We start from the raw sequence: 134,056 nt of genomic DNA, 5'->3' as shown, positions 1-134,056 counted from the left end.
CAGAATGACACTGATTGCGTCAACGATCATCGCTGCAATATCACCGTGCGCGTAGCAGTCAACCGCAAGCACAATAGTGGTGGCTATATAACGGCACGTTCGCCGAGCAGAGTATGCAAGTTTCCCATAGCAAAATGTTCGACTGCATTTCACTGATGTACGTGTTCAATGTAATAAGTTCGTCTGGAATATGCACGGTGGAGGTGGATTCGCGAAAGGTAGAGTTGGCAGGTATTGGAGTGGAGGCCAACTTTCACTATCAGATGCCACGCGGCTTGGTTTACTTAATTCGTAGAGAGTGTGTAGATTGTATAACGCACTCCCAGTGCAAGGTACACGAGCGTGTACGTCCATCCTCCATCCTCCCTCCTCCCTCCGTATCGTAATGCAGCATTCGTGGCTATAGGGATTTAGCCCTTGATTTCATGGTCACTATGCATGGTCAGTCATCTGTGATTCCAAGGCAGTCCTACAGAGGGTACTCTCAGCACTGCGCCATGGTTCACATGAACAGCTCGTCGGAGAGATCAGAGAAGTACGCCATCGCACAGTTGACGAAGGACACGTTATCATATATCAGTGGTTGCCTAGTCCCTGTGGCATACATAGAAATGATCGAGCAGGCGCAGCTGCCCGATCTGCCCATGACGGCGTCAACTGTATTGCCATTCCCCTTTCGAGAGCCGACGCAGCGAAAAAACTTGCCGTACTTGCAAATGACCTGACATTACCTCAGTGGAATTAATCCGATTTGACAAGTGCACACCTTCATACCCTGGACCCTAATTTACATCTCCCTATTCCGCCCAAGCTTCACCGAGGCGACTGCACCCTTATAGTTCGTCTATGGCTTGGAGTAGCCTTTTCAAATGCGTACTCCTTTCTTATCGGAATGACCAACAGCCTACTTTGTGACTTCTAGGGGTGCAATGAAACAATCGCGCACCTTCTTTGTCAGTGCTCTCGTTTCAACCCGCAAATAGCAGTCCTCTCAGCCACCCTAGACAAACTGGACAAGCGCCCAATGACAGAAAACAAGATCCTTGGAAACTGGCCTACGCGAACATCAGCGCGATCGGCTATGAAGGCGCTGCTGCGGTATTTAAAAGACACTGGACATTCTGACAGATTGTGACTTCACTGTGCGATGCAGGATTGTACTGTGACACTGCAAAACACTAGGAACGCCTTTGCGGGCTGCGTGACAGTGCCCACAGAAACAGTTTGTGTGTACGTGCATGTGTGTTTAGTTTTTTATTTCGTTTTTTCCTACTTTTTAAATCCTTCCATCTCTCACCTATCGCATCCCCTTGTCCCTTCCCCCGTACAGGGTAGCCAACCGGAGATAATCTCTGGTTAACCTCGTTGTCTTTCCCTTGCCTTTCTCTCTCTCTTCATGGTCACCCTTAACTCAAAACTTGGGCGAAATTTTGTTTGGTCAAGTAACCTAATACACACGTTGGGGCCATTGACCAAATCAAATAGTTATAAATATGATATGATATGAGGAACTTTATTTGGTCCTGAAGGTCAACCATAGGCTGACGCGGGCCGCTCCCACGTTGGGACTGTCAGGCCGAGCCCTTCAGCCACATCGCGGGCCTTCTGGACTGCCTTTAATTGGTCAGACAGTGATTCGCTATGTAGCATTTGCCGCCACCATTCTTCTTCCTTGTCGCAGTCTGTGAAGACCGCGGGGCACTGCCAAAGCATGTGGTCAAGAGTAATGATGCCATTGCACTTATTACAGTTGATTTGAGTTTCCCTCTCAGGATAGATCCTGTTAATAAAATATGGACTTGGGTATGTTCTAGTCTGTAGCAAACGTAATGTGACCGCTTGGGCTCTGCAAAGCTTACCGTGTGGCAATGGGTACTCCCTTCTGCTTAAATAATAATGCTTCGTGATTTCGTTATATGTTAATAATCGATCCCTGTGTTCCCCGGGTGAAGCGTAAGTTGCTCGGTCTTGAAGAGCACGGCTAGAAAGTCCTCGTGCTGCTTCATTTGCCACCTCATTGAGGTTTCTCCGAGCTCCGTCCACTACCCCCAGATGTGCAGGAAACCAGCGGATTTCAATCCTCTCACTGTTGACCTTCTCTAGTAATTTTGTTGCTGTCCGTGTCACATATCCGTTGGTAAAGTTGCGTATGGCTGTTCTAGAGTCGCTGTAAATATGTGTCCACCGATTAGCCCGAATGGCTAAGGCGATTGCTACTTGTTCTGCTACTGTTGGGTCCTTGGTATAGACGGTGATGGCATCCCGTATGTTACCTTGAGTGTCTACAACAACAGAAGTATACGCATCCTTATTTTTAACCCAGGCAGCGTCAACAAACACCGCCTGCTGCTTATGTTGATCTATGTCTTGAAGGAGTGCCTTCGCCCTTGCCTTTCGTCTCTCGAGGTTATGTGTCGGGTGCATGTTCCTAGGGAACGGGGTCGTCTTTATTGTTTCTCGTAGTCCCGCTTGCAATTGTGTTAGTAATTCTCCTTCGTTGGTGTGGTTGTTAATTTCTACGCCAATTTCTTCAAGTAGCGCCCTCCCAGGTCGTGTCCCCATTAGTCTCTCCTGGTGGGCCACCTGCTGAGCCTCAGCTATCTCTTCTAGTGTGTTATGCAGCCCTAGGCGCAATAAGCTATCGTTAGCCGTGCTGATGGGAAGTCCTAGTGCACTCTTTATAAGTCGTCTGATTAAAGCGTTTAGCTTGTTCTTGTCAGCCTGTGTCCACTGTAGCATGCCAGCCACGTACGAGAAGTGGCAAAAGGCGAATGCATGTACCAATCTTATGGCACTGTGTTCTCCTAGCCCCTTATGCCTGTTGGTAACTCTACGCAGAAGCCTAATGACTTCTTCTGACTTGTTAGAGATGTGTTGTATCATCCTGCAATTAGATCCATTCGCTTGCAGGAGAAGTCCTAGCACTCTGATAGTCTCCACCTGCCTGATTGGTTCTCCATTCTTCGCGTATATGTCAATGCGGGGTTCTTCCACTGGGATATATCCATTCGGTTTGCGCCCACGCTTACTGCTCCGTAGCACCAATAGTTCAGATTTCTTAGCAGAGCAGTTCAGTCCCATACCCTCAAGTGTTGTTTCCACGACATAAATGCTTTCCTGTAGTTTGGTCTCTGTTTGTCCCATATTACCTTCGGCACTCCAGATTGTTACATCATCTGCATATATAGCAAAATGGATACCCTCAATCTGCGCGAGACCTCGAGCCACTTTTGACATTGCCAAATTAAATAACATGGGAGATAGGACGGACCCTTGTGGTGTCCCACGATTCCCAAGTTCCAGAGTTGTCGATTGGAGTTCGCCAGCCTGAGACAAGCAGAACGGCCACCGAGGAAGGCTTTAACTATATTGTGCAATCGTTTACCTAATCCCATCTCCGAGAGGATATTCAATATGGCCCTGTGCTTGATGCGATCAAAGGCCTTTTCTACATCTAGGCCTAGAAGAGCTCTCGTATGCAGCGGGCTAGCAAGAATAAGGTGATGTTTGATTAAAAGCATTGCATCTTGAGTCGAAAGTCCAGGACGGAAACCGATCAGGTTATGCGGAAGAAGATTTCTGTTTTCTACATAGTTAGTTATAAATGGTTGTTTCCAATTTCTTGAGTATTCCTGTCATTACCTACTGACACGAACGCAATCAAGGACTGCAGCAGAGAGCTGGTACGTACATGTTCCAGGCGTGTCGCACTGCCAGCTTCCTCCTTGAGGAACATAGCTGCACGTTTCGATACGTTCCAGGGGACCTAGAGACGTTCCACTGCTCGTGCGGAGTTCAAAGGCCACGTCTCCACCGGCCGTCTGGAAGCGCCAAGTGAGCCGGCCGCCCACCTTGGACACGCTGATCGGCAACTCCCACCTGTCGCGGCGTCCGATGATTCGCTGCTGGACGCCGCTCTCGGTGAAAAGAGAATTCGCCTGGTGGTCGAAGCCTTCTGCGAACCGTCCGCCATAGTTAGCCTAAACGAAAACGAAAGCAAGGCAAGTTGTTGCCGCTACTCGCGCTGGTCTCGACGTGAATCGTTCAGTTGCTCGCCAAAAGTGTGCCAGGTACATCTCTTGGAAGCGAAACAGGGCTCTTAATATTGCAGCAGTCAGCTTATGCCATAAATTTCGGCAGTCTGTACACTGCCTTCACCTCAAGTTCCAGTTTCGTGCAACCATCGGGTTGATTTGCACTGCCACATTTGGGGCCCTGTCGCATTAATGTCATGTTGACTATAGGGAACATTTTGCCACCTCTAAGCACGACGTATGCGCCACCCTCTCCTGTCGGCTTTTCGGCTTGCAACGGAGCCAGAATACACGAACCTTGTCCTTGATTTTTCTTTCTTGAGGCTTCACCTCCTTGTCCCTTTCTGCCGGACTATCTGCGACCTGCAGAGTTCTCTTTAGTCCGGGACTAGCAACCCGAAGCTCGATGTCCCGCTTTATCCCGAAGGAAACACCGATTAGTTGCGTGCGGCATTGCCGTTGGAGGTTCAGTCTTGCGAGCAGAGTCTAACATGACCTCCTTGGCGATCTTTTCTCTACCTAGATTGGTCAGGTTTTGTGCCTCTATAAAACAATCGGCATTCTTTGACAACGTGGCGAGGGTCTTACAATCCCTTTCTTTCAGGAACATTCGCAGCGACGCAGAACATCTTCTCAAAAACTGTTCAGCAGTCATAGTGTCCCTGAGGGAGTCGAAGGTCCTCTCAAACGGGACATTTCAAGCCAGTGGTCAAAGTAGCCCGATATTCTACCTGCATATTGCAGGCCAGTCTCATTGTCTACGGGCCTTGCGTTTCGAAACTTCTTGGTAACCCTCAACGGTGCAGCGCTGAAGGAGAGTAGCCTTCATTTGGTCGCAGTCGAGGGCTGCATTCGAATCAAGCCGTCCTATGACCGTCAACGCTTCTCCTGTCAGCCAGAGGCTGAGGGAGATACACCATTTTGCGCGGGGCAATTAGTGACTTGTTGCCACTCACTCAAAACGTTGCAAGTAGGCGTCTAAATCATTTAGGGCTTCGTTAAACGTCGAGATCAACTTATGGGGACTGAATAGCTCGGGAGCTGTACTGGTAACCGACTGTTCCGCAGTTCTGTCACTATGTGCGCTTTGTGCGCCAGCACTCTTTTCCTGGAGCTCGATCTTTAGCTCTAGCTCTAGTTCTTCCACTTCTAATCGCAGCCGCTCTTGTTCTGCCTGCGCTTTCGCGTCTTCCCAGTGTTGGGTGCGCAGGTCGCGTTCCCTAACTATTTCTGTATCAACCGAACACGTTAACTCCGCTCCTGTCATTCCTGGCTCTTTCCCTATGACGTAAAACCTCTCAATCTCCATCGTCCCACCTGTGCGCTGGAAAGTCCTGGCAGGCTCGCCAAAATTGTGATAGGAAGATGTGGGCCCAGGCCTCAAACACGCAGGGATAACACAATGAACACAGCGAGGCTTTAATGACACGGGGTCGGGACTCGGGTAGCGTACACGATAATACACACGGTTCCCTTCATGAGTGTCTGTCGCTTAGGTATAGTCAAGCGCAACGTCAATGTAGGAAGGCGTCCGATAGCACGTCGGTATGACACACTGACGGCACGGAGCAATCTGGAGCAGCGGGTGGCGCAGGGGCTGGAGGCCGGGGCGGATGCCCGGCACACGACGAGCCACTCGCGTGACAGCTGGGTCGGGACGTCTGCCTGCCGCAGGGTAGACCGTTTGGAAGGCTTAGCTGCACCGGAACATGTCGGCGTCGGATGCTCGCCCAGCAGTGGAGCAGGCCGGTTGAAGCCCAAGGACAGCCCGGCCAGTTCTGCCAGCACACCCAGGAACACCAGCCTTGGGCAGACGAACTGCTCGGCTCGTTCGGAAGGCCATCCCAGACAGCTCAGGCAGTTCGCATGGCTGTTGTTGTTGTTGTCCTGAGTGGCCGTGGCACATACCCACAGTGGGGGATTGGCCAAGAATGGCTGCCGCCTCAGCCCAGACACCAGCCCTCTTCTTCCTCTTCGTCCATCGCCGCCCCACAGCGGTCACACGCATTCGGCCGCGCCATTCAAATACACCGGGAAACATCATCGCAAGCTTCATATGAATACGGTGACATGGTAGCGATGAAGCCTATACATCAGGATAGAAGTACGTGTCGTACTCTTTCTGCCCGATAACACGCGAACTTTCAGCTAACAAGGAGAACTAGTCAGATTGAGCGTTTTCTGGTCGTGAACTCAAGAAACTGACAGTTAAAGAAAAAGTCTTATTTCCGGCATCTGTGCCCCTACCAACTTTATTTGCTGATCGTACGGTGCTATCTAGCTCAGCATTTGTTTCACCTTCGTCATTGATGTGACATTCGGGAAACCGGAGAGGTCCCAATGCGCTGCGTATTTTCGTCTGTTTGTTTATTGGTTCATTCAGGGCTTGTTTCGCAATCTGCCATCAATTATTTATTTCCCAAAGGTCGTGCGCCATCTCGATCTAGAAGATTCACAAAGTTGTACTTTAATTCCTCTCAACCACGTCTGTGGATAGTGCACAACTGTTTGCATGACATGACGTGTTGTGACGTGCCTTCCTCTTCCCCTCCCTTTCTTTTTTTCTTTCCTTTTGAAGCAGGCGGGTGTGGTGTTCTGATCCTTTCAGGAGACAATTCCTAGCCCCTTCTCTTTCTCTCTGTGTGATTGATTATGTATGAGTTTAAATAATAACGATAACTCATTCAGTGGCAGTGAAGTAGAAATTTCACAGTCGCGCAGATGTTGGAGAGATACAGCACTTCATTGTTAATCCCAGCATGTGGGTTAGACGCTCGGCCATGGAAACGACGCTTGCGTGGTGCCGCGGTTCAATACCGTCATTGCATGTTAATCCAACAAGTTAAAATATAGCTCGCTTGAGACCGAGCACTTTTGAGACGTAAAACCCAGTGAATGAGTGAGTGAATTAATTAATATTTAGTCCTATTTTTACGAAGCTAAAGGGAAGCCGCAAACAAAAATTACGATATCGTAGGTTAAGGTTTCTTGCTTGTTGGTATTCGGGCAGTTTTAGCGCAAGAAAAAAGCGGACTCTTGGGTTAGTTTAAAACACAATGTAAGGAGTTTTTATTGATTAACAATTAACTGGGCCCGAGCAGGCTCTGTAATAATGACGTCATAGGGAGCTGGCTGGTGCGACAACATCGAGGTGGCGTTGCCGCTTGTCCTGGTTTAGTGTATTTCCTGGTGTTCTGAGCTTTCTCTCCGGATATGCCAGCGAGTTTTCGGGGGTTTTTTTTTTGCTATTTCAAAGCATAATTGTCCAGTACAGCCTTACTTTTCTCCTTAGAGCCCCGTTAACCAGCGCACAAAATAAATGTATGTATTTGGTACATCCTAGGGCACATGGCTCTCATCCGAGGTCTGCACTTCGACGACGTAGGCCAGCTTCTTGTCCGTCATCCAGCTGTAGGAGTTGTCGAATTGGAGCACGTCTGCAGGAGACATAGAAAAGACGAACCATATTCGCAATATGTCGATACTGCAACACAACTACCCGCTACAGCGGCACGACCTATGAACATACGCGGAGAGAAAAGGTGACAAAATACGGCTCTTGAACTGTTGCGCCGAGATTTGTTACTTAGCTACGTGATGTGTTCGGTCCGTCAGCAATACGCCGTTGCTGCTTTGCAAGGCTTAAAGCCGCAGTATGACACAGTAGACCGTCGTTGTGGTTAAGCCGTCAGGACAGGCATTATACTTCGTTATAAGCGGTATTTCGTTAGAAACTGAGGAACTCTAACGGAGTCACGGTATGGAGGGGCGGAGGGTGCACTCCATGCGGTGGGGGAGTTCGTAAATATCCTTCTGAAGCGCACTTGATAGTGAGGACACGACATACGTTAAAGTGGGGCAATGATAGTGCGTGGGGCAATGATCTCTGCGGTGCTGGCTTGTTTAGCTAGTAGATTGTCTTGTTAGAGCTCATTGTCCCGAGGTTAACTCCGAAAGCTTAACGCGGACTTCCTCGTAGATGCTTTGAAGGTGCACAATGTGCTTGCGAAGCCATTACAACAGCGCATGGAGGCGCGGCGTGGGAACCTAGCGCTGGCATCCGTAGAATGCTATCGTTGCGAACATATTGCGAATGACAATCACGTAACGTAAACTCGTCGGTGGCGTTAGAATCATTGTTGTCACTCTTGTTAGAAGTCACTGCGACAAAGAAAAAGAAACTGTTTTACTTTTTTAGATCGCAAATTGGTGTCATAAGTCGCCTTTCTTCCTTTTATACAAAGACACAAATACGGATGGAATTTCACATAAATAAAACGTAGCATAGTAAATAAATATTCAGTCATCAGTTTACTGACCTATACGCGACTGAATCTCTGTTACGGCGCATCCGAAATGCTACTTTTCCGCTCTTACGTCATCATTTGGTGGCATCAAACTCAGCGTATGAAAAACTAAATGTCGGGCATTGGGATTTTAACATTCTCATATCCATTTGTACGACATGCGTAAATGTAACGTCACTACGCAATACTGGCATCTATTCATTTTCGTACTACATTTTCACCACGCCCTGTTACACACATTGTCGACGGTATATCCATGGTCGAGAGAAAAAAAAAGAAACAGATGCACGCATATTTTAAAGAAGGGAACTAGAACATCAGAAATATATTTCAATAGATCTATATATTATAATGCACCGCTATAAAGATATATATATATTTTGCACTGTGTATACATCTGATGATTTTAAAAAAATTTTCTTGTTCCTTTTTAATCTTTTATTACAGTAATATAAAGGAGCTTGGCTTCCTACGCATACGGCTACAGGCCGACATTTACAGCAGTGAGTAAAGCTTTTCTTTTTTTTTTTCTCGCTTTTCCTGTGCTGTGTCTCACGTGGGTTCCAGGAAAGGCTGCCACTACTTCACTTGCCAGGGTTTCTTTACCGAGACGTGCCCTGGCACTTCGAGCATTCCGGTATTTTTTAAGCTAAGCCATTTCACACCGCTCACGTTGGGTACCTACCGCCAGGCATAATGATACTGGATTTCAACGTGCTGCGGCGCGTAAAGGCAAACTAAACGGAATGGCTTGCGCTTTTAGTGCAGTCAGTTCTGGACATGTGGCATGGATGGCAATAACAGAGGTGCCGGTCAGCTAGCCTTGAACTAGGTGCCAACGATGAACGCAAACTAACCGCGATTCTGGGTGCTTGAATTTAGCCATCATCAACCCAGAAAGCTACGTGCGTTCTTAAGATTTTCCTCAAGCGAAATGACCTTCGATCGCGCTTACAAACCCCTTGTATCGACTACTACGCGCGTAAACTCTCTCGTCTTTTCGCTTTACCTCCCACTTCTTTCAGTCCCTCATTCTTTTCCCGTCGTTCGAGGCTATGGTGTTGGGCTGCTGAGCACGAAGTCGCGGGATCGAATCCCGGCCACGGCGGCCGCATTTCTATGGGAGTGAAAACACCCGTGTACTTAGATTTAGGTGCACGTTAAAGAACCCCAGGTAGTCAAAATTTCCGGAGTCCCCCACTACGGCGTGCCTCATAATCAGAAAGTGGTTTTGGCACGTAAAACCCCCCAATTTAATTTTTTTCTTTCCGCCGTTCAGCGTGGCAAACCGGACGTCCGTCTAGTTAACCTCCCAGCCTTTTCTTGCTTTTTCTTTCTCCGTTGGAAGCGCGGTTTGCGATCGGCCAACACCTCGTGATTCCTGTAGTTGCCATTCCAATACGCCTCACGAACAATAAGCGCCCGAACATCAGATAAAACGCCAGATAAAGAGTAAACGAACGACGTAAGAGACGTTTTGCGACCACGCGCCCCGGTCCTCAGAAACGGAACAACTTTTCAGCAGACTTAGAAGCTCTTACATGTTCCGGCCCGTGCGCAGTTCCAGCTGCCTTCCTGTGGAATCTGACGGCTTGCGTCGATGCGCTGGAGAGGCAGCAGAGTTTCTCCATCCCACATGCGCAGTCCGAAGGCCACGTCTCCCGCTGCCGTCTGGAAACGCCAGCTGAGCTGCACTCCCGCGCACGACACGTTCACCTGCAGCTCCCAGCGGTCCCGCCGACCTATGGTCTGCTTCTTGGCGTCCGGCTCGTCGAACAGGGACCATGTCGGCCGATCTGGGCGTTCTTGGAAGCGGCCGCCGTAGTTGACCTGCAAACGGGAACCATTAACATGAAATGAGTGAGCATAAGGTTTACGCACACGTACTACTAGAGAGTTACAGTCTAGCGTCTGCGTGTCAACGACTCCGTAGGCTTAGAATAAGACGCGACTGCCGCATCACGTAAGTGGCCCCGGCGATCTGCAGCTTTAAGTACGAACTCATGGGGATTCGTTGCTTGGCTGAGGTGATCGCATTCTGGTGCGTGAGGAATGCAGAAACGCTCGAGCACCGAGCAGTGCTCTCAAGTAAAAGACCTGTATAGGAGGTGGAAATGAATCCGCATGCCTCCACTGCGGCGTCTCTCATCGTTTCCGCTATTGCTTTATGGCTTTAAAACCAGTCATGCAAGGCAATAACAGCAGTGTACGTGGCGACAAGATATGAATCCACATTCAACCAAAGCGCGCAGAACCTGCTTATATGTTGGCGCAAAGGTCTATGCCCTGACAATTCATGAACATTCATCGCTTATTATTATTACGTTCGTTCTTGTCTTAGCAACACGACGCAATACTTAAAGCGCCTACTTTCTATAACATACGCCTAAAATAACCTAAGAAACTTTCACATATAGCAGTACGGTATTTTTGTCAAAGCACTGCTCCAGTATACATTTGCACGAAAAGGTAAAATTATCAACCACCTGAGGGTAGCCCGAAGCTGCGAACCTTAGGTTCTTTTGGTGGAGCTTGTAGTGTGCATCTACGATTATGATTATTCATTCATATGATTTGCGCTGGGATGGAGCCTTCGAGCCGGCTGTCATTCAGCTTCCTTTGCTTTGGATTATTCAGGTGTATTCAGGTGTATTATTCAGATGTTACCATTGTTGTCGAATGTGCATGTTTAGATATTAAGGTTATTTGATTTAAGAAGTCACAGCCCGCTGGACGCAGTTGGTTCTTATTCTGTGAGAGTTTAAGTAGGCCCTACGATCTCTTTCCACTTGACTGCCATTAAGGTGCTAAAATTCGTCAGGTGTTCAGTTGATAGTGCGCGAACCGTGTAATAAAAAAAGAAATTAAAAACAGCTTCTTGTGCTTGAGGGTAAAGCTATATAAAAAACAGCAACAAAGACGCCGATAGCGCTTTTTCTGAAACATGGAGATGTCGATCACAAGTCTTCTTGGCGCGTATAGCTGCTCCTGACATTGCGTGGGAGGCGCGAATTCATACTTAGACGTGGAGTCTCAAAAACGCGTTTGTTCACAAATTCGTGATTGGGTTCCCTTCATTTTCGTTAATGACTCAGACGTGAGTAACAGTAGTTGGTTAACGTTAGCCTTCAGCGCAAAAAAAAATATGAAGACAAGAACGACGACGACTCAGTTCGCAATTGTATTCATTGCAAAAATCTAACATGCGCAACTCGCGCCAGCTCGTCTTGCAACGTGTGTCGACTATTACTTGTTAATGACACAGCATGTTAGTTCCGGCATGCACGTGAATCTCACTGGCCTGTGCAAAGAGTAGTCAGGAGCACTGACCACGTGCCTGCAGCGTGGGTCTCCGTCAGGGCCGACCATGTCCCCTCCCCAGTGGGCGGGAAGGGAGGCTGCGCCAACGATGTCCACCAGCCGCTCCTTCCAGGCGTCAGCTGCGATGCAATCCACGAAGCATTATCCACTTTTAAGAGGACTCATTAGTTCGGGAGCTCTTATTAAAATACACGAAACGAAGAAATCATTCTTTCTCGACCTCTACTCAAAAATATTGGTGACCCTCTGCATTTAAAAGCAAAAGTTGAAATATACTGACTGTGGAAAGCGGATTTCTTATTTATGCCGTAAATATTTTTTTATACAAAGTGCTGAGAAATACAAAATTTCAAAAATGAAAGGTATTAGGTTCACAACCTTATGACTCAGCAATAAGGAAGTTATGACAACTCTGTAAACTACCCTTATAATACGTATAGCGGAAAAATTGATTTAGTGCACGGTGCTCTGAAATACACCACTAATTTGTGAGTAGGAGTTATGCAAAACTTTTGTAAACGTTGCAAAAATTTCCCGTAAAATGTTAATTCATTTATCAGATTTGTCCACTTTAGATGCTCTAACAAATGCAGTTTACAGAACTGCCATATTTGTTTTTTGGTGCATAGTTACCGATTTGTAAACTACGTGTTCCAACCTTTCTTGAAAGTTAGCAATATTGGGGAACTTAAAAAAAAATTCCAAGCATTGATCGAAAATTTAACATGTTTTCTTTTTTCTTGTGCAACAAGGTTTACTCATATAGGTCCAGTGGTTGTCCTTTGTGTCTATTGTGTCCATGTATTGCGGTTGTCCTTTGTGTCATCTTTTGTGTCTCTAAGGAATATTTAGGTATAAAATTTTTTAAACAGGGATGAAGTACCTCAGACAGGCTGGCCAACGTTTCGATAGGTGGACCTATCTTCGTCCGCCTTTGACGAAGATAGGTCCACCTATCGAAACGTTGGCCAGCCTGTCTGAGGTACTTCATCCCTGTTTAAAAAATTTTATACCACAGTGTGCTATTCCATCTGTCAGCCCCTTTCTTGTTTTTGGACTTCTAAGGAATATTTAGTATGAAGCTCCCAGAAGCGCATACGAAGATCGACATTTCCACTCCCACTCACGTCCCTATAGTAAATGACTAACGTTAGCATGAAAGTGGCTGATGAGGCTCGTTAGGCAGACATCTGTATGTGAATTTCCGCAGGCCTCCACGATAGACGGTGGCAGTAATCGATGACGGTATGAAAACAAACTCGTCAAAAGTTATCACGAATAATGGCTCTAACCTGCTGCGCAGGTATTGCCATTACTGTAGCACCCTGATACCGCTGACCTAGGCGGAAACCAGCGTGGATATCGTTATACTCACCTTTTGCGAAGATTTCCACTTTGTCGGTCGTCCTCTCCGTCAAGAAGGGCCGCATCAGCTTCCACATGGTGGGGAAAAAGGGGGGCACTGCGCGAGGCAGTCCATCAGCTTGTCGCATGCAATGTCGATATCACTAAAACGTTTTTCTCGTAAGGACTCGGTTCCTTGCACGGTTTATAAGCTTTGTGGTTGCTGACAAGGTCTATGCTGTTAAACGACTGAGAGTGGCACAATTTCAATTGAAAAACAAGGGTTTATTCAATGAGCAGATTGTAGTTCATAAATAAGTTGATTGCAGCTCAAGAACTGCGGTCCTGCCAGCTGCCCTAAAACCATTGCAGCCTGTTCGTGGATGATCAGACTCAAACACAATGACAGTACAATATGTAAGAACTCCTCAAACCATACTTGTACGAACTTACAGGCCTGCTATTAAATATGTCAAGAACTGAGTCAGAAGATCACTGAAGGCACACAGCTGCGACACGTTATTTTATTCCAACATGTTTCCTAGCACAATGAAATCTCTGGTAACAAGTGAAATCTTTAATAAAGGCATGGTGCGTGTATGCGAAAGGAGCCACGAAAACACCAAAAATCCTCAGGCAATAAATACTGAAAGCGACAGCCAGCGATTAGACCTCTTGCTTGTGTCTCCTCCTATAGGCTTTCCACTGCGCAATGTCCACGCACCAGGTAGCTAAGAAGAGACGTGTCTACCGCTACCTGCTGTTTGTACTTAATCAAACCGCTAGCCCTTGTTTGGGAATCGGTTAGTTGCTGGGTATCTTGTCACGCAATAAGTTACGTTCATATAGCGGTAGCTCCTAAATCACGATATTTGGTATCAAGTTGGTCTATAGGTAGCAGAGAAAGAGAGCAGAGCAAAAGCCAACGTGAAAAGGAAAGCCACGTTTCGGCATACTTGTGGGCGTACTCACCGTTTATCATAATACACTTCTCTAGACACTCGGGGAAGTGGCCCTCCATCGTTTGCAGAATGTCCGTGATGATCTTTACGGCTGCACTGCCAAGGAGCAAATTAGCAACAAGGGATACAGTGTCCCGACAGCCGCAAAAATTGCAACGTAAGATATGTTCCGTGTCTGCTTTCTTTTTAAGTAATATGATATAAGGAGGTGTTGACGCACATTATAAGGCACCGGCTAGTCCTTAGCTCTTGAATGAATCTAGCCTACAATATTTGATATCGATACGTATGGACAAAGAGAGCGCTGGGAACTGATTCTGCGAAGTTGCTAGTTTGCTCTTATGCAGCTCAAAGTAGGGAAGTTCTCGTGGATTCATTAATCCGATACGAAGAGTACAATAATCATCTACTCAGGACGCAATGAGAGTGAACTTATTGGAACTCTTGGAGCCGGGGTGTACGTCAGTCATTGAAGATAGTCTAGTATGAGACAATCCGGTATTCTAGCACACGGGGCTGCAGCCATCTCTTAGATTGTGCGTGAAATCTCTGGGGTGCCATCCTACCCCTCCCTCCCCCCCCCCCCCCCCCCACACGCACAAACTCGCGTGCGTGCGCGTACAGTCAACCGAATGTTCACGGTCAACTGAACCTGAGAAAACGAATTTGTGAGTAATTTGCGACCGTAGCCCGTAAAACGGTGCCCTATGTTGTTTGCACATATTTACAAGGTTGGAAGTCAGGATACCGGGCACCAATGCGAGATTGCGAACACATTCGGCTTTTTGTCGCATTCCATGGTTCGTACTGTATTGCAGTCGCGTATACGTAATGCGTATACACATGCACGCAAAAGCAAAGAAAGAAACGCTGGACTTGGAGCGAAGATTTTACTGGCATCTGTCGAGCTCCGCTGCTGCTTACTCTGCCAGCTGTAGACCTGACGAATGGCGAAATTTTCATCGTCAATAACCAGGTAGTGGGTCTCCATTTCAGCTGCTGCCTTAAAAAAAGAAAACAAAAAATGAGAGGAAGCAAATTGACCTATGGAGACAACGCTATGCACTTTAGCTTTCAAGTAATGTCACGCAGCGATATTCATTTTCAATAATAGGGCGAGAGAGCGAGAGAGACAGAATAGTTAAGTAAATGCAAAAAGCTGCATTATGACTCATATATTGCAACGATTATTTTCCTTAAACTAATTGAAGAGTTCTGCCGTTGAACAGCTACACCACACACAATAATTGCAGAAAGTTCGGTTATTAGTCTTGGCTCACCCCTTTTGATTCGGATCGTTTCAGTGATTCCGTATATTCCAGCATGTAGATGCAGTGTCGCAGCACAACGGCTGGAGTTAGGGCCGCCACAAGTGCTGCACGATGCACAAAATGACGTCATAAGGCGAACAGTATCGTAATTTAGGATTAGAGTAAGCTAAACGAACGCACAGAAGTTCAGCGCCGTCTTGGACTTTGTTGTAGCGTGGGCAGAACGTGAAGAAAACGGACAGGCAGATTATACAAACACGCGTCGCTGCGCGTTTCTCTTGTGTGCCTTTCTGTGTCCCTGTCGTTCTTCCCGCGCTACAACAAAGTAGAAGATGCCATACAAATAAGGACCACATAGCTACCCTCAACGTCGTCTCTCATTGATACCAATAGGGCAATGCAGCCAAACTAATGACGATACGGGCAAATCACGCGCCCGCCGCGATTCTTCTTGCGTTATCGTTTTGTTATCCTATGCAGGTCATCTTGTCTATGCATGAGCCAACCCACTCTTCAATGCCAGTATTGTTGTTAACACCGAGGTTTCAGTTTACGGTACATCAGCGCCAATAGATTGTAAGCTTGCTTGTCCTGTGTTGCAAGCAAACCAGTCGCCGTTTTTGGAGCACATAAATTCTTTCTGTGGAGTTAAGTTTTTGTTGTGTGACGGCACAAGATATGACAGAAGATACACGCAGGCTCTGTTTGTGCAGTACTGTACTGACACAAAATGCTTACAACTTACAACAACAGAGGGGAAGACATGTGTAGTAGCGTAGAAATACAGTAAAGATAAAGGTAAACCAACGATAATCAAGAGGGCACTCGAACAACTGTAAGAAGGAAATATGAGTTGAAAGTGTAAGTCATATTTTTGTTAAATTGTAACTTACACGTCTATTATATTTTATCATATTTGTATTACCCGTTAGGTAGAGGCTGCTTTTAATTTCGCTGCGGGCGTGAAAGTAGAAAAATTGTTATAGTTGGTATAATTAATTACTTCGTTTAGTCGGTAGGTTTATTCACCCGCGTCGCTCCACGAGCTTAGAATCGTAGGGTTACATTGACCAAGGTCAAAGTAGAGAGTCACCTTTCAAGTCGATTCCTGCTGGAATAAGCCATATCGGTCGTCCATCCTTGCACGGGTGAAGTATTACCCCTGGGAAATTCTCCTTCACCAGCTGCGGTAACGTAATCACGTTGACTAGCCGCACGTTAGCTAACAAAACTATATAGCTCAGGAAGCATCCAGCGGCTAGATCTATATTTCTACACCTAATTTTTTATGCATGCAATTTAACTTCCTCTACGTCCAGTTTACGGATAGCAACAATCTCTCATCGGCAGAGAAATGAGTATACTGTACATTTTTCGGAGGCTGATTGAAAATTGTATCGTTACAAAAGTAATGAAACTGTGGCTGATAAGTAAGAGGCAGGGTCTCAATTTAACCACAGTTAGTAAAAGCGTCGTCGCTGAATACGTGCCAATATCTAACAAACAATCCGTAAATCGAAAGAATGCGTGTACAGCCACAAATATAAATTTTGTAGTTTTATCAAAGAAATATTGTCGCTTGTAACAGCTCCATAAGTTGCGGATGTCTCGGTACAAGCAGATCCTGTTGATGGGCGCCAAAAATTTTAAACTATGGGGTTTGACGTGCCAAGACATACTTCCTGATTAGGAGGCACGCCGTAGTGGAGGACTCCGGAAATTTTGACCACCTGGGGTTCTTTAACGTGCACGTAAATCTAAGTACACGGGTGTTTTGGCATTTCGCCTCCTTCGAAATGCGGCCGCCGTGGCCGTTATTCGATCCCGCGACCTCGTACTCAGCAGCCCAACACCGTAGTCACTGAGCAACCACGGCGGGTTGAGAGGCGCCAAATGATATCTTGATCACGGCGACAAGCGTAGGCTGAACGGTCCCGTTTAAGATCAAAAAGTGAATATCATGAGCGACTAATTACAGCTAGCATTACTGACTGCATGTCGTATAAGCACAAATCACACAATGAAAACATGGAGAGCATGGATGCAATACGTCTACAGAAAGGCACTAGCTGGCTCACCAAGATATCGCACAGTAAATTTAGGTACATCGGCCACTACATGCATGGCAACTATTTATCATAGCAGAAAACGTACCTCCGGTATCTTGTAGCTGCTTAATATGTCGTCGACGCCATTTTCCTTACGCCATTTGAGGTCCTGTGGGCGAAGAATAACGGGGTAAGGAAACAACAGAAAAAGAAACAGCAATGAAGAGCACGTGTACTTTAACAGATTCGACGTGTTTCCAGAACCATATATATATATATATATATATATATATATATATATATATATATATATATATATATATATATATATACTAAGGAAGATAACGAACGTGAGCGCAGAGTCAGCAGCCCCAAGGGCGCAGCAGAAGCTCGAGCTAGGGGACTGTGCTCGGTGTATCCTAGAAGCGGTGGTCGCTACGAACCTCGATAAATCTCCTTTACAAGTGGTAGAGCCGTACGGGGTAACGTTCCACTCTACCATCCTGGAATTCCGTTCTCGGACGGTACCCTCCGCCATGCCGGACGCCGACCAGCAGACTCTTCCATCGCCACCCGTTTCTTGCGCTGGCACCGTTCGCCAGCGGGAGCCTCCCATCTTCAGCGGAACCGCCAACAACGACGTTGAAGAATGGCTGTCATCCTACGAATGGGTGAGCGTTCACAACAAATGGAATGACTAGGACAAGCGGGCTTACGCATTATACTACCTCGCTGGCGTGGCTAGTCTCTGGTTTAGAAATCATGAGAGGGATATCCGAACGTGATCGGTGTTCAAGACGTCGATTACAGAAGTATTTGACCGATCCGCCGTCAGGAAACTCCGAGGCGGATCGGAACTCACTCACTCACTTGAGGAGTGAGTGAGTTAGAACTTTATTTAGGTCCTGAGGGGAAATCAATCCGGCGGCTCCACCCAGGTCGGGGCCGGTAGACAGAGTCCTTCGGCGACGGCCCGGGCCCTCTGGACAGCCTTGAGCTGAGCGATGAGCTCTGTGCTTCTGAGCGCTGAGTCCCAGGAAGACTGGTCGGGAAAGTTCGTGCTCGCGTTGGCAGGGCACAGCCAGAACATGTGTTCGAACTTGTATTCGTGGCCGCAGTGTGGGCATTCAGTAAGAAGGTCAGGATTGATCCTGCTTAGTGTTGTTGGAGTGATGTATGTCCTAGTCTGCAACTGTCTGTAAGTGACGGCCTGTGCTTTTTTGAGCTTTGGGTGAGGAGGAGGAAAAATTCTTCGTGATAACCTATGATTTGAAGTGATTTAGTGGTATGATACGAGTGGGTCTTTGTTGTCTGGGTCTCCAGGCTGGGTTGAAGCGAGAGGGCGGACCGCAGACGCGGAATGTGAGCTCTCGCGCCAGTTGGTGTGCCCGCTCGTTCGGATTACAGTCAGGAGGTCCGGAAATGTTGCCCATGTGGGCCGAGAACCATGTGATGTGAGGGGACGTGAGGTTGTCTCCTCCCGTTTCTTGGAAGAAGATAACTGTAGCTGCTTTCCTAGAGACGAGGGCCGACGAGATGATTCTAATAGCTGTTCTTGAGTCCGAGTAAATGACTGACACTCCTTTGCAGCTTCGAAGGGCCACCGCGATGGCCATTTCTTCTGCTTCGTGGGTGAAGTTGGTAACTACCATGGCTGCGTTGACGAGTGAGCCACGGACGCCCACCACAGAGACCGCGTAGGCCCTGGCGCTTCGATTCCAATATCTGGCCGCGTCAACGAAGAGGACTTGCGTTTCGTTACATTTGATGTTGTCAAGGAGTGCTTTCGCTCTCGCTTTTTTCCGCCCTTCGTTGTGGGTGGGGTGTATGTTTCGTGGGATGGGATCAACGGTTATTGATCTCTTGGCGTTTGTGCATAGTTGCGACTTCTCTGGTGGCATGAAGAGGGGCATAAGTGCACCTGAAGAGAGGAGACAGTGTTATATATATGTTGCGGACGATCGAAAAAGACCTGGTCGAACTGAAGTAAAGAGAGAAGAAATTGGTTTAAGTGAATCCAAGCTATCTGTGTGGCAGTGGGTGCCTCTAGGATTGCGCATTCTGACATTTGATGAAAGATTGGTACTCACGTTACGGTACATACGCTCCGCCTTGGACACATCAAACTCTCGGGCTAGTTGGGCCATGCCATATGCGATGAAAATACACAGGAAAAAGAAAACAGTTCGCATGCATGTACGGTTTTGGAATTCAAAGATAATGTATTATACAATTGCATTATAGTAGCTAACAATACTTGTTAGATGCAATAGTATGGAGTACAACCTATTAATGATCACACATCATGTTTGCAATAATTATTGTACTATACAAATGTAGCAATAATATGACATCGTTTCATTGTCTTCTATCATCTAATGTTCTGTATATGTTAATCTTATGAGAGGTTAGATGTGCTCAAAGTAAACTACTTCTAGATAAACCATCTTAATTGTACACAGGCGCAGAAATGAGACACGTAATTGGGTTGCAGCGCAATTGAACGCAACACAGCAGAAAAATGTGAAATTTTGATACTTTCTTGCTGTGACTGTTAAAATTGCATTGTCGGGTAAAATATAACGCGCGCTATTGACTCAAAGTCTGTTATTTTGCATACCAAAACTGACGCCCAACCAACGTGTTTGCTATGATTAGAGAGAGGAATTGTGTACTGCGAATGATTCGCTTTGGGCACAGGTATAATGAAGGACGGAATTTTGTGCCAAAGTATCATTGACACAATTATTCAAACCACGCGCACAACAAGTAAATTTGAACCAGTTAAAAGGAAGCAAAATTCCAGTAAGACACTTTGCGCAAGAGCGCGCGCATAGGCGCCTCCCACCTGACAAAAGAGGAGCAAGAACAGGAACAACTGTGCAGTCATCGCTATGGCGGCCTTACGAGGCTTACCGAATGCATGACCCCGAGAGTTAATTCAAATGGGGCGATGGAGCTCATGCGTCTGCCCGGACCAGAACATGTCGTAAGGTTCTTTGTTTTTTTCTTTCTGTTGACTGGCTCATTCTTTCCGGCGAAACCAATTTTGTTCATGGTAACCTCAATTCTGTTACTGTGTCACCGGGTGCATCTAAACTCTCTCTCTCTCTCTCTCTCACACACACACACACACACACACACACACACACACACACACACACACACACACACACACACACACACACACACACACACACACACACACACGCACGCACGCACGCACGCACGCACGCACGCACGCACGCACGCACGCACGCACGCACGCACGCACGCACGCACGCACGCACGCACGCACGCACGCACGCACGCACGCACGCACGCACGCACGCACGCACGCACGCACGCACGCACGCACGCACGCACGCACACACACACACACACACACACACACACACACACACACACACACACACACACACACACACACACACACACACACACACACACACACACACACACACACACACACACACACACACACACACACACACACACACACACACACACACACACACACACACACACACACACACACACACACACACACACACACACACACACACACACACACACACACACACACACACACACACACACACACACACACACACACACACACACACACACACACACACACACACACACACACACACACACACACACACACACACACACACACACACACACACACACACACACACACACACACACACACACACACACACACACACACACACACACACACACACACACACACACACACACACACACACACACACACACACACACACACACACACACACACACACACACACACACACACACACACACACACACACACACACACACACACACACACACACACACACACACACACACACACACACACACACACACACACACACACACACACACACACACACACACACACACACACACACACACACACACACACACACACACACACACACACACACACACACACACACACACACACACACACACACACACACACACACACACACACACACACACACACACACACACACACACACACACACACACACACACACACACACACACACACACACACACACACACACACACACACACACACACACACACACACACACACACACACACACACACACACACACACACACACACACACACACACACACACACACACACACACACACACACACACACACACACACACACACACACACACACACACACACACACACACACACACACACACACACACACACACACACACACACACACACACACACACACACACACACACACACACACACACACACACACACACACACACACACACACACACACACACACACACACACACACACACACACACACACACACACACACACACACACACACACACACACACAGGAGGTGTACCAGCTAACTTGGACCAAGATTTTACGAATACCGAAGAGCTCTAGGGAAGTCGTGCTGACTGCATACAAGCCGTAGTCGCATTTACTTACGGCAAGCATTGTTTTTTTCATCACGAAGTATTCCTTAATTATTTGCTTTTATTTAATGAATTATTTAATTAGTGCTTGAATCGCAAACATACCAAACACCAAGTTGTAGGGAACTTTCAATAACCTCCGAATGAAGCATTTATTTCGTGCTGAAGTGGTCCTGGTTGTTTTTTCCCAGAAAAAAAAATGAAATTCCGCGATATACGAAATAGATGCGCACTCGCACGCCGCTACTCAAGCGCCTACAAGCAACCATTGAAAGATATACGGCTGCATTCTCTTACCGCCGCATCGTGCAAGGCTCCGCAACGCTTATCAATTTGTCAGCGGCGTGTTCTCTTGATGCCGCGACCCATCACATAGCGTGAAGCCCTGTATCGAGCTGCCGCCGCTAGTAAAGCCGTGTGTCCGTGTCTATTCGTTTGGGATCGCTTGAGTAGCGGCGTGCGAGCGCCTATATATTTCGTATTTTGGACGTTTCGCGCGCCTTCGGTTTTTCTCGGAAAAACCAACGAGGCAAAGCGGAGCACTAAACAACTGCGTGATTCGGAAGTTATTTGAGGTGCCCAACAACCTTGTAGTCGATATGTTTGCGATTCACGCAATATTTAAAGACTTCACTAATGAAAAGTAATTGACTATTACTTCGTGATGAAAAAAATACTGGCCGTAAGTACATACGACTACGGCTACTATGCAGTCGGTACGATTTCTCTAGAGCTCTTGGGCAATTTAATGTATATATATATATATATATATATATATATATATATATATATATATATATATATATATATATATATATACACAGAGGGGGCCCGACTTTTATTAGTCATATCGTAAGTAGCCAACAATGACACCAATATACAGGGTGTCCCAGGTAAATTTAGCCAGAGTTTAAACATATGCAAATGCCACGTATCTGAATAGAACAAAGGTCATATTGTGTGCCGTCGCTTTTAGATATTCAAACAATTTTTTTCATTCCTCCTGATTAGATGATTAGGCTTAATTAATGAATGACTTTCTCAAATCTTCTAACTAGTCGAAAATTGTAAATGAGAAAACTGTATGGCTACATGAAAAACTATTTCTATTGCTCAATACGTGCTACATAACGTGTTTTTCATATAAGCACATAAAAGGGTTTTTCGTAGAAGCACGTCCTGTCGTCTTTCTTGTCCGTTTCATTCCAGCGCCTTGACTTCAATTGATGCAACGAACCAACTAGCTCACAAATCTGCACTCCTGTTTTTCCGAGCGTGAAAGAAGTCCGCAAATTCAGACAAAATTGCCGCGCGACTGGCCGCTCGATGCACTTTTCGTGTGTTCGCGGGCTTCTTTCACTCGGAAAAATTTTAATGTAGTACGTATTGAGACACAGGAAGCTGTATCGGGATTTTTTCATGTCGCTCTACAATTTTCTCATTGACACTTCTCAGTCATATTTGAGAAATTCATTAATTGTTTTGGACTAATTATGTAAATAGCTAGGATGAAGAAAGTATCTGAGTATCTCTAAGCGACGGTAAACAACATTACCGTTGTTCTGTCGAGATACGTAGCATTTCCATGTTCTTAAGCTCTAGCTAAAGTTAGCTGGGACACCTTGTATATCCACTTTCATTTTCATTCAATTATCTTTTCATTAATTCAATTAAAAAGTACAAGTCATTTTTGTCTTTGCTGTCCCTGGTGTCATAGTCTGTTGGCTATATTATGTAAAGGAAAGAAGGGGCAATGAGGGGCTGACCACATCATGACCACAGAAAGCAAACAAAGCATCAAGCCAAGGAAAGCATCGGGGAAATTAACTGTAGTTTTAGATTGGAATGCAGAAAATCATGAAGAAATGGAAATGAAAGCGGACGAAAAATAAGTTGTCGCCGGTGGAGGCCAAACCCACTACCTCCACATTACGCGTGCGTTGCTCTACCGTGACGTAGCTACTAGCGCTAACAAGACTAACGTAAAAAGAAAGGTTGGACAGGACAGAGTGCTACGGCGACGGCTATCAATTCTTCCACTAACTTGGGTATCTATTTTTACTACATCTAGTCAGTGAGCTGGTCTGCTCAGAGCGAAGGGTATTACTGCACAAGAAAACTGACATGCATAATCGACTGATTACCAAAAATCGCTAATTAAGATTTTAATAATTACCCTGTAGCACATATTGCAATTTACAAATTCTAACAGGGGAGTTCGCAAGACGGATCCAATTAGAACGAATTTTCAAGATGACACCAGTTTTGAGATACTAATTCTTGAACTTTGCGGACTAATGCACTGGCGTTCCAGTTACTTGGATGCTTCAGTGCATAAATTGCCCTTTTCTTAAGAAATTCGGTGGAACAAACAGTGCATTTTTGTCACAAGCTTGACGGCTCATGTCTCAGAAATGTGATCCACAAAATTGTTGTCAAGTGGATTTGCCTTGCAGTATTACCCGTTAGAATTTGTAAATTGCAATATACGAGAAGAAAGAGGGTTAACCGAGGGTCCCGATTGTTATTAGTCATGTCATAAGAAGCCGACCGACGCTGACACCAAAGGAAACATAAGGGAAATTACTTGTGCTTAACAAATAAAATAAAGAAACGATAAATTATTGGAAACGAAATTGGAGGAAGAAACTTGCCGCAGGTGGGGAACGATCCCACAACCTTCGCATTTCGCGTGCAATGCTCTACCAATTGAGTTACCGCGGCGGCATTTCCCTATCCACTTTCTTGGCTATTTATGTTTCCTAGCCTAACCATGAGAGTGTTAACCAGCGCCACCACTCACAGACCTTGGCGGCGGGCCCCTCGGTTAACCCGATTTCTTCTCCTTCTCCTAACCTATGCAATATGTGTTTGCAGCTGGCCAGTGTTATTAGACATTCAGAGCACGAAGAGAAATGCAGGAAGGTTAACGTGGTTTCTCCATGCTATAGGTAAGGTTAACGTGGGAACAGGGGTAGAGGTAATGAAAGAAGTGAAAATTGTCCACTGAGATTTCAAAGACCCATATCAATGCACCATTCTTAATACTGTACGACATATAGTTGCATCGCTAACGTGGCATACTCAGGGACATTGACACGAAGACACAAAACAAACACGAACCTTGAGCAAAGCCCATGCCATATCCACACGCCATACAGTGATGGCATAGAAACTAGCCCCAGTGGAAGCACTTCTGAACATTCTGCAAAGGCTTGATACCAGCAAGAAGTTCGCGGCTTTTATGAGTACGCATTGATATGACTGCATTGGGCAGAGGCATGGGGCCACATCCTTATCACAGCACAAACCGCCTTTCGTAGGTGTTGGCGTGATGAAACTCGTGGTGAGAATATCTGTTGCGACGATTCACCCGCTCACCTCGTAGCCAGCGCAGCAGGAATGCATCCGTGTGCCAAGGCTTTTTCACATCTGCCACGGCTTCGCGGAACTGCACAGAAGATAGGACCCGGATTGAACAGCTCGCTGATAGCCCTAATAAATAACAGCTTGAACAGCATGAATCTTAATATAACGAGAAAGGTTTACACAATCCTAGCCAGTATTTTAACATCATTTTACAAGAATCATATAACAGAATTCTGGGGTTTTACGTGCCAAAATCATAATTTCATTACTAAGCACGCCGTAGTGGGGTGATTCTGGATTAAGTTTGACCACCAGGGGACCTTTAACGTACCCGCAATACACGGTAATTTTTTGCTTTTCGCCCCCATCGAAATGCGGACGCCGTGGCCGGGATTTGACACCGCGACCTCGTGCTTAGCAGTGCAACGCCATAGCTGGTTAGCCACCGCGGCGGGTAAAAATGTTATGAAATGAAACAACGACAGCGGCAAAAGTGCCTTCGTTGTTGATACAGCTGCTTGCTTTTAAACAGAGATCTTCTAGCGTCTAAACTTTACTGTGTCATTCAAGGCTCCAGTGAGGCACTCTTTGGCCACTTCTGGCCCTTGCACCAATAAACTGCAATCATCATCATCAAGGCTTCAGTGAGCGAATAAATATCAATACTGAGTTCTGCACAAAATAATGAAGCAGACGCTCTTGAAGCTAAGAAGAGGGAGAGAGCGCTAGTGGAAACATACGTAAAGACACGGGCATCCCTGTAGCATAAATAACAAAAGATAATATGCTTCTTTTGCCCCTGTTAGGTTCGTATGGCAATCAGTATGTGTAACATTACTAAACATTTCAATTAACTTCAGTTCAGGTCGATGCAGGATGATGCATGTCAGGTTGTTCGACAAACATATCTGACGGCCATCTTATATAGTAAGACAATTTGCCATTTAAGGGGCTACTTCTCGAGAGGTCAACTAAATGAAAGAACGAAAGCGAGGAAAAAAATACCACGGGCGAGAAGGAGCACATAAGAGAAAGAAAGGGCGAGAAGCTTGTGTCAACACGTTTGTACTAAGTTCACATAGCCGTTAGTGCTAAGCTCAAGAATGGAAGCAGTTTGGCTTGCTTCAATAAAAATGGTTGGCTGACAACTTCACCATTGATGTAAAGTTTAATTTATTGTAATTTTCATGTTTAACACAAGTTTGAAATAATTGCGGTTAAGTTTATGTTGAGAACTCCATGTTATTTTATCTCTGCAACGAGTAGGAAGCAGTCGAGCTTGTTCAGAACTATAAGCCTCCTTCTGCATTCGGTCCCTAAAACCTAAGTAGCGTTGATAGCCGATAAGATCCCAGGATGACGCAGTGGTGCTAGTTATTCTGTACTCTGGGCATTAACAACATCATTGAAATTGGCTAAAATGATAACTACTTAACAACTTCTCAAACTCCTTTTTCTTCGCTTCTTGGTAATCTCGAAGCTTTATACGACCAGTCGTACTAGAATCAGGGTCATTTTATTCGTTTCAGTAGTGAAGTAGGACTCACAAGATATGTTTATGCAGAAGTAGGTACCATAGTTTTAAACTGAATTGGGATTTCTTAAGGATGATGGCAAATGTGATTTAAACCCAACTGTTGTTGCAGTACACGAAGCTTGTAATTATGAAGCCCTCTTAAATGTTATAACATACAAATGATCGAAATACAACATGTGGCTTTGAATAAATTGCTAGGTACGAAAGCTTCGATGGTACAATTTTAAATAAGAGAAAAAACGCCAGTGTAACTTTGCAGGAAAAGGGAAGAATAAAATAAAAACGCACTGAATTAGGTGCATTACACAACTACAGAAAATACCAGCATAAGGAAAGTTACAAGGTGTTCTAAGAAATTAAAAGAAAACTAAATGATATTTGAAATCGGTTAGTTTTCTGCAATATGGGGGAATGGTACTGTGTTTCAGAGTGATCAGGCTGAAACATGTACTGACTGCTGTGGTTTGTGTGAAGCTGCGGCAAAATAAACTTCATATTCGCTGCAAATATTGCATAGTTAATATCAAAAAGAGGTGTTCTTGATATGATGGCTACTAGACATTATTGTTTGATACACCGAAAATAAAAGGCCACGGCAAGTAAGAAGATTAGTTGCACTCAGCGTTTTATCTGCCCGTAATAGTTGGGAACTAGACAGACAACAGAGTATATCTGAATATTCCGCTAGACTTAGATGAAAAAAAAAAGGCATCGATGGCTCTGAAACGTTACTTTCGAGCGGGTGATAAAAAGGCGTTTGCTGGATTACTTCTGCACTAATCCAATTGGCGAACGTTTCAGCTTAGCTCGATGTAAGAAGTGTGTGTGCCGCTGCCAGAGCTTGCGCCACTATCACATAGCCGCAAATCCAAAGCACCAAATCACGTGGTAGCTTTGCCTGAAGACCCAAGAAAATTTCCTCGTGTCGCCTGACGACAGTGCCATGCGCAGCTGTCCTGCAAAGCTTCCTTAGAAAGCGACTTTGAACAGCAGAACAGTCCATGTTCCAGTAGATACATTCACCGAGTTCCGAAACTCATTAGCAGCGGCTGGCCATGGCAGTCAGATTGAGATCTTTCGAAAGGCAAGAAGTAATTTCGCCTTCAAAAACGACCCCATGTAAGAGTAAGTGCGTCCGGAACAACCTGGAAAGTATATTTTTTTGCGATACGAGGAAGTTATGTGCGTTATGGTTGTAGGAATAGGGCAGACTTGTATGTATCCTATGAATATTCTACTCAAAGTGCGGTATTTTAAATAATTTTGAGACCATTTTGCTATTTCATCATTACTTTTTCAAAAGCGTACTTAATACGATGCATTAACGTAGGTAGCTATCGGTGGTATTTTGGCCCCTTAAGAATATTTTGCAAAATTGTAAGACCTAGGTTAACGGGTTGTCAGTGCAAAGGTGCACTTCAATCTTATGTGCTTGATTCATAACGGGCACTTCATGGACCATCGTCGTGACGGCTGTCAACACGACTCAATCTAAATCACTGGTTCCAGATCAATGTGTCATACCATCTGTCATACCATTTGTCATACCAAAAGTGAGCGCGCACAGCTTTTAGATGACGATGAAGGAAGAAGTTGGGGGACGCGTTGTTTCTAGAAATTACGCTCTGATATGGTAAGTTTTTCTCGGTGCGAAAGCGTCAAATTAGCCATTGAGCGAAAAGTCGGCGTCTGTCGTCCGCAGCAGCGAAACGGCAGCTGAATTCCCAGTGGCTGCAACCCCACGTCATGAGCGAGCCTGGATGGAGCAGAGAGAGAAAGAGAGAGAGAGAGAGACAGAAGAAAGGGGAAAGCCAGGGAGGTTAACCAGACGGGAAGATCTGTTTTGCTACCCTACAGTGAGGAGAGAGGTTGGGGGACCTGAGCGGGCGAAAGTGTGCACCTGCTACCACGCTAGCGCGCCACGTATTGGGAGAGGAGAGAGGGCGTCGCCGCGACGCCACGTCACCCTCGCTCTCGCTCTCGGAGGCCCGTGCTATCCGCGCGCTCCTTGTGCACGGAAGCCTGCATTCTAACGGCGCCTCGGTAAGGCGAAATCGAAACGTGTCAAGCGCCTCAGCGTGCTCGATTGCCCGCGAGGAGTTCGTACGCTCTTAAAAATGCTATGTCCTTTTATGCTTATCTTGTCCCACAACGATAATCGCCATCAGCCTTGCCCGCATTTTTTTAACGCTGCGAGTCCGGTACTTCCAGGAGAAAGGAAATTCGGACAAGACAAAAGACATTTATTGTGCTATGGCAAGATACGACTCGATGGGCGTAAACTTAGAGTGTGGTAATTAGTGCTTCCGCATCCGCAACTCACAAGAAGTGCTGAGGTGTCCTCGGGTTTCCTTTTTTTCGGTTACAGTCTTAATAAGGACACTTGCAAAACCACCTGCATCTTTTCCAATCTCCACTAGTGGCCATGAGCCATTCTTTGGCACCAAATAGAAATTCACTGCACGTCTCTCATCGTGTTGTTGGGCTGTGACGCATTTCTACAAGGTCAACCATGTCGCATGCAGGGATTTACCACGTTTTATTAGCAAAAAAAAATGCGCTTGCTCTAGAATGTCCACCACAGTGCTCAAGGAGCACGATCATCGCTGAAATATGCAGAACACGCGTTGCAGGGTGAAAGATTTAGCAACCGTCAGCACATCCTTCTCACGAGGCAAGCTGCTTCTTTCATACCGGAACGTGGCTATGCCACATCGACGCGTTTTCTTTCTGCCTCCTTCGAGTGGGGCAGATATCTATCAAATTTTATTTATTGCTCTAACGGGAAAATGTTTCTATAACTTCATTCCCCGCTTTCATTTATATTAGCATTGCGCGCGCAGATGTCCTCTACTCCACGGGTCGCGGAAAACAGACACACACAAACGGGAGGAGCAACTTACCACTCGCAGCGAAGGCTGCACGTACATGCCTAATATATGCAGTGCTAGAGGAAAAAGTATGACATGTATACGTAAGTATTCATTTGCACTAATTCTTCCAGCTGTTGCCACTGAAGAAAAAGTTACAGACTGGTGCGAATGCTGTCGTATACGGTGAAAAAAAATCACCTAAAAAAACCCTAAGGGCTTAAGGGTTGAAGCAAAGGCTAGCGGCTAGCACATACGAACCATGAGTGTGAACCGTGGATGCTGCAACAGTTTGTTGTTTTGCGATGGTTTGTTCAAGCGATGTTAGATCCAGTGACCAGTGCACTTTTTATCGACGTCAGAAATAAAGTGGAGTTGTAACCAATAGATCGGGCCGGCTACTCATTTTCACATAGAAATTCATGACAAGTCGCGTATGATAGCAAAAATAAAGCAAAGATGTAAAATGACATTAATATAAATCCCCAAAGCATGAAATATTGCTGCACAGAAATACAATTAAAACGCCAAAGACGCTATAAAATTTAGACGCACTACAAATGCTCAGTACGCCCCAGGAGAGACAAAATTGGCAAAAATCAGTTTCCGACCAAAACTGCATAAAACGTCGTACATGCATACAATGCCATTTTAACCTGGAGAAACGTCAATGCATTTCTTATCCTAATATCTAACCGCCCGTCAACATGATTTGCTTCCAAAAATTCTTCAAGAGCAGCAAGTGTTCGTTTCTGAAGAGTAGCTGTTCCCAATGTCCTCTCGCGAGAAGTGCATTATTATGGTGTGACCGCCATTAGGGGTTCTATTGTTAGTCTACAAAAAAAGAATAGTTGACCGTGTTAATAAAAACGAGTGTAAGGGTTTATTATTCCAAAAGCAAAAGTTAGGCCTGCAATGCCGAAACGTACAATTTCGACCTCGTGGCGTTCTTTAATGTCCACTTTAATTTCGTAACAAGGGTGTGCTTGCATTTCGCACCTATACATAGACGGCAACTGTGGTCGCAAATTGAACACGCGGCTTTTACGAGCTCCGGAAGGCCATAGTCATAGACGCGGGGGCCAAGTGGCCACGAGTTTCCTGGCTAGCTATTAAACTGTTCTTCGCGATCGTGGACCCTAAACACAAACAAGAATATTTAAAAAATAAAATAGAAAAGTGCACGTGCGCGTTTACACGCACTCGCGCTAACGAGCGAGCAATGCGGCTTACCGAACACCTGATCGGAATACAAAAAAAATGCCCGTTTAGGAAAAGTTTCAAGCTCATTAAAAATACTGCTTTGGAGTCAGGAGCCTGGACAGCTCTGCAGAAAGCAAACTGTGCCTCCAATTTCGCAATCACGCAAGCTTTACGTGTGGAGAACAACAAACAACAAATTGTCATAAATCCACACGTTGTGACGTTCGCTCGCAAACGCCCACAAAAAAAATATTTCCGAACACCTGCTTGCGCTCTGAGACTCGCAAAGGCCCGGCTCCAAATCGGCCAGTATAGTTAAAGCTGGGACGAAAAATGACGAGACTTGTACAATTTTCTTATCGGCGTGTATTCCTCAAAATAGTTGTCCAACTGAAGGATGTACACGACGCAATTGAATATAGCACGAAGAGTTAGTCTGTATTCTTAACGTGTTTATTCTTACCATCAGTTCAATGTTTCAAAGAATATTTGTCTCTTGGTCATTCTGCTAACTTCTACTTTCTACTTCTACTCTTCCTACTTTTCCCTTCCCTATGTAGGGTATCAAACCGAATTTCTGTGGTCTGGTTAACCTGTCTGCCTTTCTGTTCACTATCTTTTGTATATATATATATATATATATATATATATATATATATATATATATATATATATATATATATATAAGCTTGACCTATTGCTGTTCAGTAGTCCTACCTTGTCGAGAGCAGCCTGCTGACATGCGCTCAAGTCGCCCAGGTATCCGCTCATCGCTCTAGCTGCTCCGAGTCGGCGCTCCTCCGCGGCTGTTGATCGACTGACTGCGAGTGCGCGTTGGCTTCTACGCTAAACCGTTGTCAAGGTTGCGGTGAGCCCTTTCCGCGTGCGCTGCTGACAGAACAGCTGAGCTTAGATCCTGCTTTGCCGATTGGCTTTCCAATTGTCCACTCCCTGCGGACCCATAACCCACACGAAGCTGATAAGTTCATCTCACCTCCTCCGCCTCCGTCTCCGGCTTCGAGCTTTTGAGACAGAGAAAACTCTCTGGGGGAAGATTGAGGCCCCTGCCTGTCGGTGCGCTCAAGGTCAAACGTTCTTTACCGACCAGAGGATCCGAGAAGATGATGAATACTTCTGCATCCGGGCACGTCCAGCCTGGATATCAGAGGCCGAATTCACAAAGGCTTTCATTCGGAAGTGCTCTTTTCCATTGGCTGGTCGTCTTGGCTAATGTTACTTCCAGCATTAGGACTGACATGGTATGTTTTTTTTTTCTTTGGGGGAATTCTAATGTAAGAGTTTTTGTGCGAATATGGGCTCAGATTTCGGGCCTGTCCAGGATATGCGATAACTATAGTGTTGCAAACTGTGAAATTCGGCGAGTTGTTTAGTAGGCTTCCAAAAAAAAAAACATCGCAAAAGGTACAATAAACAGTGGTAAGAAACAACAACGGAAAAGCGCCCGCACTGTGTGCTACTTCCCATGTGCACTCTATTTCGTCCCTTTACTGGTTTTACTTGTTAAAGTCACTAAGTGCTGGGCAATGCAGCGTTTTCTCGTAGCCTGTGATCTGTAAGCTTTTGACGCCGACTGTGCGAAGAAGCTTGCAACCGTGACAACCGGCTAATGCTCAATACATTCAAAACAGGGCGTTGTAAAGTGAGTAGGCACGTGATGTGTATGGGTGGACGTCGACGCGGCGTGCTTTTGAAGTGAAAGCACTGGTTCAGATCCATGACGTCGAGTCTGTGATAACCCTGTTTTTTTTTCTTACCTAGAAATCGATAGAAACACTCATGGTTGTGTTTCTATGGTTGTGTCTATAAAGGTGTGACGCACACTTTGGAACGGTTGGTTCTTGAACACCATCTGCTGAGCAGGAGTGTAAAGAAGGTGTCACGTGTGAAGGGGGCGTAAACAGCCTTTCTGAACGACGTTCAAATAGATTCCTGTCTTTCCCTTAGGCCTCAGCGTTTCAAAAGCCTCTTCAGTTTCATCGTTGCGTTCGCAAGATGCCCGAGTATGTAACTGGAACTGAGTTTTGTGTCGCCTAGACCTGGCGATGCTGCAGTAAAGTGGCATTTTGCCCAACTTCCTCTGGCGTAGTCCGCGCCGTGTTAAGAAACACGTAGGCTTCGTAAGCATTTCTGACTTGAGCATAAGTATTGAAGAGGAAGAACACGAGTTGGTGCATAAAACAAGGACTTTCGAAACGTTTTTCGCAATTCGGTTTCTATGAAAATAAAAAATAAATTACGGGGTTTTACGTGCCAAAACCACTTTCTGATTATGAGGCACGCCGTAGTGGGGGGACTCCGGAAATTTCGACCACCTGGGGTTCTTTAACGTGCACCTAAATCTAAGTACACGGGTGTTTTTCGCATTTCGCCCCCATCGAAATGCGGCCGCCGTGGCCGGGATTCGATACCGCGACCTCGTGCTCCACTGAAAGCTGTAATATGCGTGAACGGAAACGTTTCATGAAGATTTTACTTTAAGAACGCGTTATTTGTGTAGCCATATCCACGTTTTAGACGAAGCCTCTTGCAACACCAGCCAACACAAGCCTCTTCGACACATATACCGTCATTCTCATGACGGCACAGCGCCCCTTAGGAAACTCCCATAGGCGGTGGCGCCAGATGTCCGTCTAGGTGTTATAGTGAGGATCTGTATGGGTGCGCATGACACCAGTTTCTCGCACGCACGTCAGTGAAGGGCCCGCTCTCATTGGTCTCTTCCGTTCGCGGCACGCAGCTTTCATATCCCGCTCCGCGTTCGCTCTTTCAACTTTCGCTGTTCTCGTTCGCTCGGTTACACCGCCGCCAACGACGACGCTCGTCGCAGGAACGTGCGACAAAGAGCTGCGCTCTAAAAGCAATTGCAATGTTGTGATGACCCATTGCTTCTTTTTGCCGACTTTTCTGAGCACGAGGAAAGCGGATAAGGAAAGACAAATAAAAGAACAGAGTGAGTTATTTATTTTTAGGCGTAGAAAAAAAGAAAACAAGAATAAAATATGAACGCGCCTTAGCCACACCAATACAAGTAAGAAGCACACCAATAATGTCGTTGCACGTCCATTAGCACCCGTAGCATAGAGTATCTGGGACAGAATTCAACAGGCTTTATTTCTTTGTTTCTCTTGTAATGCTTTGTTTATGTTAGCTGAGTATTTTTCGGTGTATTTTAAATCTGAGTTAATTTATTATTACTGACGTGATGCAATGGAAGAAGTTAGCGCCTTTAAGTGGCACCACCTACTGTTCGTGGCTTGGCAAAAAAAATGTATTGTCTCAGGATTTGTGACAAAATGCAGCGCAGAAAAGTCACAAGAACAGTCTGTCAGCTATATAAAAAAATTTCTCTGCTATTCTTTGTTTGCCTACTCTCTTGAGTTTTGTGTGGCCGCCTGGCTGCTTAGTTGTGTTAGGTCAGTTAGCTATTTCGGTGGATGTATTTGCGGATGTGCCAGGTGATCTTTTTTTTTTTTTCAAGATCATACGTTTTTGGTGGTGGTGGTGGTGAAGAATTGTAGCAACAGGCGGGTTTAGCCTGACGAACAAGGCCGGCAATTGCTCCGCCCGAGCGTCTCGCACAATACCGCTGAAGGGTTTCACCACATGTCCATCAAACCGGTCTCTCTTAAGAAATCTATGAGGAGACGTGAAGTTTCTTTGCGGTCTATAACTGATCCCTCGGGAAATATAAGGTCTTGCAGGCGCGCATGCGGAAGGTACTTGTTTTGTACATTTTTCAGGAGAGTGTCTCTTTCATCTTGGAATTGCTTGCAGGACCACAAAAAGTGCTCTATGTCCCCTGTCTCGTTGCATGCCGTACAGTTCAGAGAATTGATTCGCCCCGTTTTAAATAACCAGGCCGGTGTATTAGCAGATCCTGTCCTTAAAAAAAATCACATGTGGCATGCATATTTATAGTCATCGAACTGGAGAACACAAAGAGGTGACATGACTTGCAGGAAAAGTCGAAATGCATTATCGGATAAATACAAATATTCATAATTATTTTCTACTTAATTACTTCCAGTTCAAGTTCCAGTTCAATTAATCCAGTTCAAGCATTACAATTGCCCCCCCCCCCACACACACACACACACACACACACACACACACACACACACACACACACACACACACACACACGCACGCACGTACACGCACACACACACACATACACACACACACACACACACACACATACACACACACACACACACACACACACACACAACGATGTTCCACTTTGAAGCAAGGCTTCGAAAACCACCAATTCCCTTCGGTTTTCAGGCTTAGAGAGAAAGTGGTGTAATGTAACGAAGATGTAGTACAGTGTTCTTTATTTCATGCTGATCGCGTCGGCCCCGTTGGAGCACGTCTGTCTGTCAAGCGCTCTCTTCAGGTGCACGCAGGTCCACCATGTAGGCGAGTGTCTTGCCGCTTAGCCAGCTGTGGGTGTTGTCGAACTCGAGCACGTCTGCAGCAAACGCACAAAAACACGTTTCAGAAGGGCACTGTTAGCATCAGCGATCGTCGCTGCAATATCACCGTACGCGCAGCAGTCAACCGCAAACAGAATAGTGGTGGTTATATAACGGCACGTTCGCCGACCACAGCATTCAAGTTTCCCATAGCAAAACGTTCGACTGAGTTTCACTGATGTACGTGTTCAGTGTAATAAGTTCTCCTGGAATATGCACGGCGGAGGTGGATTCGCGAAAGGCAAAGTTGGCAGGTATGGGAGTCGAGGCCAACCTTCTCTATCACATGCCACGCGGATAGCCTTCTGGTTTACTTATTTCGTAGAGCGTGTGTAGATTGCATAACGCGCTCCCAGTTCAAGGTACACGAGCGTGTACGCCTATACCCCCCCCCCTCCCCTCCTGCACATCGTAATGCGGCCTTCGTTGCTACAGGGATAAAGCCCGCGATTTCATGGTCACCATTAACTCAAAACTTGGGGGAAGTTTCGTTCGATCACGTAACCTAACACAGACGTTGGGGCCATGGGACAAATGAAATAGCTAGAAGCGGTTGATTCCAATTTCTCGAGTATTCGTGTCATTACCTACTCACACGAATTCTACCAAGGGCTGTAGCAGAGAGCTGGTACGTACACGTTCCAGGTGTGTCGCACGGCCAGCTTCCTGCTTGAGGGACATAGCTGCACGCCTCGATACGTTCCAGGGGAACTAGACACGTTCCGCTGCTCGTGCGGAGTCCAAAGGCCAGGTCTCCAGAGGCCGTCTGGAAGCGCCAAGTGAGCAGGGCGCCCGCCTTGGACACGCTGATCGGCAACTCCCACCTGTCGCGGCGTCCGATGGTCCGCTGCTGGACGCCGCTCTCGGCGAAAAGGGAATTCGCCTCGCGGTCGAAGCCTTCCTCGAACCGCCCGCCGTAGTTAACCTGAACGAAAGTGGAAGCAAAGCAAGGTGTTGCCGTGGTTCGCACTGGTCTCGAGGTGAATCGTTGAGTTGTTCTCCAAAAGTGTGCTGGGAAGCGGAGCACGGCACATAGCGTTGTAGCAGTCAGGTAATGCGATTAATTTCGACCATCTGTTCACTGCCTTAAGACGTAGCTCCACTTCAAGTTACAGTTTCGTGCAACCATCGGGCAGATTTGAACTAGGAAAGAACAGCGCCAAACTAAAACAGTCACGAGCGGGAGAACGACACAGGACACGCACCAACTTCATCTATCTTCATTCACTGAAAAGTCAGCAAATATAAGAACAATCACAGACATGGGTACAAGGTACCACAGTGAATCATCTGCCAAACCATTCAAGATATGACATATTAAAGTTTCGCATCCATCCATCCATTTCGCTTTTAGACAGGTTCACAGACGTATCACTGACACAGTTTTTCCTCTCTTCTTTAATATGGAATGCTTCCGAAACCTCACGCACCTTTGTATCTCTGCTTCTGCGAAGAATCTTTATCTCTCGGAACCATCGTTCACAACTTAAATGATATTGCACGACAAAAAAAAAAGAAAACGACATGGATGTGAGAGAAGACGACACATTGCGCTTGGTGTGTCGTCTTCTCTCAGGTCCATGTCGGTTTTTTTTTTTTGTTGCGCAATATCATTTAAGTAATGGATTACCAACTTGCCCGGAATGCTGCTCCGTGGTTCACACTTGTTGCAGTACAGACATTGCTTCCGTGGCGTATATACTCTGCCGCTCGGTCACACACAGTGCAAGTTGCGCAATGTTGCGAAAAATGCGCAGCTCCTTCTTTCAGTGACCGTGATATGTTCAGCTGCGCGGTCATCAACTCATCTACCCATTTGGCGCACCTAGGTTTTCCCGCAGATCAATGGTATGTCATATATACCACACCAGTGCAGCACTTTACAAACTGCTTGCCATACTTTCTGCTGCAGCTGCTCCTCATACCCTCGCTCGCTCGCGACGCGGGCGCAGAGCTGTGCTTGTTTCCGAGGAACCGAAAGCACTACTGGGAAGCAACATTGCCCAACCTGCACTGTGTGTGACCGGGTGGTAGAGCATACGCCACGGAAACAATGCCTCAACTGGAAGAAGGATGAACCACGGTTCCGAGAGGCAAAGATTCTTGGCAGAAGCAGAGATACAAAGACACGTGAAGTTTGGCAGCCTTCCATATAAAGAAGAGAGGAAAAAACTGTGTTAGCGATACGTATGTGAACCTGTCTAAAAGCGAAATGTCATATCTTTAACGGTTTGGCAGATGATGCATTGTGGTACCTTGTACGCATGTCTGATTTTCCTTATATTTGCTGACTTTTCAGTGAATAAAGATAGATGAAGTTGGTGCTTGTCCTGTGTCGTTCTCCCGCTCGCGACTGCTTTAGTTTGGCGCTGTTCTTTCCTAGTTCCAGTATGCGCTGTCTAGCCCAAATGAATGTAGTTCTGAACCATCGGGTATAGACGAAGATTCTACCCTTCATGCTAGTGCTTTGTGTGCAACTAAAGCGCTAATATAGCCTTAATCCGAGACGTTCGTCTACTTAGTAGTTGTCTGTTGCCGTGCGCGCTGGCGCATGTTGCCAGCGAAGAATGCATGCGTGTATGACCGAGTGCGTAATTTCATGCATCACTTTTTTATGCCACCTGGAGTGGCATGCTCGACATATGGCCTCGCAAACCAGGCCATACCAGCTTTCAGCAGGCTTTAGGCAATTTCGTTGGAGCAAACTCTAGTAACCGTTACAGAATGCCTCTGTATCTCCAGTTTCACGCAGAAACCAATATCCCTTGACAGACGGGTGTTAGCTGCGTACAATACGTATTTGAGTTGACGGTGTGTGCCGCACTGCCTCTTACTTTACCAACCTTATGCCTGCATCTTGGGTCTCCGTCGGGTCCCGTCATGTCTCCCCCCCAGATAGCAGGAAGGGAAGCCGCGTCCACGATGTTCAGGAGACGCTCTTTCCAGCCCTCTAGCGTACGACAGAAAAGAAAAATAAAAATTGCTGTATTTTGGGCATGCTGGTACTCTAACTTGGATAGCATATTCAGCGCCAGCGGGTGAGGACAGAGGGAAGACGCCAACACAATGCGCTAACTTCAACATTTACTCCGAGGAAAGAACCACCTTTATACACCATGCACCGTAGCGCCACACCTGATCAAATGCGTCAAACTGAGCTTTCCAAAAGGGTTGTTTCCTTATGTAACAGGTCGACATATGGACTGCTTACACAGCTTTGACCACTCCGAATGACAGTATGTGCCTCAATAATTTCGCGCGCATCTTCACCTCTATGCCTGACCAGAACAACACAATTGCCAAACAAAGAAGCGCAGCCACATTCATGACAGTGAACAGACAGATGACTGTTAAGTAATCTTTCAAACTCTTTAAACGGTGTCTGTTTTCGGTGTCTGTATGTTGGAACACACAACCGCAGATTTTCTGCATGGGCCGGTCAACCGACACACTCGGCTTAAGTTTTTCGGGAGCTGCAGAAACAACTATTGTGTCCACGCGAGCAGTATTTTTTTAAGACAGTGTGCCGTCCTGTGTAGGTATGGCACAACCGCTACCTTACGTTTGTGTTGCGTCTTGATTTGCTGCGTTTCGAATGCTATTTTCTACACGGCATCGTTTCAACAAACCCTCTGCTACAGTATCCTGCAAGTGCTTCGGAAACCCTGCTGTAGACAACGGTTCCGATTGGTTCTTCAGGCTTAATTTTGTGTAAATCCTGTGATGACACCACATTGTTAAAGCATTTCCAAGAGTAGGTTAGCAATGCTTCCTTTAACAAGTTTTGAATGGGCGGAGTTGTGCGGTACCAAGGGCTTCCTAGCTCTAGGCTGATATATTCCAACACGTGTGTTGGTTCGAGAACTCCAGCTGGATATTTAAAAGCCAACTGTTCAGCATTCCTCGAGGCGGAGAAGCCGGGCAGAGAGCGAGGCCCAACACGTAAAACCACGATAACGTGAGGAGCGGGAAACCGGAGCCTTTGCATGGGGGTGCTAGCGCTGGCGGAAGTGGACACAACGGCGCATCAGTCATGTGGTCGCATCCAGCCGACGCACTCGCACATTAGCAACTATGTATAAGGGCGTGTCACGTGAACAGACCCTTTTCCACGCTGCCGACTTCGACAATACCGCGAAACGGACGGGGAAGAATGCGTGTACGTGTCGCGGTAGGTTCCCACTATGCTTTATCAAGCTGCCGTAGTTAGTTTTATTTCCCGCGTGGGGTTGTTTTCGGCATCATGTCTGGCTGCCAAAAAGCTTGCCCTCATTGACTCGCATCGGCTTGTCTGATTGGTGTGAGCTGATGACTGATTGAGAGGTCTGCGTCTCCACCGAATCCGTCGGTTTCTTCTGTGCTACGAAAGTCGTTTTAGGGAAGAAGCCCATGCAGTCTCATTGGAATGAGCCAGGAGACTGCAATCCACGGCTCAACCTCACCACGCGAGACCAAACCGGTCAGGCAGGCTACCGACGTCCGGTATGACGTCATTTTGTGCCTTTTATGCTTCACCAAGTGCACAGTGTAACTCTAAATTATTATGAAGTTAAGTAAACCTAGTAGGCCAAATAGTACTCCTCGTCGTATTCGTGCCTGCTGATCTGAATTTGCCTCTTCCGGAGCTGATAGCCCTTCTTCGCAGTCTCCCTGGTGAGCATATGCTTCAGGATGTAAACACCTGCGTCAGCTTGCTACGGTGTACCAAGGGCATCGCCCGCTTTTTTTTCCTGCATAAGCGGGTTTTCACAGAAACGTTCAAAGTAGGATCAATAAACCAGTGTTGGACCCAGCCAGCCCTTCACATTTTAAGTACAGACAATAATGTAGAAACGTCATTTCTAGTGATCTTCGCCAATAACTGGCAGTATACGATATCGGTCCTCGTTACTTTTGCTACACCCACCCAGATCAGCTGCAGACATTTACGTAGCTCGCTCAGATTGAGAACTGGGCTTGACACTCACCTCTTCCAAACACTTCCACTTTGTCGACTGTTCTTTGACTCAGGAAGGGCCGCACCAGTTGCCAGAAAATTGGGAAGAAGTAGGGTGCTGCATCAAGCGTTTCATTAGTGAATCAACTTGCTGGTATTTCGTCTGCAGTTGTTACATGCTCGTGCTGCAATAATTTAGCGATTTGAGCATAACTTGTGTAGAGCTGAGAATTTACAGTCGCTGTCTTGTAATCTGAAACAAAGTCACTTTCGGCCGTTTCTTCGCTACCATGCAGAGAAGACGGGAGCGTAAACTGCCTCTAACTTCTACTTCCATGCTGAGAAGTTGGCTTAATTGCCGCGTTAGGCGCATGATTAAACACGTGGATATGACGCTTGCGTGCACTACATTCACCCGAGAAGATATCGCGAACGGACGTCAACAAAGATAATCATGACAGAAACCATTTCTGACATGACTGGCCTCACTATAAGTTGGGTATACGAGAAAAGTGGCGAAGGGGGCTTTTCTGCTACATTAGCCAATCACCATAGCGGGGATTCATGCATTCAGTACCGACACTGTTTGTCCCTTTTTCTTATGTAAGGGACCTCTCCCGCTCCTAAATAGTTACAAACAGCACTGCAGCGCAAAACGCAGCATGCATGTTCAGCACGTACGCCCAAATGTCCCGTCTGAGCATTTATTCGGAGCATGTGATACCCAAGTCAAAGTTGAAGGTACAGCCTCTCTGCAGCCTGGCGCCCCAAAATGTTTCTATTTTATTTCCACTGCAGATTAAATGTCTCCAATCACCCTCAAGCAATCTCCAATCACCCCTGTTTTATGTCCGCTCACTCCGTTCCATGTACCAGTACTCACCTACGGGGCAGAAACCTGGAGGTTTACGAAAAGGGTTCTACTCAAATTGAGGACGACGCAACGAGCTATGGAAAGAAGAATGATAGGGGTGTAACGTTAAGGGATTAGAAAAGAGCAGATTGGGTGAGGGAACAAACGCGAGTTAATGACATCTTAGTTGAAATCAAGAAAAAGAAATGGGCATGGGCAGGACATGTAATGAGGAGGGAAGATAACCGATGGTCATTAAGGGTTACGGACTGGATTCCAAGGGAAGGGAAGCGTAGCAGGGGACGGCAGAAAGTTAGGTGGGCGGATGAGATTAAGAAGTTTGCAGGGACGGCATGGCCACAATTAGTACATGACCGGGGTTGTTGGAGAAATATGGGAGAGGCCTTTGCCCTGCAGTGGGCGTAACCAGGCTGATGATGATGATGATGATGACTCCGTTCCATGCCTGAAAATTTTCCTAATTTCATCACACAATTCGTTCCCTACCGTTCTTGACTGTGCTTCTCTTCACTTGGCCCACTTTTTAAATCCAAGGGAAGGCATGCGCAGTCGAGAATGGCAGAGAGCTAAGTGACATGATTTACCGAGACTATACTGCGATGCGTAGATAAAATTCATGAAGCAGACCCTAGCGATAAAAGAGGTGTTTAATTGCGGTCGTAAAGGTGGGATAAGTTGGCATCACAGCGAAGTAGGAATTCTAGAGATGAGTAATGAGTTGTGTTTGGGAAATATCGAGAGCCTAATTTTCGCACAGAAGCTCACCGTTGATCAGGATACATTTTTCCAAACACTCAGGGTAGTGCTCTTCTATCGTCTTCAGCATGTCGGTGACCGTCCTCATTGCTGCGTCGTCAGAGAGCCAAATGTTAGTACAATACACCAGGCCTGGGCTCACAGCAGTGTGGTGCCGGCAAACCTGCAAATGTACTTTTCTTACAATTTAAATTTACGAGTGGCTATTTGCAATTTACGAGTAATTATTTAGATATCTGTTTTTAGACTTGAGTGTCTTCATTTCTTTGAGATCTGTGCCATAGTCATTCGTACGCAAGAATCCTTCATGACAACAGCTATGGACGATCATAATGACAAGCGAGAGAATGGCACTTGTGTCGAACCAATGGCGAACTGTCGAAAAGCACCGTAAGTTTGCGTCTCTATCTCAACAGTCACACGATCGACCGTGTCATATTTGATGTCATGTTTCTATGCTTCCGTCAGACCGTTCGCGTCCGATTAAGTTGACGGTCCCTAACAGCGAAAATTGCCCCGGCTTTCACCATTCACACACTCGCTACTATAACTTCGATAAGTTTGTCCATGCAACCAGCTGTGGATGAAGCATCACAGTTCGGTTTGCCCAACACCTGCGAATTAGCGGTGGTAGACTGAAAATTGGTGCTAGAAAAATGAGTCAGTAGGCAAACACCTTCTTGGCTTAATTAATACTATAGTTTCGGGTTGGGCTAGTTGACTTATTCCGAAACTACAGAAAGAGCTGTGTGCGTCCTAGTGTACGTGTTCCTTCGTCCTTATTTCCACGCTCAGTCATGTTTACAATCTTGGCACAGGATTTGATTATTTTTTCATACACGTGCGGCTAGCACCAAAAAGTACTGCACTTAGCTTTTTGCCCAACGATGCTAATAGTAGTAATAATTACTGCTACGCTCTGAATGCCGACAGTTCCCGAATATATTTTGCGTCAGCAAGTTCGTTGTGAGGACAAGGCAAAATGAATGTAACAAACATGAACGCAAACGCGCGCTTAACTTCTGTCAGTTCAAACACCAGCGCATTTTTTTTGTGTGTGTGTGTTGTGAAAGTTTATCGGGCTACACGAAATTAATGCTACTTGAACCCAGAATCATTTTAAGAATCATTTTTCCTATTTCACAAATATAGCTGCGCTAACTCACCGTACACTTATTGCAAGAAAACGGCGTGGGAATGGCTTACCTTGCAAGCTGTACACCTGAAGCAGGCTAAACCTGTCGAAATCTATCACGAGGAACTGGGACTCTATTTCCTTGTCCATCTAGTAAAGCAAGAAAGAACAGTTCAGTCCCCCTCACTTATCCGCGAAATCCTAGCGAAATAGAATGAGAGTGCTAATGAAAATCCTGAAAGATATGAAAGAAATGAAAATAGAGAGAAAGAAAGCTGTAGAGGTTTGCCTACCGGCACGCCTATAGCGTGCTACTCCAGGTTAATGCCGAGATAAATGAAAGGATAAACAGAGGACATACGACGCACACATAGCAAGAGAAAAGTAATAACGCAAACATAAACGCAAGACACAGTACAGTACCTCACTGAGACTAATGTGTCTCAGGCAAAAATTAAAAAGCGCCTTCGTAGCGCGGCACGCAGAGGTGGCACTAGCATGCGCTTCAAGTGCCAATTGTAGCCGAAGGTGTGAACCCTGAGGTACTACATTCAGTCCGGATACTCCTTTGACGCTCCTTTGGAGTGTGAAGAGGCGGCAGATAGCACAGAGTTACGCTCCTGCCGGTTCAATTTTACATAAAAGGTACATTGTGTTGGCAACATTCAAGCGAAGCCTTAAAAGGCTGGATCCCGATATGAAATTTCCTATTCTGCGTGGAATTCCTCGCCCCCATACATGCCTGATACTCAGACTGCGATTAGGCGTCGCCTTCACGCGCAAATATTTGCACATTATTGGACGGACAGACTCCCCGGACTGTTCAGTGTGTGGCGCTGTAGAGACTATAGAACATGTGCTCGGGGTGTGCCCTGAGTATGCGCGCGAAAGACTGACAATGGCAGATACCTTGAGACATTTACACAATGGACCACTGCCGGAGGACATCTTCCTAGGCGCATGGCCACAGAGTTGGCAGACGACAGAGACAATGCGTGCTCTTTCACGTTTCCTAGGTGACACGGGCCTGGACTCACGCCTGTGATACCAGTTGTGTAATGTGTCCTTCACCTCGTTCCTCCCATTATCATCCCCCATTGTGACCCTTTCTTCCCCTTCCCTTACGTAGAGCAGCAGGCCAGATGCTCCATTATCCGGCCGACCTCTCTAAATTTTTTCAGTCATTAAAATACTTCTTCTTCAAGCGAATACGACGCACACATGTACCATCACCACTTGCAGAGCCACACGGCTCGAGGAAATTGCACGTGGGGTTGTAAGTATGAATAAACCTGTACACTACTGCTCCGGGTCTGTCCATATACCACGTTGCAAGTGCCCCGCACTAGAAGACGCTATAGCTGAACCATCACTCCTATGAAAAGGTATCTGGATTTGCTCTGAGGAGTTGCTGTGAGCTGAACCAGCAGTGCGATCAGCGTGCGCATTACGCGCTATGCAGTGAGATGGCAAACACTGCAGTGCAGTGCCTAGCAGCAACCCACAGGAATTGGTGGGCAAACAGCTGATCAGCTGGTCATTAGTATGGGGCGAACTCACGAAAAATAGAGCTGCACACGAGCCTTTGCGAGCCACTTATAAGGTATTAGGGTATACTCGGAAGGCTCATTAAGCAAACCCAATGAGTGCGGTTGACTGAGTATCTCTGGTGATGGCTAATCTCTGGAAAGGTTATTCACATCAGTAGAGGGAACGACGAGATAATCAAGATAGTTTAGATTCCAGCAAGAACACGCACTGTCGTGAAAGTAAATAGGTTATGAGCGATACAACAACGAAAATAAATTTGAGTACGAGTGCACGGATGCAGTGCTGAAGAATGCCTGATGGCATAACACACTCGCAATAGGAAGTTTAGTGCATTTTGTTCAACAAAAAAATATAGAAGCCCATGCCACACGTTCAGCGGTTACGCTTCTCTTACCTCTGGCTTGGAGTTGCGTTTAAGTGACTCCAAGTACTCCAACATGTACACGATGTGGCGCTGCACCACTGCTCGAGTGATGACTGCCACGAACGCTGCTCCAGCAGTGGAGAATATATAAAGCAAAAATTTAAATACTGCCGGGAAGCGAATCTCATTAATGTTTCGACAGAAAGTGCCGAGCTTTTGTGCTCAGTGTTCCTTGCGATGCGAACAGGCAAGACTGTTCGCATCGTACAAGACTGGAACCGCAGTCTTGCAACACAGTAAGACAGAAACCACAAGGTTGCTAGTGGAGGCAAAGAAAGTTTCGTATTAATACTACGGAGCCTTTCTGTGCCTCTCTGGAGACGGAGTTATTTAACTTCTGAACCCCCTTGTGTAATGTGCTTTCGTGCTTTATGCGCTAAAGATTTGTCATAATCTAAAAGGAAAAGCTTAAATATCGAAATGCGATCTTCGAATTTTGACACGGCGTGTCGAGCGCCTGGCACAGCACACGTAGTTTCCTACGAGTTCACGTAGCATGTGATACTCGTCTGCCACTGCTAATGAAAGCTATCGAATACGAAAGTTCGCCTCAGGCACGGGGATGATGAGATGTTTAGTGGAGACCTTGCAATGGGTGCATCAACGTGTATTCAACGTCGTGAGGTTAGTGAACACAGCTTACACTTGATATCGACGCATGAAGGAATTATCCACATGGGTCGACGGTCCTTGCATGGGTAGATAACCGCGCCGGGGAAATTTTCTTTGATTACCTGCAAAAATGAATGTAGTGTTTGGAACAATGCCACTTGAGCGATGGGCAGTACTGAACAGTCGAAATTTTACGTGGTCGTGTGGTTCTGACCGCTGATACTTTAAGGCTCGTCAGCGCGCAAGTGCAGGGGCTTATTGCTCTGCAGTTTAGTACTACATGATCGAACGTAAAAAGACAGCCTACAATACAGTATTAAACTTTGCTTTACCTGGCCATTGTTATGTGCAAGGACAGACAAGAGAGAGATGAGAATAAAGGTGATGAGCTCAAGCATCTGGTTTGCTACCGTACATTGGGGGAGGGAAAGAAAAACTACACAGAGTAAATGCACCCGCGAAAATTTGCCGCAATTCGATACGCTAATTTCGAAATGCCTAACGTTGTGCTAGTTTGAAAGGTATGGTTCGTGCAGTCGTGCTCGAGGCTGTATTTGAGAATGAGAAGAGACAGTGGACTGATGTGAAAGTTCACACAGCGTGAGGAAAGCTGAATTTGCACGATTGAGCTTGCGATTGGTGGACGCCATTTTTGGTTTCCAACTCAAATGCCGCATTGTTTTGAAACAGTTCATAGAGGCTAGCGCACAGACGAGTTTGCGACGGTCTCTAAAGTGAAGTTTATAGTTGACTGCTGAGGCGAGGATCATAATATATGCTGCTATGAGAACGATCGATCGACTATGCACTTAAGGCTATACGAGTCTTATCAGCAATTATCCAAACCATCTTGCCAGCTAAGGCGCATCCGTGAACATGAAAATAAATCTTTTTCTGCACTTCAGATTATAACTGGCGATTCCGAAAGACATTCAGAACTCAAGATGCGAGGCAGCTGTTAAACATCATAGGGATCGTTTGGATGCTAATGCGAAGTGTGCGATGTACGTACATCAGGTATCTTGTAGCTGCGCAGCAAGTCATCGATGCCGTTCTCTCTGCGCCACTCGAGGTCCTGTGTGTTGAACATAGAAGATGAGAACGCCGCAAAAATTACCATGTGCAGTAAAGAGCGCGCGAAATTTGCAAGCTCAACCTGAACAGCTCAATGTGCCATAAGGAAGGCGGTCGTACGAGTCAACTATATTGTAGTAACTTAAAGCCTATGTAAACGCGCCTTAGGTACAAAACCATCTATCATCAGTACGACATATTTCCTTCTTTTGCAGCCAGTTAATCATGTCCGGAAGTTTACTAACTGATTTTGGGAACAAATGGTGCCAGAGTCGTCAATGCAATCTCCTTCTCCAAGACGCTTCTTTCAAGCAGCAATGCTTCCGTGTCATTGATTGAGCTTGTCTCTGACTGCGTTATGCATCAACCCACTCCTACTTGCACTTATTAGTAAAGTAAAAACATAGCAATAACACACAAACGAAAAGGAAACGAAATTTAGTTATCTCCTGCTTGCCTAAAGAATGAGTAAAAGAAAAGCGATACAAAGAAAAAGTAACGTTGCATAACACATTTTGCAAAGACAGCATGAAGAAAAAAGCGAGGGCCAGTGAACCCTACAGAACAAATGAAAATGTATGAACGGGTGGAAGGTTCGGAAAGTTCCTGCAAACGATGAATGGATCAACTACCTTTAGACTTCCCTGTGTATAATATGTAGTTACAGAAAAAACCTCGCCAGGTTTATGCACGGTGTGCTGCCAAGGCCTGCTCAAGTGTCAACTCCAGAGAGATATACATTCGTTCTGGGGGCTCGGGATAGAAAGTACTACGGTCACCATGTTCTGACAAAAAAAAAGGGGGGGGGGGGGGGGCAACGACTTTTGTTCTGGGATAGCTCGAAGAATGAACAAAGGCAAGCAGCCCTTCGATAGGCTCCCCATCCTTCGGTTGAATCAGGTGGTACGCTGCAATGCAGGTCACGTGCGAATGTGTAGTGGGCGAGGCAGGCCCATATTATCCAAGGCACTTCTGAGCATCGTATGACATGCCACGGGGTTGTATTTACTAGATGTCAGCGTATGTATCGCATTTTCGTCGTCATAGCATTAAGTTGTCGCGCTGCAACGTGCGTTCGTAGCAGAAGGAAGAGCTGTATATTTTGCTAGCTTCGCCAGCAATGATACGCCCGATATGGAGAGGCGGGCATTGAGCGAAGAGGCTAGTGGTAGTCATTAGATGGCCGACAGTGTGGGTTCGGCGCCGCACACCAAGTTCGTGCTGAGGAGGGTGTTCTTGAGCCTCAATATATGTTTGCGTCTTGTCCGGCAGGAAAGGCAATACAAATAAGGAAATGATCGCGGCACTCTTTGGAGATCATTAGTGTAATAGAAGGGACACGTCCAGTCATCGTTTGTTTAGAGGAATGCATTCACCTACACGTACAACTACAGCTACTAAATATAGATGTAAGGGAGGCCCTATGCTACGCTGAGACGGTCCAGGTCGACGCCAGCAAAGCGCGCACACACATAAACACTGACACATGCACACACACGCACGCACGCACACATTACCCGACGGTTTGTCGACGGTATGTGTGACCGCGCACCCGTGTACAATTTGTGTATGTGTAATTCGAGTTTCCACGAAGCCAGGGATACTGAAGGATCTTATTGTCTATCGGTTCAGTTCGCCAAAGATTGAATAATTATTCGACCAGTGCTCACTGTAACGATAATATGGTATTTTTTTTCACACATAGTGCAGGCAATTAAGCCATAGTAGATGTATAACTAACTTACAGTACAACGAGAAGAAAGGGGGTTAACCGAGGTGCCCGATTTTTATTAGTCATATCATAAAAAACCAGCAAACACTGACACCAAGGACAACATAAGGGAAATTACTTGTGATTAATAAATGAAATAAAGAAACGGTAAATTAATGGAAATTAAAGTCGATGAAAAAACAACTTGCCACAGGTGGGAACCGAACCAACAACCTTCGCATTTTGCGTGCGATGCTCTACCAATTGAGCTATCGCGGCGTTGTTTTTCCATCCACTTTCTTGGGTATTTATGTGTGCTAGTAGAACCCTGGGAGTGTTAGCCAGCGCGGCCACTCACAGACCTTGGCAGCGGACGTGGAACGTCCTTTTTGCCGCAGGCGTCACGAGAACGAGATGTTTTTGGGTGAAGGCAACTGGTCAATAAACCCACATATGCTACCTGAAGGCATCAATGTTGCCGGTTGTGGGTTCGGTTCCCACCTGCGGCAAGGTGTTTTTTCATCCACTTTAATTTCCATTATTACCGTTTCTTTATTTCATTTATTAAGCACAAGTAATTTCCCCTGTGTTGTCCTTGGTGTCAGTGTTTGTTGGCTTCTTATGATATAACTTACAGTACAGTAGCTTTAGTGACACAGCATTCAAATAAATAATTACCAGAAACATTAATCGAGTAAATTGTACACTTTTATTTTGTTGCAGTAACCATGTGTCCAAGTTATTACTTTAACTATAATAAAAAAGATGCTCCCTTGCTGTCTAACCTGACTAGCACCACTTTGTTTGTATTACTTGACTAGATGAAACACGAGTGAGTTCCATGATTAACAAATCACAATTCCTACGAGAAGATCGATAAAAATTGCTACTCAATTAACATCTGTACTAACGAACAGTAATGCGGATATTTAATGTCGCTCTCAACAAGGAAGCCACGGGAGAAAAGGGGAACGACACAGAGTCAAGAGAACAAGAACACCCGAATACTTCACCTCACCTCTTACACGCTCTTTTAGCGTCTCTGCATGGACACGCGAGAGCGAATAGGGCGTTATTGCAGTTTCGGCTTGCAAAGACATCCCGAATGCACAGTAAGCTCATTATAGGGCGCATCACTTACACATCGTGTGCCATCAATAACGCGCAAATATTCTTCCGCAACCTATTTCGCCACAGACGTGTCTTACTGACCAGGCAGTGCACGGACACAAGCGCTAAGAAATGCGGCTTCGCGCTGGTTGGCGCTGCAGTTTTTTTTTATTGTTGAAATGAATATTAGGAGAGGTTGGCGCCTTTATGGTGGCACCGGCTACTCCTTGTCACTTGGCAAAGGAACCAAATTTGCGTGAAAAGGGAGAATAGCGACACGAAATATGGCACTCAGTAGAACACTGGATGAATAAAAAATATACAGTCCAACAGTACATGAGTCGCAAAGTTCTGTGCATTAGTTCAGTCCACATACGCTTATATAAAGTAAAGGGGTACTCACGTTCCGGTACATGCTCTCCGCCTTGGACACGTCGAAGTCCCGCGCTGCATCAGGGGCGCCACATGCAAAGTGGGCGATGGATTAAGGCTTGCGCCTGTCGGAGCTTTCGTGCGAATATCTGCTGCACAAGGGGGGTGGGGGCGGGCTCGTTCACGACTCTTTTCAGGATCTACTGCCGATTTCGTAAACGTTGTCTGCCAGTAACTGGCTGCTTTCGCTAATAAAGTGTTCGCCAGCAGCATTGTTCGGGGCACGTTCTTGTGAACCACACTACTGCATACAGACTGATCTGCACACACCAAAATTAAAATTAGTTCAATTCTGGGGAAGTTGGGGGGGGGGGGGGTGTTCTGTGCTAAAGCTACAATGCTATTATGAGACAAGCCTTACTCGGGGGTGGGGATGCTCGTGGGGGGTGGAGGGTAGTCTGGAATTATTTTGACGGCCTGTGGGGTTTTTTAACGTGTACCTAATCTAAGTACTCGAGCGTTTTTTTTTTTTCTTTTCTTTGTGTTCACCCTCATTGACATGAGGTCTATACCGCGGTAGGTCACTACCCTGCACAAATCAGCCCCACATTTTTGATAATCCTATTGAAACTGTGTTGAAATTGAAGTGCTCGGGACCCATATAAGGCATCTCGCCAGGACTCCTCGTCACCACTTAGATTCTGTACTAGCGGACAGACCACACACATCTTTCAGCCAAACGATAACCGCGTATGATGACTCATTGCTAGCTTGTTTCACTCAGGCTGCGAGACCGTCGATTCCTCCGTGGTGCCTCGCTCAGCCAAAAATGAACCTCACAATACCTGGCATCGCGAAAAAGGCTGATCTATCATCACCAGCCCTTAAACAGCTCATGAGCTGTTCACACTACTATTTTTGGACGAGAACTACCGTGACTCTACGCATATCTACAGTGATGGATTTGTCCTGCAATACAGATCCGCGGCGGCAATCGTGATACGAGTGGAAGTTACACTAATCAAATTTAAGACGACCCACGCGACAACATCGACGGCAGCAGAGCTCGCAGCTCTCTTTGCTGCCCTTCATCACATTGGTGATGAACCGCCACACAAGTGGACGGTATTCTGCGATTAGAAGGCGGCACTGCAGTCTCTACTGTCACCTTTGCGACGTGGGCCGCACGAACAGCTAATATTTCACATTACAGAGACGTTACACCATATAAATGATGCAGACCATGAATTAACCTTCCAGTGGCATCCAAGTCACTGCGGGATTATCGGCAATGAACGGACCGATCAGGCTGCCCGCTCAGCCCATACTGAGGAGCACCACGTACCAATTCCTCTTTCTAGAACTGACGCAGCATGGAAGCTCCACCTGCTTGCTCGGCAGTGCACCACATAGCAATGAAATGAGCTACATTTAAGAAATACGCGACTGCACTCCCTTGATCCAACATTAAGTCTTCGAGTGCCATCACAGCTTCGCCGTGGAGACGCCGCGCTTTTGTATCGACTGTGGTTGGGCGTTTCCTTTACCAAAGCCTATGCATTCCGCATAGGGTGACCGACACCGCAACCTATGACCACTTGCGGCATGAAGAATCGATTGACCATATTTTGTGTGCCTGCCCGCAGTACAGTCCACAGAAGGCATACCTTCGCCACGAACTTGACCAGCTGGACGACCAACCGCTATCGGAAAAAAAAAAATTTTACGCCATCGAAAGGACCTAACGTCACAAAAGAAGGCCGTGCAAGGCCCTATTGCCCTTTTTGCGATCTACCGACCTTTGTAAACGTCTTTGACTAAAACGCCTTTTGTGTGTGTGTCTGTCTCCGTGTGTGCGTGTTTTTTTTTACCCTTTCCTCTCTGTCCTCTTTCTTACCCCTATCTCCCATCCCCTGTGTAGGGTAGCACACCGGAGACTGATATCTGGTTGACCTCCCTGCCTTTCCTCTTCATCTCTCCCTCTCTTGAAACTGTGAAGATCACGAAGGCAACTACAACGTCGACACGGCATCGATGATCTACCTTTCGGGAAAAGTTTAATAAGAAGCTAACGTTCCTTCTTTAAAACAGCGTAAAGGACACGAAAGACACGAAAAAGGAACGCAGGACAGGCTCTGACTAGCATCTGACTTTTTATTAGAGAAAATACAGCAAATAAATAATCAATCCACGAATTGCAACCTTCGCAAGAACACACTCAACCACTGGCATCTTCGAGTAAATCTGTTTCGCAATCAAACAAGGAAATAGAGCTAGTATGCAATTTGCGCACATTGCATATGAGCTCCCTCTGTTTCCATCATCGATTGCGAAATTAATTAGCTCCAAGAGGCCCCTCATTGAGCCTATGCGTGCTCAGGTTGGCCTGTGTGTATTTCCTGTATTTCCAAGTAAAAGAATTCAGAAGCTAACACCCCCTTAAAACGAGGCTTTCGTGCTTCGAGACGCAACGTCAGGCAAGCCATTTCTGTAACACTAAACGGCGTGATGAAAGCTTGAGCACCACCAGTACTGCTGCTCGTTTGTGGATACAGGATACAGTCCAGTATGGCGGCATCAAGTCGCCTTTAACTTCATTCCCTGGCAGAAGGGTTCTGGCTGATTATATTAACCACGCATTGTATGCTACATTGTACCTTTCTAACTTTCTGTCAAAATAAACGCAATATAATAGCTAAGTTGCCCGTGGGACTGTCTTGTGATCTAGTGCAAAACTATTATTTAAAGAACTACGGTGAAATAAAAAAGCATCACTAAATCATTTTCTGGAACACTGATGTAATGGGCGCTATTATGAAAGCACTGCTTCGCCATCTATCGATCACCTTGCGTATTCTTCTAGAGTACCATTGTCAGTTCCCGATAAATGAAATGTGTCTGCTTCTACAGAAAAGTAGTAATATGGCTCGCAAGACATATTTTACCTTAAGTGCGTATTTTACTTTTGAATCCATGAGCTTGAACTTTAGTACTTCCATAAAACACTCGAATTAGATGCTTACGCTTACAAAGCATCGAGTTCTATCAATAGGGCAACAACCACTGCCCTGTCATCTCTGCCTTCCTTAGAAAACGCAGCACGGAAACAGCTTTCGTACAGGTAATAACCTTAGCAAAGGAAGTACCGCAGATACCCAATGCACTTTATAATTGCTACTGCGAAATCCAGGAAAGTTGGCATTTATAATTGCTACTGCGAAATCCAGGAAAGTTGGCTGCGCAAGTGTGATCCTGTGTTTGATCGTGAAACGCAGCTGTTTGGCGCTCAGCAGGGAGTTGCAGTAGACGGTTGACTGAGAGCGGCCGAGTAGAACAGCGTGTGTACCTACGCTTAAAACACGGGAACTTGTATGAAGGCGCCCATTTTCACCATTTTTTAAGCAAGTGGCCCGCTGGCCCTCTTTACGCTAAACAACGGCGACAGCCGCCCGTGTACGGTACATTTTGGTTAATTTTCGTTAAGTGTGAAGCTGGGGTACACGTGACGAAAACTTGCAGAGGCCATACAAACCTCAACGATAGGCGTCACGTTATACATGCCGTATAACATCGCACCATAATTACTTGCTGTTGGCTTTCCGTCTCTTTTTTTTTTTTGACGTTTGACACGTTTAAAATCGGTCGGCTTTGCGCTTTGCCAAAACCGCATGGAATGAAAAATATCGCTTAAATATCTTTGCAACCGCACTATAGCCAGGTGCATTACTTCTACATCATTGTGTATCGGAAAAAAAAATCATTACTCGATCGTGCATGTGTCGCGTGAACAGACAGCGGCATTGTCGCACCATGCATGACACAATCGGAGCTATATTCAGCATCGTGCGCGGCGTTCAGCAGAGAGGCGTATCTAGGCAGTGCATGTGTCCTTCCTTGCAGGCAAGGTCGTGTTCGAGAGAGCTCACTGTGCCATAGCAGGTAGAACTTATCAAATCCAAACTGGTACTCAAAGGGTCTGGTACTCAAAGGGTTGCAGGACAAAGAACCCCTTTGACCTGCAAGTACGCAAGTATGCAAGTATGAAAGCATGCAAGTATGCAAGACCCCCTATAAGACCTGCAAGTATGCAGTTTCTTGCAGAAGTTTCTCGCTTGATCGCCACTGTGGCACCCCTGCGTTCGACACGTACTGCGGTTCAGACATGGTGTCAAGTGACTTGGGAAGGAAGGAAGGAAGGAAGGAAGGAAGGAAGGAAGGAAGGAAGGAAGGAAGGAAGGAAGGAAGGAAGGAAGGAAGGAAGGAAGGAAGGAAGGAAGGAAGGAAGGAAGGAAGGAAGGAAGGAAGGAAGGAAGGAAGGAAAACTTTATTTGGTCCTGCAAGTAGTGATAATTCATCACTAAGCGGGCCACTCCCACGTCGGGACCGGAAGGCCAAGCCTCACGGCCACATCGTGAGCCTGCTGGACAGCCCAGAATTGTTCATCCAGGTCCGGGCTGCGAAGTGCAGCCTCCCATCTGGACGCATCCTTGATCGCCGAGTCTTCAATTCTTTCGCAAGACCAGAGCATGTGTTCGAGCGTGGCTAAAGCGCCACAATCTTGGCAATAAGGCTCTGTATACGTCTCTGGATAAATCATGTTCAGTCTCCGTGGGCGAGGATAAGTACCGGTCTGTAGTAAGCGTAATGTAAGCAAAACAGGGGAATGTGCAACCCCTTTGACCACGGAGGAAAATGTCCGTCTATATAGGGAGCGCAAGCGCAGGAGATTTATAAGCAAACGCAGAAGTCTCAACCATCTACGAGTGCGGCGAGCTCGAGAGGCGCTGGGCATGCAGTCTCGGCCTCCACCAGCAGGGGGGAGGCAAAGTGGGGGGGGGGGAGGGGTCATTTGTGCACCATATTACGCCCGAACACCGTCTGCAAAACAAACGGGCCCTCCACGAATAAGAAGCGAACACGATTCCAATGCCAGACCATAAGACCCTCGAAAATGGTAACGTAAGTTAGGCGTGTAAGCGTTCGAATGCGTGAATAAATGTAACTTCTGTATTTGATTACGTCATTTCCGTACCTTACAGTACCCAGCACCGTCTGCAGCACTCACAAGAATTTTCACATACCCCGCTGCAGCTGTTTATTTCAGCGTGAGCGCCAGTTATGCAAATACGCCAAGCAGGTCTGAGTGGCCTCTTGTATCAAGGCTAGGCCTTCCCCGTGAAAATGAAGTGGGAATGCTCCTGTACCTATACCCTGCTTATCTTTTCCCACTGTCCAGGGTCTCCAATCAAACGTATGGTTGGTTAACGGCCCAGTGTCTCCGTTCAATATATCTGCTGTCTCGGTGTGCAGAACAGCGACCAGGTCATTCCAAGATCGCCGTAAACAAGCTGAGACAGCAATGAGGAAACTTGATAGTTGTGCTCCTTGAGTCTAAAGGCGAAAAAAATAAACATTTCTGGGATGCTATTTTTCCCTGTTTTCAGGCTTTCGACTGTCAAGGCCGACCTTGAAGTCGGTCGTGCAGGGTGACTGAAGAGTCATCCTATTTTATTCCGACAGGTGCATGTTTTGAGCCTCGCATTACTTTACGTTTATGTTAATGTCATGTAAAGCAGAGTACTACTTAGGACATGTTGCCATGACTGTAGCCAAGAATGCTCGTTAACCACGTTAAACACAAAAACGTGAAAACATGCCCCATTTATATAAGTACCCTCGTTTTGAATGTATGCCAAGCTTGAATGTGCGTACAGTTCTCGTACGTCTCTGCTCGTATCTGGGGAACGTGGCTCAGTGAAAGATTGAAGTTGGCGCCAAGGCTAGTCGCTCGGCCCGTGTATTTGATCAAACGAGAGTTGTAAAATAGTCAATGCAGTTGCGTTTGACTTTGTTTTCAGAAGTTTTTGTCAACCATTATTTGTTTGTTTGTTTGTTTGTTTTGCTTTGTTCGTTTCTCTTTTACCATACCCACTGCTCGATAGGGCACATCAGTGGCCATGACTATTTGCTAACAGCAGTAATGGCGAGCGCAATGCAGGCGAGCGAGCAAAACGAATTCGCATATGACTTAAAAGCGACCTATTGCTCGTAAGAAGTGAATGTGGAGTTTAGTCATTCAAGTGGCGTGCTTTAGGCTCAGGAATGTACAGCGGTCCGGTACTTTAGTTACAGTGCGTACAATCGTGACAAATATCACAGACGGAGCAAAAACACAAACAAGCAAACGAAAGAACGATCGAACGAAAGAAGGAAAGAAAAAATACACACAAACAAATGAAGCCACAAACGAAACAAACGCTAGTTTTCAAGGGCGAATCAAGGTTACAAATATTTGCGCAAATTCGGTCGTCCAGATGGTATTGCTGACAATTTATCTAATTTACGCTTAAAGAGAAAGCAACTTACGTGAAGCGTAAGTTGATTTTTTGTAAGCACGCAGTTCATTGCCTTAGATCAAATCGTTCCGCCAACAACCCCAGACCATACGCACCGTCACGCTGCAGGTGCTTCTTCTCCATGGAGTCGCATTGCAGCACAGAAACGCGATTGGCATTGATAATGAGGTTTTCCCGCTTCTTTCCTTGCATCGGGGTTGTTTGTGCGCTATTCGAAGTTTCGAAACGTGACCGGCCATGACGTGTAATCACTGGATGCTCGGAATGGCGTTAAAGCCAAGAAGGGTAAATTATATATTAGCAAACGGGGATAGCCGATATTCTAATTGACACAAAGAGAACAAAATGAAGCTGGGAAGGTCACGTAACGCGTAGGCAAGGTTACCGATGAACCTTTAGGTTTACAGAATTGGTGCCAAGAGAAGGGAAGCGCAGTAGAGGATGACGGAAGATTTTGGAGGGGAGGGGGGGAGAAATTCGTAGGTGCTGGTTGGAATCGGTTGGCGCAGGACAGGAGTAATTGGAGATCGCAGGGAGAGGCCTTAGTTCTCCAGTGGACATAAAACAGGCGGCTGATGATTGTGATATACTTAATTAATGTAATTATAATACTGCTAATTGCCTTCATGGGAGACACGGGGCTCTTCGACATCTGGTGGCACACTCCTGATCTCAATTCACAGGAGGCTCAGGCGAAACAATTGCCGACTATAGGACGTGCTTGGCGCATTGTTTTATTAGCCACCTTCTTCTTTCGCGGTCGTAAAAAAAAATCGTTTTTCAACATACTCCCCACGGAAAGCGAACCGAGTGCTAAAACACCTCCATTGTGGTACGCAGTAAGCTAGGAAAACAAATTAACCTTCGCGACGAGCGTCTTTCTTTGCGCCCCGATATGTATATAACTTTAACCCAGCTTTGCATCGTACGTTCTCATACGTGTCTCATAGTGACATCCCACAGCTTCTGTCTTGTATGTGTCGTCACTTTCAAATCCTTCGGCTTTCGTCACCTTTCGGCGGAGGGTGGGGGGGGGGAGGGTGTTATTCTGTAAGAGTCCACCTAGTGGACGGTCCATTTCGGCCGCTGCTGATTGGTTAAGGCCGCTCGTCTCCTCCTCTATGGTACAGCTGCATCCAATCAGCAGGGGCCGAAATGGACAGTCCGTTAGGCGGACTCTTACGGAATGCCGCCTCAGGAAACAATGACATCTAAATTGCAATAGCGTCTAGCTTTATAATTAAAGTTATGATTTGTACTGATTCGTTTCGTATGTGTGACTCTTATACTCACGCTATATATATATATATATATATATATATATATATATATATATATATATATATATATATATATATATATATATATATATATATATATATATATATATATATATATATAGTCATATAATGAGAAGCCAACAAACACTGACACCAAGTACAACATAGGGGAAATTGCATGTGCTTAATAAATGAAATAAAGTAATGATAAATTAATGGAAATTAAAGTGGATGAAAAAACAACTTGCCGCAGGTGGGAACCGAACCCACAACCTTCGCATGTCGCGTTGTGCGACATGCGATATATATACAGTGAAAGCTCGTTAATTCGAACTTCAATAATTCGAATTTATGGATAATTCGAACTGTACGATTTGGTCCGGCCAAGCTTTACAGAAGTCTATGTATAAAGAAGTCCGTTAATTCGAACACGAGAAGGTTCCTTCACGGATAATTCGAACTACGCTCGTCTGGCACACGGCCACAGAAACGCGTCTACTGCCTACACACAAGGCTGTATTGCCTCCGAAACGGAGAGAACGGCGAGAGAAGGCAAAATCGGAAAAAAATCTAACCGACGTGGGGTCAGCCAGAAGGCAGCGGCGGCTGCCGCCTCTCCGTTCTACGTAACCTCCGAGACTTCTTGCCCGCTGCGAATCTCGGAGGCTTCGCAAATCTTGTACAGCTGCTAATGCTGTGCGGAGATGGTACGACAAGCGCCAAAACACAGCGAATCAAGTACGTCGCAGCTGCGCTTGCAATCAAGAACCCACGAATCAGGGCCTTCGCCACCTTCACATGTTCAGCGTCATTGTCTCGGCAGTCTTCATCGGTTGTGCACCTATGTTTTCAGCTTAGGAGGCATCGGCCGTCGCGATTCATTGTGATGGTGTTAAGCCTCGGCTAACGTTCGTTTCATTGGACATCGGTGGTGTGGCACAGTCGGACCAGAGCTTCGACTCGAAGATGGCGTGTGCCCGCGGCACACGCCATCACTTTCTGACTCGCCAAATTTCTGACATGCCCTACTGCTTCCAAATCGCAGTGTACTGTTGCTCTCCTTCACTTTCGTTAGTTCGAACTTTCGTTAATTCGAACTGAAGCGGCTTCCCCTTGCGGTTCGAATTAACGAGCTTTTACTGTATATATATATATATATATATATATATATATATATATATATATATATATATATATATATATATATATATATATATATGGTGTGTGTGTGTGTCGGAATCAACCATGTCGCCATATATCAAAAACGGAGATTTCATAATGTCGCGTAGTATCTGCTGCGCCTCGCAACCGTAAGTTTGTCGACGTATCGCCCGAGATGTTGACTGATGAGCGGGAGCACGTACAGTCGGCGTCACCCTTGTGCAGAGCGCGGGAACGGCGGCCTACGGGGCGCTCCGCAGGCAGTAATCGACGTTCGACACCAGCTGCTGGGCCCGACGTCCAGCGGTGGCTGCTGGGCGTGTTTGGGCCCATCACCTACCGTTAGACGTCGCTGGCTGGCTCCTGAGCGCCCCGTAGGCCGCCGTTCCCGCGCTCTGCACAAGGGTGACGCCGACTGTACATCAGCGGGACCATGTGGAAGACTCGCACTTGCTATCGCGAATACTTTCGATCGCAGTTTCTTCCAAGGGGCATTTAATTTTCTTTCCCCGAATCCTGGAGCTCACCAGCACGACGTCGTAGCCGCTACCACGGGTGGAGCTTTTGGCCAGTGCTCATGAATAACAAGAAAGGAGTACGCTTAAGCTCAGTAATTGATTTGTTTGCAGTGTAGTTTTGTTTTTCGACCTTAAAGTGCGTTTTCGTATACTCCCCTGCCACGCTGAATGTGAAGGCTTTCGTGAGCTCACCAAGTCGATACGCGGCATTGGGCTCAGTCGTTCATTGGAACGGAGACCACACGAGATGACTCCCGTTCTGAGGAGTGATTAGTTAAGGTGCCATGCTTGAGCGATACGGTGGCTAGGTGTACGGCAGGGTGCGGCAGTCTGTGGCGATAACGTGAGCTGCGGGAGACCGCTCCTATGTAGCTTGTGTCACGTTTCAGGAACATGCGCTGGTGCGTAAACAAACAAAGTAGTAGTCAAAATGACAGTGCTATAAATTCAAGGTGAAGCTTATCGCTTGTCATCATCTCCGGCATGCGGCCCCCGCGTAGCACCGTCTGACTGTTTTTTAACTTGCGCGTTCTTCTTTCGCGCAAGAGTCCACGTGCGCTGTTTACGCTGGCTAAAGAGCCCACGGCCAGGGATGGCTGATGTGCTTTGCTCGTGGCGACTCGTGGCCCTGCAACGCACCCCGTACTCACCGCGTAGCCAGCGCAGCAAGAAAGCGTCCGTGTGCGAGGGCCTCCTGACATCTTTCACAGCGCAGCGAAACTGCGGAGAAACAAAAATAAGCGGCAGTGTAGAACGTGCATGCATCGCACGAGTAAAAGAGTGACGTACAATACGAGTATAAACAAGCTGCACAGCCTGACGTCACAAGGACGTGGTGGCTCTGCCGTCGAAGAGAGAAAGAAATAAATGGTTGACGAACTCTACTGGCGCCTATTTTTCCCGGCAGGCAAGGTTAATGTAAGCGTGCACGCTTTCACAAGCCACTTCGCAAAAGGTTGTTTCGTTCGCGATGGCTCAATGGCTGGAGCTCGCCACTACGGCCTCCGTCGTAGTCCACCTCGCAGCTTCTGAAAGTTAAGTTCGTGGTGAAAAGCAGCGGAAACTGAACATGGATGGACAGAAGAAACTCAAGCGCTCGAGTCAGGGCTCGTCCGCGTGTTTCTTCTGACCGTCCATGTTCAATGTGTGCTGCTTCTCACTTTGAACGTAGACCAACTTGCCAAACTTACAGACTCGTTAATGTTAAGTAGAAATTATTTTACCCAAAGCAGGCCCAAGTGTCAGCCATCCTAAGTAAATAATCAATTATTTGAAAGGTTGTAGCTGGAAGCGAAGAGCAGTGAAAAAGAAGTGTCAACACAGTTCTCTCTCTCTCTCCCTTCCTCTCTTTTTTTGTGCCTTTACTATGTATGTTTGTTTAAAAAAAGTACCTTGTCTTCCCCTGACTTAGCAATAAGCTGGAAAAAAGAGTCGAAAATGCTGTAACACCAGTACTTTGCTGTAATTGAGCATGTGACACCATGAAGCGGAGGTGCATAAACAGCAGGAAAACGCACACTGACGTGATCGCGCTGGTGAATCGTTGATATCTTAATATCGTCGATCAAAGCGAGGCTGCCAACGTACATTGAATTTATTACTGATTTTCAGGATATATTAGTAGTGTTGTTAATTATGTGAAACATCACGAAAAGAAAGAAAAGCGAGCTAGCAATAATCTACTAAAATGGATGCCACGCCCACCCGTTGCTGAGGAGAGACAGAAAAAAAAGAGAGAAAAAAAGGCGGCAGATGAAGAGAGAGAAAAAAAAGACGAATAAAGGACACACAACACAGTCACACGCAGAGTAGCAGCGTTACAGACGAGAGTCTAGTCCCGAGGTCGACAAAAAATTCCAGTTCAACTTTGTGAATCTGACGAGATCCGCGGAAGTGACATCAAAAATAACAGCCTTCCATAACTAACTATGAATTTTTTAGATTGAAGCATGGACAAAAAGCGCATTCATTTTCCTCGACTTCATTATAGGCTTCCCCACCTGACTGGTTTCAAAGTGCGTTGGTAAATGAATGTTTCATTTGTATAGCGAATGTATTGAGTTGGCAGTGCTTCTGATTGAAACCTAACTTTAACAGAGATAAAACTGTGTTAAAAACTGAGTCATGCATTGCATGCTGAACTCTATTTACTATAACTTTTACTCCTTCGTCAGCAATACAATTTTATCGTTGCGAATAAATTTGTATACTGCGGTGAAATGTAGATTATGCGAATGGAGGAGGTCCTCACACCTGATAATGCTGGATGCTGCAATATAAGCGTCAGTGTTTTCAGACAAAAGACGAAATAGTGCCATAAGAGAGGCGCATTGTCTCAAAGCTGCTATCGTTAGCTAGCTTTGTCTTTTTCTGCGGCTCTCAAGAGGATATATTTGCCGGGTGTTTGAGCGAAGATCGCATAGAGATATGAATGCCTTTTAATTTCTGAAGCACATTAGTATGCAGGCGACAAACAAGAAATTGTTCGAAACTCGCCTGAGTGACTCTACGTTCGCTAAAATTTACTAATTAGCTTTTCAACCAAACACTCGATATGCGGCATATTGCGATGCGGAACTCAAACCGATCATCGCATTGAAGATGCAATCTCTAAACATATGAACCTCGTCACTATGGCCACTTTCGAGACATCCGTCCGCATACTTGCGGATAAATGCATTGGCGCACCATTTATTTACTCATTCATAACGCTTTCCTCACGCAGTGCGGACTATGAATATGCGGGAAACTAACATATATTGTTGCAGCTTATGAGGTCGAACATCTCGACACTGATGGTGGTTTCAGGATTCCTACTCTAGGTAGACGTTGAACATTATCGCCGTCAAATTTCGTTCTAGCACTGCTTGTAGCATGAAATTCTGCGCCGATGGCGTTGTGTTACCGAGTTTGACGACGTCGTGCAGTTCTACAACAAATGCAATAACATATTTTTTTTTTTCGCAGGTGCGAATGTACGCCTTCTATCTGCAGGACTACGGCTGCGTTACCAAAGGTACAGTGTTCAAAAGCAAACGTTTGCTCCACGCAAGATTGCAGTGCCGAAAGAAAAAAAAAAAACGCGCACGCACCTTTTCGAGAGCTGCTTGCTGGCGCTCGCTTAAGTCACCGAGGTAGCCGCTCATGGTCCGTACGCTTCGCTCGCGACGTTGCCACCGACGCCGGCATCCAAACCGATCAAGTTCTTCCGGGCTCCCTACGGGGAGCAATAACAAACAAAAAAAAAGAAAGAAAACGCGACGAGGTTGTGCTGCCGTCGCGTAACGTCACGCCTGCCACCCTGCCATGGCCGCCGCAAGGTAGCGCGGCAGCACTGGCAAGATTAAAACGGCTCAATTTTCTAAAAGCGCCATTCTTAGCTCTTTCCGCCACCCCGCTCTCCCCAGCGTTTTCTCCTCCACGCCTCCTGTCGCCCTTGCCCCGTCCGCTCCTCCATTGGCCAATCTCTGTCACGTGGAAGCACGCGTAGCGCTTTTGTATGTTCTTTTCTTTCCAGCGCGCTCCGACCGCCATTGCTGGTTCAGTGCGACGAAAGTGCGCGCAGGCGGTTTGATCTCGGGAGGTCGCGGGACCAAATCGCGGCCGCGCGGCCGCATTTCGATGGGGGCGATATGCAAAGACGCCCGTGTCCCGTCAATTGGGGGCAAATTGAAGAACCTCAGCTGGTCAAAATTAATTCGGAGTCCCTCATTACGGCGTGCCTATAATCATATCGTGGTTCTGGTACGTAAAACCCAAGAATCATTTTTCTCTGTCTTGTGTCTTGTCTTGTGTTCCAGTTGAAGCAACACTGCTTCCCTGCGAAAATATAAAACACAAAAGTTTACAGACGCACGTAGTATACCGATGTAGAATCAGTACTTCATCAAAAGTGTTACTGATGCTAATGAGGGGGGAGGGTGAATAATAATATTCAGAATCTCTGTTCAGTTGTCCCATTAAGTTCGTTCTTGCTATCAAATTCCAACCACTTGCACTCTAATAAATAAATAAATAAATACTCCATGTGCTGGTAGGTTCAAATTATCAACAGTTCTCAATATCAAGTTATCAATAGTACTTAAATAATGCTCCTTTTCTCAATTTTTTTGCGGGATTCCAACACGACATTATTAAGGCCAGTTACCGACTGACGATGCAAAACCTCGCTTCGAAAACTGCTCTGCAGGGCTGGAACGAACTTTTCCCCCGATTTCCTCCCTTAGCGCGTTAGCCGTCGTCTGCTACGGCAGGGCCAGCATAGGCGGCGCCACGGTCGAGGCCGCGCCGAGCGCGGGAGTGGAGCTGTGGAGGAGGGAAGTAGTTGGCGGTGCTTTTAGGCAAGATTAAAATCGAGGAATCCGTATTCTGGAGCGTTCCATTTCACGTTAAGTTGCTTCGTTATCTCGAATCGCGCATAGTGACCGACCCTGGCGACAACTGCAAGGCGCTGGCGCCCTAGCCACGTCAAAACATATCAGGGCAGTCGAAATTAAATGAAAATGTAATTGGTTGTCAGAAAACGTGCCCCCGAGGCGCCGTCATAGCAAAAGTGCATTTTCACTAAACGCTCTTGGGGCACGCACCCACTTTCCATTTCGCTAGCTTTATCTCTCCGGAGCTCCGCGTAAGGACATAACGCCAGGCTACTAAAAAGCAACAAAATTTATCCTGTCTACGAAGCGACTGCAACGTGAAGGCATGTTTGTCTGCTCTCCGCTTGGCTAGCTCCCAAGCGCCAGTGTCGTTTCCCTGACGTGCTTCCAATACGGTATTTTGATCAGTACGCGCACGCGCAGTGTAATTGCCTATTTGCTAGTTTAGCGAAAACGTTGATCTGAATCAACTATCAGAAAAACTAATCTTTAAAGAAATGTGATGGGGGCTCCATAACGAAAACATTTAAAAGATATACTCGCACAATACCGACAACATTGTCTCGCGCGCCATAAATGAAAGAAATAATAATAAGGAAAGAAAGTGATTATTAACATTGCGTAGCTTCGTTTCCGACATAGACTGTTTCCCACTGGTGTTAATATGGCTTCGTATACAGAACTCCCACGCCTGTAGCTTTGCGATCCTGTTGATATCACGTCCGAGAAAACTTTGCATTCCCAGTATAGTTCACGTTGATTTGTATACTGCATCCTTTCCTCTGTTGGATAACTGCCGTTCTCACATGCATGCCCTTCTACCAGCGTGAATGTGTCTGAAAGCCTTTAGGGTGAGAATAAATGAAATAAAAGAGACATTCACTTAAGACACTTCACAGTGGGCGCACAAGCTAGGGCACTCAGAACCACCGTTGAAATAGACTTGGTGCAACCATGTTTGTGCCATCTTGGACCCGGTTCCCTTGCGAAGTGCGTACCCTTTCAGTCATTGAATTTTTTTCACGTATTTCCAGTATCTCAGAAGCCCCTGTTTAGGGGGTGGTGGTGGTGGTGATAAACTTTTTTGAAAGGGGGAAGGGTAAAGAGGGACGTGGCTGAGGGTTAGGACTCAAGTAAGGCCCTGGGCCTGCTTGGCCTTTTCCGCCCAGTCCACCAGTTCAAGTTGTCGGTCGACGTCCCCGGAACTGAGCCAGGCTGTCCAGTCAGTCTCGCTGCTGACGAGGGGATGAGAGAACGGGAGCGAGGTGCATTCCCACATTACGTGTGTGAGTGTTCCTGTTTCTGAACAGAGCCTACATTTGTCGCTTTCTCTGCCCCCTGTGATCTTGTTAATGTATTTTGGGTAGGGATTTTACGTGACGGGTGGGCAGCATTTTAACACAGCAGATGTACAATGTCTTCCTTGAAACGGATGGAGTTGGAGTGGTGTACGGCGTCGGCAGGAAGACCGTGTATTCCATTCTTGCGATGTAAACACAGAAAAAAGATTAGTGAGCTGCGGACCGGCTTTATCGTGATGAAGTCGGCTAGAATGGCGATGGGCTGGCGCGATCGATTGCATATGGACGAGTAGAAGCATGATAAAATTTATGAAAGAGAGAGTCATGTGGACTTTGCGAGGAAAACAAGGCTGGGAAGGCTAAAACGGGACTTTCTTTCTGTGATGAGGCTATTCTATGAATATTTAGCTTGGCTTTGAAATTGGTTACGGTGCCATGTGGCGCATGCGTATTTTATTGTTGGCCTGTGCAGAGTAATGTAACCTAATAAGTTTAGTATTTGCAGAAGGCAACGCTAGGCGTAAGTTGCGGTGAAGGTAGCCAAGAACGCGCCTGGCGTTGTAGGTTACCTTGGTTTCGTGGTGCGACCAAGAAAAATCAGAAGAGAATTCAATTGCCCAGGTTGCAAGTTATACGCAGGTATAACCTAGGTTATACGAGGTTACAGTTGAAATTGAGGAGTCACGAGAAAGACATTCTAGTGCAGGGTGGCTTTGCCTGCGGTGAAAAGAAAGAGGAGATGCCTTGTTAGCGCTCAGTGACATAGGCTAATTTCTGCCCCCCTTTTCAACTTCAACAAGATTGGGTCAGAGTGTTCAAAACTCGTTAATGCCGTTAATTGGTCGACAGAGAACACATTCGTCTGCAAAAATTTGATGTTTCAATAAATACTGGTAGTCAGGCCAATATAATAAACGAAACCGCAAAGGGCTCAATACTTGCGAACGTTGCCAACCTTCAAGAATAATTTTGAGTGCTGTGTATGAGATTATTAGTAAGTACCTCTATGATGAGCACGACACGGAGCATTCTCGTTTACTCTAGAGAGGCCATGGAGCTAATCATCGGTGATACGGCGCGCGCCAACAGCAGCCATGTAACACCCAACATAGCGAGCCGAGTTTTCGGGTAGCACATGTTCCAACAAACTCATCGCTCATCTTGAGGCGCATGTATTCAGCTTGACGTGAGTAGGCATTGGCATGCTAGAAAGTATACGAGCGGATGGCAGGCAAGACTTGAGAGTGGTCCGATTGATATTGCATAACTAACGAAGAGGAAGCTCTAGCTCGGGTGCCTCTATCTAAACACATGTAAAAGGAGAATTCGTATTTCCCGGCGACCTCTGCGCCAAGTTTGGCGAGGTTTGCTGCATTTAAAAGGAACACTTAATATCTAGGGATCTGGTTTCGAATTTTGTATTTAGGTCGTCAATTTTTTTATGAAAAAGTGGCAAACATAGAAAATTTTCAGAAAACAAAGCTATCAAGCTTACAACGCTGTAACTAAGCAATGAAAAATAATATCACAATTATGTGAATCGCATCTAATAGTGCACCTAAAGCGGACAAAATCGATGCGTTACACATGCATCTAAAAAATTTAGTAATATGGAAAAGCATCTTTTGCGGAACCTTTGTATACACAACGTAACAAATTCACGGAACATATAAAATTACATATCAGATTTGTCCGCTTTCAATTATCTAGCGGATGCCGCTTACAGAGCCGCGCTATCCGTTCTTGATGCGGAGCTATTAATTTATGAAGGTCGTGCTTCTTTTCTTTTTTTCAAACTTGTTTGTTTTTTGAACATTTTGAACATTTTTGAACATCTTGTTAAGAAAATTCAGGCCTTAAATCGAAACTTCGCTTCCAACAGCCACTCGAATTTAACTTCCTCTCTCTAATGCAACAAATTTCATTAAAATAGGTCCAGGGGTTATCTCAGAAAAACGTTTTTGCGTTTTACATGCATTTGAATAGGCCACGTTGGAGTTGGGCGCCCGAGCTAAGGCTTCCTCTTAAACTTGAAGCGCAAAGAAGAAGCCAGTGACAAGACTGACACGTTCAAGTGCAAACTTCCAAATGAACTTTATTTTCGAAGGGCACGATTATATGGTCAGCGATAAAGGAAGAAAATGAAAAGAAGCAACAAAATAATATTGTAAAGAGACATGATAAAAGTGAACAAGTTGGAAGTAGAGTTACCAAAATAACATGCCATGGCCACACCAAGGCACGGCACATGCTTGGGTTACGATTCGGGAAAGCTAGTTACTCTTGAAGAAGGTGAATGGGCTCCACATGGGCCCACTTATCCGGCGCACCCTGAAATATCGATGCCTCTACTATCACTCGTATTTGCTCCACACACTTAAGATTGTGCAGCACAGTGCACCTGTCAAACTGTGTTTAGTACCCACACCTGCGACAATGTGGCGCTATGTCACCTTCCACTCCTCAGTTGACATTGTTCGCGTGCTCGCGCCGGCGAATGTTAAGGTGCTTGCCAATGTGTCCAATACAGGACGTGCTGCATGAAAGCAGAACCCGACAGACTGCACCATTTACAAGAGGGACATACTGATATCGGTGTCATGGATGGATGGAGGGACGCTATAATCATCCCCTTCGAAACGGGGTGGTGGGTTGCGCCACCAAGCATTGTTCTTGTTCTTGGACCAAATGCAATTTCGTGACCTCCCTGCCAGACAGTGTCAGCTGTCAGCATGTTTTAATAGCCCACTCGAACTGCCGTAGCACCTCGTGGACAGCGCTGGTTCCCTATAGCGGGCTCAAAATCTGTTCGAATTATAAAATTGGTCAACGAAAATGTTGCTTGTTGAAATACACAACAATAAGCTGTTGTGCACTTATGTAAAGGCGGCCGATACCACGCCAGACATTGTTCGCCGTTTGTCTCGGCCTAATCTCAGACTATGTTTGCGTAAGGAAAAAATAACTGTTCTGCTGGAAAGCTTCTCTCGACATACTTTTGTATATTGACTGCTGACATTGGTATCGACATCTCTCGAGTAATGATCCCATGAAAGTGATTTCATCATCCCCTGTCACATTGTCCGTGCCTGAGTGTACTGATACTTCTAGTATGTGATGTGTTTGTACGTGACCAGCGCTAGTTTGTGATCTTTAGCCTTTTATTTATTTGCGTAGTTCCTATGTCCCCTCTCCCTTTCTTCGATTACTTGAAGATGTCTGTCGACGTAAGCTCTGTATGCCGTCTTCGTCTTTTATCATTTCTTTTACACATTCCCACTTTGCCCGTGAGTGAAATGAGATAGCAGAAAGCGGGCTGCTTTCAGCCTTTTCATTTGGAAAACTGTTGACCATATCTGCCCTAAGTTGCGCGATATCATGCCTGTTATTAGAGTGTTCATTTAAAATGAAGCTCTCTTTGCCTACGTAATATTTACGAACAATCGCACTTGCTTGCATTACTCCATTTTTGCGTGTGTAGGACGAGTGTCGGCTCCAGGATTGCACTCTATTTTTCTACTATGACCCGGCTATATAGACAAGCCCGTTTCGCTGCGCCGTTTGGTTGCATGCGCGAGACCTACGTCGCCTCCTTTCTCTCATCTATAATGCAGGGAGTAGCCTTATACCATCGTCTCCCCATTCACGAATTCGCGGGTGAGATCGCTTATGTTTTGCTGTATATAAGTTTGAAGCTGGGGAAGGACCCATAACCCTTATCGCTGTAAGATAACACGAGTGGCGACCGAAGTGTCCTTTATTTGCGCCTGTTCGTAAAGTTGCCAAAAAAATGGAGCAGCCGTGAAGAAAATGAGAAAAGGTAGCGCTATTCGTCAGCCACCACGTCGATGCGCCGACTTGTGATCAATGAGCGTCCTCCGGGCTATGTACGTTCACCTCGTAAGCCAAAGTCTTGCTCGTGAACCAGCTGTGGGTGTTGTCGAACTCCAGCACATCTGCGTCCAAGAAAAAAGAGTGAGAAAAGTGAGGATTTGAGGGTCAGTGGTGGTAGTATGCGAAAGCCACACATGCGCCCGCAACTTTCGCGTTCGCCGTGTGTTGGGAGTGTTCACATTTTGTCACGTGGCGCCATTTCGCAGTCCTATTGATAGCTGCTTCCGCTTCGCTATTGAAGATAGGCGGATCCAGGTAACGCGCAGCCCTCCGCCGTGCTGTTCGTACTATGACGTTGCGACCCAGACGGCGTCAATAACTGGCGATTGCTCCATAAAAGATCACTAATAAACCAACCAATGACGTCAGTACGTAACCCTTAAACGTAGGCTTGCTGTAATACGAAAGAGATATGTCCAAGGCGTATCACGGATACCATCTAGTCTATTTTTATTTCGCTCTTCCTATTCCGCCGGCGCAGAGTGTGTGTGTGTGTGTGTATATATATATATATATATATATATATATATATATATATATATATATACACACACATATACATTCCTCGTGTGCGATAGAATAGAACAAGGTAGTATCTACAAACAGAGCAGTGGCACGTATCTCGCTTGACTTTAACAAGTCCACTACTTCCAAGTAGCTCTGGACGCCAAAAGGATCCGAAGTATCCAGGGTTTCCAACGTACGCTGCTGGAATCCACTAACCACTATCTCCCATGAGTCTCTTTCTGTGACGATAGCCCGAAATGGCGCCTCTGACTTGTGAGTCTTAACAGCAAAAAACGCACTTAGCACATCTTTACTTTGTTTTACGGCTTTCTCTAAGGCTTCAAGCTTCAGTTTCTTGAGGAGTTTTGTTGCTTGAGCCTTCGACTTTCTGGGCGACACATCCGCAACCCGAAAATTCTTCTCAATGGCAAGGCCGACACTTTCTTGAAAGAGAAGCGTTGGAACCACGACAAACCCACCATCTTTGTTGGATTGTACCAGGCTCCCTCCCCCCCCCCCCCCCTCCCTGTTGAAGTGCTGAACGGCTGGTCTGAGGATTTTGTCGTCAGGATGCATCTGCCTTCTTGGACACAGGAGCCGCGGTATGTGTTATGGACGCTAAGCTTTGCCGCCTATACTTGAGAAGTCACGACGCCCTTTTCTTGGCTGTCCCTCCGCACTGCCCATGCTCAACATATTCACCACTTAGAGGCTTCAACTGCTCGTGTTGTATTTTACAACGTTCTATATGCCATAGAATGCTATCACCCTTTCCTCGTGCGCTCATTACATTATCCTCGGCTGGGATTTTCTTTAGCGCCACAATGGCGCCATCCATTGCACACGGGCCGAAATTGAATTCTCGCCGCTGTTAGATTTGCCGCTCACCGACAATTCTTCGCTTTCGAGTAAACTACTTGTCCAAGCTGGCACCCATGTTGCTCGGAACGCGTCAAAGGTCGTGCCCATGGTCGTACTGCTGCGGCATCTCAGACGCAGTTGCACAACTGTCTCCATCTGACTGCTTTCTCACTCGGAAAGCTCTGCTGTTACCGTTTGCGACAGCGGACATCACACAGGGCTACAGCACCATTTTCATTTGCAACCCGCTCCCATACCTTATGATGCTGCTCCGAAGGGAATGTCTTGGCACTGTAGAAGCGACCCACGGTGTGCAAGTTATGCACATGCCTGATGCTAATTATTGTGCTAGTTCCAGTACATTCAGTGCTGCTTTTGCGTATGACCTGTCGCCCAGTGATGCGTTCGGTCCTTCTACAGGCACTGGGCGGCCGTCGTAAGGCGCCGGCAGCGCGTCAGCGACGTAGTGGCGAACAGCGCGGTGAACGTGTCAGATGTCAGAGCACTGTCATATGAAGCAGACGACGGGACGAAGGCGATCACGGTGATTCCAGTGATGTCGCGCTGCGGGTTTTAAGGCCTGAAGTACCGGAAAATGCATTTTCTTGTGTCTGCTTTTGAGAAAGGTCCTTACTTGTACGAGGCAGGCCACATTCGCGGCATCACGTTATGTGTAAAGTAGTAAACTAGTGGAAATTTCGGTGCACCCCGCCAACAGAGCTCACCACAGTATATAAGCAAAGATCTGGAGCTCGAGCATTTATATTCCTAATGTTATTTTGCTGCGCACGTTATCATTGTCGCGTACTTATGCATGTAAATAGGGGAAGAGCAAGAAAAAAAGTAACCGAACCTTCCCCTACCGGAAAAGGCGGCAAGCGGAGCTTGTCTTGTGCGCACCTGACGTTCGTCACGGTTAAGTAACCCCCATGTAACAGTGCCGCATTGCTTCGACCTCCCGCTCCCTCAGCTCGGTATCTTCTTCTCGTTGCTGTCGGATTGCCTGGGCTCGGGCGGCTCTAACGTCTAGATTGGCGCGCTGACGGCGAGTCCTTTCATGGGCGAGTTCTCGCTGCCCATTCCTCGGGTTGCGCGCGTGACATGAGCGCGCGCCTATGCAGCTGGAATCCTTGCGCGCAATCTTATAACGGTTCGGAAAACGAACCGTTCACTTTGTCGCTTACGTCGATAAGTTTGCTACTCCCAAGCCGGTGGTGGAAGAAGGGTAGGACACGCCCGATAGATGAGAGGGTGCCACCTCACAAGTGTATGTCACTGTATGACGAGATAATCGAGGAACTGCAGAATGTTTCTGCTTGCTAATTAAACATAAAATATAAATTAATTATTATACGGCTAGTTCTAAAGTATGAACGTGTGGTGCCGGGCGTTTACGCAATGCAGAAGTAATTTATGAATGTCATTCTTTTTCATTCTTAGTCGGAGCTGCAGGCCGGTGGCGATGAACCGCCGCGCGCGCAGTTCCTTCCTCTGCGTGGAATGACCACTGGTACGCTTGCAGCCGTCTCCTCCAGTTGATAGCGAAGCCTGCAAAAGGTCTACTCAGAAAGCCGGCAGGGGCGGTGCAAATCATTATCCGTCATTTCTTCGAACGTGTATAGCACTTCCAGCCGTAGGCGACACCGAAAGAACCACGCCAATCAGACGACTAAGGCAAGCCATAGCCTCCGAAGCAACCAACGCACGCGCGCACGACGCAGCGTGTCTCCGTAGTCGCGCGATCGGCGCACGTGGCCAGGGTCGCAAGCCAATAGCCAAGCCACAGCAACGGAACTCAAAGCGGAGTACCCTTTCGCCGGTTCCGCTCTTAGCCAAAGACGGGTTCGCTTTGGAAATGATTGACAGATGCGTGTCGTGTCATAACTTGCGGTGTCGCACCGCTGTCTCTGACTGCTTCTGACGCCATCAAAATTTTTACCAATAAGATGAGGCCAAGTGAACCGTTCCCCTTTCGAGCCGTTATAAGATTCGGCCCCTTGCTAATAACTCACGCTCCGGCGCCGGCGCAGCTATGAACACATCAAACCGCCCTTTCCCGCAGCTTCTTTGCTGTGGGAGCAGCTGGGTCTTTGCGTGACCACGACAACGCCACTTATGAGCCAAGCTTCGCTTGGAAAATTCACCGACGAAATATGACAAATGCGCAAAATACATACCACTGGGTATGCATCCGTGGGGCCGCTGGGTGTGTGTGCTTCAGTGGGTACATGCCCCAGGGGCCAGCGGGCATGTACCGCTCTTCAATTAACCTTTTTTGACATGCACTTGGTTCACTGCAAGTATCACAGCAACAGCACACCTACATGGTGACATTCACGTAATGGGATTTTTCTTGCAAATGAGGGTCGGCAGTCGACATTGAGTTTCTTTTTTTCTTTCGGCTCTCGAAAAGCGCGTTCTTGCAAAATATGACCTTCAACATCGCGTTTGTGCTCTATAAGAAATATGCATGGATATATTGAGCTAAAAGGCTATTGCCGCTACCGAAGCCAGTTTAGAAAACAGTTATGATTTTTCTCTTTAGTCATACAATGACAAGGTATTTGTCAGAAGACTACAAAAAACACCAGAGTAACTGCCGTTGTTGTCAGCGATAACATGTAGGCCTGCACGCGTAATTATCGGTTCCAATAACACTGACGTGTCGTCAATCCGTCTTCAGCACAGAGAAAGAAAAAAAAGTGAAGAGTGCACACTCCCACACACACCCCCAGCGGCCCGATTTACCCTAGCGCGCCTGGCGGTTGGTGAGAGGAACTGGCCTGCACTTTCTGTTTCGGTTTCGCTGGCGCGAAATTTGGACTACCCCTGCGTAACCGCCGTGAGGCTGTAGCGGAAGCTTGTCATTTCAGACCACTTTTCGTCACCCAAATGGCGACGCTTTTATTTGTCATTTTGGTTTAGCGATTCCCTATTTTGTCGAGTTCAATATTTGGTGTGAATTGAGGTCGTGACGCAATTTTTATTTCTATTAAGTTATAACAGATGGAGATAGAGGTAATCATAATTCACTACGGCTTTATCCATCGCGCTTGTCTTCCGTGTTTTGGTGAAAGCGGTCATATGTGTCAAAGAGACAGACTTTCCGCAATGTCTTTATTCCAAGGCAAGATAGGCTTCTTCTGGGTTCTGCCGTTGTTAAAGCACCACGACACACAGCAGTAGCTGCCGTAGCTTGGACCGCCGGACGGTATGGCAACAGCACGGTCTGAAAATGTCAATAAGTGCACGCTTCGTTAATTACCAAAAACATATGTACACGTCACAACTGAACCAGGAAACCGCTTTGAATGCATAGCGAACCGATGCACAATATAAAACCATCCATCACCGACACATTCTGACTTCTGACCCATAGAACTCGGACTTACAAGGATAAATGTTAAGACTCCGTGCAGGGGTGTTTAAAAGTTCCCAGGCCGCCATCCTATGTAATCCCACGGCATCGCGGCCTGTGAACTTTTGGACACCCCTGTACGTACTCAGTATAACGGGTACATTGGTAGGCGAAATAGCAGTTCACATAAGCGTAGTAAAGATAAATTCGAAATGTCCATATACGAGGCCTTTGTTCAAATGCGCGCCACGCCACGCCTACGCGACAATACGTTGTGCAATGTATTCCGCCACGAAAGAATAGTAAGGAACCGAAAGTTACTAGAATGCGCAGTACTTCCCAACACGGCCGCCGCAATAAGTACATGCAGTAGTCATTGGGGACTTTTCCCCACCGTTACTTTTCTGTATAAACAAAGCGCACGCACGTATACACCACCGTCCGTTCGTGCGCCGTAGATATACACCTCGCTGCTATACAAAGCGCAATAAGCTACGTTCGCTGTTTATATCACATGCCATTGTTTGCAAGCAATATTATCAAAATATTCAGGAGCCCTTACTCTAAATAGGAAAAGAGCAAGCAAAGCTTGGCTACAGCGTGCCTAACGTCCTGATTTTTTTTTCTTTAGGCAGCGCCCGTCCCCGGAACGCCGTTTTCGGTCTGAATCGGCATGGTGTCTTTTATGTTCTTTCCAGCGTTCGTCAGCCTCTAGAACGGGCCAACGAAAGGACCGTCAACCGTCACGCGATCATGTAAACGCGGGTTAGGAATTCAATTTTCTCGAAACCGGAATTTTCCTGAAATGTGCAATTCCTGATATCTACCTTAAGCGTTGTCCAGCAGATCGTTTTTAGTCCGCCAACAAGAACTATTTCAATGGAGCGCCGATACCGTGGTTATCTCAAACAGCGCTGGGCAAGAACGATTTACCCTCGCAAACCGAGACGCAGCGTCTCGATGGCGTCTGACAAGCTGCGAGTCGCAGTGCAGTGCACAGCCGTGAACCGGTCCAAGTTGATGGCAGCTTCGCGTTGTTTGATCATTTTCACGGAACGCAACCAACAAAGATTATTCCGTTCTCGGCGGGGGTAGCAAGGAAGCACATGGTACAGCTCTCTCGCTACGCGTTTCTTGAGGGGGCATGCTTTTCGCATTGTTCGCGTCTAGCCGCCTCATATAGAGCCGCAAACTATTTCTTTTTGTAGCGAACCTCGTCGCCCTCACAAGTCAGTTACTCCAAGCTTCGCTTGAAAACGTGACTCACCTGTCTCACACACGAAAACACCGCCGCTGCCGACGTTCACGAAACCTTCCCGCTGTTACGCCGCTGGTACACGAATCGTTCATTTCTTCTCGATGGACGAATGGTGATTGGTGTTGATGGCAGCACGAACATAGCACGAATGAAGAACAAAAAGCACGGAAGGTGTCTTGCATAAATGCTGTTTTTATGTATAAGAAACACGCCAAATTTGGGCGTATAATTATTATTTTGTAAAACAATTGAGCAGAATTCATTACAACGTTTTCTTTTTTTGCGCCTGCGTCCTCTGGCGTTTGGTAAGAGCACAAGTTCGTTATGTAGCCGTGACGCAGTTCCTGAGGCCAGATTTCTCGGAATGTCCGCTCTTAGTCTTTTTATTTTTCTGTGTCATCAGTTCGTCCACAGGAATGGGAGCCAATCGCGTTTCTCAACCTTGACTACAAAGCCTTCACAGCTGTTCTCACCCAACGCTTGGGAAGCCTGATATGGCAGTGAGCTGCTTGCCATCGTTTCTGGAAACTTGATGGTCGTATTGTGCTGCTACCTAAGCATGATCCATGATCTGTTCGTCCAAAGGAATGGAAGCCAATCGCGCTTCTCAACCTTGACTACAAAGCCTTCACAGCTGTTCTCACTCAACGCTTGGGAAGCCTGATATGGCAGTGAGCTGCTTGCCATCGTTTCTGGGAACTTGATGGTCGTATTGTGCTGTTACCTAAGCACGATCCATCATCAGTTCGTCCAGAGGAATGGAAGCCAATCGCGCTCCTCAACCTTGACTACAAAGCCTTCACAGCTGTTCTCACCCAACGCTTGAGAAGCCTGATGCCTTCCCTAATAGGACACCATCAGGCCTGCTCAGTTCCTGGCAGACAGATACACAGTCTCTAGTTCGCTATGCATGATATAATCACAGACACGCTGACCACGTCAGAACGTGGTATCTTAGTTTCATTAGATCAATAAAAAGCATTCGATCACGTTCACTCTGAAAACATTTGCACCCTTTGGGGTGTATATTTGCCACACAACAGTAATCGTCATCTGTATTGCTTGCGTTTCCTTTCTTTAAGATGTTGCGCTCGTTACTTTCCTGTCGAGGATGTTCTGTCTTGATGATAACGCGCATGCAGTTCCCGAGTTGGAAGTTCCGGGTTCGCAGCATTAAAGGAAGAAAATGCGGACCAGACAGGTGACGACTATTGCTCTGCGGCAAATGTACACACCATAGGGTGCAACTGTCTTTAGAGTTTTGAACATAGTTACATATCTAATGTACTGACATCGTTCGGCTTTTCGTGAAATTTTGTTGAACTTATTAGGTCTGCCTATTAAAATATCCGAAGTACATTGTTTCTTGATGGTCGTAAAAGTGCACCATTTCCCATTACTCGTGGTGTTCGTCAAGGGTGCCCTCTATCTCCAGTACTCTTTGTGCTCAGCTTTGAGCCATTTATGCGCTCATTACTGAGAGACCCTTTCGTGTGCGGTCTCCCACTGCCTGGCAGTTGTGAAGGTGACAATCTTCGCCGATGACATCACATTGCATCTCAGGAATGAAGATGGCTTATCCCGTAGCCTTCGAATTTTCACTGTGTACGGAAATAGTTCAGGTGCTGCGCTAAATATTTCAAACAGCCGTTAGTTGTTCATTGGTTCACCACAGACACGCCGAAGTCCCCTTTTCCGTCTTTAAAAGAGCTATTCTCTTCCTATTTTAGGTCTTGATTACACCTATGATGGCACATCAGACTCTGTGTGGCTCTCAATTCTTGAAGATCTAAGGCGACATATTCAAGATGTTCAAGGGTACGACTTGCCCTATTAGAAAGAAGATACTTAGCCCAGTCTGTGTGTGTTTTTTGGCCAAGTGTGGTATGTCTGTCGCGTTGTACAGCCACCAATACGGGTTACTAGGTCCTTGCAGTCCCTTTTCGGTTCATTCTTTTGGTCCGGCAGTACAGAACTGGTCTGCCGCGCGGCGCTTGGGCAACGACGGTCTCGCGGTGGGTTCGCGTTCCCATCCGTGTTTGTCCACTGCCGGCTGCTTGCTCTGCAATTTCTGCTCCGTCTGTTACAGTGTGATCAGTGTCCCGCGCGCGAACTTGCCTGCTATTTCCTTGGCACAAAAATTCGGTACATGTTACCGGGCGTGCACATTAAATTCCAGACCACAAGTGTCAAACGCGCCTGCATTTTACTCTACGGCCGTGGCATTTATTCGCCACATACAGCGGGTATGTCCTGATGTAGACGTTCCCGAAAACCGTGTTGTAGGTACTATGTCACCCTTACTGCTTCCTCTAGTTCCTCCAGCGCGCCGTGCACGTTCCAATAATGTGTCTTGGAATGCAATAACGACGTCATTTCTGCCTGGCCACCTACGCGACTTCATGTGGCGTCTAGGGTGGCAAGTGCTTCCAACTCGTGAGAGGCTTGAGCGGTGAGCAGTAGTCCCATCTTCGCTCCGTCCCAATTGCGCCCTTCAAGAATCCAATAAACATGTGCTGCTACAGTGCGTCGTTGCCAGGTTATTTTGGAGGACCGTGCGTACTGGTGTTCGTGGCCTTGGAGGTAACCGCTTTATTGCATCTGGTCGCTGCTCACGTGGCCGCTTTGAGAGACTTTTAGTTGCTGCGGGGGCCTTGCATCGTCGCCGTGTTCTCTTTCCACTTCTGGGGCGGGTCTACTCTGAGCTACTGTCGTTTCTGCCAGAGGAGTTGTTCTTCGTTGTTGAAGACGAGTTCCTTCGACAGTGGTCATGCCGTCTCTTGTCGGTTGCTGATGGACGCATACAGCTTAATTTTCGACCAGCCTGGCTCTTGTAGCCAGGTGACCAGGAGTGTTCATTGAATGTGCATAGAATGCAGGTGCCCGCGATTTCTGTGTGTGTGTGTGTGCTCTCGTATACATGATCGTTTTTGTATATACGCTTCTCATAGCATTACTTCAACATTATGTAAAGTGTCCCTATCACGTCGTCGTTGTATAATAGCCATTGTGTACACTGTATATATTGAACATAATTTTATAAATGTGACAATTAGTTTACGTGCAACCGTGGCTTTCCGTGGATCTATGTGGTTACATGTCACTGAGTGAGGACTTGGACACTACTTTGAGAACGTGTCGTGTATACAATGCTTCGTTTTGTGTGCATGTTATCGTCCTGGTGGAACTGTGACGGAATTGTCACTCAGTGTTCGTATCGTCTCTTGTTGAAATAAACTTTTTCTAAACACATTTTTGGTTGGGTCGAACCCCTGCCGCCGTAGGAACAGCAGTGCGACTGTTTAAATGGTACGCACGCTTCTCTCATGCCGACGCCAAGTACATTCAAACGCCTCTAGAACGGAATGGCCTGTATAACGAAGGAATAACTTTGTCCCTGTTCTTGTGTGAGCTGTGCGCTGCACGGCCTTCACAATGAAGCGACCTGTATAACGAAGGATTTCGGAGGTCCCAAGCATTTCGTTATAAAGGGGGTTTGCTGGATTAAACTTCTTTGACACGACTGGCACGCATACGTCACGTCCAATATAGCACGAGCTAGAGCACTTGTGCGCGCTTTAATTTCCATTCTGCCACTGTAATTAACGACTTGCTTCCTTGCATCTCGAGCGGGAGCGTGTCAGTTTGTCCCATTCTCGCCTCGTGGAAGCTAACGCTTTGGAACGCCGTGTTAAGCTGCAGCGCCACCTTCGGAGTCGGCTGTCGTTTCCCAGTCCTTTCCTCGTCGCAGAACGCTACGAAGACGCTGTGAGACATTGTACCGCTTCTTTCTGGGGTGAAAAATTCGCTGTCGATTACGATACTTCCTAATGCGAAATCTATGCGTTTTCGTGATATATTGACTGGCGCGGAAAATCTAGCTCGTGCGGTACATTGCAAATGGAGCCGAGTGTCGCTCAACTGCCTCGCTAATCGGGAGATCGCGAGGCAGCGCATGGGTGGCGTGTGGACGCGCCTCACAGCGGCAGCCGCAGAGAGACCTCCGCTCATGCAGCACTTTGTTTCCATATGTGGTGCCGGTGGACGCGCTCTTCGAATACCATCGGTGAGAAAATGCATCGCAGCGGTCGTCGCCGTAGGGCCCGCGCGGTACTAAGCTTTTCTTCTCACGCTTTCGCCAAACCTTCCTCCTCCGCTTTCCTCCTCGCGTTCCTTCACCCCCGCTGCGCTCCGCGTTCGCTCTTTCATCCTTCGCTGTGCTCATTAGCTTAAGAGCACCCAAGAGCTGGGCTCTAAAAAAAATATGGCTGTGGCTTAGCTAAGGTTAAGCTCAGGATGCGAAGCATACTAGCCTTTATTTTAGTTGTTGAACCACTGTTTAGCCTGGTGAACTGCTGTTGCTTGGCTATATTTGGTTCGGCTAGACGAAGAAACAACTCCTGCAGGCGAGCGCACGAGCTGAGACCCGGCTATGTAGCTACGCGGCCGCAAGCGAGCGCACGAGTTGAGCCTCCGCTTTTGCAGCTGTTATGACGTCATATGGTAGCTACGCGGCCGCGCGCGGCGCAGCAAGGAAGAGCGTGGTTGTGCGGCTAGTATGCTTCGCATAAAAAAAACTTTAATGCGTTCTTGCATTCTTGCGCAACACTAGAACGCCATGCTGGAGCACTGACTGTAGTCAAAGGCGTGATCATATGTAGGTAGAATGAATTGGAAAAGGAAGTGGATAGTTGGAAGTACTTGCATTCCCCTACTTCATTTTACTTCAACATAGACTAAGGTACAATGTACGATCAACCATTTTGACAAAAAATAATACAATAAATATCCGCGCGCTTAGTTTGTCATCGATTTGTAGTTTGTGTCATCAGTTTGTGGCTTCGTCGACGGCAGCTTCAAAGAGCAAAACCACTTGGCAAGCCAGGACCATCAAGGTCAACGAGAAGCACAAAGTTGCATCTTAACGACTTAGTGTGTCTTGGCTTTGTCGTTACCAGACGAATGAGTGCAGGGTGTACAACATTACAGGCTAACAGCATTGACGCGTGAAACGTTGGGAGTGCGCGAAGCATCTGTACGTGTACAGCATTGGGCGTACAATGCCGTGTGGTCGGCAGCAGTTTCTGGCTGTGTATCAGTGACTGCGACGCTCTGCGACTGAGCGCAAGGTCGCACACTCAATCTAGGACCATTTTGAAGACACACGATGAGGATTCAATAAAAAAAAAAACCCTGTGCGTGGAGATATATGTGCGCACATGTCAGCAAGCTGGCGAAACTTATCATCATGCCTCTAGTGCAGAATACTTCTTGAGCATCACACTTGTAGCCTTGGAATACACTTCGGAAGAACTATTAAAGAAGTGAAAAAGGGAAATATAATCCCGAGACAGTGGCGAAACGCGAACTCAGTGAGCATCGGCCTCCGAATGCATTCGACATTGAAGGGTCCCTCACCGTAATGAGAGGATCTATTGGTTTGCAATAGGCACATAAGTCCAAATAGATGAGGCGTTGTTTAGTAATATGGGAAGTCCCAGCAGCAAAGCACACGCGTGTATGTGGGCCTCGATCCCCGTGCCATCTTCGATAGAATTAGTGGCTACTGCGAAGCGCTTGTGCTATAACTAATGGAAGGGTATAGTCATTACTTTCCATTATTATAGTATTATATTATAGTACAGTATTATAGTATAATAGCGTCGTTATGGTCCATTACTTTACAACACTTTCAGTGTTTCCTCTGTTGAATTGTCAAGACTGGTTAAGACGTGTTTCGTGTTCATTCTCTTTTTTTTATACTTTCCACACGCTGCAGCTCACCACCGGCACTTCACTTACTCACACACAAATGGCGCCGTCAGCTTGTCGCAACCTATCGTCTTCAAACCATTTGCCCGTACGACTAGCAGACGAGTTGATATTTGTACGACAATTTCATTCACAAGTATTGTACACAACAGACCAGCTCATTGTACCAGTCCTAGAGCACCATGTCTGCAGTAGTTGTGTTAGTTAACGTGCAGAGAAAGCAGCTGTCCTAAAATAGATTTTGGTGCCTATTGGCATTGTACTTATACTAGGTTAACAAGTGAACGTAGCGTTTTCGTTGAAAGAGAATGACGCTGTATTTGTGACATTTCATTTTCGTGTTGAAGTGGGGTGTCCCACGTAACTTGAGCCAAACTTTAAATATATGCCAGCGCCACGTAGCTGGACAGAATAACGTTGTTTGCCGTCGGTTGGAGATACTCAGGTATTTTTGGCATTCCGCCTTATTACGTGATTAGATTTAATTAATTAACCAAATTGTCAAATTTATTAGATTAGAAGCGTCAATGAGAAACGTGCAGAGCAACATGGAAAACTATTGCTCAATACGTGCTACATAAAGGCATTTTTCCAAACCCAAAAGAAGCTCGAGAATCGACCGAAAATTGCCGCGCAACCGGCCGCTCGAGGCGCTTTGCGTGTATTCATGCGATGTTGTTGGCGCCAATGCCTTCTTATACTTAGTCGTGACAATGGACAAAAAGAATAGAAGCACAGGATCGTGCTGGTTCATACATGTCCCAGGCGAATCGCAGAGCCAGCTTCCTTCCTGTGGCGCATGACTGCATGTCTCCACGCGTCGCAAAGGCAGCAGGGGCTCTCCTGCGAGCAAGCGCAACCCGAACGCCAGATCTCCGGCGGCCACCTGGAATCGCCAGCTGATTCGCGACCCCGGCTTGGTGACGCCCACCTGCAGCTCCCACCGGTCGCGGCGACTGACGGTACGCTGCTCGACGCCAGCTTCGCCGAACAGTGATTCGCCTCGTTCCACGCCCTCCTCGAAGCGACCGCCGTAGTTCACCTGCAGGCACGAACGATTCCGCTGTACGATTCCCCAAGAAACAACTGGAACACCCGAAACGCTTAGTTGTATCAGTGCACAAAGTGCAGTACCGAAGCAGCCTAGATCGCCATGTCCAGATTAAACGGTAGCGCACACTGCCACTGCGGTCACCGCTACGACCGAATGTAGGAAACATTCTTTGACAGCTGATGTGGATCTGAAGACGTGTACATTAGTACGTGGTTTGTATTACATGGAACGCAATTAAACGATGTCTTGAAGCAAAATACCCACAGAGCATCTTGTTAGATCATCGCACACGTGACACGTTTAGCCATCCTGGGTTCTGTCTTGTACACGACCTATGCCAATTGCATTGTTATCCGATCCGTTCTCTGCACTGACTATACGACTGATTGGAGAATGAAACTGTGAACCCAAGAATCAGAAATAATCAGATCTCTGACAGGCTGTTTCAGAGAAGTCCCTTTCACAATTTGACGCCCATACTTTCGCAACTTTAGAGCACAAATAACAACACCAAGAAGAACATATGGAAGCGCAAGACTGCAGAACTGCAGCGTTGTGTGTTTAACATTTTAAATATTTAATGTAACTAGCAGTTACATGTGGCTTCACTACTGAGAGCTGTACATCATAAAATGGCTTGAAGATTACACGAACTGGAAACTAGCGAGCCATGCATCAATATAAAAAGAAACATTTTGTTTTCCCGATATTTAATATTCAGCCCCTGCGGGTGAAAAGTCATTTCGTGCTATGTATTCAACATCACCATCAACAATTGCCTAGTAATTAGTACGGGTTCACCATGTGCCTACGCACATTACATCCGCAGTGCTAGTCGTGATAAGGCAAGCCAATGTTTAGCGAATCACTCGTACCGCGGAAGCATGCGCATATTGTGCTAACCCTTCACTCAGCTGACCTTGTGCCTGCATCTCGGGTCGTTGCCTGGTCCCACCATGTCGCCGCCCCAGTGGGCCGGAAGAGATGCTGCGTCTATGATGCTCAGCAAAAGCTCTTTCCAGCCGTCCACTGAGAAGGGCATGGACAGTTGTCAACAGCTTCATTAAACACAGGGAGATCGAATTTGCCATAGCAAGAGCGCCTGATTTTCTTCGCTCAATGCCTTTAAATGTGTAGACAACCTTCTACACCTCCTTACTTATCGTACTTTGTGCATTTATTGACGTTATCTTCACCTCGTGTTACGGAAGATAAACGAAAGAGAATCTACAGATGGCCAACTTGGAAAATTCGCACAACGAAAACTGTTTCCTACGCTTGATGATATACCATAAAGCCCACAGCTTATCCGAACATCGAATTATGACCTCACGACTGATTTCGTTCTCAGTTTTGAAATGAAGGTCTTCTGAATGTAGACATCTGCCTGATGCACCACATCAAGCGCTTGTTTGTCATCTTGTGGTACGTTCACGTTATGTTGGCTTGAATACTGTTCAAGTGTTCTCTTTAAGAACACGCCATATTGCGCATGCACCCAGGGAAAAATATGGAATAACATATAAAAGATGAAGTTGGCTTGACAAGTCTACAAGATAATTATGTGCTTTCTCGTCAGCCTCATTTGACGAATACTTGTCCTCTGTATCGATTAACTTTTGTCTCTGACCTTTGCCAAACTTTCGCGCATGGAAGCGTTAATGTCCACAGTTTTCAACATGGCGTATTGTAGCGGGCTTACATCAGATTTTAGTAGCACCCAGGTATCTGCCTACATTATAAGGAAGAGTAGCCCAGCTCGACCTCAAGTGCTTCGGAGTGGCTTATATGAAGAGATTTATGTTCAAGAACGGCCTCTTAGGTCATTGCAGGGCTCACACGTGTCGCCCGATGGCCTTGTGTGTAAAGCGACAAGTGCTACAGCGACATTATCCAACCACAAAAACAAACAAAAGGCACCGATGCGCGGACAGAACAAAGCCTGTGGAGAGTCTTTCCAGTTGCACTTTATGAGCCAAAGTAGTAATTCCAAACACTGCTAACAGTTAGGTGAACTACTCCGTGGTGAATGCTCACATTTACCGAAGACTTCCACTTTGTCCGCCGTCCTCTGGGTCAGGAATGGCCGAATCAGTCTCCACAGGATGGGGAAGAAGCTAGGCGCTGCGCCGGTCGTTCAGCGTAGTTCAATCAGCAAGCATTGGGGAAATAATGGACGGCATAGTAACAATGCACGGTTACTAACAGGGTGTATTCTTCGCTTACATTTCTGCTTTCTTTTTCTCATCAGGAGGGCTTAGCTTACTTCAAATAAAAAGCTGGTATCCAGATGAATTCAGCTTCGAATCTACGTCAACTGCAGGTGTTGCTGTGAAATACCGTGAAAGCCGGTAGCAAACTCACAATAACGTAACAAATCAGCATGCGCAGTACAATACTACCCAATGGGTTGATTAAAATGTTCCCTATAAGTTGCTAATACCTGTAATTAATTAATTAATTAGTAAATAATTAATGAAGTCGGCACGGTTGCTAACAAGCCACTGATATAAAAAACATGCATATCACCTTGCCGATATTAAATAAAAGTTGACCTAAATTAAGTATTCAATCCCTGTGGCTGAAAAAACTAGTTCGTGCTATGTATTCGGTTTAGAACAGAATGCAGGGTTTAAAAGCTAGGCTAGCTTGCGAGAGAACGAATGTATAATTGCAATCATGTTGACCGTCTGATCACGTTAGCCAGCGACTGTTCTCGAAAGAGCGGTTGGACGACAAAACTATATTCACAGTCAATGGTGAAACGGACGCCGACCAAAGAAAATTAAAAGAAAATGAAAAGCAAGACGTTTCGGCTCCCATACGGGGGCCTTGTTCGCAATTGTGAACAATCGATTTTGAACAAGGCCTAGGTATGGGAGCCGAAACATCTAGTTTTTCTTTTCGTTTTATTTCTTTGTGGTGGGCGTCCCTTTCACCTTTGACTATGAGCAATCTCGACCAGACGAGTTTTCGCGGAACTCTTGATTTCATTAAAATTACAATCATGTGGCAAGCGTCTAGTTGCATTTTCTCTGCCACGTTGTCCGTCGCGCCGCGTACTCTGTACGATCTTCTTTAATTACGGAAACCCTAAATTGCAAAGAATTTCGGGATTTTCAATTTCGCGAAACGTGACGCGACGGCAAATGTGTTGCGCAATGAGCTGAACAGCCCAGATGAAAGGAAACGTCAGAAGCACTTACATCTGCAAGAATGCGCTATGTGCTTCTAATCGCACAATATAATCTGCGAAATAATGGGGATACGCAGTGTCTCAAACTTTTTTCCACTTCTTTTCTCTACAGTACTGAAATAAAAATATATCTCTATAATTCTGCTGCTCTGACTTTACGCGTGCGGAAACGCTGCGCCAACTAAAATTCGCGTTGTTTCCCGCTTCACTTGCCAACCTGTATTTATTAGCACCATTCCTCCTCCTCAAACTCCTCCTCAATCTCCTCAAACTTCAATACTATTCTAGACGCAACGCCTTTTTACAGATACAAAGATGATCACAGAAAGTGGCAAAAATACAGTGCTTGTGTTCGCCACTTTCTATGATTGTACGTGTGCATAGAAGGGTACCGCGTCTACGACAGCAATGGTCAACCAACTTCTTCTTCTTCGTGATTCGGGAGAGGGAAAATACGCTTAGTTCTGCAGCCCATTTGGGAGCACGGCGCAGCGTAATGGGGATGGGGACGGGGAAAGAAAGATGAGAGGATAGAGGGGGAAAGGGAGAGTAGGTTTCAGGCAGCAGACGTCAGCATCATCCAGGGGCGATGGCCGCCGCTCGGGCAGAGGCCGTGCGAGGCCGAAGTCTATTGGCGATCTAGGAGCCCGTTTGAGTACACATATTCAAGCAGGCTTGCCAACCAACTAGCCCACAAATTTCTTCCGTTCTCTACTCCAGAAAGCAGACGACGTGGTCTTCTACCGAAACATGCATGAAAACGTAATGCACAAAGTATGTTTTAGATTAATTGACATGAATTTCAAGAAATACTTTTTCCAATGGATTGTGTTTTTATTACCTTGGTCTGTTTTTCTACAAGACGCGCCGCTTACTTGGGTGTCTTTTAAGATGGCTATAAACGTATTAGTACAGTTTAATTTGGTTACCGCCGCGCTAAGGAGCATACATTGATCCCCAGCCCGGCCCCCATCCCCTCTCCTAAAAATACACTTTTTACAGGGAGGCCGTTTATGTCTAGGTTCTGACGTATCTCGTCTCCATGGATGTAGACCAAGAATTTTTCATATGTGGGCCGCGTCCGAAGATGGTGCAATGCCGGGACTACCCACGGCGGAAGTGCAGTTCGCTATTAAAGGGCCCACATTAACAGCTTCGCTGGTCATTCGTCACAGCGTAAAAGGGCACAGAATTCTGACATTAAAATCAATGATCCAGAAGCTTCAAAAAAATATTGTTCGCCTGCGGAACTGAGGCTAATTTCGCAGCATTACTTCACGCCCGGAGCTACAGATGTCGCTCATCTCGCGTTTTCGCAAACTAGTCGTTGCCTGTTCTCCGTACACAATTCATTAGATGACTGCACATGGGGCTGTAAAAGAGGCTCTTACTTTCCATGCACTGTAAAAACAAGCAAAAACTTACCATTAATGGCAATGCATTTTTCAAGGCACTCGGGGAAGTGGTCCTCCATCATTTGCAGCACATCCGTGATTGCCTTGACCACTGCACTGCCAGAAAGACACCATAAGCACATGACATGCGACTTCTGCTCACCATTTCACCATTGTTGTTGTTATCCTGCTGCACAGCCGGCAGACTAATAAAAACTAAGCCGGTGTGATTTAAGTATTCTTTTCTTTCGATTATGTATCTTTCTTATCAAACACCACTCACGGCCGGCCGATGCCGGTGATAACGTAATATAAGAGCCACTAGGACCACTGACGTAAACTAATAGGAAATGGATATGAATAGAAAAGGAATAGCATTGGAATATAATAGCTACATTATCCTAACCCTGACGTAGTAATTCTGCGAAAACCTGCAAGGTGGAGCGAAGTAATGAATAAAGGGAAAATCAGACATCCACCCACGTCAAACTCTTGCCATTGCTTCGTGTTGTCGACAAATTTGACTTCGCCCTGCCATCTGCTAGCCGCCTGGTTAGCTCAGATGGTAGAGTGGCTGCCCCGGAAAGGCGGTGGTCCCGGGTTCGAGTCCCGAACCAGGACGAATTTTTCTTCAACTATGAGGCTTTTCTTTCGAGGAACCCGTACGACTTTCCTTTGTAGAAATTGCTACGAACGGGTGGATGTCTGATTTTCCCTTTATTCATTATCCTAACCCTGATCTGTAAAGAAGGCTGGCTATTTCTCAAACGGTTAAGAAGAGGTGGGCAGCTGATGGCCTCCGTAAAACCATCAATTCGCTCAATTACTGCCACATGAAATGGCGTGTTGTATAAGTCGTCCACGCTTGTAGGAGTCGTCCACGCTTCTGTCTGATGCACTGATTCGGTGCCCCGTGAAGCAAGTAAAATAGTGTCCGTGTGTTGCTGGCCGGTTCGAGAGGCAATGCTTGCGAACAATGGGCACACAGGCCGCATGGTATTCTACACAGCACCTTAAAACTAGCGGCTGCTTTCTCATTACTATTTCATTCCTTCTTATGCCATCGCTCTAGCGCTCTACACAAAAGTCTGGGCATGTAAAAACAGGAATTTATTATGTTACAGTGCGCGGTAAATGTTCGTGCAGTTCAGTAAAACGAGAAGTAACGTGTACCGCTACCGTATACAACACGTGTGTACGGCGTATTTCACCGGTCGTTTCAGAATGACGGCAGCCCGTCAGAATCTGCGTAATAACGCAACTAAATTTGTACTTGTTGATCGATCGTTTTTAATTTGGAACAGTGCAATACGGGACAACGACGCAATACGACGCACACAGCGCTGATTTCCAACAGCATTCGGTATCGGTCTTTTTATATATGTCCGTACTTTCGAAAGCAGATTTTGGAAGTCAGCGCTGTGCGCATCCTCTGTCGTCTCTGCCCTGTAGTGCGCTTTTCTTAAGTCAATAACGGCAACGAAGAAACGAAGTTTTACTGTGAACATAATTTCGTTCAGAAGTCAATTATGAAGCTTCATTAACAGTATTTGACTCGATAATTATCCTAATATAACCTTAAAGTTTCTTTACATTATCTTTGTAATGCTGCCAGCGCTCTCCGGTACAACCGGATGAATACATCATTAGAAGAGAGAGAGTAATATGGGAAGGCAGGGATGTCAACCAGTCAATAGGTTGGCTACCCTATGCTGGGGGAGGGAGAAGGAGAAGCGAGAGAAAGGAGATAGATTTAGAAAGATATTGAATAAACATTTGGCAAGCAACCCTTGCCTTGCCTTTTAGCTTCCCTTTACTTCTACTTGCTTTCTATTATTCTATAGAAATCAATTGCTTCAGAATAGCAAGAGTTTGTATTTTCTTCCTTGTCAATAAGAAACGACCGTGATTTGATACCCGTAGGATAGGCGCCCACTGCCTTCTGTAACATGTCACTATCGATTGCAACGAAAATGAACGTACCCACACGCAAGTTTTGAGCAAAACAATGTGCGGAGTGACTTACCCTGCCAGCTGTAGACGTTGCGTATGCTAAAATTGTCGAAGTCGATCACCAGGTACTGCGTCTCTAGTTCTTGGCCTGCCTAAGGATAAACGAATGGGCTGAAGATTACAAGACAAGCAATGTTTTCTAACGCGAAAGCATTAAGTGCCCCATTGAGGGAAGATCCGTCATAGATAGATAGATGGTACCAAAAATGGCCGATGGCACAAAGAGCAAGAACACGTCACAAAATGGTCGGATTGACGTCAGATCTCTCAGGGATGTTTCTGTAAACAAAGTAAATAAGTGGCTTTGACAATAAAATTTGGTACATTTCGATCTCGGTGGGAATCGAACCCGGACCTCTGCGGCGCGAGAAGAGCGCGCTTCCCCGAGGCCACGGCGGCTCCACGATTCTGGCGGCCATTAAATGTGTGCCTAGTAGGTGCGTCATCGCATATGTCATGTCGCAGCCATCTGGTTGACTTAAGGTGTTGCCAAGTGCGTGCGTCATTGGGCACGTGACGGCGCAGCCAATGGTGATGAGGTGGCGCGACGTCATAAGTGCATAGCATGAGCGAGTTCGTGGCGTTCCGAGGTCTAAAAACGGTATAATACTTTCGCCTTCCCACGCGTAAGCAGTCTTGAGTGTCTCTGCGAACTTGTTTTCTTCTATTGCTCTGCACTTTGACGCGTTGACTTCAACTTTATACAGTGCCACAACGGGCGATTATAAGCATCAAGAGTTAGGTGAAAACACAGGATTCAGTGCGCATTGTAGTGTAGGTATATACGTGGGTCAACTTTCCTCTACCAGGGCGGCAAGCTTGAATCTTTCCTTTAGTGTTCCTTCGCATGATGATGGTCAGCTCGCATTCAACCAAGTCGGTAAGCTTAAGTGTTTTCACGCATTGCTCTGTCATATGGGCCTTCCGCGGTAGGTCATCGGTGACAAAAGAAATCTCATTTGGACGTGTGATCTAACTTGTGGTGATATGAAGATGAAAAGCAGCCAAATACTACAACTGCCCGCGGTTGTACCGGAAGCAGATGGGGGAGGTGGTTGAGATTCTGAGGAAAGGTTTTACATGAGTGTTCGAGGTTGAAACAGCCCCCTGTCGGCTGCTTGGCTTTGAACTTCAATTTTACAGTCAAAGAAATGCACAGTGGTCTTCGGCCTTATTTTCCTACACCCTCCTGTTACTGTACCAATATATAGAGCGAGGGCTCCATCTCTCTAACAGCCAAAAGTTGCTTGATTGAAGAGACGTTAAATAGGTAGCAATAGGTGAGCATTTCGTGCAGTTACCTAATAAAATCGTACGCCTCATTCTGCTGTAAAATATCGCCTTTCTCCTTTATGTCTATCTTTGGCGTATGTGATAGCGCTCATATGTATGGAGCAGGCTTCTACGGGTTAGTCAACAATCATTTCTAGAAAAATTGCACGCATAAGAGTGCTGTCGCTGTGGCGTCACAGCGACATATAGTCATATGTCGCTATATATTGTTATAGTCATATGTCATATATATAGTTATATATAGTTAGTTATATATAGTTATAGTTATATATATAGTTATAGTTATATATATAGTTATATGCTATGCTGTCGCCGTGGCATATAACTCTACCTCTTTTATTGACCACATCAGTTTGACTTTGACTGGATGTATTCTTCGCAAATTCGTCGTTCTGCCTCTTGTGAGTGGCTGACTCCTTCATATTACAACTACTGCAGTTGTGAAGAGACCAGTGAGCACCTCATCAGCCACTGCAGCCGCTTGGACGTCTAATGTCAATGACTTCATAGCGGTCAACTCAACGGCCAACTCTTTGCAGGGGCAATGATTCTGGGTGCATGGTGTCTCTCAACATCATCCCAAAAAGCTTCGCGCGCTCCAAAAATTTATAATAATGAACAACCCTGAAAGTGCGCTTATGGGCAATTTCTGTCACCTACTTTGTATGTGAATTCTCTTTTGTTGTTTCTTACCTTCCTTCGTTCCTTCCTTCCTTCCTTCCTTCCTTCCTTCCTTCCTTCCTTCCTTCCTTCCTTCCTTCCTTCCTTCCTTCCTTCCTTCCTTCCTTCCTTCCTTCCTTCCTTCCTTCCTTCCTTCCTTCCTTCCTTCCTTCCTTCTGTTCTTTCTTTCAATTCATCATCCCTTTCTCCCCGTGCGTGGTATCCGACCAAACGTCCATCTACTTAACATCCCTGTCTTCCTTGGTTTTCCCCCTCTCTCTGTCTCACTTGACACTCGGTACATCGACAGACCCACTCACCTCCCTTGAAGACGTTCTCTTGAGCGACTCCAAGTACTCCAGCTAGTAAATGCAGTGGCGTTGTACGGCCTCTGTTGTCAACGCTGCAAGGAACGCTGCGACACAAGGAGAGACGCTAATGAAGCAAGAACTTGGAATAAAAGGTCGCAGAGAAACAAGAACTACGGTAAAAGGCCACTGTACCTGTTATACGCGTATTTTTAATCAGGGCTCACAGTGTGACACTTGTAAGGAATGTTAACTGAATGTCGTGACTTGTGAGGACTGGCTGGCGAAAGAAGTTATAAGAGGCAAATATGACAGATGCGACAAGCAGGAAAGCGTATGTCTGCTGTTTTCATTGCTTTTGCTTTGTCAACTGCGCTGTTGGCCAGGCTAAAAAATTAAGTTGCAATTGCCCACATAATGAGAATTAGCGACGCGATAGCTGGCGCAATATTATGCGCGGTATGTCTTGCACTATTTCGCGTGGCATCGGTTGCAGTAAACATTCGCAGGTTCCCGCGAGCAATTTTCTTTTGAGAAGAACGAAAAAAACAGTCGTCAATTGTTGCCTCAGTGGGCCTGGCGTGACATCCTTGACATTGCGAAATTCCGGCATATTGCCAAATTCTGCAATGGCACCCTTCTTTAGCCAATTAGAGAGGTCATACCAACCTTGTGAGCCAATCGCAACGAGTAAGATGGCGAATTTGACAATATGGAGGAATTTTACGGTGCCCAGAATTTCCCCCTCACTTGCCTTCGCTTTTGCAGGTGGTGCTCCCTAGGGGTGGAGCAACGGAAAGACACGACTGTTTCTTGCTCCTCTTTCTAACCTGCGTTTCGCATGTTGCGACCGCAGGCTTCCTTTGATTTATATGATCTCGCTACTGGTTTATGGATAATCTGTAGAACATGGACAATCATACTGACAAGCGCTCAAGGAGGTCAGGCTCAGTATTGTCAGAAAGCAGCAGTCTGAGCTGCAGCATCAGTGGAGTGACTGGCTGAGATGTAGAATGTTCGGCTGTCAATCTGCAAGTCTAGTCTAGAATTACAATCCCCGTGGGTCACTGCGACCTTATTGCTTAATAACATACTGTCAATGTTTTTTATTTATTTATTTATTTTATTTCGGACAACAATACAAGATGTCCGCGGGGAGAGGCTAAAGGAGACTAAGATGTCTCCTGACGAGGCCTAACACCCGCGGTGATTCAATCTACGATTCCAGCGACGGATACCAATGGACGTCAAGATGACTAGGAGAGTGAACGCATAAACATGTATCGCCGCAAAACGCTAACTAGACCAGCGTATACTTCTCGGGCGAATCTAGGGAGTGGCGACACATGAGTACTGCACGTGTTTCCAACGGACTGTAAAACAAGTATTTTTGCAGAGTTTCACAGTCGTCTTCGCGGTCATTTGCGAAATTGCACAAATTTTCGCATACTATGCATAACACTGTTGTCGAACTAGCAGAATCTGCGATCACGAAACATCCCTTTCCAATTACCCTAGCACATGCTTTTATTTCCACCGTTTGATTTCCACTTCATTAAGTCAGTTTTTCCCAGTATTTTGTCAATTTTGCTGTGGGATTTGGCACGGTCAAATATCGCAGGAGCCAACGGGTCTCATTCTTGTTATAAAGTGTGCGTATGGTCGTCGCAACTACAGATATTCTGCGCCACGCTTCATTTCTGTGTAATTCCTTTAACTATAGCTTGGAAAATACAGTAATCGCATCTCTGCGAGAGGAAACGCTTATGGCATGACATCTGCGATTCACCCTGAAATAACAAAGCTGACCTTTTACGTTGATGCCTGCTGGAACTATCCACATAGGGCAGCCATCTTTACACGGATGCAGTATTGCGCCGGGAAAGTTTTCCTTCACGATCTGCACACGAGGAGAGGAGGGTATACTGTAAGAAGCTTTGTTTCTGTTGCACCTTCCTTAGATACCAGAGAATCTCGCAAAGAACAAGGTGTCATGGTCGGCAAGAAATGCAAAAAAAAAAGTTACTAGCGCCCACTTTATAACATTTTCAACAATTCGTTTCCATTCGTAACTAGCGCGGATGCCGCCACCATTGTAAACTTAAGTAGCCCTGCAGTTAACTATGTACTTCCTCCACAAGTGTAGTAGAATGGCTTCAGCATCCTCGGTACCAGTTACAGCAAATAAAATTGTGGTTTGTAGTGAAATTACTGTCGGGTGAAAATGTCTATGCCGAATATTCACGATGTTTTAGGGGAAATAAAAAATCTCGTAATTAAGGCCACAGATAGCCACTATAGCGATGACGACTACATGAAATATCGATATCTGTAGATTCCTCCGCTTTTGCGGTTTCTTTAAGAGCCAGATAGTACGTGCAATGTAATTGGAGGACTTCCTACACTTTACCGCGTTTTCCCCCAAAATTGACCACACCATTCCTTAATCCTATGCAATGTTATCAGTGATGGACAAATCGCAAGCGCAGCAGCCACTAGAATGAATGCATGATTTTTTTATTTTCTGTCAACGTCAGACCTACCATATGCATATAAACAGGAAGTATATAAACAGGAGGCGTAATAGTGTATACCTGCGGAGTCTTGTAGTTTTTCAGCATGTCGTCTACCCCGTTTTGCTTTCGCCATTCGATATCCTACATGCCCGTCAAGAAAGAAAGAAAGAAAGAAAGAAAGAAAGAAAGAAAGAAAGAAAGAAAGAAAGAAAGAAAGAAAGAAAGAAAGAAAGAAAGAAAGTGTCATTTCAACTTTCTGCAACGGCCTAGCCATTGATCAAGAACTACGGGTTAATTGTGCAGAATTGGTACTCACATGACGGTACATGCTATCCGCCCGGCCCACATCGAAGTCCCGAGCTGCATTTCGAGGTGCGGGTCATGCGTTATAGATCAAGAATTATACTTGCCGCACGGGTGCATGAATCGCCCGCAAACATGAGCGCGAAATTTGCTGCTATAGAACGCATATAAGGTAAAATCTGTGCTGTTCGAAATTTTCAAGCACTCTCTGAATCTTTCGAGTACCTGACGCGCACGTTTCATATCCGCTGCCACCGTCCAGGCAGTTTTCTTATTTCTGCCGGCGTAGAAGATAGCGGGCCTGCTATCACTGCCAATACGCCCCCGATTTTGATTAGCTAAAGGTGAACCTGTTCCGGAGGTTTATTCTTCGTTGCTTCGAGCTCTGCGCCAACTATTGAAGCCAAGCATACGCCCGTTTCCATGACAACGTATGTGCCTGCAGACCGTGCCTGCAGTCTTAGAATAATTTTAGTGAGGCTGATTTTCTTTTCCTAAGTAATATGTATACTTCGGTGCAACACAGTCACTGGCACATCAGGGATCGCTATGAATGCTGTAATTACCTGCACACGCTTCGTGCGTGCTGAGCCGCGAGCGTATATTGGTGAAAAGAAATAAGGCTACACCGCCTGAAGCGTTTTACGCTGTATACAACTGTTTAACTTGCAGGCGAAAATACCAGTGAACTTTAACGCAACTTTATGAATGAGCGTATGCTGTCTTTTCGTTAGACTGTCTGCGCGTCATTAATAATTTTGTAATTTTGTAATAAGCCTGCGTGATCAGAATTTGCATGTAACTGTACTTGTCACTACAGTCGGTGACAACCTAAGCATTAAAAGGTTATAAGTGCGCTCTCCAACTCAAGCACAATTTGTATACCTCACAAGAAAATGTATTCATCCGCAGGCACGTGTGCAAGCGTGCTATAAACATATACAGTGAAAGCTCGTTAATTCGAACTTCAATAATTCGAATTTATGGATAATTCGAACTGTACGATTTGGTCCGGCCAAGCTCCACAGAAGTGTATGTATAAAAAAGTCCGTTAATTCGAACGCGAGAAGGTTCCCTCACGGATAATTCGAACTACGCTCGCCTGGCACACGGCCAGAGAAACGCGCCTACTGCCTACACACAAGGCTGTATTCCCTCCGAAACGGAGAGAACGGCGAGAGAAGGCAAAATTGGAAAAAAATCTAACCGACGCGGGGTCAGCCAGAAGGCAGCGGCGGCTGCCGCCGCTCCGTTCTACGTAACCTCCGAGACTTCATGCCCGTTGCGAATCTCGGAGGCTTTGCAAATCTTGTACAGATGCATGTTGTGCGGAGATGGCACGGCAAGCGCCATCGTAACACAGCGAATCAAGTACGTCGCAGCTGCGCTTGCAATCAAGAACCAACAAATCAGGGCCTTCGCCACCTTCACATGTTCAGCGTCTTTGTCTCGGCAGTCTTCATCGGTTGTGCACGTCTGTTTTCAGCTTAGGAGGTATCGGCCATCGCGATTCATTGTGGTGGTGTTAAGCCTCGGCTAACGTTCGTTTCGGTGGACATCGATAGTGTGGCACAGTCGGACCCAGAGCTTCGACTTCAAGATGGCGTGTGCCCGCGGCACACGCCATCACTTTCTGACATGCCCTACTGCTTCCAAATCGCAGTGTACTGTTGCTCTCCTTCACTTTCGTTAGTTCGAACTTTCGTTAATTCGAACTGAAGCGGCTACCCCTTGGGGTTCGAATTAACGAGCTTTTACTGTAGTACAATATAACGTATCGCGCATACAATACATCGTACTTAATATACATACAAAACAAAGAATTCGCCAGCCAATGAGGTTCGCTTATTTCCTGACTATTCCGCATGTTTGGAACTATTTTGTCCGTGTAGATCGGTGTTTGTGTCACTGGATTCAGGACGAAACCTCAATGCATGTGCGAATTCTGTGGGTGATACCGATGTCACTGCTCAGCCAAAAGTAACATTTGAGCTCGAAACAACGATATTTTCTTCCTATTAGTTTTGAGTTTACATTGTCAAAGTGAAGTCACAAAGCTGCGATTGCACTCCAGCTGGCTCGGCTCTCTTCTGAAGGTGAAGGGCAGGTGCATTGCGTGTTTCCGTGTGGAGCTTGCTTTTAATCGTTAGGTTGCCATCGACTGTAGTACGCTTTGCTGTCCCTGCAATCAGCTTGCCCTTCGTAGCTTTCAGGGTGCGGACAGTAAAGCTCAGCAAAGATTTGTTTATTATTTGTTCTTTCGTTGAATTGGCTAATCTAAAATGCACCGCACACATCCATAATGTACATCTTCTTTAGGCTCCACAGCTTTCGTCAGTGAATCACTATCTAAGTTTGCACTAGGAAAGGCTTCCGCGAGCAAGTGACTATGGAAGGTGGACAAATAGAGTGAACGGGGCCGCCAGGTGACCGTAGAGCAAACATGTCTGTGTGCAGCTGCGCAAATTATGCAGGGGACGCTTACGGACTTCATCGTCTCACGGTCACATGTTTTCGGCTTAATGACCACCAGGTTGGAACCATCCGATATCCTTACAAATGCGATATGCGACTAAATTTCGAGTTGAAATACCAAGAGGTATTACACGCCGCATATGTTTACTGTTCCTTCTACTTTGCATTTTATGAATCTTAATTATGAGAACGACAAAAATGGAGGGGGCTGCTCCAAGAGCTTTCCAAAACGATTTAGTCGCTCGAGGCTTGGCCTTGTGCCCGAATATAGCCTACTCATCAATTCTTAACTTACTCATGAAAACAAAATAGGTGACAGCGAAACAGTCTATGCCAATCAAACGTAAAGTATCCCGTGCATGAACATCTGTCTTCATTCGCTTTTCAAGGTGAACGGCACTTTGTTTCCGTGTATTTTGTTTCCTTTTTTTTCAGGAAAGCAGATAACTTGGAATATCTGAATACCTCGCAAGAATTAAGTAGTATTAATTTTATTGAAGAAGCAGAAATTAACTTCCAACTTTTCTTTATCGCAAATGCATCGTTCTTTTGAAGACGATGGTGTTCGCTCCGACAGCCTCTTCCTGTCGCAGTGAATGAGTTCTGAGCCGGAGAAATTGCGCAGGTCTGTTGCTTTCGTTGATTTTTTTTACTAGTATTGTTCTTGTTGAAACGGGACCTCACGAAGCCTCAATAATAAGATTATTTCATATTTTCCTCTCATACGGCTCTCCCTGTGTAAGAAAACACAATGGCTTAAGAGCGAAGCAGTGCCGGACACATGATGTAAACACAAATGTTCCTGGTCATGATTAAGTTCAAAGTAGTGCCGATGTGTGTTGTTTGTGTACCGTAAATAATGATAATGGCCCTGATTATATTTATTTGTGATCACCTTTTGTCAGGTAAAGGGTAACATCGATCGAAGTAACCACTGCGCTAGGCGTCCTTATGTGACTCCTGGAAACAAAGCTTCCTATAAATTGATGCTGAATATTTTTTCTTATAGGTGCTACCGTCGGAACTTACGAACTGTAAACAAAAAATTAAAAGAAATCGCGCCTGCTAACATTATTCAGGTGACAGGAAACTGGGAACGTTTACTTTTAAATGCACAGCGGGGGGCCTACGAAAACGCCACATTGTTACGAGTGTAGCGGTACATGTTTATGTACCGGGATGACACGATATCCGACACTGCAATTGATGAGAACGGAATACGCTAAATTGAGTATTATCACTAGATGCACTGAAACATATTTCGCATAGGCCAGTCAAAAAGACTTTGTATACTTTCTCGTGGTACCCAATGGCCGTTTGTCTCTCGTCCACTCACCCCGTAACCAGCGCAGCAGGGAAGCGTCCGTGTCCGAAGGTCTCTTGACGTCTGACACCGCATTTCGAAACTGCGTGGCAAGGTGAGCGCTCAGCGTGCACGCTATTGGAGGAGCTGCGCCGCGTTTTAAAACGCAGATCAATTAGCCTGAGAGGCTGCAGTGATTCAACCTTGACAGCAGCGGCTACACGGTAAACCGATTTAACCCAGCAATTCGCTATTGATCCTTCCTTGTATTTATCCCCCCTATGCACAAGACATACACGACATCAACAACCAAGATCTTTAACGCCATATTTCGCAAGAACAGATGCTTATAAATTTTCCTTTTTCCCGCGCACAGTGTCTCAATGGAACTCTATACCAGAGCGCGATCGTCTTGCCATCGTGTAGCATTGTATACATTTTAGCCATTGTGTTCATTTTTGCTATTTATTTGTATCTGGATGTAAAACATAATCTATCTGCACCCATATACTCAATGTGATTTGTTAAAAATGCCCGTCCTGCTTGCACCACGTTATGTGATCTGCAGTATGTATAAATAAATAAATAAATAAATAAATAAATAAATAAATAAATAAATAAATAAATAAATAAATAAATAAATAAATAAATAAACCCCTCAGGGGTGTTTTCTGTCTATAACTTACACCCTTACGTCCATACCGTTGCAAGAACCCTTAAGGTGTGAATCGGCTTGCTGTGGCATCACGGGCCCAATGTTGCTTTAGACTTAAAGCCCGGCCACAGGCGACAGTCACTTGCCGCACAATACGCGCAAGTTGTCCCGTGTCAAAGGTGAAACGTTTCGCGCAAGTGTCGCTACTTCTGCCTTCTGCAACTTATTGTGCGGCAACGCCTGTCGCTTTAAAATGATGTGGACTAAATTTAGTGGTTTTACGTGGCAGTACCACAATCTGAACATGAGGCCCCGCCGTTAGTGGGGCTGCGGATCAACTTTGAACTCCTAGTGTTGGTTTACGTGCATCCAATGTAAGGTACAGGAGTGTTTTCGCACTTCGCCTCCATCGGAATGCGGCCCCGCTAGCGGTCAAAACTCGCCAGCTCGAGCTCAGTGCCATGGCCTCAGGACTACCGCAGCGAATTGCCGCCAATTTACTTACAAGTAAAGTTCTTCGTGCAAGCCGCCCTTTGTGTAGCTTTGGGATATGTTATATGCGGCCAGTCTGTCAACTTCTCCTGTTTGAAAGTGTGAAATGAAGCATCAAGTCTGCAAACGCAAGCGCCCTTTCCCCTTCCCATTATCTTTTTTTCCCAGGACAGAAGTAAACACTTGCATTCTGTACTCGATCGAACCGGCACACAGTGTTGTTTAGGCATGCACACGCGCCTGACACACACAAGAGCGTACTTTCAGACAGCTACCTGATTCAGAGCGACTTGCTGACGTTCGTTTAGGGAACCCAGGTATCCGGTCATTTCGGCGGTATCCCAAGTATCCGGTCAGCTCCGCGCTCTCACGTGGTGACCAACCGACTGCACGCGTCCGTTGGTCGCCTCGGAAATAGAGATGACGTCACAGCACTAATGACGCCACGCCCCCATGCGGGCGCTAGTGACGTCGAAGTGGGACAGGCACTTTCACCTGGCAGCCGAACACACAGATGTGGCCTCTGACAGTTTCTTTTTCTCTCCTTTCTTTAGTAAGTGTCACTGCCTCCACCGTGTCTATCTTGCCGTGTTGTTCTGAATTCACTCGTACCTATACGACCATGACCCAATTAAGAGTCAGTTTTTTTATTAAATGTCAAGTGGTATGTCCGCCTGACGGACGTCAGAGAATTAAGACATCCGAGAACTTACCTGCCAGACCGTACCTGCCGTTTCCGTCAATTGTGAAGTAGCGGACTGCAATTCGTGTTAGAAATGTAAAAACGCACCCACATGAGGCTCGACTGAGCATGACCAACATTTTGGTAATTTTTTTCATCGCTGCCCATCATCACCATAACCCTTTTTCCTGCATTCTTTAGACTCACGTCAGAAGATTCGCACGTTTTCGCCACTCGTTGTAAGCGTTGCCAAACGTGACACACACCCCATCGTCAGTATCTTTCAGTGGCGCGCGAATTACAGCGGTGACTTCTCGTCGCTGTTGTGTCCGCCGGACGGCTACATTCGGAGAAAAATTTTAAATCTTTGCGGCTGACCCTTTCCCAAATAATAATCGCCATCTATCTAACCTGCATACTCTGTCTTTAACGCGATGCTCAAGGTATACTTTCATGTCTCGTACGGCATGCTCGTATCAGCGTGACTTAGCGTTCGTCACCGAAAATCAGTGAGCGCTGAGTGTTAAATAAAGTAAGTTCACGCCACACAGATGGCGGTTATTGTTTGAGGACAAGATAAGCACTTCAGGAAATAAAATTCCTTTTAGCGTGTGCCACGGGGAATACCATCAAAAAGAACGCTCTTGAGAAGACGTGTTGCTGGGCAGTTTGGTTTATGCTACAGAATGAATTAAAGGCTCGCAAAAGGATCACATATAGGACGGTGCTTGGGCTGTACCCTGCCCTGCCTGTGTATTTTTTGCTCTCCTTAATTTATTCGAACGCTGAATGTGCATACACGTTGCGAGGCACTTGCCTTTTATTCAGTCGTCGCCATTGTCATCGTCGTGGTCGTCATCATCATCATCATCATCATCATCATCATCATTGTCCTACCTTAGTTTTTCGCCGGTCGAAATTCTTTCGCAGACCCTTCCATGCGCCAGCTAACCGATTTCACATGTTCACAAAATTCCTAATGTTGACACTCCCTATCTCCTTAACAACACCGCGATCACAAGCACTGAATTTTCCTTCCATTGACGCCAGTTCTAATAATATAGTAGACAAGCGTTTTCTTGTTAGGCTTTTCACATCAGATAAAAATCTTTGTCGTGTCCTGCGTGTGATCTTTGCGGATGCAAGGAGAACATTAACCAGTTATTGTGCCACAGTCCTCTATTTCAAGCACGAAGACAATCTTTGTCCAGCACATTGAGGAAACTAGATGATCGTCCTCTGAGTGAACAGACGGTGCTAGAGCACCGTCCCCACCGATCATTGCCTCAGAAGGGAGTGAAGGCACTTTTGTGCTTTCTGAGAGCGTCTGGTTTGCACAATCGGCTTTGACTGAAGTACTGCCCGTGCATGTCTCTATACCCTCTCTCATTTCTCTCTCTCTTCCCCTTCTTCCTTCCCCCAGCGTAGTGTAGCCAACCGGACTCTTGACTGGTTAACATCCCTGCCTTCCTTATATGCCTCCCTCTCTCGCTATTTCTCTCTCTCTAGTCCATAGTCTTGAAGTGGCCGCACCACAAAGCTGTCGCTGATCGTAGGCAGCATCAGTAAGATCTGAAAATTTCATGCGCACTCTAGTGGACGTGGCCGACACGAGTAGAATTTTCCTTTTGATCGTAGCATTTCTAATACTTGTCACGTGAAAGTGTTACTTGATATATTGTGGCGTGACCGACACATCCACTCTGGATTAATAACCTCAAAATTTGCATCTCGTTTTGTTTATACTAATAAAGGAACAGTGCACATGTTAATGGTCATGCCTACTGGACTTCGTTTCCGACTGGACTCCTTCCTGGCTGAAAGTACAGCAATGCTGTGGTCGCCTTATTCCATTGCTTTTAGCGATAAGCGATAAATTAGTGCAGAAGAAGCCAAAGATGAGCATGGCTGGAATCAAATTTGACTGCTTTTGAAATCATGAGAATCGGTGCGTGTGACTAGATGCCAGATAATTATTTGCAGGATGCGGGGAAAGCGCTTTTGATATTGTACAATACAATCCAAGTGCGGCCCAGACAGTAAGTAGCTCAGAGCTCAGTTGATTCAGCGCTCGGAACCCCAGTTCACAAAAAAAGGACTCTTGTCTCGAAAAATCACTGAACAGCTCTGATTTCACTGCTTGTAAAAGAGTGACACTCGTGTAGTCACGGAATAACGGCAAACTTGTCTAATTTGTAACGTTTTATTTCAAAATGCTGCCACTCTCAGTTGAGATCGTAGCAGCTGCACAATGTACAAAGTGGTACAAAGTGACAAATGTGTTCTCAGATAGAGCTTTCCAAGCAAATAAACATGAATAAACTTTGCACATTTTACAAACATGCACACTGTGCAGACGCCACAACGAAACGCAACCACCGAAGCAGGATTGCAATCAGTCAATGGAACGGGAAGAAAGAATGAAGAAACGAACAAGAGAAAGCATCAGAACGAAGTGGCGCACAGCAGCACGAGCAATCTTCGTTCATCAAGAAAATCGATACAAATTGGCTAATCAATGAGTATTGATAGAAAGATATGAGGCGCGATAAGTACAAGAATCTAAGAAAACAGAAACAGCCATCAAGTGAGAGAGCGCGCATGGCACTGACAATACTACCAATGGTTAGATTTGAAATGAACGAAATTATGGGGTTTTACGTGCCAAAACCACTTTCTGATTATGAGGCACGCCGTAGTGGAAGACTCCGCAAGTTTCGACCACCTGGGGTTCTTTAACGTGCACCTAAATCTAAGTACACGGGTGTTTTCGCATTTCGCCCCCATCGAAATGCGGCCGCCGTGGCCGGGATTCCAACCCATGACCTCGTGCTCAGCAGCCCAACACCATAGCCACTGAGCAACCACGGCCGGTCATGGTTAGATTTGCCAAAGGCCTTTTTCATCGGTGATAAGGGCGACATCAGCTTTCGTGGCATGTGACATGGCATGTGCATGTGCGTATCACTATTATGCTTATTTGACAGAAGTGATAGGCAAAATGAGAAGAACCTGAATTGTCAAACCCCGGTTTTCGACCACGGGTCAGCGACGAAGCCGGTGTGTCGTCGTCTCCATCGCAGTTGTCGTCGTTGTACAGTCGTCCACGCAACCTTCTTTATGCTCATTTCGTCGTCATCGTTGTAGTTGTGGTCGCGTGATCTATCGCATTTTCGCGGGGAAGTCGAGGTCTTCCATAGAATTGCCCTCGACAACTTTATTTGGCTTAGATAATATGAATACATCTGCGTCCAGAGGTACACTGAACGCTTTTGTGGCTAAATAAGTTCGTTTTTATTTGCAGCCTAAATGGGTAAACCGGAACTCGGATGTGTCGTCTGAACATTGCGGTGTGAGTAGCGCAGTGTATTGATCCATTTTCGATTTAGCGCCTATGTGGTGGAGACAGTCGGCGTCCTTATAGAGCAGGTGGTCTCCACGCGCTTGTGATCGCTTGATCTGCGTAGCTTAATAATATTCTAATGACTTCCGTAGCAGATGTAGACCATCCGGCCGCTACGGACAAACGCCAGATGAAAAGAGGGTGTATTGGAACTGGCCAATGTCAACAAAACCATTTGGCGAATAACTTGGGCGCAGCAAGTCGACATATTTCTTCAAGTTCCCTTGCGAATGTCATGTAAATGGAGATTTATTTGATGCGTGCAAGCTGTTTTTCGAAGTGGAAAGATGCTGCAGAATTGTAGAAAAGTGGCATAGACCGTCGGTGTTCGATGTATGACTAGACCAGTAAAAACAAAACGTGAGCAAGCAAATTCCAGAATATTTAAAAAAAACGATCATTGGAGAATATGTTTTTCAGACCCAATACCAGAAAAGTTAGAGCAGCAAAACACATGTGACAGTGTCTTTGAACATCAGTACGAAGAAAAAGAAGTACAAACGTGCAACCATATTATTTATTTATTTATTTATTTATTTATTTATTTATTTATTTATTTATTTATTTATTCATTCATTTATTTATTCATTTATTTATTCATTTATTTATTTATTTAGGCGTGAGCATTTCCAGCATATGACACTTGCGTTTGCAATAAACACCTCTCGAGGATCCTATTTTGTTGAAACCGCATTCACAGCTATGCGCTCCAAGATGTGTTTTCCCGTAATCTTTGATGGCAGATTGTCCGCACCTCGCGGAAGCTGAACTTCGACATCCTCGCTCTGCACAGTTGCATTTTCATCACGATAAGCGAGTGTGTCCGCGCTTGTGCCTAATGTGCAATTGTTTACGGGATTTTTTTTACGCTTTGTTGTGTTGTAACAGAGCTCATTAGCGCGACACATCTCATTTACAGATATCGCGTCAAATCCTACCAACTCTAAAAAGTGTTTCGTTGCTTCGCTCTTTATATGTACTTATATAGTTTCATTTTCGTATGAAAATCACCAAACGTTACGAAAAGTTTGATGAGAGAAGTTGCCAATGGTCAGGCATCAATCAATCAATCAATCAATCAATCAATTAATTAATCAATCAATCGATCCACGATAAAGGTGTGCACGTGAGTTGAGTACGCCATGTAAGTGAAGTGAGTATTTCCTTGAGAGAGCGCGCACACCTTTCGAAAAGCTGCACTAGAACTGCTCGCGACATCTGTAACCTCGTGGCATTCAACGCTGCTGTACCGCGCATGAGTCGAGCAATAAACGTGCACGAATACTCATAACTAGTGCGGCCGTAAAACAAAGCGTGAGCAAGCAAAGTTTGATAAGAGAAGTTGCCAATGGTCAGGTATCAATCAATCAATCAATCAACCAATCAATCAATCCACGATAAAGGTGTGCACGTGAGTTCAGTACACCATGTAAGTGAAGTGAAGTGTTCGGTGGGCCAGCCACCGAACAGCCTCATTCGACGACTGCTCTTGCGCCATCCCCGGCCTCGCCTCGCTCCGCCACTGGAGGCAGCAGCTGCACGCTGTAGCTGAGCTCCTTGCGCGTCAGCCAGCTGAAGGAATTGTCGAACACCAGCTCATCTGCGCAGATTTCGCGCGCATGCGCGAAAAGAGGTTAGGGTCTGTATTAAATTCTGGGGTTTCACGTGCCAAAACCACGATCTGATTATGTGGCACGCCTTAGTGGGCCACTCCGGAAATTTAGCCCAGCTGGAGTTCTTTAATGTGCACCTAAATCTACGTACACGGGTGCTTTCGAATTTAGCCCCCATCTAAATGCGGCCGCCGCGGCCGCGATTAGATCCCGCGACCTCGTACTTAGCTGCTCAATTGGGGTCTGTTTTATCTGCAAGAAAAAAAAAAGGCTGCTTGATTGAAGAAAACGTGTAGAAATTCCTCACTTTTTCTCAGTCCGGAAAAGTAAAACAAGAATGAGGCCAAGGACCAAAAAAAAAAGTGAAAAACTACATCATGCCCCTCGTCACTCCCCCTCCTCCCTTATCATCTGTCGCAAAACGTTGTCTCAACAAGGAGGCATCCGCAGGCATATGACTTTGTGGAAGTTAAGGCATCGCTCAGGCACAGCTTGGTTGTAGTTCAGCTGTGGTTCAAACACGGTTTGACTGTAGCCCCGGCAGACTGCACAGCGCTAGCAGCCTTTATTACCTAAGCTCCCGTGATTTGTCTAGCTAATCGTGCTGCCCAACAAGAGAATATATCGCGCGGCTTGTTTCTTTTTTCTCCTATCTCTACTGGAACCTCTGTGCCAATTTTCCTCATAAACGGCGCTTATAATATATACTATACTATACTATGCTATACTAGATACTAAGTGGCACTGTGATCGATTGTCACAGGAGATATATACACCTAATCTTGTGCATGTACTTTATATTTAGCAACGTATGCTGGTGCATCAAAAAGGAATGAACTTAGTGCTTATGTAAACTATTGTCTCCTGTGCCTATTAAAATTACACGTATCCATTTAACTGGCTCAGTGTGCAGCATGGTTATATCTTGATAGTAGAAACACTGCGACACAAAGCTTAAACAGTACACAGGCACAGGCAGTATACGCGACGTAAACTAACTTCTTTTGTACTAGGAGAGCGCTGTCCTTTATCATTTGTACTCGTCACCCGCACTCAAGTGAAGAGCACGAAGCACAACTTAACAGCCGCTTGCTGCTTATCATCTTTCAGCGATAGTCACATTCAGCCCCCCTGAACAACGGGACAAGTCACATTATTTACTACCGCTTGCGCCCTGATATTGTCTGTTGGACTGCTGAGCACGAGGTCGCGGGATCGAATCCTGGCCACGGCGGCCGCATTTCGATGGGGGCGAAATGCGAAAACACCCGTTTACTTAGATTTAGGTGCACATTAAGGAACCCCAGGTGGTCGAAATTTCCGGAGTCCTCCACTACGGCGTGCCTCATAATCAGAAAGTGGTTTTGGCAAGTAAAACTCCATAATTTAATTTTTTTTCTGATATTGTCTGGGAGCCGCTACGCTGCCTAGCGCATAAGCTGCTCCTTACAACAAGCACCAACACTTCACAGTGCTCCTTACAAGCCGGCTTGTACAAATATAATCGTCATTCTCTTGAATCTGCATATCGTTAAAAAAAACTTCAATATATCATCCATCGAAAGCCTGCCCAATTTCAGCATATAGTTTTGGAGGAATTTATAAGAGATTTCCAAGAACCCACGAGACAGTCTTTTTTTACCCATCGCTATGTCGTTGCGGACGTTGGCTTCATCCATCCTGAACACCGATCGAACAACTTCGAACAATCTTTCCTTAGCATAAACGCCTGCTTCCGGCTCAGCTAACCCTGACGCAGCTGTTGCCAGGGAATAACCAATAAAATATTAACTTAAGTCGTCCATTGGTTTTATAAACACCCGTTATTCCTCTCCCAAAACTGCACAAGAGCTGTAGAGCGCAGCACAACACAGTCGCCCCGAAGGCGCCGTTCATAGCGAATCAGTCTCAGCCAAAAAAAAAGAAAGACAAAAGAGACAAGGCTGCTGACATCCGTCTGCCTTCTGAAGACCACACAGCAAAAGACGAAGCTACGGATTCGTAGCGAGAAATGGCATTCCGTAGGCATCTATCGCTGTTTGTTCGTAAATAATTCTAAGGCAATCGCTCATGGCCCTGCCCTCAAGAACTCACAAGTTCCGGGCTCGTGGCAACGGAGGCTGCCGCTGTGTGGCGCACCGGGGGAGGAGGGAAGCCTCTTGGCAGCCACAACGTCACGTGTCCCTCCTCCGTCCACGACGCTTCCGGGCAGCCGGAATCGCACAGAGAACGTCAAGTCCCCTGACGCCGTGCCAAACTTCCATCGCAGCTCGGAGCCAGCCTGCTTCACAGACACCTGAAAGGGCACCGATGTATTTGGTCTTATGTGAGCACCGACAGACGAGATAAACAGTATAGGGCTTCAAGCGCTTGATAAGCTCTCGCTTCTTCCCCTTCTGCCCTCTGCGTAAGCAAGCAAAATTATTTCTTTGCATGGTAAAGTTAGCTGCCTTCTTTCTCTCTATTCTCTCCTTTCCTCTCCCCTAGGTCATCTAAACAAAACCTATGCCCTTCGAGTGGCTGTCAAGACAACTTCACCACATCATTCAGTCACAGAAACGTGGAGGCATTCCGCTAAGTGTTCTCAGACTAGATGACATGAGAATCACCAACAAAGGCATTAACACCTAGCTTTCTTCTAGGAAGGACACAACAGAAGCTTTCTCATCGGACGTCACTGCAGCTGCCGGAATGATAAAGTCCCTCCCACATTCTCGAGCGCTCCAGACACTAAACCGGCGAAATACTTCCCGATTGTGTTAGCAAGGATGGGCTGCTTTACCTTAACAATTTATTAAAACTGGGAGTGATGTCGCACTGAGCGACAACTAGGTCGATGACTAACATGCTCTTGAGGTATTTCTTAACGCAAGCACAAGTTCAGGCGTGTGTCTGCTATCGGTGAAATATTCGCGTAAGGAACTTAGTACCTCAAGTGCAGTGTAACTTAACTGTTTAGGATGAGCTGCATATTGTTTTCTGTCTTTTTATGCCACTACGTTCAAGGAGCAGAGGTGCTGAGCAAAACCTGTAACAACTAGACGTGCTGATAAGTTATACGCCAAGGTTTGTACACTGCCAAACGTATCCATTACTCATGTGGTTCGCTGACTGCTTGCTGAGACTTTTTCTGGTTTCTATTGTTGGGGTGGGAGAAAGAAAGGTGGCGATGGAGATTGCATTACACTCACTGCAGCGGCCGTATGGCTCACTGTCCTTCTCTTCAACCATTTTTTCTTTTCTTTTCATCTCCTTCCTTTTCTATTCGTTATTTTGCCCCGCACTTCTCGTTTCTGTTTACCGTAGAAGAGAAACTGCATATTCCTGGGCCCAGTGAGCCCTCTAAGTGACCCAGAGAGTGATTTGTTCTAATGAAACTTGAAATGCTGGAAACTGTTTGTCACCAGCTTGCCCACGAACCACCTCAAACAACAGATTGTTCAATGAGCAAAGGATGATAACATGGTGGTATGAAAAAATGCGTTCCGGCAGTAATGCACATTTCGTAAACCTGCTTAAACGTCAACAGTCAACACGCGAAAGAAAAACAGCACATTATCTTCTTTCGACAAATAAACACACATCAATCTCTAACCCACATCACCAGCGCGAATCTGAAGCTGTTAATGGAGGTCAGCTCTATAAAGAAGCCTGTTGACTGAACTGCTCGAGAACCACAACTCATCGCCCCACAGTTCAGGCATCATACCGGGAGCGACCAGCAGCATCCAGCTCCGATGGTGCATGACCGGGTGCCTTCAGTTCCAGACCAATTCTTTCTGTATTCCACCGGCACGGGTCCTCCCGGACAGATCTGCGAGCGACAGCCAGAGAAGTTTGTTAGCCAGGGCTTCAGCGAACGCCGAATTCATTCGCCCGTAACGCGGCTCTAGTCTTAGCCGGCACCCGAGAAAGCGATGGCCGAAAAAAAAGTAACTTCGAATGTAAGCATACAGTGAAACGAACAGAACACAAGAACAATGGGCACTGGGAAAATTCAAAAACCGGAGTGACCTAGACTGACGATATAGATGATGATAATCATGAAAATTACACAAATTTACTCAGTAGATTAGGCCAGGAATCGGGTGGTAGATCTTACCTTTCTTTACGCGATCGGCCCTTTTCTTTCTTATTTTCTTTTTATCGGAATGACTTCATTATTTACGACAGTCGGCGTGTTTTTTTTTTTCCAAGAAAAGCATGAGTACCTAGCACATAGGATAGCCCTTGGAGTTTGACAAAACGACGTTCTCTCTCCTTTTTTTTTTTTTACTTTCGATGGCTTTTCCAGCTGCTTGCACTACTTGAGTTCAAGTCTTATAGCGATGGCGTCAACTACGCATGTTCTGTTGCGTTTCGCGCTCTATATATAATCGCTGAACCTAAGTCACCGAATGAGTTATATAGTGCTTATCGGGAACATAAAAGTACACCACGGCTTATGCTAGATTAACTACCTCGGCTCAAGCCGCTTGAGATTGTTCGAAGGTAAGGTCATGCTAAATGCATACAATACAGAGTATTGAGGGAAGCGTTTCTTTCCTTCCCATAACTTTTATTGCCAAAAAGTAAAAGCGTATCGTCTGCAGTAATGAGCACGACGTTGTTTGGGATTGTGCCCGCGATTATGAAAGTGGTTCAACCAATTACATTTAGACTGTGGAAAAGTACCAATATATATTTTGTCACAAGTTTTTACTATTACGATAGTATGCGAAAGCTTAAATTGCAATGGAAGCGTCAAATATTGATAAAGAGAGAAAGAAATAGAAAGGAAGGAGGGGTAACTACATTTTGCTAGTTTGCCACGCTACAGATGGAGAGGGGTAGTCAAAGAGAGAAGTACAGAAAGAAAGCAAGAGTTTAGATTACGCAACGTTCTGTTGCACTGTGTTGTTCGTTCCACTCTGTGTCGCTTTCAAGCAGACAACTGCAGATGCTACGGGCTCACCCCGCTGCGTGATCAACGTGGCGTACACAGTCAGAATCTCTCGCACCAGATTCGGGCAGCGTCCATCGCCGTCGGGTCCCCTCAGCCGTCCGCCCCAATGAGCGGGAAGTCTCTCCACGTCGAAGCGGCTGGCCAGCACATCTCGCCAACCATCTGCGAACCAAACGGATTCCACTCGTTCAGTCACCTTCGAATATGCACAAATATCTAACTCGCTCGCAAATAAATCAAAATAAACTCAAGCTAGGCTGCTTAATTTCTCGAAGCAACACATTGGACTATGAAGGGGGTGCCATTCCGGATACTGTCAAATTCTGCAATGGCAGCGTATTGAGCCAATCAGAGAGGCCGTGGCCGCCATCTCGACCAATGAGAGCTGAGAAGATGGCGAATTCGACAATACCCAGAATATATCACCGAGAACGCCGTAGCGGTGAAGCTCAGGTTTAATTTCGACTACCCAGACATATGAAACGAGAGCCTGAATCTAAGCGTTAGAGAAAAGAGAAAAAGAGAGAAATGAGAGTGGAAAGGGCAGAGAGGTTGTTAAACACAATAACTGTCCCTTTGGCTATTTTGCGCTGGGTGAAGCACATGAGAGCTTCACAGCATATAAACTCTATAGAAATTCGGCCAACGCAGCATAGAATCGCACCCTCGACCTCGTGTTCGGCATCATAATGCCACAGGCACCGAGCTACAGCGGCAGGGAAACACGAAGGTGTTTAGGCCACCGACTAAGATACCAGGAACGAACTTGATAGAGCCCGCGCCTTTTAACAAAGCAGAATGATCAAGCACTCTAGCATTAAAAAAATCGAATAGGAGTTTGCATCACACAAAAAAGCTAGTAGGCAAAAAAAAAACCTTCATAACAAATGAAAGTAATCATAGTGCATGTGAACAATGACACGCACCACATGATAATAAAAAGTTTCAATTTCGAGGTTTCTGTGTCAGTGCGAACGCCGATGTAATTGCCAATGGGAATCGGGGTATATTTCATATGTATTCCATGCCGAATCGCTATGAATGAGGTGCACTCGGTGTCTAATGAACTGTGAATCTATGTCTTCAGTGTGACCTGCATGTTTAGACTGTGATAAACGCGCAACAAAAATAAAACAATCGAGCAGTTTTCCTTCGAAAATCTACTATTCAAGTCAAACCCACGCGTAGGAAAATTGTGTATGAGTAGGACCATGCACCCTGTTCCATTCCACTACAGAGCCCTTTTTAGGTAGACTGAATGCCTTAATGGGCATGGTACGTAGGCAAACATCATGTTGCGCCCCAACCCAGCACTGTTGGACGGCCTTCCTCTTCTTGAGCAACCAGCCGGCTACAACATATACTATTTGGCATAGCGGTGATAAGTTTAATTCATAAAATGCTATTGGAGCATAACATGTACCCATGCTAAGGAACGGCATGAGGGATAATTGACAGAATTTACTTCGGATCACAGCTACAGCACGCACCGTTGTGTCATTGTGTAGTTTGTTAAGCCTGACGAAGCGAGGAGGAGAATGAAGATAGTGGAGCGGCACACTGGCTATGGTGGAAAGAGCTGAAATTGTCACCTAGATAAATGGGCATTTCCATCTTCTTTCGATTCTTTCTGGACAATGCAACAAATAAGCTTCATCGACTTGACTGCCCAAGACTTGTAGGGGCGGGCGGCGAATATTCGCAACTACCGAAAAAAAAAAGAAAACCGATTCGAATAATGTACGTCGTTCTATTCAATTCATTCTTCGAATTCACTATTCGTAAATACTAATATAATTTGAATAGTGTTAAACTTTTTAAAAACGTTAACTGTTCCCAAATAAACATAACATTGGAGTAAGAGTACGCTAAGTTCTATCCCCGCGAGAAAATTTAAGAGCGTGTGTACTGGAGCAGGCCACGTCAGTTAGGGAGCCAAACTACGAGCTATTAGAGCCATCATTCGCAGTGTACACAAATTTGTGTGCATGCTAAGAAACAACGTTTTTTTCTTAATACTCCATTTCTGTATTTATTAAGCAATGCTTCATAATGTGCTATAAGTTAATGGAAGTTGTTAACGTTAAGAATACTACGATGTTAACATCGTTTCATATTATTACATTATTATCTATTACTTATGCGAAAATTAATCGATATTCGATTCGATTCAATTCGCTCCTGTGGTACAGGGGCTCTGTATATACACACAGGATAGCGCGCGCACACACAAACACGCGCGCGCGCGATGTTGTACATGATATGCTATGAAATATGGATTAAGAAAGAAAGAAATCACAGACATATACATATAAAAGAATACCAAAAGTCACTGCTACAGATTACGTGGCACCATATATAACCCACCCTCATCCTACGCTCCACAAAAAAGGAAGTTTTGCTATTTTACAACATATTTAACAAGGATAAAATACGTATCATACGAGCTCATAAACTGCAAACCTATCAGCGCCGCTGCGCAAGTATACTGCACAAGTTACGCTGTAATTTGTAAAATGATGAAATCGCAGGCCTACATTTCAATCAAAAATGGTTGTTCGCACACTTACGAAAGCTAGAAAGTGTAACGTTCTAGATTCCGTATTGTCGCTGTACCAAACAGTAAAACGAAATGTCATTGCAAGTTGCGTTACATCCTCAATGAGAGTCACGTCAATCTAAAATTTAAACTTTCGAGCGCCTGAAAGAAGCTGTAGCAAGCCGATCTTGTCGGCTTTCTTCCTTTCCTTGCGTGTATCGATCAAAGCGCGCGTTTCAAAAAAAAAAAAATCTGAAAGAAGCGATGCTCACCCTTTCCAAAGATGTTAATCTTGCTTATAGTCCTCTGAGACAACAACGGTTTGACGATGTTCCACAGCACGGGAAACAAGCTGGGGGCTGAAATTCCAAGCATAATGTATAACATCTACGCCCAGCTGACCCTACGCTTGCACAAACAAGATGGCTCGTATGGTTGGTGACACTAGCAACATATCGTATTTAAGGTAAATTACAATGAAAAAAGCGTAGGAGGCCAGAAACCTGCTAGCATCAATCTAGTACTTGATAGATAGCTTTACGCAGCTTTTCGGTCCTGTGGCGTCAGTCTTGTGTCAGTCCCATTCCTTGCTTTGGCGACGTATCTCGGTTTCATTCTTTCAAACCAGCCCTTTCTTTTCTTTCTTTTTCCCTTCTTCGCCGTTCTTCACAACAGTCGTGCTTAATCCTACGAAAGTGAATGACTCTTCCTCACTTTGTTTACGCCAGCTATGGTTCCAGATAGTTCAGTATGAATGTGTGTTCGGGTTTGCCTCAATTTCACAACTCCTCTGTTGCACATTGCCTCCTGTCATTCTGTGCTGAGCTCAAAGGACGACTCTGAAAAATATGACTTGCGCATCATAGCTTTAGTTGCTTTTGCGCCATAATACCTGGCTTTCTAAAAGAAAGAAAGAACAGCCATCTGCACTGCACAAGACGGTTCTGCAAGTCCAAACTTTACACCATAAAAGGAGCGGTTAAAATTAAAATTGTGGAAGCTAGCACCCTAACCCGGCCTAATGGAGTGTGGCAAGACTGACGCCACAGCAAACAAATTAAATAAATTATGGGCAAAACATGGGGCAAAATAAATAAAACTAAGAACTCATTCCAAGAAGCGACTTCGCACAAACACAAGCCATGACCTAGGAGTGATGTTAAACATTTCTGATTGAATTCCAAACAATTCTTGTATTCTTGTTTAATGGTGCATGCGCAATTTGATCAGCCTGGCTCACGACCATTCTGAACTTTATGTTGCAAGTCATTTACTTCTTAAAAACTGGCCACAATTTGACCAACTGCCATCCCGACGAAACCTCTCGGTGAACGTCTTCATATCGTGGCTGCCCCATAGAGTTAATAGCTAGGCCGTGTAAGCAAAGACGTCTCACTACCGATCTGACCAATCCCTGCATTGCCAAGAACTTTCTTTCTTACTCACTTTCTTCCTTTCCATTCACTGAAAAAATACCTGAAGGGGACTGAGGAAAAAAAGCCGGACATACGAGGTTTGAGGGACACATTTGACCCCTTTTGTTACATCTGTCTACAACGCGTCAAACACGTTACACATTATACAAAACACAGACGCCGAAAAACTAATGAAAATACTTTAAGCATGAGAAATATTACTGCAAATAGCTTGTTTAGAAAATGAAATGTTGCAGCAAAAAAAAAGAAGAAGAAAGAACATCCATCCAACACGCGCTAACATAGTAAGCGCTATCTTAAGAAGGGAGAGCGTCAGAGAATTAATTTATTGGATAAAGGGAGACGTATACACCACGATGCGCTATGTTATCCAAGTTCGCATGCCAACGCACCCAACAAACAGTAGTGCTATAGAAATAACTTGAGGCAAGGTGGAATCATATATCTTAAATCCGGCTATTTTGTACAAATTCAGTATACTTTGCAGGTTTCTGCTTAACATTCGACAGCCATATAGTTAGTTCTGGAACGCGAAAACCTTCATACTTCTTGCTTACGTGTGCTACAGTGGGATAAATTTTTTCAATAAATTAAGAGTGTTCCCAATAACTACAAAGTCAAAGCTCTTTTGGACTTCTGAAGAAATTGTATCCGGGAAGCTTGCTGCTGTTTCTTGCAACTTTAGATCCTCCTTCTATAAAACCTGCACGCTTTGCCCGCTGAATATGGAGAATGCTTCTCACCATTGATGACAAAGGCTTCTTCAAGAATCTCAGGGTAGTTGGCCTCGTATAACCGCACGGACTCGGTGATCGCAGACACCACTGCACATTTAGTGCAAACCAAAGCTTTTATTTCACACTTTTTGTATAGAGTACATAGCTTCATAGAAGGAGCTTCAATTGAATTAGGTGATCCTTATACTTTATCTCAAGAGTTCGGCTCGAACAAACTAAAGGACATAGACTGCAAGCTGTAATCACACTGCGGTAGTCTTCAGTCTGTCTTTTACCATGAAAGAAGAAAAATCAAGTGGTTACCATCATAAACTCAGCGTTCAAATATATATGTAAAAAATTTCTGCTTAGTCTGGAGCTTTGCTACCTTCGAATATAGCAACCTTAGGTCAATATTTAGGACATCACGGTTAATTCTGAAGATTGACCAGGTACATAAAAGCATCCTGCAACACATATTTGTGTTGGCACTTTGCCTAGCAAGACGGTGAAACGATGTTGGCGAATACAATGTTTTGTATTAATCATGAAAATCGAATTGCCAAATTTTATTCCGTGTCGCCAAGTGGCCTTCGACAACCCTCCGACTTTGAAATGACCATACGTTCTTTCTTTCGGGACCGTGATGCGGTCTCTGCTTTAAGTACTACAATAAACTGTGAACAGCTAATAAATCATCTCAGCTTATGAATATCGGGGAGCAAATATTCATATTAAAGAAAATGGCCTATAACTGAGCCTACTACTACGCGAACATCGGCACAACCGTAGTAATCATGACATGACAGGTTTGCGTATACGTTAGGGCTTATTGTCAATGTGACCTCTAGTTCTTTATTTTCAGGATCAATTAGCTTAGTTTGGTTTACATCAAGTTTAAAGTAGGCGCCTGGTAAACCCTACGCAGAGCTCCTAAGAAAATGGTTTCCAACGCCGGATGATGAAATGCTGCAAGTACATTTTCCTCCGTACCAGGAAAGTAACTTCGTCCGAAGTTGGCTTCAGCAGCTGTTCAAATTCATGAATGGCAGTGCAGCTAGAAAAGCACGCGCGATAGTTCATTTTTCGAAATGAGCGAGTCGAACAGTCGAGGTAAAAAAAAAAGAAAGAGCTGAGAAATAGCCTTGGCCAGACTGGCCAGTTTGCTCACCTGATAAGATAGATAATGTGCGATCCTGCTCTCCAGTGCGAATAGTGAACAGCACAGTATACGTCGCCGAATAATAAACCTCACCGCCAGCCTCGCTGACCTCGGTGAGGAAATCTTTCATCAGCTTGTTTCAAGTGTACGCAGCTGTGCGTACGGTCTTTTTCTCGAAGTTTTGTATCCAATGAGCGGAACCGTCAGGAATTTCGTGGCGATGCCGTCGGATATCAATGGCGATGCTTCGCGAATTTTACAAACAATATTCTCGGACTATCACACTTCGGGACGCTTTCACGAGATTACGTGTCACTATATACCGCGACTGTAGCGCCGAACGCATTGGCGTGCGTATGAGGGACGGTGTTCTTGGCATAGTGTCAAGTAGGCTGTTTAATCACAGTACCGGGAACACTCGTCCGCCTAGAGAGCCTCCTACTCGTCCTATAAAGCAGGGGCGAGAAGAATAAGAAAAAAGAACTCGGGGCTCCATTTTTTGTTAGGTATAGTTAATACCACGTGAAGCCAAATGCCAACGTACGACATTAGGGAAAGCAAAGGGTAAATTACTTGTTATTTTTAATTGAAATTTAGAAATAATAAGCAAAAGAGAAACGAAAGGGAACAAAAAAATGGCGTCAAAGGCAGTGCACGTACGCAGAAACCAAGAAACTGCTTGGATTATTTTATACGCAGGGCGGGTACTGTGCGACTAATTTCAGCTCCCCTATTTCGTGATTACGACGAAGGCGCCAAATAAAACGACGGACGAAGGAAGACGACACGAGACAACCACGTCGTAATCATGTATGACCAACCCGCCCACCAGTACGTGCTCAGTCTCCTATTTCAAACATCTGTGGATTCAGAGTCGGTTTGAACGAAGCCGTCTTGGTGTTTTTGAAGAATGCTGTACCTGATTAACGTCCACTTCCAAGTTGAGACCACACTACGAGGGAATGAGGACGATTCACTGACAGCAAAGGACGACGGCCCGCGACGTCAAAATGTGACGAAGGAAATGACGCAGCCGGAATGGTAACAACGGCATCACAGCAACGCGATTACGATGCTGAAATGATTACAAGGACATGACGACGATGGAAAGAAGAGAATGGCATGACGGTGGTTTAGTGACGACAACGGCATGTCGACGAAGGCACGAGCACAAGGAGGAGGAGGAGTAGATTTTAATGGAGAGAAAGGAGGAGAGGTCGGCCTGGAAAGCGTGTCTCTAGCCTGCTACTCCTCACTGGGGAATGGGGAAGTGGGAAATACAGGGAAAGGTAGGTGGCGGATGATTATGATATGGCACAATGAGATACTATATACACGTTGTCCAATATGCGGATGCGCACTGGAGACGCAATACACTAAGAGTAATCTTGTCCATACGAAAAGTAATCTTGTCACAAAAAGTTTTTGCGCAAACACATTTCGCACTGACAGAAAGACCACGAAAGCGAGACAGTGGAGTCACTGCGGCATAATGATGGTCGTTGAAACAATCCCGATGACATTACCACGAAGAAATCGCGACGAGGGGCCGATGAAGAAGGGATGGCGGTGACGTTAAAACGACCACGGCTCATAGATGGCGGTGTGGTGGCGACGATGTGACAACGCAGGGACAGCAACACAGTAAAGACAGCGGGAGGGTGACGATGACATGACAACGAGGGAACAGTCACAATGGCATGAAGGCAATGAAATAATGACGACGGCGTGGTGGTGCAGGAGCTCGCGTCCGAGCATACGTGCATCACCTGCCGCCGCCGGCCGCCTCGACTCGCACTAAATCCCTTGTTTGTTTGCACAACGTTCGGTACCAGCCAAATGGGCAATACCGTAGCCTGCAGCCAGCAGGGATGAGAATGTACGAGGACGGCTGCCTGACAGTACTTTCAGTGTCACCCAAGCAATCGGCAAAAGCTATTCGGTAAGACAGCTGCAGAGAGTCGAAGGAAGAGGCAAATAAAGCTTCACTTTAAAAGACAACTTGGCGCAGTTAGGAGCCGAACTCGCATCTTTCACGTCACACGGTCGATTACTCCACCGTCGAGCTACCGCGACAGCAGTCCTCCTGTCCCATTTATTGGCTCACTTGGGATACGTTGGCAAACATAGTCCAACATAGGACTCAGCACACTGCTAATATAAACGCAGACGTGGTTCGATTGTGCGGGCACCGTGTCAACGAACACCGAAGCGTAAAGGCAGAAGGAGCCACGTAGGAAAGACTGTGCGCCGGCTTAAATGTCGCTCATACACTGGATTCAAGTTCATGCTCTGAATCCTTCCAACATTGCTGCCGACCAGCTGACACACGTGCCTCCTACTCAACATGTTTCGTCAGTTGCCCTCTCACCTCAATCCTTCACCTCACTCCACTCCCGTAAAAATTACATCAGGCGGCACACACGCGCTTTCATCCCACCGTGTGTCTGCTCCTCAGTTGTGATCGCGGGGCACACAATCGCCGGGTACATTGCTGCGCTCACGGCATACATATAATACGCACCCAACATTATGCTTTCGGAAAAGTTCTGGTCAAAATTGTAAAAGAAAGAAAAAAAGCAATTATAGAAGATGTGGCCCATACTTTGATAGTGCATGTGGTTCACAGCCAGCCGTCTACATGTGCTCTGCAAGCAAAGGGTTTTAAGTTTTTGCAAGACAGCAAGCTACACAAGTGCGCGTCTCCGCTCGGAGAGGACAGCCTGAAGATACGAGTCAACAGGGTTCCACGATACAAGTCCTGGAAGGACATGGCGTGAGATTGTTATAGCCTGGTATCGCTTGCACTACTAATAGATTATTCCGTATTATAAAAACTTGAGCACTCGTGAATTCGGTCGTGTGTAACTCCGCACGAGGGCACGTCACTTCCTCATCTGAAGCCGTCATCTACGCTAGACGGTAGCGCTGCTACTGCACCACGAATAATTGAACAAAACGAAGAGCGAGGTGTGCCCTCAGTGAGCTGCTTTGAGATTAGCCCAAAACAAAGGAAATAAAAGACATCGACGTGACGCTTACCTTCTATTGATGAAAGCTGCCAGAAAGAGAATCCTTCCATGTCTGCCACAAAGTACATAGTGTCGATACGGTGGCCCCCGTTCTGCGAGAACGTTCCGTGATTAGTCGGGGTTGACCAGTCACAATCAGACCATTTACTTTCGGGAAAGGGATGGCGACAAAGGTCACCAATTGTCTCAATATCATGATGAAAAATGAGCATACATTTCTGCTTGATTCTCTTGCAACGCTCTATAAGACTCTGCCATGTATATCTGGCAGCTTCGCTCTAATACTGAAGATCATCTGTCAGTGTTGTCGCCTCCATTTTTACAGCTATGAATTAGTCACCCGCACTGTAGTTGAGTAGCTATAGCAACTAGGCCGACTAAGTATATTTAGGGCATTACACAGTATTTGATATGGGCTTCGGCCGCAGAGCTGGAAGCCTTGAATGCGACACTCGAACCCATTAATCAGGATGCGTTCCACCAATAATTCACCATCTCTGACTCCAAGACGGCTCCTCACAGCTTTAGAAGAATCGACATTTGGGCGAGTTGGTACTGGTTGAACATCTTGAAATGGCAGCACAAGACGACTAAGACGAAAAAAGCAGGTGCCAGACGCAAAGCAGGTGTGACGAAAAGAGACAAAGAGGACAAAGGACAGAGTGCTCTCTGTCTTTCCTGCTTTTCGTCTCAGTCGTATTGCGTTGCCCCTCCAAGGTGTTTCCTCAGAGCGTACTGTCTGCACTAAGCTATTGACAGCATGAACTGTTTGTCGCGGTCATCAGTAAAATTTGCCATTCGGCACTTAAAGAATGACACGTAGCTGCCCAGTCGATTCAATAGCTGCCCAGTCGCTTCTGTTTTCAGAAATGGCCGAGCAGATGCTGTCCCGTTTTATATGGGTAATGCGTTTACTAAGCTTCGCGCGCTTTCACATGGGCTTATATGAGCCGCGATGAAATTCGAAATGGTCGACAGCTCCCATTGTGAATTTCATACTTTTGCAGAGCATGAATTCGACAAGGCCACCATCCAATGAATCCATCGGGCGACCATAACGTGCGTGCTTGTAACACTGACCTGCAGTGAAATTCGTCGCTTGAGCTCCTCTTGCGTCTCAAGTATGTAGATGAGGTGACGTAGCAAGTCGCTACGCGGTGCCGCTTCGAGCAAACCTGCGTATTTTAGTGTGGGATTGCATGCCCAAATAAACCTTAATGCCACAGGCGAAAGGAAGATCAAGATTACAATTTTTCAGGTTAAAGAGAATAAAAAGAGTAACGTTAACATCTACTAACAAGACTGTAAATCAGTCGCTTCACCGTCGTGCACATACCTTTGATGTCTGTACTGCCAACGGGTGTGATGTACACGGGCTGACCGCCGAGACCGCATTCCACAAAGCCGCCAGGACAATACTTCAGGAAAAGCTGCTCCGAAACAGCAAACACGGATGAGATCAAACGCGTTATTATTATTATTTCTTCAATCAAATAACCTACGCATTGTAAAACGTCAACTGTGCAGTGCATCGGAAAGCGCAGCTGCGCAGGCCGCGTTCCATTGCAATTATGTACGCATATATTGCAATGTGAGCAGGAAAAAGAAGGCACCTGCTGCACATAATTGCTTGCTTTAACTACAAAGGTTGATAGCAGTGTGGCATGGCTTTACGACAGAGCTAGGGTTGCCAGCCATCGTGTGAATGATGTCGGCAAAGTGCGCAGAGTGAAGCGTGGATGTTTCATTTGTTAAATCACGTACTTCACTCCTGTGCAATCTTAAAGCGGAGCTGGTAATGCGACTAAAAGCCCTCAAGAACCTTACATGCAAGTTTTAATGCTTTTACGAGACGAAACTAAGGCACTCCCGAAGCTTAGATTTTGAGAAAATGTGCGCAATGTAAGGGGCGATACGCGGACAAATATTGAGGCACGTGTGTTAATTAGGGGTTAAATAAAGGTTGTTAAGCCGTCATTTTCGGCCCGTTTAGAAGCGTTATTTGGAACGCTTAAAAAATTTTCCCGCTTCATTTGGAGGACCCAAAACGGCACACATTTCATACTTCACGGATATTTAAAGAAAAGAGGGGCTATTTTACGTGTAACGTGTACCAATTATTTGAAATGTCTAGGTTAATTATGTACCTTGAAAATAATTACCAAATACTCATCTTCTCCCAATTTTTATACGTTATAGAACGCATGTACAGGTAGTTGCTTTTCGGTCTCCTTGGTGATCTCTGCAAGGCATGATGTTTATATGTCACTGAAGTAGGAACAATCTTGTGAGTGATAAATTATGAATGTTTACTCTGTGTATGATATTTACGGCCTCTGTTGAAATTTATTTATTCGAGCGTTCCAGAGTACTTGCCATACTGTAGCTTTGCCGCAATGCTTCCCGGAGCCCTAAAACAACTGCACCAGACACCATTTTCAGCTTTGGAGAAAATAAGGGTAATGTTAAGCGTGACGTGTGTAGGAACCTTTAGGCTGATCGCTTTAATAAAAGTGTCTAAACTAATTAAGGAACCCTCATTTTTCTTTTGCTATTTTTATGCGTCATACGAGTATCGAAGTTGGTTTCTCCTTTGTCATCGGTGAATGAAGCAAGACATCTTGTTATATTTGGTGAAAGTAAGGGGCATGTCATGGGTAATATGTACGCAAAGTTCGAAATGCGACGAATAATTGCGACCTTTGTATTAAAATCCGCATGCAAATCCTTCGGAACATTACGAGTCTGTTTTACGAGCTGCGCAAACATTTGTTCCCCTACCCTAGCCTAACTACAGATGCCATCGACACCAGATTTAGAGACCGTAGGGGCATTACGAACATTTAGTAATGCAAGTGGATCAAATACAGGCTTCGTAAAATATTACCTTACCAAGTGGCAAGTGCTCAAAATTGTTATATTGATATTTTTCCAGTGTTGCGAAGGAACTCTACCTTACACAGAATTTATAGTTACCGAAAATAAGGAAGATGTTATGGGTTATGAGTACGCAAAATTTGAAGTTTGGGTTAATTATAGTCTGTGTCATAAATTACGTGTTGAAGTACTTCTGAGATCCTTGCGTTTTACGAGTGTCGGAAAATTTAGCACGCAGCCCTGCCCTAACCACAAATGGCACCCTAATCAAACTCCCCAAAATAGGACTGATCACACTGGTGATTCTGCATGCGAATTTAAATACGTATTGATCAAATACAGCCTTTACAACAACAACCAAAAAGTTATTGTTCGGAATGTCATGCAGCTGTTATCAGCTATGTGTCCCAATGTCCGGAAAGAAGTCTGCGTTACACAAAGCTTGTACGTAGTAGAAATGGGGGGCCGTGTGATGCGGAATGCCTCGCAAAATTTTAACGCTTCTGGCTCAAATACGAGCTTTACAAACCATTACGGAACACTTGTTACTTTGGTATCTTTATGGCTTATATGAGGCTCTCCCGCTGTCCTCGTAGAACTAAACGAGGCGCCTTCTTTATGCAGACAAACGTAAAAGCCTGGTCGTGGGTGATGTGTAGACGCTGAAAATGCGTATGTGTGCGTGAGGGGGGGTGGAGAGGGAGAAGGTTTAATCCCGGCCTTTACAATAAATTGCGCATAGAAGCGTTCAGCAGCGCTGTGTATTTGTTGCGCGAGTGACGCAGCATTTAGCCCGTTGTCCTGGCAGAGCTCCAAATGCCACCAATATTAAATTGAGCAAAAAAAAAAAAGAACAGGGGGGGGGGGGGCACGAATGTCTGTGCGAAGTCAAACGCGTGGTGATCAAATGCAGCCTTTGCAAAATAAATCTGTTAATCAAGGGTTAAAAAGCCTCACACAGCCGTTCTCTCAACTATGCTTCCCAGTGTGCCGAGACAGGTGCAGTGTGTGGCGAAACTTTCACGCACCTGGCTTAATTACCAGCGTTGCAAACAATTAGAGAACCTTTATATATATATATATATATATATATATATATATATATATATATATATATATATATATATATTCTTTGCTAATTCCAATGTTGGTAGTTGGCTTTTCCGGTGTACTCGGTGAACTAAACAAGGTACCTTGTTTCTACTTGGCGAAAATAAGGGGGTGCACGATAGGGGTAATGCGTAGGCCAAGTTCACAAGAATGTGGTTTCACTACTGCTTTTGCCATAAATTACGTATCAAAGTGCTCTGGAGCACTATGAGTGTGTTTCGCGAGAGGCGAAATACTTAACCCGCTGTTCTCGCGTGCCTACAAATTCCACTAAGATCAAATTTAGCGAAAATTGGGAGAGCGCTATGGCGAATTTGTGTGCGAAGTCAGAGGCGTGTGGAGCAAATACAGTTTTTGTAAAAAAAAAGAATCTTAAATGTTCGAAGGTTTCACGTCCCAAATCAGCTTGAGCTGTACACACTTGCCAGAAATGGTAATACGATGCCAGTTTTCAATTTGTGCGATTTTTTTTTTCAATGAGCTTGCCTGTAAGGTGTAAGGTAAGGTTCTTGATGAAAATGCACAGGCGCTCACCGTAGGGACTTTGTAATCCTCCAGAATGGTGTCCACTTGGTGCTTTTTCCGCCAGGCGATGTGCTACACAAAGCCATGTCCAGAACAATTGTTAGAGAGATGACTACTACGGAATTTGTCGAGGGAGAGAAAGGCACACGGATACCATCTTTCCCGTTCCGCTCTTTTATCTTCTTTCGTATTGTCCTTTTTTTCCCCTTCATTTCATTCATTCTTTCATCGTGTCACCTTCTTTACAGAAGCGTATTGGAAAAGGAAGCACTGGGCCGTATTCCGGAGTGACTTCGTCCTGATGTCAAGAAATTCAAGAGCGCACGTTTGAATTCCTTAAAAGTAATTTGTTCAACTATAACCGTCGGCTATTTCGTGTTGATCTAGCCGCTATCTTGCTTCAGGGCTTCATAAATAGCTATAGGAGGAGATAGCCCTGACAAGGCACAGTGGTTATACGGTTATTATGCTCACAGGAAGTCCGCTTATCGCTTGTGTTTAAATATATCAGCACAATGAGAAAGAAAATTAAGCCATATGGAAAAACGGATGTCATGGATTATTCTGTGCACAAAAGGATGTGCCGCGAACGTGCGTATAAGCACGTGCGCTTGGATTTTTTTTTTCAGGAAGGTTTCGTTGAAATACAAAGTTGACGCGCTAACTTCTTGAAAAATCCCGCAATTTATTCGGTTTTTCGGGGGTGATGGAAATAAAGACCACGAAAGGAAAAAAACGCAAGACAAGGCTTAAATTTCTATTTGCTTTCGTAACCACACAAAATGACGAAACCTCTCATAACGACACGTTTCGTTAATATTTGTTCAGATTGTGGCCCGCCTTTTGTCGAAACATTCACAAATGCTGTCGATTAAAACCCTACATTTTCGATGCTGGTTTATTATTACTGTTCACTAGCCATCGAATAGCCTCAGCAAGCTGATATCAAAATGTTTGACGCTATTGAAATAGGCCTCGGGAATCTTAGCATGACATCACCACCTAGCTTTGTCTTGCGCACTGTTTTCTGACAAAAAACTGCTTTCTTTTCTCGTTTACTGCACCTGAGCTGTTCGCCATGCCAGATGGGTGTCTAGCGATATAGCGGGACGCTTTATCTTACGCTAGAATCCGTACAATGTTCTTCTTCCTTGCCTTTCCACTGAATGACAAAACGTCCATTGACGACACGCGTGCCTAGAGTACACCACATGGTAGAGGACAGCAAAATCCAAGTGAAAAACACGTTTTTTTTTTTTAAATAACGCATGGCTACTCACACCTCTCAGTATATTTATATAGGTATTTTTTTCCTTTATAACTCATTAAACTGATGGCTTCCGAAGACGGTCTGGAATATCTTGGCCATGCGTGTCGTTGGCGCAGCCAGCATCGAAGGCGTCGCTACTTTACCTCAAATCGACATGTCTCTGCAACATCGAATAGACTTGAAGAGCACCTTCATATACGCGCGCAACTAGTGTTCTCTTTCTTATTTCGCCCCTGTATCCACTTCTTCAGTGCAGGGTAGCAAACCGAACATGCCGTCCATTTACCCTCGCTGCCCTTTCCTCTCTTCTCTCTTTCTTCTCTATTATACTACTTCAGTTTCTCACGTCATATCACAATGCAGTATCTACATCACTAAGTTGTTTCTTTTACATCTCGTTTGCTTCGAGCGAGGCATGCTCTTCTGTATAGGCAGCTCACTTCCGTAGAACTGGGTTCATCAGGCCTCACAGCCTTTGTAAAAAAAAAAAGAGTATACGATGCACTAGTGCCAGCAGGCTATGTACTCACACCCAACACATACGTAATACACAGATCGCTAGACCTTTGTCTTATACGTAGACCTTGGGCCGCTATATTGTATCGATGCCTTCCGCTCCATTCTGTGCTAATCTTATCATCCACTACTCACGCGCGGCTGATCCCATTGACAGAGCGTAGGGTGCGCCGGTGTGACCCTCTGAAGAAGCGCGAAAGGATATTGGCATTAGAAAAGGCATCGCTAGAAAATCGCAGCCCTGTTTCCATTCAGCTCACCTCGCGCAGCATTTTCTTCGCATCGTCCACGTTGAACTTCCGGGCTGTTGAAGGAGGGAATCATTAGAAGACGCCCGTGTTATAAGCAAGTCCTATAGAGGCAAGCCTTCTGTACTAAGCAGTATTGCTGCGCTAGTCTGTCGAATTTTCTCAGGCGAGTTGTACAAGACGGGACGTTGTATGAACGCTGATTAAACTAGAAGGAGACGTTCTCACTTCATTTTGAAGTGTCCGCGAACAAAATCTTTCCGCTTGCTGTAAGCAGTTAGGTTATGGCATATACACTACAACACACGGGTGCCGCTTTACGCCATGTAATATGGCATTTTTATTCATACCATACCGTACCACTGTTTTGGCCCGGTCACGCACTCGACATTGTAAACATGCAGTGACGTCGCGATGGCCGCAGCATTGATATGTGTGTGTGTACTGTCTTTTTTTTTTCCTCTCTACCTTCTTCCATATTTCCACATGTAAGGTAGCCAGCCGTGTACGTCTATCGTTAAATTTCGGGGCTTTCATTGCTGCTCTACCTCTGCGACAGTGAACGTCTGCATCGTCAGGTATATGAAAAATTTACGGACCAATAGGCTGACATGAACTCATTGTATTCACCGATGGTGCTCTGACTGTATCTATACTGTCACGTGTCACGGCATAGCACTGTCCACGTTGCTATGGATAATATTTCAGAAGCTTCATTTCGGTCTTGCACCCTGCTGGTGGGGAGTTAAGTGGTCCAAAGAGCTACACCAGCGCAGCTAGAAAGCCCCCCCCCCCCCCAAAAAAAAACCTTACTAAACGCTCTGCTTTTCGCGTAAAGCAGCGGAACGTTCAACTAACCCAAACCCGTGTGGTGTTGCCCTGAACGTAACTTAATATGTACCTCAATTCCTCATGGTGTCTAAAGCAAAGGAAGCAGGGACACACCACAACATTTCATACACATTCTATTTGAATAAACCCACACGAGATGTCACCCCTGTGCCCTTCATGACCACAGTTCAGTATACCATTTACGCAGTAGCGGTAAAACCGCTTCGAAATAAAAGGGTTACTCATTGAAATCACTTGTCCTATACGAAAGAGAATGCATGACCTGAGGGTGACGAGAGGCTGCTAATGCGTGAGTTAGTGTGTGATTAAAAATTGTTGAGTTCAGAGCAAAGGCTGCATATGCAACACGATGGACATGTTCCCCATAACGAGGATCACATAAGACTACAAGCGTTTGGAGCCAGGAATCGAAAAAAAAAGATCTTGTCAGGCTACACGAATCCTACGGGGCAAAACAACTTAAAGGCACTGCCTTTGTGCACTTACCTCGAAGCCATTTAAGCAAGTACCAATCTTCTCTCGAGGGCGGTGAAAGATCGGCCACAGTCTCTCGGAACTGAAGAATTGTTTGAAAATAACAGTATTTTATTTTGTGTGGTAATAGGAACGCCACTAATCAAATGTAGTTGAGGTCATTGCTTACGGGTGACAAGAGAAACGACGTTTTGCAGTCTTTTCACATTAGTGTTTCTCCCATCATCGCTTTTCCCGGAAACTTTCCACGTGTACGTCTCTATCCGTGACGGTCATTGTAAACCATCCGAAATAAGCAGACCTATAGTAGACGAGACACGATCTCGTCTGCATCAATAGTACTCCTTAAGCTCTTGTTTCCTTATCAGCCTTTTAATTCACTGAAATGAGGCACCACGACCTTTAACAAGAGCTGTAAGACGCATAATTATTAATTAAACTCTGGGGTCTAACGAGTCAAAACCACAATCTAATTATAAGACAAGTCATAGTAAGAGACTGCGGATTAATTTCGACCACCTGCGGTTCTTTACCGTGCACCCAATACACGGTACACGGGTGTTTGCACGTTTCGCCCACACCGAAATGCGGCCGCCGAGGCAGGGATTTCATCTCGCGATCTCGTACTTAGCAGCGCCATGCCAAATCCAGTAAGCATCTATATGGCGGGTACAAGAGACACAGACGTACTATGCGGCTATACGCTTATACCAATAGCAGACTCTATGACAAATAAGCGTTTAAATCCCCATTCAGATACACGAAGACCACTTTGTACGGCCAGCGGAAGGTAGGTCTCGTAAAGCAGGTGGTGAGATTTCCTGTCATTGTGTCATCATAAAACAACCGTGTTGACGGAAGGAAACGCCTGCTCTAGCGTTTGTGCGGATAACAAATATTCTCACTGAATTTCCGCAAAGTTGCTCGTCACAGAAAGCCCACCGGATGTGAGGTCACTGAACACCCAGTTTTCAAACTAGTTCAATGCTTGCAGCTGCTGCAGTAAGTACCCAAACGGTAAAAGCTTCACTTGAAACACTTGATATGCCCCTTCGCTCTCCCTCTCTCTCTCTCTCTCTCTCTCTCTCTGCGGGTGTGCGCGCGTGCTTGCATATTGCGAGTAAGACTGCTTCACTCGCTACAACTACCGCAAAACTGACGAACCCACTAGACTTCTTTGAAACACAGCGAACACGAGACGGGTGCATGTAATCAGAACCGCGAGGTCACAAGAACTCGCTGACGAAGGGGTAGTATACCTTATCACACGGGTTACTGCGGGGACACGGAAATGCAAGGGAAGCGACGGCTGGCAGCGGCAGAGACAAACAACGCAGAGAGCGCGCTATTATGCAGCCACGGTGACATCAAGTTTAACTCGCCAGGAATCGGGCGAGTCGCAGAGTAGTCCACCATTACTTCTGGAACTATAATTGCTCTCGATCGGCTGATAACTGCACTTTTTTCAAATATATATATAAATTATGTTTTTTTTACATACCGAAACCACGATATGATTACGAGGCACGCCGTAGTGGGGTGCTCCGGATTAATTTTGACCGCCTGGGATTCCTTACCGCGTACCCAATGCCCGGTACATGGACGTTTTTGCATTTCGACCCCATCGAAATGCGGCTGCCGCGCTCGGGGTTTTGATACCGCACCCTCGGGGTTAGTAGCGCGACTTCATAGCCACTACGTATATGCCACCGTGGTGGGTGAATTGTGCTCATTATCACTTCAAAGTGTTACAGTTAACCTGGCGCGCCTCGTGTTGTTAGCATAAAGATCAGAGCATTAATGAAGTAGCCATCTTTTCTACCCCACAACTGCTTTTGTTGACTGAGTTATTCGTCAAGGCCTGCTGCTAGTACTAGCGAAGTCATAGGTGGTGTTCCAGGAGGTAATCACTGGGATTATAGCAATAAAGTGGATATAAATTTTCTTCGCATCGAAAAATTGAAGCGATTGAAGGGGGCATGAATGTCCGATTCTTCTTGCGCAACAGAGTTTAAGCTACAAGGAACCGTCTCCGTTCGTCAACGTAGGTCGCATTCAGCAACGTGTATTTTAACTCACTACAGCCGTTCCTCATTCTCTTGTTAGATTATTGCCCTCGTTCCTTTTTCTTTCTTTTTTTATTCGATGTAAGAAAGATTGTTGTGTCACTGTGGGTTGTTGGACCTGAAAGTGTCAAGTTGTCCAAAGAGTTATCTCATTCTCTTGTTTTTGAAAAACAGTCAGAACAATGCGACGTTAATCAGCGCAATGTTTCTTCTTTTCTTTTTTTTTCCCCCATCTTCGATATACGAGCTAACACTTCGTCGCAAAGCTGTTCAACCACCATCTTGAGACGCCAGCTCTAAGCGCTCTCTTCAGGCTACGGACGATGGTAATGTTTACCGTTCACTGCCCAGCACGCGACCTCGTAGCGTGAATCTTTTGCTTCTACCACGGCACTGATTCCGCGCAACGCAACCAGGTATTTTTCTTTAAATGCAGCGGCACGAATATCCCACACTTTCTTTTTTTTTTACCACGAAGCAGCTACCCTCATTAGAAAATATTTCGGTGTTTCGAATGCGCACTTAGAAGAAACGTACAAATAAAGACTCAAACGGTCCAGTCACTGGCTGCGTAGTTAACGCTTCTCAATTATTTCCACTCTCATTCCTCAAAGTACTGCAGCTCGAGCCACACTCGTCATGGTTACCGCCTGCCCAATCAAGCAGAGAAAGAGAGAACGCCACAACATCAACAACAACAACAACGACAACAACAATGAGATTGGGGCGCGCGCGTTCACCTTCCGCTAATTCGAACGCACCCCCAACTAAACGGGTCTCACCTGTTCGAGCGTAGCTTGCTCGCTGGCGCTCAGCAGCTCTGCGACAGCGCATCCCGTGCTCATGGCGACAGCTTCCGGAGCCCACACTGTGCCAAGGTTGGCCCAGCGCGACGTCCAGTTATCGCCGTCGCCCGCTGCTCTAGCGCGGCGCTGCCATCGCGCCGCTGCTAAAACCCCTTGATAATTTGAAAGTAGCGACACTCTCCTCCACTCCCGCGCTTTCCTCCTCAATTCTCCTCGCCCGCCGGCTGTGCGCGCTGCGCACGGCACGCTTCGCAGGCCATCGCGCGCTCGCCGGCCCGATGCATTAGCTGGCACCCGTGATCGCACCTAACTTCGGGATTTTTTTCTCGCCCTATTATTAAACGAAAGCACTAGAAAGGGATGCAGTGTGCTTGACTCTACCATGACCCACATTTATCACCTTCTCGTTTGAACAATGAGAGCGCTAAACGTGCGCGTTTGCGGCATGAATTAACAATCGCAGCGTACTGTATATAGCCCACATTGGCTTTGATATCTTTATACTGGTCACTTCAACAGGGCAGAGCTTTAATTAGCACAGTATTTAATTTAAATTTGTACATTCTTTAATATTTTTCGACGCAGTGACGCTCCGTTAAATCCAATTTCAACTAGCGCTGCATTTTCGCGGAAGTACTTTTTATGACACTATCTTTTTGCAGTCGAGCCAGGCAGAGATTGCGGTAATTTAGTTGGACGTCATTGCGCGCGTGAAGCTTCAGAAGCAGGGCAGCGGCCGCAAAAATGATGCGAAATTAGCTTTAACGTGATTATGGATTTTTTTAGGGGGGGGGGGGAGGCATGGGGGGAGGGGTTCAGTCCTAAAAGGCTTGGGGCCTCGGTGTAATGCATATGCCGCGCATTTAATACCCGGGCTATAGAAATTTCATTCCTGCTTGAAAGAGAACAATTTTTTTCTAGTTTTTCGTGCTCTCAAGAGAGATATATTTTTATTGACTACTGTAGAAGTGAGCGTAGCCAAGGGTTGGTTTGAAATTTATGAATGATTGCTGACGGCAACTGACGACTAGATTAAGAGATGGGAAGATGATGCTGTCTTTGTGACTTATTCAGTGTGGCCCATCGAATGCATTCAATTAGTGCCTCAGACGCCCGTGGTGATGCAATATTGAGCGCTGTAAAGGACGATAAGAAAGGATTTAGCCATTCTGTGGCTGGGTCGGTTTCAAGGAAACAATTCGTACTATTTTAGAAACACAGAGTTTAAGAATCTGACGTTATTTTGATAGCATAACTAAATATAAGTTGTAAAGATTGCACCTATGGCGAATGAAAGTCAGCCTTAAAAGTCAGCCTTCTGCAGTATGAGCGGCTCAAACTGATCAGTATCGAAATGTAGCTGCAATGTTATGCAATATTGTTAAGAAAACCTGTGCTAGCAAAATATACTCGCACAGAAAAATTCACAAAACGCTATAAAGTTAATTCCAATGCACCTCAGGGAGGCTTTCGCTTGAATCAATTTTTAAAGCGTAGCTAATACTCGGCTGCGTAATTTATTAAGGCCCACTCGAACAGACGCGTGATAAAGAAGGGTTTCGGGGTTTTTAGTGATCAAATAAACCAAACTGATAAGCCTAAATTAATTTTTGAGGTCACGTGTACGCGCTCTAAGAAACTTCTAACGCTGCCGTATATAGTGCCCAACGGCATTGTTTTTTTCGACCCCACCAAAGCTCTTGGGCACACGGGAGATCGACATGCTTCCTATTCTGCGCCACCGTTAGAAGCACGTGTATATACTGGGAAAAAAATACGTACGCCATGGAAACATTTTAGCGGGAAACCCACACCGAGACTCGGAAATTAAGGCGGCTATAATAGGCGCAACACACAGCAATGCCATAAAGTGGAAAGGATAACATTCGAAACGACACACAATGATGAGCGAATTAAGCAACATTGTCAGCCTCTTGACGAGCTCGCAAGAAGTTTCAAGTATACAGACTAGTTTATGTACCAACCAATGCACAGTACCTCGCAGAGGACGGTGTGATTCGTCGGAGTGAACTCCTTACGTCCGATGTTGTGAATCCACTTTTTTCTGCAACTGATGTCGTTCTTCCCTCGAGGAATTGTGAAAAGCATGAAGCTATTTTCACGCCGGCTTGTGCACTGAAATGCGCAGCAACCCGGCATAACGCGGTGCGAAATGCAGAGTTCGAATTAGATGAATAAAGCTCGACCCGCGACAGAGGAACACGGCCTGCCCATGGCGCTGAAGAAAAACAACAACACAAGCAAAGCGACGCTTTCGCGCGCGTTTCCAAGGCGACGGCTGGGGCCGGCCGCAGCGGCCAATCATCGGTCAGAAAAGCGCCGAGTGGAGAGGCGGGGAGGAGGATGTGCGAGGGTTGGCGGCGCGGCGGCAAAGTTCACAGAATGGCGCTACTTTCAAATTATCAAGGGGCTTTAGCCGCTGCCGGCAACCGTCAAACGAGGCGCTGAAACACGGCAGGAAACTTGCGGGGGGCTCGTCATTCACGCTCGTCATTCGCGACGGCGTCGTGTCGTCTTCAGTCAACCCGGGTTGAGGGGGGGAACCGGGGTCAATGTATCGAATGATGCTGGGTTGATGAGTACGCGTAAGCTCACGGACGAGGCGCCTTCAAAGGGGCCAAGTCCTCTTCCCGTCTGACAACGGTTCCGGCGGTGCCACTTAGCAGTCGCTTGAGCGGTGGTTCTCAAATATTTTGACGTCGAAGAAGCCTTCGCACTAGAGACTGTAATGTTCGAGATTGCCTATACCCGCTGGATAGCGGATAGCAATTGAGCGGACTCGCTGCTGAAGCGCCTGCATCACAGAAGGCTGCATACGTTTATTTCGTGCCCTCTTTTTCGCGTTTTACTACGTATGCCTTGCGGCAGATGTTTCTAGTAAAAAAAAAAATGAACACAAGCAGCGGTATCCGGCACTTGTGATCAATGTACGTGTCTGTCTTTCCATCTCAATTATTTTTGTTCTTTTCCTGGGGCACAATGACACTGAAGCCTTCACAGCTCAGCCGAGATTTGGAAAACGTTGTGAGCACAAACGCCAGCTGTCACCTGTAGTTGGAACTGGCCGTACTTTCCGCTGGATGCAGCCGGTGAAAACTGCATTTTTCTAAAGACAAAGTAAATGCCGACCATCTAAAATGAGCTTGTCCAGCATCACTTCCGGAACTCTGGCGTCTCCTGCAAGTCTGCCTTAGCTCCACTGCAACGCCTATCACTATAATGGTTATAGACGTGTACAGATGTCAAAAAACGCTTCTTGCATGCATAGTCTTTCGGCACACACACTACAGATACTCAAACATTGTCTTCTGGCAAACCTACATTAAAAGAAGAAGTGATCTTTACCTATTCATTTCGTCTTCTTAAACTAAAATATCAATTATATCCGCGTTTTCTCTCTAATCCACGCTGCCGTCTTCGTAACTCTGGAAGTTATGCCTGTTGTTTTCTCGTAAGCTCGTTGAACGCACTTCATAGCTTCACTTTCAGGTTCTTGTTATCCTACAAGTTTTGGCGCCATATGCTAATAGTGATGTGTTGATTACAGCATACTTTTCAATTACATTGATTAGCTGAGGTAAACGGCTTAGGAATACACGTCAACTGGGCAAGATATATTTTATTTCTTAAGGAGAAAAATAAAAATAATGAAGGAGGTCCTACTAGCTACTCTGCGCAGGGGGATGGAGTATCCATCTTTTCTGAGGCGATCTGCTTGTGGTAAGACATGTTTGCAACACTGGTGGTTTCTTGTCACAAGCAGACGAGTGAAGCAGAGAGTGAAGCAGAGAGTGAAGCAGTAGTGCGCAGTAATACTGTACATTAGCGACATCTCACACAGGTAGAAGAGGATCGGAAATAACGCAAACGTAAGCGTCGGCTTTTCAGCGCCAAATCAGCTTTCCAGTCTGTGCTTGACCAGTTGCTGCGGTTCGAAGAAGCCCGATTGCCAGAAAAAGCACAAGGAGAGCTTTGTTAAAAGTGAGAGTAATATTGTGTACGAGTTACCGTTGTCCTGTGGTAAAAAAAAATGCATTGGCGAGATGGGACGTTCCATATTCACGCAGTGCAGTGTGATAGCAAGAAGTCTGATGCCAACTACTCGTGAAATAATTGAAGCGGCGAAGATTCCTAGTTTGCGGGACACGTGTGTTAGTGCATCTTCAATCGAACTCTCGAAAAAACCATCGCATTTTCTAAACAAGACGCAGAGAGTGGTTCCACGGGAATAACAAGGCATAGACTGGTCTCTTAATCTTGCAGAAAATATATCACTATCCTCGTTTCATCCTGACTACCGACACACATGCATCTTTGCTGTTTTTAAAGCACGAAACTTGAACTAATGCACCTGCGTGTGCCGCTATCTGTTTTCTATGTATACACGTACTCCTTCGAACAATAAAACAAGCGTTGGTAATTAGCGCTGTGTCCGCGTCGTTCCTTTCAATCCTGTATTCATCTTGGGGCGCTAAAAGGAGTTGTTACTACGGGTTACCAGCATGCCCAAGCATATGCTCTTTCAAGCAACCTACCGCTCAGCTTTTACGATTTCCGGTAGAGGTAAGATAAGAGGTAGCGATTGCGGACGCAGCATCATTTGTTGAACGGAAGCCACTAGTTGCTAGAAGTCACTAGTTGCTAGCAGTAGTGACTTCCACTGGTGACTAGTCCCTAGTCACTAGTTGCTAGTCCTCGCGAAAGTAGTTACGGCTCTGCTTCTGTACACAGCCATCATGAGTAAAGCCCCTGCATCTACGCGCCACCGCCGGCCAAGCTAAGTACCGCCAACCTACCCTCCTCCTCCACACTCCTCTCCTCTCACCCCCTTAGCTTCCGGCGTGAAGCGGAACTTACGTAGCTTCAACTTCCTGTTCCGAGTGGAAGTGACGCTATGTTTTTAGCGTTGTTTGCTTTCGCGTCGATAGAGAGGCTTTAATTGCACCAGCTGCGGTTGAAACTGTGAATGCGATTCCATCCAAGAACCACCGCCTATTGTAATCGGCGATCTGGTCGTGTTCGCTGCTTCGCGTCAACCTGCGACGGGTTATGCCACGAGAGACAACGTACAGTGGCATGTAGTGCCTGGGCGCTTGGAGACCGCTCCCGTTTTTCGTGCATTTGGAAAACAGCGGCCGCAAACTACTACTTCAGCGGAATACAACAGCTTGTCCTCTTTGAATTCTTCTTGTTTTGAAGCATACATCCCCTCCAGCCAGCACGTATGGAGGGACTTTAGTGAAGGAGTTCGCGACGCCAATTTGTACGGCAAACGCATGGAGTTTATGCTGTTGATTCTGAGGTTGAACTTGTCTCGTACGATCGAACGTAGCGAACGTCCCAAGTGCGTGCACTACGTGAAGGACTGCAATGACGTGAAGCTATGAAATATAACAGGTTCAAATTTGCGTGGAGGGCATTCAGTGACATGGTGAAAACAAGTGTGCTTTTCTTGTGCGATATGAGCGGAGGTGTGCAGTGAATTGGTGCGTGTGCGCGTGCTGTAACGCGTGCAAATGTGGACGGCGAATTGTGTGGATGACGCGAGCAGATGCGCACTGCGAATTGTGTTAGTGTTGTGACGCGAGCATCTGCTCGCGTGTACGGCGAATTATGTTCGTGTGTTGTGGCG

The 134,056-nt window shown here is 45.9% G+C and overlaps 4 protein-coding genes across 7 annotated transcripts; all 4 read right to left on the bottom strand.

The window, feature by feature from the left end:
- Positions 1-7,373: 7,373 nt before the first annotated feature.
- Positions 7,374-17,456, bottom strand: LOC135913927 (SEC14-like protein 4). The gene is made up of 8 exons (XM_065446618.2): positions 17,394-17,456; positions 16,333-16,423; positions 15,249-15,343; positions 13,979-14,059; positions 13,038-13,124; positions 11,639-11,781; positions 9,883-10,252; positions 7,374-7,471 (listed from the first exon to the last, which is right to left on the bottom strand). Exons 2-8 carry the CDS (start codon positions 16,362-16,364, stop codon positions 7,374-7,376), a joined length of 906 nt encoding a protein of 301 aa, XP_065302690.2. The 5' UTR covers positions 16,365-16,423; positions 17,394-17,456.
- Positions 17,457-35,114: 17,658 nt separating this feature from the next.
- LOC135913939 (SEC14-like protein 2) lies at positions 35,115-62,393 on the bottom strand. Of its 2 annotated transcripts, XM_065446637.1 has the most exons (12): positions 62,235-62,393; positions 59,793-59,862; positions 49,859-49,902; positions 46,573-46,635; positions 45,592-45,682; positions 44,919-45,013; positions 43,045-43,123; positions 41,848-41,928; positions 40,240-40,326; positions 38,116-38,222; positions 35,909-36,197; positions 35,115-35,268 (listed from the first exon to the last, which is right to left on the bottom strand). In XM_065446637.1, exons 1-12 carry the CDS (start codon positions 62,286-62,288, stop codon positions 35,177-35,179), a joined length of 1,152 nt encoding a protein of 383 aa, XP_065302709.1. In that variant the 5' UTR covers positions 62,289-62,393; the 3' UTR covers positions 35,115-35,176. The 2 variants fall into 2 exon arrangements, with proteins under 2 accessions (XP_065302709.1, XP_065302710.1); XM_065446638.1 differs by lacking the exon at positions 49,859-49,902.
- Positions 62,394-68,592: 6,199 nt separating this feature from the next.
- On the bottom strand, positions 68,593-98,460 carry LOC135913940 (SEC14-like protein 2). Its single transcript, XM_070539454.1, has 11 exons — positions 98,407-98,460; positions 97,018-97,087; positions 93,220-93,263; positions 92,982-93,044; positions 92,204-92,287; positions 88,140-88,218; positions 86,145-86,225; positions 83,567-83,647; positions 82,443-82,552; positions 81,226-81,511; positions 68,593-68,775 (listed from the first exon to the last, which is right to left on the bottom strand). Exons 1-11 carry the CDS (start codon positions 98,458-98,460, stop codon positions 68,684-68,686), a joined length of 1,044 nt encoding a protein of 347 aa, XP_070395555.1. The 3' UTR covers positions 68,593-68,683.
- Positions 98,461-100,995: 2,535 nt separating this feature from the next.
- LOC135913942 (SEC14-like protein 2) lies at positions 100,996-128,500 on the bottom strand. 3 transcript variants are annotated; one of them, XM_065446640.1, is made up of 13 exons: positions 128,380-128,500; positions 125,544-125,613; positions 124,218-124,261; positions 122,181-122,243; positions 118,996-119,089; positions 118,740-118,834; positions 117,670-117,751; positions 113,493-113,573; positions 111,586-111,672; positions 108,830-108,936; positions 107,539-107,643; positions 105,924-106,125; positions 100,996-103,816 (listed from the first exon to the last, which is right to left on the bottom strand). In XM_065446640.1, exons 1-13 carry the CDS (start codon positions 128,440-128,442, stop codon positions 103,689-103,691), a joined length of 1,221 nt encoding a protein of 406 aa, XP_065302712.1. In that variant the 5' UTR covers positions 128,443-128,500; the 3' UTR covers positions 100,996-103,688. The 3 variants fall into 3 exon arrangements, with proteins under 3 accessions (XP_065302712.1, XP_065302713.1, XP_070394967.1); XM_070538866.1 differs by lacking the exon at positions 100,996-103,816 and having other exon boundaries at positions 105,986-106,125; positions 108,784-108,936; XM_065446641.1 differs by lacking the exons at positions 111,586-111,672; positions 113,493-113,573.
- Positions 128,501-134,056: the final 5,556 nt, after the last annotated feature.

Source organism: Dermacentor albipictus, chromosome 5 (assembly GCF_038994185.2).
Source record: "Dermacentor albipictus isolate Rhodes 1998 colony chromosome 5, USDA_Dalb.pri_finalv2, whole genome shotgun sequence".
In the NCBI taxonomy this organism is placed as follows: domain Eukaryota; kingdom Metazoa; phylum Arthropoda; class Arachnida; order Ixodida; family Ixodidae; genus Dermacentor; species Dermacentor albipictus.
The sequence above is the reverse complement of the archived record's forward strand: the minus strand, read 5'-3'. Positions and strand labels throughout refer to the sequence as shown.

Bases quoted from the DNA above. Each gene is read 5' to 3' on its own strand.
- LOC135913940 (XM_070539454.1), bottom strand. From the start codon at position 98,460: ATGACCGGATACCTGGGTTCCCTAAACGAACGTCAGCAAGTCGCTCTG. The intron at 93,045-93,219 runs GTGAGTACCAAT...ACGGGCATGTAG, and splicing joins CGGATAGCATGTACCGTCAT to GATATCGAATGGCGAAAGCA. The intron at 92,288-92,981 runs GTATACACTATT...CCTCGTGTGCAG, and splicing joins AAAACTACAAGACTCCGCAG to ATCGTGAAGGAAAACTTTCC.
- LOC135913939 (XM_065446637.1), bottom strand. From the start codon at position 62,288: ATGAGCGGCTACCTCGGTGACTTAAGCGAGCGCCAGCAAGCAGCTCTC. The intron at 46,636-49,858 runs GTGAGTACCCCT...TTCAACACACAG, and splicing joins CGGAGAGCATGTACCGGAAC to GACCTCGAGTGGCGCAGAGA. The intron at 38,223-40,239 runs GTGAGTGTCAAG...GTCGTACGCTAG, and splicing joins AGTGGAAGTGTTTGGAAGAG to AGGGCTGGAAAGAGCGTCTC.
- LOC135913927 (XM_065446618.2), bottom strand. From the start codon at position 16,364: ATGGCTTATTCCAGCAGGAATCGACTTGAAAG. The intron at 14,060-15,248 runs GTGAGCCAAGAC...TTGGCAGTGCAG, and splicing joins AACGATCCGAATCAAAAGGG to CCGTAAAGATCATCACGGAC. The intron at 11,782-13,037 runs GTGAGTATAACG...ATTGCATCGCAG, and splicing joins AGTGGAAATCTTCGCAAAAG to CTGACGCCTGGAAGGAGCGG.
- LOC135913942 (XM_065446640.1), bottom strand. From the start codon at position 128,442: ATGAGCACGGGATGCGCTGTCGCAGAGCTGCTGAGCGCCAGCGAGCAA. The intron at 124,262-125,543 runs GTAAGTGCACAA...CTCCTTCAACAG, and splicing joins CTTGCTTAAATGGCTTCGAG to CCCGGAAGTTCAACGTGGAC. The intron at 119,090-122,180 runs GTGAGCGCCTGT...GTTTCGGAGCAG, and splicing joins AGGATTACAAAGTCCCTACG to CTTTTCCTGAAGTATTGTCC.